The sequence below is a fragment of the Lytechinus variegatus genome, chromosome 1, assembly GCF_018143015.1.
Source record: "Lytechinus variegatus isolate NC3 chromosome 1, Lvar_3.0, whole genome shotgun sequence".
Taxonomy (NCBI): domain Eukaryota; kingdom Metazoa; phylum Echinodermata; class Echinoidea; order Temnopleuroida; family Toxopneustidae; genus Lytechinus; species Lytechinus variegatus.
In genome coordinates, this window is record NC_054740.1 from 48,714,828 (window position 1) to 48,859,006 (window position 144,179).

General features: G+C 36.3%; 2 protein-coding genes and 1 pseudogene across 2 annotated transcripts; 1 reads left to right on the forward strand and 2 right to left on the reverse strand.

The window, feature by feature from the left end:
* Window positions 1-27,147: 27,147 nt before the first annotated feature.
* On the reverse strand, window positions 27,148-32,611 carry LOC121430827 (annotated as a pseudogene).
* Window positions 32,612-38,688: 6,077 nt separating this feature from the next.
* Window positions 38,689-86,847, forward strand: LOC121430836 (elongator complex protein 6-like). Its single transcript, XM_041628258.1, has 8 exons — window positions 38,689-38,742; window positions 40,660-40,830; window positions 54,111-54,192; window positions 58,232-58,302; window positions 70,662-70,801; window positions 72,667-72,859; window positions 76,907-77,056; window positions 86,650-86,847. The coding sequence occupies exons 1-8, from the start codon at window positions 38,689-38,691 to the stop codon at window positions 86,773-86,775; spliced, it is 987 nt and encodes a 328-aa protein (XP_041484192.1). The 3' UTR covers window positions 86,776-86,847.
* A 27,366-nt stretch (window positions 86,848-114,213) lies between these two features.
* On the reverse strand, window positions 114,214-123,530 carry LOC121406461 (short transient receptor potential channel 7-like). Its single transcript, XM_041597471.1, has 6 exons — window positions 123,055-123,530; window positions 122,468-122,690; window positions 120,471-120,665; window positions 116,579-116,635; window positions 115,829-115,904; window positions 114,214-115,412 (listed from the first exon to the last, which is right to left on the reverse strand). The coding sequence occupies exons 1-6, from the start codon at window positions 123,165-123,167 to the stop codon at window positions 115,045-115,047; spliced, it is 1,032 nt and encodes a 343-aa protein (XP_041453405.1). The 5' UTR covers window positions 123,168-123,530; the 3' UTR covers window positions 114,214-115,044.
* Window positions 123,531-144,179: the final 20,649 nt, after the last annotated feature.

The window sequence follows — 144,179 nt, forward strand, 5'->3', positions numbered from 1 at the left end:
TCAGGTAAAAAGTTTCATGCAACGGGCCCCTGGTCAGTATATAAACAAATTACAACTCGCCCTCGCATTAATTCTTTAGAAAGATACACATCTTTCTCACGATTACAAAAAATGCTCCGAATGCTCACTTCACGTCTTGTTACATGAAATGTCTACTAGTTTCAGCTTGCGATTCGCGCTTTCAACATCTCACAAGGATCATTATTAGTATTATTTTTATTTTATTACCAGCAGAAGCTGTTATTAAAAATGACATCCCCTCCAATACAAATCCTATTATCTAGAGGTTGCTCGCACGCTTCCAACACACTTGATCCCCTGCATCTTTAATTAAACCATTTGCTAATAGGCAGCAATTGCTCAGATAAAATCGAAATTAGCCTATGCTTGATCAGGGCGCCATTCTTAATGAAATACATGCTTTGGCCCCAACACACATCATCGTTCGTTATTACTATCATTGCATAATATCGTGTAATCTTGTAATGACAACATCGTTTTTGTTACCAAAATGAATTATTTTCATTTTCGGAAATACGAACCTTATTTAATTTTCGGATTAACGAACCTTATTTCGTTTTCGGATTAACGAACCTTATTTCGTTTTCGGATTAACGAACCTTCGGAATTACGAACCTTATTTTGTTTTCGGATTAACGAACCTTCGGAATTACGAACCTTATTTCGTTTTCGGATTAACGAACCTTCGGAATTACGAACCTTATTTCGTTTTCGGATTGACGAACCTTCGGAATTACGAACCTTTGGAATTACGAACCTTCGGAAATACGAATCTTCGGAATAACGGAACCTTCGGAATTACGAAGCTTCGGAATTACGAATGTATGCGAAATTTACTGTTTCTGATAAAATATTCATTGCGAATTTTTATATAAACATTACGGATTTGATATTCAATAAAACAAATCAATATGTCATCAAATAAATCAGTATGTCATGCTCCTTCATCACATTGCATTTTCATGAAATATGAAACATATTTAGGTGCAATTTCCCCCCTAAAATCTTTATATTTTAGACAAATCAAAAATAAAAACTTGACAAAACATTTCATATTTGTGCTATTATAGTTACTTCTCAACACAGACATTTCAGATTATTTTAGTGTTCAGTGGTTATATATCATGATATGAAATGTAATAAAAAAATATACATTATATGTATTTCTATGAAGCGATGTTGGAAAATGTAGTAAAAAAACAATAGAATACATTTGGAATGAATAATACTTTTTTTCTTCAAAGAAGATTCCACCTGAAATATACTTTAATCCCAACAGCATATGTGAGAGAGCTTAATACGCTCTTTCGTTTGATACCAAATTCGTCATTGGACATTGGTAGTATTTAGATTTTTGTAGATATAGACGTTTGGCAAGCGAACTGAATTCAATTGGTGTATGCAAACTTTTGGCCTCAACTGTAGATTACAGATAGGTCTACAACCGTTTCGTCCAACAACCATTCCACATAAATAAACACGTCTTTTATACTCCATTTTTACATTTTTGTTTCCGCTTCCCCTCCAAGGATCTCGTATTTTCACAAAATTATGCCCCCTTTAATAATTTGCCCCATCCCACAACTAAAGAAAAATGAAATAAATGAATGATAGATAAATAAATAAGTGATAATAAATTATGAATAAACAAACAAATAAACAAATAAAGAGATAAATAAATAAATAAATGTTTTCCGGAGCGTGATTGGGAGAGCATTTAATAAAACTAAATTCATGGACTATTGGTATATGCTACTTACATTATGTACATCTCCCATCTCATTGGCTCTGAGCAAGTCTGTGGGTGAATTTAACATGCCCCTGGGAAGCGGGGGTGCTGAAGCACCCCCACTAGACCAATGGCGGCTTAACATTTTTTCGGCATCACCAATTTTTCCAAACGGTATAGCTCTGGGGAACCTTGATTTAAGCTATATACGCCCACCTTTGTTCTCTTCATCAATTTCTTTACTATATATATATATATATGTATATATATATATATATGTCCTGCAGTTCTGAAGTCTCCATTGAATTTGAAGAATTTTGAAGTCTCAAGATCATCAGTCCCTTGAATTATTCGGAACACTTGAGCTGCTCTGTGATGACGTCGGTAGGATACAATGAAGGTAACTTTAACTGAGCCAACCTTGACCTGTAGATGCCAAATCTGTGAACGATACTCCGTAGCAGGTCGAAATATGGACTTATTAAGTAGCGTGAAGCTCTTAAATACTTTCAAGAAATTAATGAGAAATATATTTGTTTTCCTTTTTTAATTTTTATCTCGAGCACACCCCTCTCTCGTTTCAGTTCCTCCATCTAACTGGGCGTTGTGGCGTGCGCCTGTAATCAAAGCTGTGGGGAAGTTACAAATTGATGCAGAGGTTCGAGGTTCGAGCCCTGGTCACGTCTTTCGGATGGTGACGTTAAAGGTCGGTCCCAGACGTAAATAATCATATCTGATTGATACACGTCTGACAAAACTCAAATACACACACATCTGGGCGCCTGTATAATCCAAGCCTTGTGGGGGAAGTTACAAATTGATGCAGATCGAGGTTCGAGCCCTGATCACGTCTTTCGGATGGTGACGTTAAAGGTCGGTCCCATGCAGACGTAAATAATATTCATACCTGATTGATACACGTCTGTCAAAAACTCAAAATACACACATATCTCCAGCCAGCTCCGGCCCCGCTCCGGCTAGCTCTAGTCTGCTGGGCAAACCATTCACTCAAAAAAGGGTCTGAATGTGCAGCCTACTCATGCCTTATGTACTGAAGCCTGAAGGCTCTCTCGCTCAAACAGCAAGTTTTGTGGCCAGTCTTTGCGTGGAGGCACACTTGTTGATCAAAGTTCCAATGAGGGTCTGTGCCTGCAGACTAGGCTAGTTGTTCGTTCGCGAGATCTCCGTGTTTATATAATTTGACCGACTTGACCAAGACCAAGTGAGTGCTCCTGATCCTTTTAGCAATGTCTAGTACTACTGGACAGGCAAACTTTGAATGCCAAGCTGTAAAGTTAGTCTAGCTCAAATTAACTTACTTTGGTTCGAGGGATCATCAAGAATGTTTACTGATTTAAATACCCATATCTTGAGCACCGAAGCAGACAACGGTGAGGTGAGTTCTGAATCATAACGCGTCATAACAAACGCCTCGCCGAAAATTTACGGTACCGGTACGGTACTCGCAGCAGTAGCAGCTGGCAGAGAGTGGGTTCTCCGCCGCCGTCAGCGCTCCAACTCTCGTCATGCTCGTCTCCGGCCCCGCCTGCGAAATTATTTTTCCCACCGCAGTTGTGGAAGCCAAAATGAATATTCATGACTTGTGAGTATGCATGCGCGTGGGCAAAAATAATTAAGTGAATGAAATTTAAGTTAATTTTTATTAAATTGATTGTCAGTGGTCATGGTTCCGGCACCGGCAGGCGGCGTCACGTGTAGACCAAAAGCTGCCTTCAGTCTCTGTATTTTGGTTGTTCCGCTGAACTGCGTTGGCTCCACTCACCATACATAGACTGAAGTGGTTGGGGGTCCGTAGCTACAGACAACGTATAGTGAACTAGCGTTTTATAGATCGCGATTTAAAACTGTTTTTTGAGAGAAATTTAATTATGAAATTCAGGGAAATACCAATAATTTAAGTAATTGCATACCTTGGACCGGATTTATTGATAAAAAAATCCACTGGATGATTGAGAAATCTGTCATCTAAGGCTAAGCCATTTTCTCCTGACCTGACGACGGTTTATCTTGCAAGTTGCCATCTCGAATGACGTCATTATCGTTAATGTCTCGATATATCGCGATTATAACTATTATCGTTTGTCTTCGTGAGTGTATCATATCGTATGCTGGTGGAATGCAATATCGATATCACATTCGTACATTGTTGACGCCCTCTCTGCGTTCGTTTTCATAGTTTGGCTGCCATTTCGACCTGTTTTCCTGTGTCGTACCCAACTTAACATCGGTAAAGTATAATTTTCATGCATTTTCATCTAGGCAGTGTATACAGCCACACGCGTGTGTCTTTACCATCCAGCCACACGCGTGTGGTTATATCCAGAACACCTATCTGTGGATACCGCCACACGCCGCCAGTAAAACACGTATGTAGGTCTGACCGTCTATATCACGATCAAAATAACCTCATTTCTTCATTAAATTCTTACATTCTAAACCCCTTTGATATCCTTAGATCGTTTCAATTTCATTCTCACCGTCTTCTCTCCTTGCTTTTCTTGTCTTGTTACAAACGGTCGTCTGTTTAACAGCAAATTTCTCTTTTTCTACTTGTGTCGATTCTGGCTTCCTTCGCGGTGGCAGACCCATACAGCGTTAGCGCAGCGCAGTAGTAGACATACACAGTTTGGGTAAACCCAAACTGTGTATGTCTAGCTACTACTGCGCTGCGCTAACGCTGTATGATCGACACAAGTAGAAAAAGAGAATTTGCTGTTAAACAGACAACTGTTTGTTACAAGACAAGAAAAGCAAGGAGAGAAGACGGTGAGAATGAAATTGAAACGATCTAAGGATATCAAAGGGGTTTAGAATGTAAGAATTTAATGAAGAAATGAGGTTATTTTGATCGTGATATAGACGGTCAGACCTACATACGGTACGTGTTTTACTGTTATTACTGGCGGCGTGTGGCGGTATCCACAGATAGGTGTTCTGGATATAACCACACGCGTGTGGCTGGATGGTAAAGACACATGCGTGTGGCTGTATACACTGCCTTTCATCTATATCGTTTAAATTTTTGTAAAATTGAATATTTAAATATTAAGAATGTTTAGTTTAAATATCCTTAGATTGTAACCTCGATGTGTAAAAGAACCTCAAACTTTGGACTCTGGTCGGACAAAGGTGCTGGGGTTATAACAAATGGGAGCCCACACGGACACTTTACCGTCGGTGAATGGGGATTACAGTAAAATGTCAGAAATTGTTGAATAAATCCCCAGAAACGACGGTTATTCCTGTCTACGTCACATGCTGCATGCTGTTAAGTTATTAACAATATTTATAAGATTAGGCAGGCCTATGTTGCAACAAAAATAAATCTCAGAAATAAGTAGACCAAAAGCTTCAGTCTCTGTGGTTGTTCCGCTGAACTACATTGGCTCCACTCACCGTACATAGACTGAAGAGTTAGGGGCCCGCACTCATCCTACGAACGAGGTTATCAGGGCGCGACAAACCTGCTTGCCCGGGGCAAGTGAAAATGACGTGCGGGCAAGCACTTCTCAAAGTCAATTGCCCGATCGGGCAAGTGGTTGTTGCGTCTTTTTTTCTGTACTGTACCTCGTTTTTCCATAAATCATCCAAAATCCACACTCAAAATCATGAATAAGCCTTAAAAAATAGCGAGTAGCGCAGTTTCAAATTCAGAAATTTCGTTATTTTTTCTGTACCACGTATTTCCATACACATGGTACCAGGTATGAAAAAAATCAACGCTATGACCGGGTAACAGTTGAATGTAGTATAGGGGTCCATTATGACTACCACCATGTGCAATTTCTAATGAACATTTTCCCCCTTCCGATATCACAATTCTGTGATAAAAGAATTAGAATTACACAGGAAATAAATCACAGAGTCGAGTAACCTCGCGATTGTGAGTTGTCATTCGGCTTTGCTTTTCAAAACGGCCTATTAACATCCAAAATAACTTGCCGTATTTGTTAATTATAACTTAAAATTCATTTGTTTCCCTTTTTGTGGGGATTAGGTAAATATCAGACAATAAATCATCAAACAAAGCTCCATCTATTTTACAAGGCCGTCGGGAGGCTCACGCACGTGCGCATACTAGCTAGCCAGTCTGAGTTCTGTCTCTCTGCCAGAGCTCTGGGGGACAATACGCTCAGTAAAGGCCTCAAATATGGTGATTTTCTGTTTCAGACAGAGTTTATATTTCGGGTATATTATTAAAAACTTCCAATAAAGTTTGATGATTTCTTCATTGTCATGTATATTTAAGTTATTAATGAATACATTCTCACCGAATTTAGACTCCCCCATAGAGAAATGCAATTTTCGTAGAAGTCTGCGTTTTCAAAGAACTTCAGGAAAAGTTAGGGTATGTGGGCCTTTATTACATGGCTAAGTACAGGTTATTGTACTGGAATAGGCGAAGTAGAAATTAGATATTGAATTCATTTATATCAAAGTTCAACTCACAGTCACACCTACACAAACACGCACACACACCCACGCACACACACACACACCCAAGATTCTAAGCACATAGTGAAAAAAAAATACTTAAAATCATACAATATTAAACAATGTTAGTAATAATTCATTAATAAGTGAACAGGTATTCCTCAAAATAGAAAAAAAAAGTAGCATGTGAAAACATGTAGATAAAAAGTATTGACCGAGTGCAACATCATAAAATGATGAAGTAAAGACTTGAGGGTTTCCAACTAATTAAGAGCTGAACAATAAAGAGCTGAACATTTTTCACTGGCTTTCTTTATAGTTTCCAACTACGGTAAATGAAAGCATTTCTAAGGAAATACGGTAAGCAGGTAGCCATTTCGTGGATTTAAAGATGCAAAATATGAAATATTAGCAACTTTTGTTGAAGGGTTTTTTAAAACCTTAAATGCCCATAAAATATCAATTTTTTTTCTCCAAAATAAACGTTAAGACTCAGGCCTACGTTGCTGAAAATATCCTTTTCATTGTGTGTTCTTTTATACTGGACATGATTCTCAATTGGTCATTTTCAAACAAAAGTGGACATGGGGGTGAAAATTAAAACTTGCTAGAAATCATTAGGCTTCAATGTTTTTTGAAACTAGACATCTTAAAGTATATTTTTCCATTTCATTTACATAAAATTATTAATTATGTCTTGAGATACAGTGAATTTTATGCAAGGGAAATTAAATGTTACAAAATGTTGATTTTTGCATTAAAATTCACATATTGCCTATCACAATATAAAATTTGTATTAGAAGCACATTTGTTGGCAAGATACAAGCTGTGTATTGTATCTAACTCCTAAAAAGCAAAAAAAAATTCTGTGAAGTGTTTTTCTGAAAAAAATTGGGTTTCAAAGTTTTCAAAACTGGTTGTCGTGTCACTCACGTTTTAAAAGCAAAAAGTTTTCTAGAGCTGTGTATTCTGAAAATTAATTTATCCCAGTACTGGAGCAAATACAGTTTATCTGTACCTTATTGTATATAAAGTAACTTGGTCCAATGTGTTAAGGTAAAGCTAAAATTAACTGTCAAAGTTGTGTCGTGTCACTCACAATGTCGTGTCACTCACGAAATGTCGTGTCACTCACGGTATTATATTGTGTATAAAAAAGGACATCCAGTAATTTTTGAAGCGTTTTACCAGGGATACAGTCAAAATGTTGTTCCTGACATCATTTAGGCCTATTTTAGGCTAATTATTTCCTCCACCTTCCTAATTTTACTCCTTTTTATGGAAATATTGAATTTGACATCAAGTTCATCTATTTTCTCTCCTCTCCGTGGTTGCCTTGGTTTAAAAAATCCTGACAATTTTCCATTGGAGTGAAGACTCGGATCCTAATTCATATTTTGGTGAATGTACTGTGATTAAGAATAACAACATAATCAATCAACACAAAATTATGAATGTATCAAGAGAAAAACCACTATACTTAGCAATGGACATATTTACAATGCATAAAGGGTTGGTGATGGTGATGGTTCAAGTCATACCTAGGTATTACTCGAACATTCTCTGTCTCCATTTACAGAAATAAGCAGAAAGTTCACCTTTCTTTCGGAGTAATGTTAATATACTCAGCTAGAAAAGTCAAGGATCCTTTTTTGAAATTTGCAGAAATTTTAGTGGTAAAGTAGAGTACATGAGATATAAGAGATCACCATGAACACCAAACATTTTTTCAAATTCGGAAAAGAAAATATTTTTCTTTTCCTTCTGATTGATTAAATCAACCTTTTCATTTGCCATAAAGCTTGTATTCCAGGACATGAAATAAACAAATTTGCAAGAAAACAAACATTTCAGGTGAGAATGTACTGAGATTTGATAGAACATTTTGGATATTGCTTGAAGCAGCTACATGCCAAGTTCAAAATCATAATTTGTTCGGCCACCATTCATACCGCTAGTGATTAACTACATGTAGGGTCTGAACAGCAAACTAATGTAAGTGGGCCGATGTGTGTTCAGAGCAGATTTGCATTTACACATATTCATTACAACAAAATGATGCATGTTCATGTAGGTCCCAAGTCCCAACAAGTCCCAACCGAGACCGCATTTTGATTTGAGCAACTTTGGATGGGTTGCCATGTACCAGTAGACCAATTTTTTTTTTTGGGGGGGTACCCTGATAAGAACAGAGCTGGACCTTGAGGGGAAAAAGCTATTGAGGTGTAAAGGGAGCCTGGTTGGGATGTTGAATTGGATTTTAGTGTGACATCCAAGGGCTTAGAAAAGGAAAGGCTATTGACTTGTAGTTTTTATTAATAGTAGCAGACTGCAAGAATCAGGTACTGACTGCGTTTTTCACCTTGTGGCTTTCCCTGGATTCCTGTGGTATGGTATATGATCAAATAATTAGCAATGAAAAGGTGCTTACAAATTCCAGCAAAAAGCATAGCTCTGAATTTTGGTACAGTGCCTACATGTACTGCCTTGGGAGGGTCCACATACAAGCAGTGTTCAGGAGAAAACCTATGCTTGTTGAGTTGAATCTCCAATTTTCTCAAGGCGATTTGCTGATAGTCCATCTGAAGTGTGCAGCAACGTGATTATGGTTTGGTACCAAAAAAAGACATTTAAACTGCCATGTCCTATTTGGACAATGCCTATAAAAATATTAAAGGAGGATGATATTGTAATCCAATATTTCAAGCAAAGGGAGTCATACATGACATCATTGGCTACCAGACTGCCAGATGATGTGAGTGACTATTGAGAATACCTTTCTCACAAGGAAAACTTATTCCATCCGTTGTGGATGCTGATTTGTATAAACCTGTAAACTTTCATATACAGATAGGGAGAAAGAGTTAAAGTTTTGAATGATATCAGGCCACAAAAAGAATGTTTGAGTTGATGTCAATGCCAAGACCTCATAACACCTCCTTCAAGTGCCCCCTCCTCCTCTAAAGAGGAGAGTGGTAGAAGCCCTAGTGTGACAATGTGGTATGGTATAGGGAATGTGAGTTGATGGGCAAATATGACCATAAACCAAGAATAAAACATCAGGATGACATATTTTGAACTTAAAAGAAAGCAGTTATTATGTAATTAAGCTTGTTTTTTGGTTAATGGTATTTTACTCTTCTACATCATGCAAAAAATACTTTCAATGTTGAGATAAATGTTGTATTTTTGCACTTGTCGTGTCACTCACGTTTTGGATGTCGTGTCACTCACGGTATATAGGAGGGTACCATTTTCCATAGAGAAGGTTTGATTGATTTTGACTATATGTGTTAGATTGGTACACTATTTATGTCCATTTACTGGTACTCACAGTACTCCATGACAACTACTTGGGCACGAATCCAACCATATGTGTTAGTGGTCAGAAACCCATGTCCAAAATTTGTCGTGTCACTCACGCACCGTTTTTTAATCATATCTACTAAAGGAATTGTTGAATTCAAATCAAACTCGTAGTGGCCCAAGCCAGTCCTATATTGTAGTAGTCATGATTGATTCATAACCTTTAAGTTTGAAGATATGAGCCCTTAAACCTCTCCGATTGTCGTGTCACTCACGTTTGAAAATGACCACTTGTTATTTTGTATACCTTAATAAAAATAAGAGTAGTGCCGTCATAATGAAAATATTATTTTAAAAATTGGGCAAGCAGTTTTTCTATCAGGCAAGCAAATTTTTGTAGAGGCCTGGGGCCTGTTGCATGACGAGATGAGCGATACGTAGGAACGTCCTAGGACCATTCTTCCGAGATAGAAAGATTGGCGACAAATCAGCGCTTTCCGTTTCACGAAGGCAATTTTGTCTTCCAAGTCCGCGACATCGTTTGATATCGATAGTATCGGAAAAATATTTAGTCTTTATCGTCACCTGAACCTTTTATTTCGGAATGATGACTTTTCATAAAATCATTTATTTCAATAAAAGGAGATAAAATGATGTTTTATTTATTACTGATTGTAGAATTGATGTATGGAGCTTACTTTATGAGGTAAAAAGAGAAAAAAACTTTAAAGATTTACAAACATAACTGAATAAAATCAAATTTTTCACTATTTCCCTTATTTAGAACACGGTGTCCTTTTAGAGACACCTTTCATTGATATTTCAACGAAAGAGACCCTTGTCCGATATCAAAATTGATTAAACTAAGCAATTTCGACATTATTCTGTATTTTAATAGAATACTTATATTTAATTATAATTTTGCAAATTATGTGTTAATATGTTATTTGTTGAGGTAAAATATGGTTTGAATGGAGTAAACAAAATCAATAGGTCTGATTGTATGAGACTAAAAGGGAAAATATGAGAGGCTGTGTGTGAAAAATCTAATTTATTTATTTTATTTGTCAGATATAAGGCAAGAAATACAATTTTAAGTGTTATAGAGTATAAACATACCTCAGTTGCATGATGAGTAACTGAAGACCGAAGGAAAATCTGAACATTACTGCAAACATGGCAAAGTGAATAAAGTAGTGCTTTGCAATAATAATTAAAACACAGAAAAGGTTGTGCAATCTGCAATGGAGAAAATACTATTAACAGAAATAATGCTAAAAATTACAGCGATCATAAACGTTGGTCATATTTAAAGTTGATCACTTAATTTATGGAAGTTTATAAGGTTTAAGAATATAAAAAATATATATGTTCAACATTTCAAAGTTAAGGAGTAGGGGAGGGGTAGAGACTACCGTGATTCTTTTAACATGACATAGGAACCGAAAGGGGCCTACCCTACGATTTAAAATGCGCCTTTTCATATGGATTTTCCATAATATGTTATTTGATGAACTTATCTTCATTTGTAACGATTGTGATGGATTCGTTAGCTATATAGGCCTAATCTGTATCTTAAATTTTATTAGCTTTTTTGATATTGCAGATTTTCTTTTGTTTCACTGTTTCACATCTCACATTATCCCAAATCCAAGAATTAATTTTCATTGATTAAAATTAATCTCATCAAAAAATAATAATCATGGTGAAAATTTAATAAAAATAAATGATTAAGCATGTTAAACATCTTAGTTTTGTATTTTTTTTCTTTGCTTTTTGCTCAACGTTATATAAACATGTTTTTTTCTGACATATTTCTTTTAAAGAAGTTTGTTTCATGTTGTTAAAGCCTGTGTATAGCTTTGGTAAAGGGTCAATAATGTGATTGATAATCGAATATCATCTAATATGACAGTCTTACTGAAGCGTAGAGACCGTTAGATATTTTTCCAACTGCACTTCTCGGAGAAAATTTCAAATATTCAAATCTTGGATATATAGCGCCCTCTCTCGGCGATGCTTGTTTTAAATTAAAAAAATGGGCATTCAAGTAGGAGTGGGCTATACATGGGTCAAAAATACTTTTTTTGTAATTTCAATATGGGAACAGTTTTTTTTTATTCCTTGTAATGTATCTCAACATGAAATGACAATATTTTTTGTCTTGGGTCCGAGAAAAAAGTGTGCCGGGCCAAAATCCAAAATGGCCGCCAAAACCACCCAAAATCACAGTTTTGGCCACAACTTCTTTATTTGGTGGTCTTTTTCTTTGGTTTTGGTGTCTATTCATATGTATTTGGGGGCAGGCAATTTGTTTTTCCTATTATTAATACTTTTAAACCATTATTTGTAGAGTTAAAAGGTAATTGTACCTAAACTTTACAATTTTTATAGCCTTTTTTCAGCCAAAAAGTAGATTTTATCGTCCTGGGGTTCTTCGATATTAGGTGGTACGAGGTCAACAATAGCAAGCAGCTTCATAGAGCTATATCGCTTTTATTCCTCTACTATGGGTTTTACGGATATTTGTGAAATATATCTTAAATAAAAAAAAATGTTAATTATCCATAGTGGCTATACAGTATACAATGTACTGTACATATACTGCACTGCATAAATGCATTGGCCACCATGACAAGGCATGTATAAACTATAGTGTTATACATGTAGAAATGAGCTCTTAGGTTTAGAATTAGATGCCTTAGAAACTGAGGACATGTTTTGTCAAATATGCTAATTCAGAGGGCCGAGAAAGGTAATTAACCCCACATCATGGCATTTACACTGTAGATATTCTGGGTCCCGTTGCATAAAAATTTACCATTATGTTAACTTAATGGTAACTTACATGGAATCCTTGGTTCTGATTGGCTGTTGATCAACATTACCATGATTATATAGTTACCTGACCCCATAAACATAGGCCAGTTAGACACCACAACCAGGTAAAAAAAGCCTCCAAATGAAGAAGATATGGCTACATGTAGATATGTGATGTACGGATATATTATATGTGATATTTTATGTGAAATTCACGTTGCTGGTTTCATCATGTACATCAGCTGACAAGCAATCAAATTCACAATTCACAATCTAATTTTAAACCTTAAGAGCTTATTTCTATGACACTATAGTTTATATACATGTACAGGCCTTGTCATATGTCATGGTGGTCAATGCATGGATATATGGAGTGTAGTATGTACAGTAACACTACATTGTATACTGTATTGCCCGTATGGATAATTAACATTTTTTTTATTTAATAAGATATATTTCACAAATATCCGCAAAACCCACAGTAGAGGAATAAAAGCAATATAGCTCTATGAAGCTGCTTGCTATTGTTGACCTCGTACCATCTAATATCCAAGAAATCCAGGACAATAAAACCTGCATTTGTCTGAAAAAAGGCTATAAAAATTGGAAAATTTAGGTATAATTACCTTTTAACTCTACAAATAATGGTTTAAAAGTGCTAATTATAGGAAAAACAAATTGCCTGCCCCCTAACACATATGAAAAGACACCAAAACCAGAGAAAAAGACCACCAAATAAAGAAGTTGTGGCAAAAACTGATTTTGGGTGGTTTGGGCGGCCATTTTGGATTTTGGCCCGGCACACTTTTTTCTCGGACCCGAGACAAAAAATATTGTCATTTCATGTTGAGATAAGGTAAAAGGAACACAAAAAACTGTTCCCACAGTAAAACCAAAAATCACCCATTTATAGCCCACTCCTAATTCAAGCACTTATTTTATAAATTTAGTGATTAGATATCCAAAAGTTACAGACAAAGAACATATGTTGAAAGTTTCAGCCCATTCCATGATTTGGAATAAGATTTAATTGAAAGACAAAAACACACAGATATTTTAATTTGATCGGGTGACGCGATCAAGTTAAATTTCCATGTAAAATCGCAAAATTTATCCTGTAAAACACATTTTCATTTCATATCCTCCACATCATAACTGTTATAGGGCATATCCATTCATATTAGCTAGCAATGAATTGGAATAGTGATAGGTGCATTTTGGTGGATTTACCAAAACTATGCACAAGCTTTAATTAACTGTAATGAGAAAGCATGAGGGGTCAGAGAGATAGTGCCACCCATTTCGATAGTTCAAGCTTATTCTTTTAATGGAAAAGGGGTGGGGATAGGACCGAAGGAGAATAAAAGAAAACATATTTAAAAAAAAATATTTGGGCCTACATAACCCGGAGAAGTTAAAGTAGAAATATATTGAAAATCGTAAAACTGGAGAATCATATATCACAATAAAGGAGAAAATAAGGAGAACACGATGGTGTACATCATTTATCATGGAGACGGATGAAACTCAGTTAATTGATAGTTTAAAGTTCTCTCTCTGAATGCTTCAAACACGCAGAATTACGTCCGCGAAATTGGGGATTTTTTTATGACGTCACTGTCTGTACGAGAGGCGTGATTGGCTCTCCCACGTGAAGCTCCACTTGCATGCAAAACCTGTTGCAAGGGTACATTTTCTCCACATTGTCACTGAATACTTCGATCCCGAAATGATCGAAAGAAAACCCAGAATTTTATCTAGATTTGGATTTTCAAATTGATGATTTTGAGATGAAGAGAATGATAAAGTGAAACAACACAGTGACGTAGTTGGAGGTAAATTGGGGGGAATTACGCCAATGATGATGATGATGAAAATTCAACTTGCAACACAATCACAAGTAAAGTCATGTACATACCGATTCGCTACCAATTCATGCTGCTGGAAGTGCTAGCTACACCGCGCGGGCCAAATTGAATTCATGCTGAACATGAATAACCACATCCAGACAGTCTATCATAAGAAGGAAAATGATATAACTGTACTTACAAACAAGTGAATAATCCGAACCTGAAGGCAAATCAACTCAACGAATAGTACCAGACGATATGGCATATGCACTGACGATAAACTTCATGTGGCTGGATAGATTGTCACTCGTTCTGTTAGATGTAACTTTTATCTCATTAATTTGACAAAATTATGAAACTCGGGGAATTATTATTCTATATAAAAATATAGTAACATCTCTTATCATTTTTTGAATTATGATAAAACCTGTTTTGAAGGAAAACGTTGAGGTAAATTAAAATTAGATGTAAAAGATCATCCCATCATGCGTAGCATTATGTGATCGTAAACAAACCATCACAACAACACATGCCGTATTGTTTGCTCGCCTTGGCTGAGACTGAGAGAATAGATCTATGCACGTGTTGCACAGCTCTCAGTCAGCAAGGAAGGAATACGTGCATGTTTGCGATGGTTTGTTTGCAATGACATACAAGCTACGCATGTTGGGGGGGGGATTTAAAAGTAATTTTAGTTTATCTCAACGTTTTCCTTCAAGAGAGGTTTTATCGTAATACAATTAAAAAATAATAAGAGATGTTACTATATTTTTATATATATAAATAATTCCCCGAGTTTCGTAATTTTGTCAAATTAATGAGTTACAAATTACATCTAACAGAACGAGTGACAATCTATCCCAGCCACATGAAGTTTATCGTCGGTGCATATCGTCTGCTGCTATTCGTTGAGTTGATTTGCTTTCAGGTTAATTCGGATTATTCACTTGTTTGTAAGTACAGTTATATCATTATTTTTCTTCTTATGATAGACTCTCTCTTGATGTGGTTATTCATTTTCATGGATTTAATTTGGCCCGCGCGGTGTACGTATAGCTACCACTTGTAGCAGCAGCTGCATGAGTTGGTAGCGAATCTACATGACTTATACTTGTGATCGTCAGGCAAGTTGAATTTTCATCATAATCATCGGCATTGTTCCCCCATTATTTACCTCCAACTACCTCACTGTGTTGTTCACTTCATCATCATTCTCTTCATCTTTAAAATCATCAATTTGAAAATCCAAATCTAGATAAAATTCTGGGTTTTCTTTCATTTCGTGATAGAAGTATTCAGTGACAGTGTGGAGAAAACGTACCCACGCAACAGGTTTTGCATGCAAGTGGAGCTTCACGTGGGAGAGCCAATCACGCCTCTCGTACAGACAGTGACGTCATCAAATTCCAGTCAATTCAGAGACCGCTGCGAGGCATATTTCGGAGGGGCATTTTAGCGTTTTTTAATCGGCGATTTTCACCTTTTTGTATTATTTTCGGTATTTTTGAATGACCCACTGATGATCCCCACATCATTACCTTTCCATTGATATATAATAAGACCACATTCATAATCAATATATTTCTCCTTTAAAATGACATCCGTTTTTGGTCGTCTTGTCGACGTGAAATTGATGACAACTAGCCTCCATATAAAAAATAACTTGGCGCCATCCCAGATAAAATGCGTCATCAACCCCCTAAAAATACGTTCAAAGGTGATATGTCAGTGTGGCTTGCCGTAAACGCATTTTCTCTCAATGCCAACGGTGGCGGGCGGTGTGCAAAGAAGATCATGCCTACGTAGGACATGTCTGGAGGTGTCTTTCCAAGGATTTTGTGAAACAATCGAGCGATATCTCGTTCTTACGTAGAATGGTTCTACGAAAGACCATTTCATGCAACAGGCCCCTGAATATAACCTCGTTCTCGGATGTATGCTTTCCAATTGTGCAAATATACATGTCTAATTTCCCTCCATCTGTCATTCAAAATATCACAAACTTGTGCAATTTTATAAATGTGATACTTAGCCCAACATGTTTACATAAGATGATAAATCTTAGTGACCTTACAATATTAAAAAAATGAATAAAAACTCACCGAAATTTATGCGTGATGGCGATTGATCCTCGCCATCATGCATAAACTGCCAGTTTCATGATTAAGAAGCTGCCAGTTTCATGCTTAAGAAGCAATCATCAGGCCAACGGCCTGATGATTGCTTCTTCAGCATGAAACTGGCAGTAGCCGTGTTGATTTAACCATCCTATACCTCGGATTAAATATATATATATATATATATATATATGTATATATATAAAAGCATCTTGGTTTTCCAATTGGCAATAAAAAGACACCAGAAATGCGAAAAAAATTCATGAGTAATGCAATTTTTGCGATGCCAACAATAAAAGAACTTAATTGTTGGCATTGCAAAAACTGCATTACTCACGTGAATTTGTTTCGCATTTCTGATATAATAGTCTTTTCACTAGTAACAGTACGCGTTACAGACAGGACAGGGGACAGCCCCCTCCCCCCTGTGACGGATTTGGCCAAGAAAAATGGAAAAGGGGAAAAGGAGAAAAGTAGATGAAGACAAAGCGGAAAGATTAAATTCGAGGAAAGGGTGAAAAGAAAGGAAAGGAGAACTTAATGTGAGAAACTCATCCCAAAATGCTAATAAATGAGTGAGAAAGGGGAAAGAATTAAGAGATAGCAAAATGGATTCTATGATAAAAAAAGAAACGAGAAATAATGTTAGAATGCATGGAAAGGCTATAGGATACAACCAAGAGGTAAAACAAAATTGTGAAAGAAAAGGAAAGGAAAAGTGTAATAAATTATAATATGTTCTATTACTATTTAAGATTCATATGACAAGCGAACAAAATTTTCTTGATGTTGAATTTTACTAAAAAATATTTGCCGCACTCGAAAGGCTGTGTCCCTTCTGGATTTTTTTCCCATTGCTTTCAAATTTCTCTGGAATAATTTGTTCTCAGTTTTAGTTTAAAAACCTTGGGGGGGGGGGGGCTTTGCATATTTAATTTACGGTGCCCCCATTCAAAAATTAGTTCCCAGGGTCCTGTCAATTATAGCCAAGATTTTTGTCTCACCTGCGAAGCAAAGTGAGACTATAGGCGCCGCTTTTCCGACGGCGGCGGCGGCGTCAACATCAAATCTTAACCTGAGGTTAAGTTTTTGAAATGACGTCATAACTTAGAAAGTATATGGACCTAGTTAATAAAACTTGGCCATATGGTTAATCAAGTATTACTGAACATCCTATTAGAGTTTCATGTCACATGACCAAGGTCAAAGGTCATTTAGGGTCAATGAACTTAGACCATGTTGGAGGAATCAACATCGAAATCTTAACCTGAGGTTAAGTTTTTGAAATGTCATCATAACTTAGAAAATATATGGACCTAGTTCATGAAACTTGGACATAAGGTTAATCAAGTATCACTGAACATCCTGCATGAGTTTCACGTCACATGACCAAGGTCAAAGGTCATTTAGGGTCAATGAACTTTGGCCGAATTGGGGATATCTGTTGAATTCCCATCATAACTTTGAAAGTTTATGGATCTGATTCATGAAACTTGGACATAATAGTAATCAAGCATCACTGAAAATTTTGTGCAAGTTTCAGGTCTCATGATTAAGGTCAAAGGTCATTTAGGGTCAATGAACTTTGGCCGAATCGGGGGTATCTGTTGAATTACCATCATAACTTTGAAAGTTTATTGGTCTAGTTCATTAAACTTGGACATTAGAGTAATCAAGTATCACTGAACATCCTTTGCGCGTTTCAGGTCACATGACCAAGGTCAAAGGTCAATGAACTTTGGCCGAATTGGGTGTATCTATTGAATTGCCATCATAACTTTGAAAGTTTATGGATCTGATTCATGAAACTTGTACATAAGAGTAATCAAGTATCACTGAACATCCTGTTCGAGTTTCAGGTCACATGATCAAGGTCAAAGGTCATGTAAGGTCAATGAACTTGACCATGGCCATGTTGGGGTTTTTGTTGAATAACCATCATATCTCTGTAAGTTTATTGGTCTAGTTCATTAAAAAGGGAAATAAGAGTAACCATGTATCACTGAACATCTTGTGCGAGTTAGAGTAGTATTCAAAGTGAGCACTGCTGCTATATTGAACCGCGTGATGCAGGTGAGACGGCCAGAGGCATTCCACTTGTTCTGGAAATACGGTTCAAATATTTGACTCAAATCCCCTCCATTTGGATGCGATATATATTTTTTTTTTGCTTGTATTTTTTTTTCTGACGAGAATCGCTCCTTTCTTCCTTCCTTTCCTTTATTCTTTTTTCTTTCTTCCTCAGTTTTTTTTTCCTTTTTAGGGGGAACTATTCACTATCCTAAAATTTAGGGGACTTGTCCCCTCTCGCCCCCCCCCCTGCGTCCTTGACCTGTGACAAAAATATAGTGCTGATGTAAAAAATTTAGTGTCAGGTGATAAAAAGACTACCTTCGCGAGAACAAGCTTCACCGGAAACGGGTATTGATCAGAAGCATGAATAATCCAGCTCTGTGGTCGCGCTCCCATAAGCTTTCTTTTATTTAGCACAAGAGGGCGTTACGACACTTTCCATGAAATTCTATGTACAGAGGGAAATAAAGAAGAATTTCCCGACAATTTTACACGAGTCCGAAAGCAGAATTGGAAGAAAGGATCATATTTCTTGGATGTGGTTTACAACAGACCTACAGTTACACCGAAAACTTTGTTTGGTTCCCGACAATCATTGGTAAGTCCAACTCTTTTACTCTTTTCTTCATAAGTTAAAAAATTGCCAGGAAGCAGGCCTGAACGCCGCACAGTCCCATCCCCTACCTTTTGCTGTATGGCGAATGGTCGGGTATGACGAGTGGGGGCCCGTGGGCTACAGACAATGTATAGTAATAGTGAACTAGCGTCATAGATCGCGATTTAAACTTTTTTGAGCGAAATTTCTAGTTTAATTATCATGGAAATATGAATAACTTAAGTAATTGCATACCTTGGACCGGAGTTATTGAAAAAAAATCCACTGGATGATTGATAAATCTGTCATCTAAGACATTTTCTCCTGACCTGATGGTTTTTCTTGCAAGTTGCCATCTTGAATGACGTCATTATCATTAATGTCTCGATATATCGCGATTATAACTATTATCGTTTGTCTTCGTGTAGTGTATCGTATCGTATTATTGCCTTGGAGGTCTGCTGGTGGAATGCAATATCGATATCACATTCGTAAATTGTTGACGCCCTCTCCGTTCGTTTGTAAATATTTCATAGTTTGGCTGCCTTAATTTGGATCGATTTAGCTGTGCTTTTCCCAACTAAACATCGGTAAAGTATAATTTTCATGCATTTTCATCTATATCGTTTAAAGTATTTTAAAATTGAATAATTGAATATTTTTAATTTGTGGTTTACATATCCTTAGATTGTAACCTCGATGTGTTATATAACCCCAAACTTTGGACTCTGGTCGGACAAAACTGCTGTTATAACAAATGGGAGCCCGCACGGACACTTTACCGTTGGTGAATGGGGATTACAGTAAAATGTCAGAAATTGTTGAATAAATCCCCAGAAACGACGGTTATTCCTGTCAAAGAAATAAGGTGTTTTCTTCGTGGCATCATTTAGAGCTCATCAAGACCTTTAATTTAACATGTCATTTGTCTCAATAGCCCCAGAAATTAGAAAGTTATTGCAGTTTTAAGGTCATATAAATCGCCTATTCAATTCTTATGTATTCCTTTGTTTTTTAAGCCAAAAGTTGTGATCTTAACGGGGACCAAGGTGCACTAACAGAAAACATCAATGCGCATGCATTTGCATATGGAATTGCCCCAAAACACTCCCCAAAATAACAGACGCCGCCGAAACAGGGACATAAAAAACATCTTTAGCGTCAGTAGATTTCATTCAAATTTCACCACAATATAGTTTAAATGTTGCTCTATCGGGATGAATACATTTTAGAGTGGGATGATACCTGTAAATGTGAATAGCAAGAGGTTGAAAGCAAGGCCAAAGTTCCAGTAGCACACAGAGTCGCAAGATCAACAAGTGAGAATTTTTTTCAAGTCTACACAGCTGCCATAAATATTCAACTATGTAAAAACAATGATGCCATAGGGAATAACCTTTCCTTGGACATGCAAAAACAATACAAAGCAATACCTCCACAGACACAGTCGCCCTGCAATACTAGCCAGCACACTCAATGCCTCATTCAGAATGCACCGAGAGGGCGCTCTTGCAACATACCTAGGTTTCACGGGCCTAATTCATTCCCCATAGACTCGTGTGTTTAATTGGCACTTTAAAAAATTCATAAAAAATAAGGATGAAATTCAGGGGTCGAATGTTTACTACCAGTGGATAGGATATATATCTGGCAATCCATATCTGACCAGAAAAGGGTCCCTCGACCGGCTCATTTGAAGAATAAATTGGCGTGTTTGAAGACACCTTTGGGGGGAGCAGACTCAAATAGCAAAATAGCACTAATCCTTCTGCCAGTCAAAATATAGTCCGAAATTGGTGATATTTCTTCCCACTTTGGGAAAAGGAAGTTCAGTAATTACCAAAAATTGAATCAGTGTTAGATGGACAATCATATGCATACACTTTGTCAATCAGCCATATCAAAATTTAAAAAATAGCAATGGGTTGGCTCGAATGAATATCTATGGCCTGCCACTAGTAATTAGGTAACTAGTAATGTAACCCCTAATAAAATAGCTCTGTATTTTTAAGCATCGTGATTGGCCAATACGCGTCACATGACATCCACCTTTTTTGGTGCACCGCACGGAAGTGCAAAAGGTGCGCAACGAAAATTGATATTGCATGCTCGAGCTAACCAGTGCGGTAGACGTCCAACAAAACTGTACTGTACAGTAAAGTGTAAGTTGTAACTTTTTAAATTTTTAAAGATTTCCGGTCTAAAAATAGCACCGCTACAGCAATTTTAGCAGAGACATGCACTGTGCACTCGAACAAGAGGCTGAGCGATAGCACGGTGCCAGGAAATAATTTTCGGAAGCGCGGATTGTCACATACCTAGTCAAGCCTCAAGGATGTAGCCAATGGCATAGAGATGTATATTATTGACACTAGAGTAATCGCTTGCATTGACGCGCGCGTAATGCGGCTGTGATTCCATGTATTGCGCAGCCGCCATCTTAAAGAGGGCAAGAGCGCAGATTTATAACACGGCTCTATGGGAGAATATCACATATTTCACTTTTTTACATTATATTTTCAATTTAATGCTGTATGCAACGTTAAAATCACAAGGCAAACCATTTTTATGTTAAAATATGATAACCATGCATATTTTATAAAGGAGATGGACTGAACATCCAGAAAAACGGGGGAAAAACGACGAGGTCGACTGAGTAGTAGTTATTCAATATATAAGCCATCATATAGCATATACCGTGACAAGGGTGTCAGATAAGGTCAACTTAACACTTTAGAGTGTTCATATGTTCTCATTATTTGGTGCTCATTTGACACCCAGTGTTCAAGCAATATACTGTGTTGAAACAACACTTAGAGTGTAAAATAAACACCAAATACTCAGAAGTGTTGAAACAACACCGTGACAGGTGTTGGATAGAAATATTTTAACAAAAATTATTGTTGAAGTTACACTTCACTGGAGTCACTCAACACTGTCTGTTATTGGGGTATATATTTAAAAAAAATACCCTAGTGTTAAGTTACACAGTCAGGCTGCAGGTGTTGAAGAACTTGAAATCGGACACCGAATGGTGTGAATCCGAACCGTGAAACAACACCAAAGCTGGTGTTGGTATTTTTTTTTTACACCAATGGGTGATTTAAACTTTTGTTTAAATTTTCGTTTCTGCAGGTGGTCGAGGGTGTCAAATGAACACCAAATGCTGTCAACTTCATAACATTCTCTGACTCGTGTTCAAATCGAACACCAAGACTGGTGTTGATATATTTTAACATCCTAAATGTTGGTAATCTTAACACCAGTGGCAGTGTAACTCCAACACCAGATGGTGTGGTCCTTTATTGATTGGGCTGATGTTAGATTTAACACCCGTGGTGTTAAATATAGCTAACGTCGCATAGTCTCCAATATTATATTTAATGGGATTATCAGTGATTCACTGTATACATGTATATACTTAATCTACTTAATATATGTGGAGCATTGTGGCCCAGTGGATTAGTCTTCGGACTTTGAAACAGAGGGTCGTGGGTTCAAATCCCAGCCATGGCGTAATTTCCTTCAACAAGAAACTGATCCACAATGTGCTGCACTCAACCCAGGTGAGGTAAATGGGTACCGGTAGGAAGTTATTCCTTCAGAAGCTGTGTGCGCTATGAATGCCTAGCTTAACCGGGTAATATAGGAGCGCCTTGAGCACCTAACAAGGTGGATATGTGCGCAATATAAATTTCTATATTATTATTATTATTAATACTCCCATTTTACTAGGAAAGCGATCGTGGCGACAATGGCGATCTGTGTAAATCCTGCAAATCGTAGCAGAATCTTCCTCGAATTATATTTTTAGCCTGCGAGACGATTGTACTGCAACTTCTATACGACCGACCTGCGCTGAAGGCGATGGTAATACGCTGAAAATACGACGATGCCACTTTCTTGCGACGATTCGAGGCAGATGTGATGCGCTGCTTCTGCGATCAAAGCGACCGTACAACGAGGCTCATACGCTAATTAGGACCTCGGGACGGTGGTGCTACGAATGGAGCGATTATGTTACGTTCATGACGGGCTCTTGAAACAATTTCAAGCAATCGGCATAATAATCGCGGCACATGACACATTTTTCAGTCGATTGCCAACCTCCGACCAACATGGATGTCCAGAAGCATTCTGCAAGAACATCGTTAAAAGTTGAATGCGAGGGCAGGAGGAGGAGGCCAAAAAGATACAGGGTCCGATCCTGGCTGTCACCTAAGTCATAATATACAATATTTATTAAAATTTCATTCAAAAGATGTCAATGAGCCTAATAGTTATAGGATGCATCCAGAATTTCATAAAAGATCATAAAAATCTTTGATATTCTGTTTATTTTTTCCACAAAAGTTTGTCACTCAAAAATATTTGGTAAATTCCTTTCAAATTTGCTGACAAGAAGTAGTCTACTGATGTGAGAGCACTCATAAAACAGGAGGGGGGAAGGGGGCACAATGCCAGAATCTCCCTAAAGATTGCCTTTTCCAATCAATACATTAGTGATCGAATCATTAACCAAATTTGATATTGTCTACTGTCACTGTGGCTGCAATTCAATCTATTTTTAAAACATAATTTATATATTTCTGCAGAGGTAACCCATTTCATCATCAACACATGTGAGCGTCTTTTTTCTCTTTCCAGCTGGCTCAGCAGTAAGATTTTCATCCTCCTCCTGTACCCCCTCCTCTTCCTCCTCTACTTCCTCTACCACCACCATAACCCCTTAATCTTCCTCTTCGACTGCCGGCCTAAGAGGGGCTTATATCGAAAGGGTGGGTGCTGTCGCGTTAGGGTGCATCAACGCGAACGCGCCCTTTCGTCCAAAGCCCCCCCCCCGCGGTTTGGACGAAAGGGTGTGTTTAATAATAATGAATAAATAAATAAAAATACAAATATTTATAAGAAAGTTGAATATAAGGTATTTTGTCAAACATTGCCAATTTGCACGTAAAATAGTGGATTTTCAATCATTTAAAGCATTGACAATTTGAGGAAAAGAAAGAAAAGTTCAATTAATAATAATGATGATAATAATAATGATAATAATGATAATAATAATGATAATAATAATAATGATAATGATAATAATGATAATAATAATGATAATAATAATAATTATGATAATAAAATCAGATACCCGCCCTTGCAATAAGCCACTTGGCGCCAATTTTTCACTCCAAATTCATTTCCATAAATTCACTCTTTGGGGTGAAAATTATTATTATCATTATTATAAGTATTATTATTATTATTGTTATTATTTTTATTATTATAAGTATTATTATTATTATTGTTATTATTATAAGCATTATTATTATTATACAAACAACACGCACATATTATTATTATTATCATACACACAACACGCACACATACACAACAGATACATCTCACAAAATATACTGAGGCAGGGTCTCAAGTGTAAAATATGGTAAGGTAGGGTCTGAAGAGTTAAACGTTGTGAATGCTGACCCGACATCAATTTTGGCCTTGCCCTTCCAGGACACATCTGCCGTAAGTTTTATAATTTGGGGGACACCAAATATCTCCAGGTATACGAATGTTTTCCTCTGTAATAAATACACACCTGCAAAGTATAAAATTGAAGGTAAGTTACTTTGTTTTATTTGAAAGAACCTTGAAATCAGTCATAATTTTTACATGTATCAATATTACACCATAAAACATTTCCACTGAAAAATCCTCATGCAGCATGCCGTCATTGTTTTTTTTTTTACCTTAAAAAGAATGTTTGTGCCATATGATGATTTATGTTCCTATGCAAATTTCACATATCACTCATCTATTTTGTTTGTTATTACAAATGATGAAAAAGCAAAAGTTTGAAATATGCATTACCAGAACTCCTTTCACACCCCCCCCCCATAAAAAAAATTAAAAAAAATTAAAAAGTGCCCGTCTATCATATCAGATCAGGGAGAATCAAAATACATCATTTTTCATTTATGAAATTAATAGTGCCGTAGTGCCCCCATGAATGTGACCAGAATAATGGCAAGTCTATTAAAAGTTACTATGGCACAGATTAGAATGGCAAAATTTGAAGCATGAATCAACAGAACTTCAGAAAAAAAAAAACATTTGAATACATGAGGTAAATAAAACAGGTCTGTTTTCCCATGGTTTTAAAGGACCTATTTAATGCAAATGCATGTTGACTTGTGTTGATTTGTAATACTTTTATCATCACTTATGTGGCCAAAAGAATATCTAAATTTGTATCGTATATTTTATAATTTTTATGTTTTTATTTAGCAGGCTTAGAAACGCCCACAAATAATCCTCCAAACCAAGATTCTGTCCATGACCTCATCTGTCAATCACTGCTTAATTAATAATGCAATTGACAAAAGATACTGGAATGCACCTTCCCCAAAGATGGGCATCTTCCTACAATAGAGTTGCATGTTTGTACATAATACCGACCAAAATATTTTCAATTTCAATGACATTTGCTATGCTAAGGACAACAAAGGCACAAATTGGCCATTGTATGGAAACATGCAAGTTATCCTCAGTCTAGGGGAGGTGCATTCCAGTGTCTTTTGTAAATTGCATTTCGTAAATAAGCAGTGATTGACAGATGAGGTCACGGACAGAATCTTGGTTTGGAGGATTTTTTGTTGGCGTTTCTAAGCCTGCTAAAGAAAAATAACAGAAAATTTATTATAAAATATACGATTCATATTTATATATGTTCTTTTGGCCACATAAGTGTTGATAAAATTATCACAAATTAACACAAGTCAACATGCATCTGCATTAGATAGGTCCTTTAATTCAAATACATCACTTGGCATGTATTGCAGCTAGCTTGTTACCCGTGACCATGACCAGAAAATGATGGATTTTTCTCACCCACTGATTCAGTGACATTTAAACGTATGACAATCCGATGGAACACAATTATGCACTCTTCAAAATGCATATTCGAATTCTGACTGCAATTAAACCATACAGTAACGCATAACCATCCAATGAATAAAACAAATCCAGTAAAATTTCTTGTTAAAGAACACCAATTCAACAAAAAACATTTAAAGAAACCAAACCACTCATCATTTTTAATTGCACATTTTAAATGATTTAAGTAACTGAGTGAAATTTTGAACAAAATCGATCAACCTGGAATAGTGTATTTACACATTGTGGATATGTTGTGATAAACATAGGGGCATGTCAGATTGACAAGATCTGGACAACTGTCTGTGTCTTTTTTTCTCTTTCTCTTTTCTTCTGATAAGATTATGAAGTTGGTCCAGGAATGCATCTTCACAAGTCAGATGAATATCTGGAAATATTAAAATTTTGTGAATAAAATAAATGTATCACTATCTAAAACTTGTCCCTAATCTGAATGTCACCCTCTATAGTTCATTGAACTGAAGAACAAGTTGCCATTTAATGATTCTTTCCTCAGTGTAATTCATGTCTAATATGACGTCTAATCATAATATGAGATTTTAATTAAAATATGTAGTTTCACATACTATGTATGAAGAGCATTTAACTGAGATTAGCCTTCACCGTGAGCAGATATTGATGGATCTATCTCACACACTGCTTACTAGTCTTATACCATCCCACTGGATCACAATCACATACTCTTCAAAATGCAGACAGATATGAACTTTAATTGAAATGAAAAATAAAAAGCAAAAAGAGCACCTATTCAATAAACATGTCAGCAGCTAAAATTTTCAAATAAAGGCAAACGTAATGGACATTTCAAACAATGCCTGTATCCTATCTAATTTTCTGATTTTAAACATTACATGGTATGATTATTAAACTTAATTAGCTGTCATTCCTGATGACTCTCTAAAAGAAAAGGTTTTTGAGACATTTAAAATGGAAAGATAAACTTTAAATCCAACACATTTAAACTTAAAATATGACATTCCAACGGGTATTAGTTATGTAGTTTTCAAAATATAGGGAAGAACACTAGCTGGTAGCAAGTAAACAAATACACAAACAGGGCAATGTCCATAAGGTGTGTCTCGCCCATAAGAGTACCTGTGACCTTTGACCTTGAGGTGACCTTGAACTCCTGAAGCCTGTTGCATAAAACTTTTTACCTGAGAAAACTCTGGTAAAAACTGAAAACTAAGGTTAGTCTGATTTCCGCCATTGACTTTAGCACAGGGCAAAAACTCCGGTAAAAACAACCTGAGTTTTCTCAGGTAAAAAGTTTTATGCAACGGGCCCCTGAAGGGACATCCATCATCCAAGTACAGTCACAAACGGCTATGTCAAACAGAAGTTATAAGCCATAATAGAGATGCCCTAAAAAGCTGATATTGACCCATGTTTGTGACATTTAACCTTGAGATGACCTTCATGTTTGGTAATATGTGAAAGTAGCATAATTACTCACTCCTCTAAGTGATAAAATCAAAGCTCTGAACACACAGTAATAAGTTTCTGCAAGTGTCATTGACCAATGGATGGATGGATGGAAGGATGGCGAGGTGCCACAACGATCCCTTATGGGCTTGACAGAAACAAATGTTCAATGAAAATGTATATATACATGTATATATAGCTTAATTGCAAAATGAACACCATTGCAAAAACAATGCAACAATAGCATTAAAAACCTAATGATGTTTTGCTCTGAAAACATCACTTAGCATGTACATGTAAATAGAGAACATACGTGTATAATTTGACAACCTGACATCCCACCCCATGCACCATGATCAAATACTACCATGAGTTTCATACACTGATTTTTTGAACCTGTGAGCAAAATTTCAAGTAACCATGTGCTCTCGATACATGCAAACTTTACTGTAACTTTGCTTGATTTCCATTGTCATAAACTCTAATTCTATCAATTTGTGAATATTTTTTCCAAAGATCATACACCCAGAGTCCCCATGAAGTACAAAAAGACACAGAACATGGACACAGCACTTGTGAAAGAGACAGACAAATTAAAATATGTGATCAAAGAATCAGTGACCCTTTTTGGCAGGCTCATTGCAATGATCTAAGTTACATAAAAGACAAAGTTGAAAGCCCCATTAATTTACTGGCAGTAAAGTCTTGGTACAATTGGAGTTTCTATCAATCGTTTGAACACAGCAGTATTTTCACTCCGGACACCAGGAAATAAAATCACACACACACCTAGAGTCAATGCGAATGAATAATTTTCAGCAATCCATGCATAACCCCTGGAGGTAGATTTCTGTACACAATCCTATGAGAAAAATCTTGGGGCATCCCCAGATTTTCTATTTATTGATAATTCATGTATTCTAAAAAAAATTGTGGGTGTGGAGGAAATAATTTACAGGGATGTTAGAGTTCAACAATTGAGGATTACAGTATTTCCAAGAGTTCACCAAAACTATACCCAGGCTTTAAAAACCATCACTGTGATGAAATTCACAGAACTAACAAATTGTAAAGGACGATTTATATAAACACATAACATTATCATCTTTATGGCATAAAAGTAAAAAGCTATCACCAGACAGAATGGTCAAAACAAAAGTGTTTTCTGTGCGCTGGGCCAATTATTAAACATGGTGATTCACACTGTAGTATCATTAACCTGCAATGTAATCTGCATAGTTTACCAAACAATCAGTACTGTAACATGCCAATTACTTTTTAGCTTGCATCACATGGGTTATATTCATGGCCACAGCATCTCTTTTAATCAAATGAAGAGTGGTAACTTAATAGGAATTATTAAAGAAAATAGTGTGTACCTGCACTATATTGTTGAAGTAAAGTTCTGGCTAATTTCTTATTTTCTTTATCACCAAACGTTAAACACGCAGATGAGAACTGTGCACACATTTACTTGTTTTGGACTTTGGAGCACAGAAAAATCAATATTCTACAATTGAAACTGTACACAAATATGAAGAAAAATACAGAGGTGTACAATAATTCCTGATTACACACAAGAGTATGATTTCAATAATATCAACTGCTTAATAATTTTTCCTGCATGCTGCAGTTATGCATTGTATATAATTGTCAATGGCTCTCTCACACATAATCAAATACTCATGGATGACCTCAGCAATTCTGCAAAGTAAACTGCATGATTCTACCAAAATGGTCAGTACTGTGAAGTGCCAATTACTCATGGTGAAAGTCACATGTGTAATATCCACAAGGTCTCTTTCAATAAAATGCAGACAGTAACTGATATTTAAAAATGTTGTGAACTAAAATATGTTGACCTAAAGTACCCTCTATGGTTATGATAAGTCCCAGAGGATTTTTCTATCGCTGAAATTTAGACACAATGGAAGCAAATTGAGTGCTTTCCTGGCGAGTAAAAACTAAACATGAGACAAATGAATAGTATACACCATATGCAGAATGATGACCATGAAGGTGCATAGTGCACCAGTTCTATCCATCGTGGAGACACGTAGATTCGGAATTAAATTGTCGAAATCAGGGATTCAGTTAGCTTTTTTCCCTTCGACCTCAATTTAAAACTTATTCACATTCTCAAAGATACAAGTTCAGTATTTGATCACTGAAGTGACATTTTCAATGAATACCAAAATTTGCATATTTTGCTTAATAGCTATATCAGTAGTAGTCGATATAGTAGTAGTAGTGGTAGTAGTAGTAGTAGTGGTAGTAGTAGTAGTAGTAGTAGAAGTAGTAGTAGTAGTAGTAGTTGTATTGATAATACTGTCTTCACAAGCTGTAGTCAATCATTTTGTTATAAGAATTAGCAGTCAAATGTATTTTTTTACAGATTGATACCAATTACACCAAATGTTTGCATGAAATAGCCATTCAAAAAAATTATGCTGGTAAAATAAACCATCCAATAATTTTGTCCAGTTTTGAGCATTCTCTGGCCAACAGTGCATAGGTTCTTAGTTTAAAATCTTGTTTTTGATAAGCAGTAGCATTATTCAACATTTGCATATTGACATTACCCTGCACAGCCTATTTACATTTATTTGTTTGACTTCGGACAATGTCTGAACAGAAAAGGCTCTCTCTTGTGATTTGTTGAAAGTCACATGTATGATGTTGGGTACTAATGAAATATCAGACCGAAGCTACGTAATTTGGTCAAGTGTTCTTTGGAGAGTTGGTCCCTCATTTCATCATGTAGTAAGATGTTTGAAAGTTCTGTGTTTGGATATTTCATTCGGACACAGTCTATTTTGAGGTGATAATATGTTGGTACCACATTCTTGCTCCTCCTCATTTCCCCACTGTCCTTATCAACCCACTCCCGAAAATCAAGTTTTCTCAGGATTAAGTCCTTTGGTGGCTCATTCATTTCTTCATTAAATCTTTGCCTACATCCATAGCAACGGCTGATAAGGCCTACTTTCCTAGCCACTGTGAAAGGATGCTGCGTTTAAGGCATTCTCACTACGTTTCTGACTTGGCATCCAACAGCATTATTCGCTCCCTTTCTCTTTGTAGCACATTGTTTCTTTCCACTTCCAGCACATTGCATTTGTAAGGCCTTGTTAACAAGACTTACGGTAGATGCACGTTTCCTGGCATTGATTGTGACAAGGAAATTGGCTAGTTCACCTCTGTGTTCTGCTACTGCCAATCAATGCTCACTAAAGAGCCTTTCATGAAAGGTGAATGACTTGCATCTGTCCTCACAGACAAATTTTGCCACGTCACCCTTTCGTGTCACAGTGAAGTTTGATGTTTCACTGAAACATACTGTCATTTTGGGATTGTTGGGAGCACTCACAATGTTTTCATGCGACTGAAGATTTTGTCCAGCTTTACACCACACATCTTGCAGCTGGTCTGAAGTGAAGCCACAAATTGAGCTTTATTCTGGTCCTATAGACAACTCTGTTCGCACTTCAGCCATCAAGTGAGCCTGTTGTAAGACTTCTTTGTGCTCTTCTTTTGACATGCTCCTCCATTGTACAGTTGTTTTCTGGAGATGTTTGTGCTGGTCATCTAGTTTCCGTTCACCAATACCGAGGACCCCCATTTCTAGTTCCCGATATTTTGAAAGGACAAAGTCCTGCAGACATCTTGCCAGTTCATCCCAGCCCTTTTTTCCAGTCATCCATTTGGATAGCATGGAATTTACGGCTTCTGCGTCATTGGTGGTAACTTGCCGAGGCGGGTTGCCCAAACCTGCCTGGCTGTGCAAGGGCTTCAACATAGATGTTTTCACATCTGCAGATTTGAAGCGGCGAAACTATGTAGAAAACTCTGCTTCCCTACCGGTTTCTTCCGTTTCGAGAGCATCCCACTGAGGAGCCCATGTTGCCAATTGCAGTTCATACTCTTCCTCTGAGTTTCTGTCTGCTAATCCATCGTACCTGGTAGTGCCCACCTGTTCACCATATATACACCGTTTGATCCTTCTAGCATTCCTTCTGACACCCAGTTTAGCTAATTTGGTTTCACAGTTTTGCTTATGATGGAGCATGCAATGAAGGTGACTCGAATCTTTGAAGCTTGGCGCTGCTGCTATGCCCTTCCGAAGTGCAGTTTCTCCATCCGTCCCATAAAATGGTACATTTGTGTGTCGAAGACCTTTTGACAACTCGTTCCCGAAATATCTGTATGATTCAAAATCTCTTCTTCCATGGAGCAAAATCGCCCCAGGCATCAAAACTGGCCTATTATTGCTCCTGTTCACAAAGCTGTCATGCCTATAAGATGCTACAGTCACAAACATGGGGCCACAGTCAAAAGTAGCATCGAACACAAGAACTTTTCCACTCTCACAAACGTTTCTTCGCATGTCCTCAGCCTGCTGATCTGTGTATAGTACACATCTCGGCATTGATCCTTCCCCTTTTCATGGCAAAATTCTACACTCTTGACAAAATCTCCTTTTAAGTTCATCCTGAGGAGCTCACTGAAATCAGAGCTCTTAGATGTCACAGAGCCATGGCGATGGACTTGTTTTCTATCTCTTGGTACAGATGCAAATGACTGAAGGTCACTTCCTCCTTCCTTCTCATAGTACTCATCAAGAACTTTCTGGGCTGAGGAGCAATGTGAAGTCTTCAAATTTTCAAGAATTTCCTTCTTAGATCTGATATGTGGTCGTTCACAGTGCTTCTGGTTACCATGAGGACTTAAGATGAGCTCAGTTCTTTCACCTTTCCATTCATATCGGATCATGCATATTGGGTGCAAAGTACCTTCATCATCGTATAGTTCATACAGTGTCCTTTGAAAGTTAGGGGTGTCTCTGTGTTTGTAGTACTTCCGAATAAATGTGTCTGTTCTTCTGTTGCCTTTATCCTCACATGATCCAACATTGTCATCCTTGTCTACAGTTATTTTACATTTGGCCCTACTGGCCTTATGATACTTCCCTGTCTCATCACATGTGATATCTTCTGCAAAACGAAGCTGAGAAGTATCTATCAAAAAGCATAATTCTTGGTCACAGGCAACCGGTACAGAGTTGTTAACAGGTGCTGATGGGAACAGGAGTGTCTTAGCTATGCGCTCATTGTCTTTGAAATAGGTGCTTTCTTCATTGAATGTATGCCACTTCTGCCTATACAATGCTGGTCTAACATTGCTTGTGACAGTTTTTGGCTGGAGTGGTATGTGATGAAATTCCTCATCCGATGAATCACTTGATATACCAACCTCCTCAATCTTTGGTCACTTAAGTGCATTGGGCCCTTCACAAGAAGTGGTAGATCCCTTTGCAATGAAGAATACATCTGGATTTCTGAAAAAAAAGAGTTTGAAATTAATAAGTTATAAGACAGACATACTTGTACACTCCCACGTGTTATTACATGTATTCATTGAACCCACATGTTGACTACAAAAATCATATGTGCTTATACACCAATGGCACACACTAACTACTTTTCAGGACAGTAACTACTATTCACACTTACTACTTTTCATTAATGTGTGGCATTATGATCTCTGATGTCAGTGAATGCAATTGGGTGGTCATTTGATGAGTGAGCTACACCATGAGAACATATATACCTTTATATACATAATTTTATCTGTTTTTTCTCCAACTGAATGTAACTTCCCCCCCCCCCCACCCTGTTTTCATTGATGATCTCGGCAGCAGTCCTATAGATTATCAAATACTCAGCTGTGTAAGGTATCTAAAAGCAGTGTGTAATCGTCAAATCATATCCACATATTTTGTTGGTTTTCTTTTTGTTTTTGGTTTAAGTTTTGCATTATGGTGGGGGAGGGAACTGCATAAGCTTGAAGTGCTCAATGCCTTGTTATATTAAAGTCAACCGGGCGTGATAGGAGACTACGTCTGCATGTAGCGGACTAACTAGGCTGGTTCGCGCGGGATTCTCCCGTTAATACACTGGAGCAAGTAGGGAACGTGCGCGAATCAAGCCGCATTCGCGAGATGGCAGCGTGCACCGCAGTCTAGTCTCCCGTCCAGCCGTTTTTACGCCGGCCAACTTTAAGGCATGCAAACCTACAAAAATTTGCATTTTATAATGGTAAATCTGAGTTTATATGCATGACATGGTGGTGTCCTACATAGCCCCCTGTACCCAGTTCTACCTTTCTGTGTCATCCGAAAAGCACATAACCCTAACTCTCCAAATACATGGCATTCCATTAGGTAGAAGTAGGGGATCTTCTGCTGAATTGTAGAACAATAGCAAGCAAGACTTGCTACTAAGAAGAGGTACTGCTCTTTGAAACATTTATCTCTAGGAGTCAACCCTGAGACCTTTAACCCTAATCCAACGGAGGAGGGGGGGGGGGTAATTTAATCCCCCCAACACATTTTGCAGGACGATACCGCAACACCCCAAGAATTTACTGCGCATTTCATGACTTCTTTTTTTAAGTCTCCAGCATATTTTGAGACCAAATTTGCGACATCTGGGTACAGAGTTCCAAAGTTATGTAATGTTTTGTACATGTACATGCACGTCAGCCTGCAAATGGCTAAAATTTGTGATTTTGTGGGCAAAACCAATGCAAATTGTGTCCTTTGTTACATTGATAAACATGTACATTGAATTATTTCAAGTTTTATTCATTGAAACTGCTTGATTCTAATGTAAATAGGCTTGAAAAGTGTCTGCAACAAATTTTGACGAGAAAAACCAAAAAAGTGAGAGAAAATAATAAAATACATAAGAAATTAGCAAAACAATGAAAAACATAAGACATTAATTTCCATTGTGCAATTTGTGGCCAAAATTTTGTTTAATGTGTCTTGAGGAATACCGACACAGCAAATTAGCAATCCTTCATCCTTTTTAATGGAGTAACAGTCGAAAATATGATTTCATGCATAAATTTGCATAATTAATACAAAAAAATATTTCTGTATTATACAACAATGTAATATTGTAGTTTACATCCTGCTCTATCAGCGACTGAGATCTGAAGGAGGGGGGGGGGGGGTAATTGACCCCCCCAGTTGGAATAGGGTTAAACTTCTAATTTGATATCAGCTCGCAATCATAAAAATGTTGGTGCCAATCCATCACATAGTTTTACAGATATAAAACTTCTAGATATGTCGCAAGATTTAGTAAACCGAAAAAGATGCAGGCAGCCAAGCAAACACATAGAAAGCAGTTTTTTTAGAAACTGAAAACATACCTGTATATATATATATATGCCTTCTGTACTCTCTAGGAGGATATATGATAAAGCCTAAGATGCATGTACATAACATTATCAAGTACAGAGTCTCACTTTCCCAACTTACCTCTCATGAACAGTGACCCCAGATGCTCCATCTTCATCGGAAGAGATAAGTATTATCCTAAAAGAAAAAAAAATCACAATTGGCTCATGACAGCAATATATGGTAAAAAAAACATGATTCCTGTACAAAATAAGAATGCAAATTTTCTGGCAAATATCCATAATTCTTTTTATGTTTCTGGCATACAGCAATATGCTTAACTCTAATTTGGTTCAGTGTTTTGGCAAATGTGGCATTATTTTAGTAACCTTTTACCTCCAACTTTGGTCTATCCCATGTCATTATAATATGCAAGTATTTGTGCATTCATACTGATCCTTCCCACCAAATTTCATACCCACTGAACATTCCTTGCCAAGGTTATGGCCAGAAAATATAATGCTTGCTGAAGTTCAGTGGTCTCTGACTCTAACTTTGACCTTTCTCCATTCTCATGTAATAGAAACATTTTGGTACTCATGACAGTCATTCTCATCAATTTTCATAAAGATCTGCAAAACATTCTTGGCTAGAATTATTACTTAAATTTACAGCCAAATATCACTGAGCTTTGACCTTGGGCATATTGGTCCAAAAACAATCAGGGCAGCTACACCTCATATAGTATCCTTATTCCTTGGACCAAGTTTTACCGATATCTCTTGAGTTGTTTTCCTTTAAACAAAAAACAGATCTAGGGCGAACAGACACACATAAACAAAATGCCTCCAGCACCCTTTGTGCAGAGGCGTAATTTGCCGATTTTTCTCTCTTGCTAGATAATTGGGTAACCCACAAAATTTTGCAACGAAAGTGTGATTGATAATTTACACTATTTTAAAATGATCATTAACACTCTATCTCAATGACAATGATAGTGTATGGAGCTGCACTGAAGGATAGTTATGCATTAGATGCATGTTCCATGTGAGGCAACTGGGAGAATATCATCAATTACAGCTACAGCAGAGTCTTATAAGGACTAAATTTAGATTGGCTCCACAGTGCCCAATATAAGATTCTCTGAAAAATGAACAAGTTTCACATTTCTCCTACAGCATTTTCTACATTACAAAATAAAGATTTTCTTAGAGCATTACAACTGTTTTACGTTCTCTGAAGAAGCGTTCAATTTAGAACTTTATGATCACCCCCCCCCCTTTCAGGACACAGGTACCACTGTTTCCCCTTTTAGAAAGATGATTCCTTTCAAAATCATGGATTGGGCAGAAAGTCGAACATTGGAGAGAAGGAAACTTTATTCAGTTTCTTCCCCCACAGCACTGTCAAAACTTACTCATCTGTTGCCATGATATCACTGCGGCAGTATGCTGTCATGAACTGAGGGCATCCGTTTGCTTGGGTACGTCCCCTGGCTCTTTTCACCACTTTCGTTGACTGCAGCTACTAAAATAGTACACTGTAGAATTACAAGACCAAGAGAATGCATATGATTAAGAATTTAATCAGCTTCCACTGGGAACAAGCGATATATATATGACAAAAATGTCCATCCCCCAGGGTGCCTATATTGTCAATCATACGTTACACAGATTTTGTCTTCTAGTATTACTTCTAACCTTGGTTAAGTGGGGGCTCCATTCCAATGAGGTTGAGTGGATCATTATATTTCTGAAAACAGCGCAAAATAAGACTTATTTGGTGATTTTAGCTTGCACTGGGAACAAGCAATGGGAATATGTCCACCCCCCCCTGCCTACTGTCAATCATAAGTAAGACAGATTTTGTAATCTAATATTATTCTTAGCTTTGGCTAAGGGAAGGCTCAATTTCTATGAGGTTGAGTGGGTAATTATATATTTGAAAACACTGCAAAAATAAGATTTAATTCAGCTTGCACTGGAAAAAAAGCTATAAGAATATGTCCACATACCGGCCCCTCCCCCCATGTTTGTTGTTAATCCTAAGTTAGACTGATTTGGTATAACTCTTAGCCTTGGCTAAGTGAAGGCCATTTTCAGGAGGGAGAGTGGGTTGTTATATTTGAAAATAATACAAAAATAAGACTTCTTTGGTAATTTCTGTATGTATACATGCATGTAAAGTATTATTTATGAATATTGAGTGATGTTACATCGGGTGTCTGTCGCAAATTGAAGTCCATACTTGTTAAACCTTTTTCTTACTCTAGCTTACATTGATGTCTTAACCCAACTTATAGGAACCGGGTGGTCTGTGTTAAACCTAAGGGATCTGAGAATCTGAGATGCACTGGGTTAAAAAGACTTTCATTTCTTGATGAATTAAACCTCATCAATAGAACCAACAAATTGAGAAAAACTGATCATGAATCGAGTCCCCCAGTTGTAATGATGGATTCGAGTCACTAATTCAACCGATTGAACCGATTGAGCCATATCCTGTGTGTAGGCTGTAGCGCTTGATTCTGCTTTCTCTTTCTTTCCCTCTTTCTTCTTGTTTAGAATCTCGATACATTACTTTAGGCAGATTTTTTTTTTCCAAAAGTAGGGACACATGATAAATTGCTCACTTTTCAACCTTTTCTCACACATGGGAGCATCAGCATCTCCTGTACAGTAAAATTATATATTGCGTCTTGACTTCCATATTTTCCCTCAAAATTTCACCTTTTCAGAATGCGATTATAATAAATCCAAGTGTTTCTGTATGATAACAACATTAATTTCACATTTGGTATTGAAATGAATAGGCCTATCATGTATAAAAATGCAAAAATTAAATTCTAAGAAAATAATTTCATCAAGTGATCCACTTAAGTTATGGGAAGCATATGTATGGGATCGAATCAGGCACAGATAAGGAGTCTTTGTGCTCCTTTCCAAAAGGGAATCACTTGATCAAATTATTTTCTTTAAATTATATTTTTGCATTTTGATTCATGATATTCCTTCCCAAATGTGAATTTAATGTTTTTATACAGAAAACACTTGCATTGATTATAATCACATTCTGAAAAGGTGAAATTTTGGCAATCCTGTATTTTAGGGGTCTAAATTATTTTAGGTTGCTAACTTCAGTTAGTGTAGAATAACGATATACCTAAAGCCGTCGGGGTGTCACGTGACCCAGGACTAGTCATGGCCAGGCCTGGGGAGCGTTTCATCAATATTTTCATCCGACAAGTTGTCAGATCTGACATCTTTCCTTGATTCTGATTGGCTGAGAGGCACTGTTCCTATGGTAACTGTCGGATAAACTGGTACTTGTCGGATAAAATGTCCGACAAGTCCTTTCATGAAACGCCCCCCAGGAGGGGGGGGGGGTATGCAATGAAGATATAATGCCATGCAGCACACCTTGGTTTTAGGGTGTTTTATTATTTGGGGCATAATAGGGGGTATATGTGAGCACTTATGGGTGAAGGATGAAGAGTATAATGGTATATCAAACCAACGGTAATCAGCGATACTTGTCATGGCGGGGGGGGGGGGGTTATAGAATGAAGGCCTGCCATACCCGGCACGTACGTACGCACTACTGAACTACCGTTAACAGCGGTTGTGGAGCTGTTGCCTGAACTGAAGTTAGCAACCTAAAATAATTTAGACCCCTAAAATACAGGATTGCCGAAATTGGAAAATTTCTCAGTCAAGAGGTAATTACATTTTGGCATTATCGTGATATAGGGAACCACCGTTCACTAATACAGCAGCGCTTTATTCAGTCACACGCACGGTTCCCTATTTCCACCTCCAATATTCACTTTGTACACAAGTGTGCGTACACAAATCTACGAGTGGTTCCCAAAACCACGATTTGGCCTACATTTTTAAAAAGGAGAAATTTTGTGCCAAATTTGATATACCATTAGACCAGTCAATGTCCATTACCACATATAGATCTAGAACTCCCTGTGTAGGAGTGTCATGGTGGATGTGGCTGTCATGGCTCTGTACATAACAATTAACCGACAGATCCACATGATAGAAATATACTTTCAAAAGTTTCAAAAGAGTTATTCCTGTCCGTGAATGAGGATTTTACTTACGGTAACCGATTGAGCACTAGCCTAGTACAGATGTCACAAACAACGATGAACCAGGCCAGAACGGGACATCGCATGGCTTGGGGAGAGCGCGGTAATCGGGTATGCGGTATTGCATATGCAGTGCAATGCGTGCAATTCGCAAATCAATGCCGCGCTGGCCTGGCGGCGCTGAGAGGTAAATGCTCTGCACGTACGTGTAAGTACGTGCACACATACGTGCGCCATTATCGATTCGATTGTGTGAACGCGAACTTTCGTCCAAAGCCCCCCCCCCCCCGGTTATGCCGTTTGGATGTGTTATCTTACTGACGCACCCTAACACTCCCAACGCACCCTTTCGGCCAAACCGGGGGGGCTTTGGACGAATCTTCGCGTTCGCATTGACGCACCCTAGCGCGACAGCACCCATCCTTTCGACATAAGCCCCTAATAGGGGTAGCTTGGGCAGCTTTCCTTTTTTTTGGGGGGGGTCCTTTTTCTGGGAGGTATGTTGGAAAACGTGGTATCGCCTCGTAATCTGTTGCAAATATGATAATCTGCCACCATCGGCACGGCGTTTTATAGCAGCGCAGACGGTCGTTGCGCAATCGCTGCCCAGTCATCAGCGGCGCAGCAAAATCGCAACGCAAATGCCTGTTGCAGGCTGAGAATGTGTGCCATGTGCCACCCAAAGAGGAAAGCATCGTTGTGGAAGCTGTGTGAAGCGCAAGGCAGTCACCTTGTAAACGGAAGCAGCGTAGCAGAATTGTCTTGGGAACGGGCCTGAAAACCACGGGCGATCGAAGCCGCTTTTAATGCGCTTATATACTACGCTTTATGCGTTGGGGCTCCGTTACAGCTACGAATATGTCGTTTGTAATACGCTCATGACTCGATTGTGATGCACTTTAGCACCTCCGCGATCTCGCTACGTAAGTTTTGAACATGTTCAAAATTTTGTGGCGACCAGGAAGATGGTGGCGATCCTTGCCGCTTCAGAAAAGATCAAGGTACGACGGAGAAGATTGAAAAGATCAAGCTACGTTACGGTTATACCACGCTTTGTCGATTTTTGACGATCGCAATGGAATCGCCATCTAGTGAGATGGGGGTATTATGGACAATGAATTCTAGTTTGTTATTCCTATTGAATAAACCGGCCGACATCCTCTCCCACTGTTTGTATTTAATCATTCACTCGCCCCGGGGCACTCGCCTCTTAACAATTAAAACTTCTTCGTTCAGTTATGCATTCTGGATGTACTGCCGAAAGCAGCACACGATCCCGGCATGATTTCCTCAAAATTAACTGAAAGGAGGGGAAACTTCAGACAAAGCCCTGATCTACATCATAGGTAATGCACGTACAGCAACCTATTTTTTGCCCTCTTTAAGATGGCGGCTGCCCCGAACATGGATTCACAGCAATTTGATGAAGTCCGCCCTCTAGTGTCAATAATATACATCTCTATGAGCCAATGGTGAGTGCGTATTCAGGTCACGTGTTTATGCTTTAATTACGAGCAACCTTTCATCCGTGCATTTTTTGTGTAGTATTTTACTTTTGTGTACAAACTGAATACAATTTTTTTTTATCATCTGCTCGTTTTATCCCCGAGAATGAAAAGCTTATATACGTTTTAGGGCCAAGTCAAAATTACCAATGCGAAGAGCATGGCGAGGGAGCGTACTGAAATACACCCAGCTGTGTGAGTAATAATGGCATACCATCATGCACAGACCTTAACTGAGCATAATAATACAATACACCCATAAATTCACCTACGGAGCCTAGCGCTAGCGTATTGTTTACATAAGACCTGGGAAAAGAAAAATGGCTGCCTCCATGGAAAGAGCTGACCCGCAATTCCAACTTCTTTCGGAGCAAGAAATTGAGGAACTGATCAATGGAAGGACTTCAGAAAGCGCCAAAAGAACAATTAAGTTCGGCGTCGTACGACTGAAGAACTTTGCTGACTACACTAACACAAACTTGGATGAAATTTCAGTGGAATGTTTGGACGGTTTCTTGTCTAGATTCTATCCTTCGATACGCAAAGTAGATGGCTCGCAATTTTCCAGAAGATCTATCCAAGCTATCCGATACACTGTGTAACGGCACTTTTTGATATTTGTGACAATGCCAAATTCCCAAGGAGCAACAAGGTCTTCAAAGCAGTACTGGTCAAGCTAAAGAAGGAGAGACAGGTAATGTACATGTAAAACAGAAGCCAATAATTTCTGCTACTGATATGGAGAGAATCCAAACATGGGATCAGTTGGATTGTTCTACTCCTATCATTCTGCAAAACAAGGTCTTTATCGACCTAATGACCTACTTTTGCAACAGAGGTCATTAGAACCTTCGGTCGATAAAGCCATCCGATTTCACCGTTGAATTTGATGGAAATGGACGACGATTTGTGTTAAAGCGTGATGACCTCCTTAAGAATAATAGGGAGGATGTAGAGGAGAGTTCGAATTCTGGTGTTATGTATGAGATTCCTGAATCGGAGAGCTGTCCAGTAAGATCCTTTGTGTTAGCATACTGAAGTATTTTCGGGATGATGTGTGTGGGTTACTGTGATGTGGGTGTTAATGATGGCACAATACACATACGATGGACGAGTGGTTGGTTAATTACAGGGACAACATTGGCAAGGATTAGGACTCACGAAACTCACGAATGGGTTACTATGACGGTATAAGACAGTGACAACAACTTACATGTATACTCACCTGACAAGTACAAACGATGCCACACGGTAGATATACAGGTGTACTAATTCTATGTTGCTTCTGTTCTAGTAGACCATGGCGCCTGGTGGGGATCACAGCTGGGTGGCGTGCGTCTAGGGTTGCAAAATTCCCGGGAATTTTCGTGGTGGAAACTTTCCATGGGAATAAACGGGAATTTATCGGGAATTTTGGGAATTTTCGGCAATTTTCGGGAATTTTCCAGAAATGTTGGGAATTTTCAAGAAAGGTTGGAAATTTTCAAAAAGTAGCAATTTTTTTATATTAATGTACAGGAATTGAACGGATTACCCTGGCAGATGATGCCTGATTATGCTTTGTAAGCAAGTTTCAAGCCAAATATTATGCTAAGACAGTCAGATAAGGCATAATTTCAATGAATTTCATGGAAAAGTTGAATTACTGTATTAGTGGCTGAATGGTACTTGCGATGGCAGGCATGTACACTGCGAATGCTTTACACAAGGGATATACATTGTTCATAGTGTTACATATATGAATAATTGTAAAAGAATTTTAAAAGCAATTACATTTATCTATTAGTTATTTCCCTTTAAGGATAGCCAAGAATTGTAAAGAACATTCCAGGATGTCTTTTTATTATGCAGGCCTTGCCTATTTAAAAGGCCAAGGAGTTGTATTGTTATTTCTGAATAGAGATTAGGAACAATAGGCTTAGCTATGCTATTAACACTCTTGATTTCAATGAGGTCATTCAAGAGTGTTCTGGATTTTGACTGCTCCTGAAAGGAAAGTTTTTTTAAAGAAAATGCTAGAACCTTCCTTAATAGTGAGTTCTAGAAGAATAGCTGCAAACTATATAAAGCTGGCGGATTCTTCAAGATTATCACCACATCATATTAGATCGCTTGATCATCACATCATATCATATGATCACACCATCACATCATATGAGAGCAGGAGATCACATCACATCATATGAGATCACTTCACCAGATCAGATCAGAGCAGTTTATGCATCAATGAACTGTTTGCAGTTATTTTGAGAGAGAAATTATCAGTTCTCATAAAGATCATCAACATCAACCTGTTCAATGAACACGCTTCAACCCATGGATTGCTGAAATTGACTGTTAATCATCATCAACATCGTCTTCACGGACATTTCAACTCGTTGCAGTGACTCTTATTATTCATCGGACTTCAACATCAGTTTCATCATCGCCATCATTGTGAATTTTCGCCAGTCAACTGGGATTTTTATCATTTGGATTAATACTTGGATATAGCATCATCACTTCGGGATTTTACATCGGACACTTCAAGAGATTTATGTAAGATCATTATTTGTTTTATTTATGTATAATTATTTCCTGTAATAAAAAAGAAGGAAATTTAAATCAAATTTACTTGTTATTTGTTGCAGTATCGTAACAATAGAACGATGTCTAAACTTTTTGCAGATGTTAAGATTCAATAACATTGTTGTTATAATTAGCATTATTATTATAATTTCATTATCATTACTTTATTTCTCATTTATTTCTGCATAACTGAAGTGAGAATTTGGTGCTGTTTGCAGCGTTAATTTGATGAGTATAATACAGATTTCTGGTTCAAATAGCCCTCTTTAGAAATAAACATTTTGTTCATTATTTTCAAAATACTAGATCAAATTTAAATGAAACTGATATGACAACCCCCCCCCCTTCATTTTTTTCAGGGGTGCACGGATTGGGGCATCTCAGAAATAAATTCTGGGTAATTTGAAATTTGTCGTTCCTGGACCTGATTTTTCCCATTTAAAGACTCAAGCCATTGCCATAGCTGCTGGTGGGATTAGTCTGCTGTGCAAACCTAGCCTGAATGCACAGACCCTGATTGAAACTTTGATCAACAAGTGGGTCTCTACCCAAAGACTAGCACATAAAATCTTGCTGTTTCCTGAGCGAGAGGGCCTTCAGTACACAAGGCATGAGTAGGCTGCACATTCAGACCCTTAACTAATGCGAAGGCTTTGCACAGCAGACGAGCAAACCCTGCACTTGAGGACAGTGGTCTGAATATGCAGCCTAAGGTTTCTGCCAATGACTTGTATACAGAAGGTCCTTTTGTTGAACAGAAAGTCGTATTCGTGCTAGTCTTGTGTGAAGACCCACTTGTGGATCAAAGTTTCAATAAGGGTCTGTGCGTGTAGACTACATGTAGGGGACAATGTTATTATATAATGGCAGGTTCTCACATAAAAATCCCCTTGACATTTAAAGAAAAATGAAAAATAGGTAATGCAAAGTTTTATTTTTTTTAATGTTGAATTGATAAGCTTCATTTTGTACATAATGCTCCATCATGTTACATAAATACATGTACATGTACTATATAAGGTATTGCATGTACAGTTTGATGAATACTTTAAACCTTGGGCAATTTAAAGAATGAAGAATAATTGACATACAAATGGAAAGTATAATATTTGAGGATATCAATTCATGATTTTGTATTTAAAACCAGAATTTATCACTTTTGGTGAAAAAATGAAAATTCCCGAAAATTCCCAAAATTCCCGGCAGCTGAAAATTCCCGAAACTTTCCATGGAAATTTTCCAAAATTTCCGGAAAGTTTCCATCCCTTTGCAACCCTACGTGCGTCCACACTCGTTGGCGTCTCAGGGTCTTCTCTCTCTGATGTCTGGATCCCGGTGGGGTCACTCACCCGCAGAGGGGGACGCGTATGACCGTTACCACAAATGCAAGTAACCCCCTATTGCAGTAAATTTCAAGGACATTTTGTGAAATTTACCCCCCCTATTTTCATGCAAAACAAGAACAAAATTGCGGTAAAATGGTACCTTAAAACACCCCTAATTATAAGATTGTAAGGACACTTTTGCCCAATTTGCAAACTTACCCCTATTAACCATATTTTAAGGACAGGGCATTTATACCCTGTCCATGTTAGAGGAAATTGCAACACAGGCGTCAGAGTGCTCAGTCCTTAAAGATGACCAAGAGCCATGTCATACTGATACAATAAAAGAAAAGAAGTTTCAAAAGAACTTTATTTTTCTTGAAATATAAGAAAAGTAGAATTCTTTGTAAAAATAAATCTAGAGTTGTCCACATAAAGATACAGAGCATGATGAGCGCGCCCTCTGGGCTGGTGACTCGGCGGCGGATTTTACTTCCCGTGATCATTCTCCCCCAGAGATGTATACCGTTATTAAGTATATATCTCTATGTTCTCCCCTTTTTCCTGACCCCAATTTCCATCGATCAGATATCGAGGACGACATTAGTTTAGTGTTCGACGGATTATCGCAGTTTACAAATTGCAGTTCTTCGTTGAGTTTTCCCCCAAAATCAATACATCCTGATCACAGCCAGGAGTTCATTGAAAAAGTAGAGGAGAAAATCAATAAAACCCTCACAAACAATACCATGGCCAGGTTTATTGTTAGGAGTCTGTGACTCATGGCACGAATGTGAATGAGACACTTTCAATGGAGCACAGTACCTTTTGACCAGGCAAAAATGTACTCTTTTATTTTCCACTACATGTATATATGGGCTATTTTTATCAGATTATCATGATTTTGGTATCAATACAAAGCTTATGTAATTAACACTCCCAGTTGAAAAATAAAAATCATGCCACTAACACAAGAACCAAAGTAAAAGGGGGGCCCAGGAGGGGGGCCCACTTACATTGACGAGTGGATACAATGCGCGAGCAAAAAAACACTTAAAAAGGATGTCTTTTTCACGATAGGGCACGTTACGTACGTAACGTGATAAGGGTGTCAAAAACACAAAAATAATGAAAAAAGGGTATCTATTTCGCTAGGAAAATTACGTGTTTAGGGTCGAATCTGCGGGGATGATAAAACAAAATTAAAATGTTTTATAAAGGATGTCCTTTTTGCCCCAACACTTCGTGTTTAGAGTCCGATTTGAGCGACGTGTAGAAGGTGGGGTCGTACTAAACCACTAAGGTAAAGCCGACTACCGAAGGACCCGTAACAATAATAATAATTATACTTACTTTTAATAATACTTTGTCAGAAGTCTCTAAGCGCTCTACAGTATATGCAGCATAATTACCCTGGCTTTAGCAGTGCAGCAATAAAACATTTGTGTACTTGTTTAGGGGTTCATTTCAGGGAATATTTGTCAAGAGTATCGTTTTGTTTCCAATACTTGTTAAGGGTAGGGTTTCACACGCCAATACTTGTTAAGGGGTGCTTTTTCAGAACATGGAAATTACGTGTTTAGGGTGCTTTTCGAAACCCCATGGTCGCGCATGGTATCCACTTGTGAATGGAAGTGGCCCCCCGGGAAGGGGGGCTAAATTTTGTTGGAAGCATTAGGAGAAAGCATTTAGAAAAGTAATTTACATGTACTATACATTTTTCCATAATTTATCCAATAAATTTATATACGACTAGCAGCAATTACCCGTGGCAGCACAGGGGGTAGGAGTCATTTTTCTTTATCAAAGTGTGTGTGGGGGAGGGGTGACAATGTTGTATGTACAGCTAGACTGCCTATTCACACTGAAAGCCAAGCAGTTTATTGATGAAATATATTTAGACAACTGATTCAGAGCAGACTTCTCTTTCAATATAGATAGGAGGTTCAATTAAGTTAGCATCTTGGGTTGAACTGGAGGAAGAACTTCAATAATCATTACAGAGTGAAATCCAAATCTGACTATAAAATGGAAAAATGTATTAGAACACGGTGTATTCAGTAAGCAGTCAAGAGGCAATTATTGTGATATAGAAATGTTATGATTACATGTATTGGGTCAGAAATAAATATGTAAGTACATTGCACATGTACCTTACAATGTACATTAGACTGCGGTTGTTTGTACTTTTTAAATTAAAGGTTGCTCAATCATATATAAGTATGGTAGGATGTCGAAAAGAAGTGAGAGTGAGAAAAGGGGGGGGGGGGGTGATAAAATGAGTGAGACAGTCTGTAAAATCATTTTACCAATGCTTGTTTATTACGATCACATTACATTAGTATTTTGTTAATCACACAGAAATAAAGTTTAACATATGAATTGGAGAACATAATACTAAATATAGTTCATTTACATTTGTAAATGAATTTTAGAGACATTAATTTTGTTGAATGTGTGTAGCAAAGAAAGAAAATGCCAGTGTTACCAATGTTCCGAAGAAAATCTGATCAAATTTGCCCTTAAATAAAAGGGTTAATAGCAAATCTATTAAGAAATTGTTAATTTCGGGTTTTGGAACTAAGCACTGACTGATTATCAGACTCAACCAAACAACTTCATCACATGTTGGAATTTAGATTTACTGCGGTATCAATCATTCAATATAAATATTATGTCTGATACGTCAAGATACTAACCATGCACTGAACTGTGTGCAACAGAGCACTGGCACCATAGGCGGCGGAAGCAGGGGGGACGGGGGGGGACATGTCCCCCCTAAATTTTAGTTGGGGGGGACGGTCCCCCCCTAAATTCATTTTTGATAACTTTTTTTTTTTTTGCTTGTCAATTTTTTTTCTGCGTCCCCCTAAATTCCCGTGGACCACCCCTCAAACGTGTGTTTCCCCCTAAAATTTAGGTTGATGACCTTTTTCTTTTCTTTTTTTTTTTGCTTGTCAAAAATTTTTGGTTAGCAACTCCTATAATTTAGGTGGTTGATAACCTTTTTCGGGTGTGCTTTTCCAATTTTTTATCTGTGTCCATCCCAAAATTTCAGGTGGACACCCCCTAAATTTTTTGGCTTCCGCCACCAATGACTGGCACTACTTGGCCTTGGAGCATTGAGTGGCAGGTAGCTGAATCTGTTAAAATACAGGATTAAATATAAAGGATGTTTTAATGAAACTGGGTAGGTAGGTCATTGGATTGACCTAATTATCAAGAAAAGGTAACCTTCTCAAAGATTCATCATGAAGGTTTTATCTCCCGATTTCACTGATGTTGACATAGATTCTAGGCCTACAAATAATATTCTCACTTCATAAACACACGCGTGTGGCCACATGTATGTGGCTGTATACACTGTCACTGCAGGCCTATAACATAAAAACTTTCTTACCACTTATGACCAGCATTTGATAGTAGCCTAGGCCTAGGCTATAGATTTCAGCCAAATCGTGTTTTTGGGAACCACTCGTAGATTTGTGTACGCGCACTTGTGTACGAAGTGAATGGAGGTGGAAATGGGGAACCGTGCGTGTGACTGAATAAAGCACTGCTGTATGAAGTGAACGGTGGTTCCCAATATCACGATAATGCCTAGATTTCTAGATCTTGAGACTTTTAAGTAACAAATTTATCATTAATAAAAGAAATAAATAGGTTTGTCAGAAAGTCGTACTCACCGGTACGTTAACCACTGAGGACGTCGGCCGATTACGGTATGTTGTTTACATTTCGCGCACACATGCATACAATGCAGCCAGCGCATGAGTAATACCGTACCATACCCGGTCGACTGTCGGCATGCTTTGTATTTTGCTGACCCGAGAGAGGTAAAAGGGAATGGGAACTTCCAAGCTATACTCAGGGCTGCGAAAAGGAATGCCAAAAAGTTACGAATTGTAAAAAAACTTTAAATAATGCGACCAAAATACCACAAACAACCCCCCTCATGACAATCTGTGAACAATTTAACCATGTTTAGAAAAAATTCCAGCTCTATTGAGTGGAAAACCACGGAGAAAAGCTGCTTCAAACAAACGGAAAGACACACAAGATTAGCCAAATTATAGTAAGGATAAGAAAGCCCAGGAAACACTCTACAAGTTTGCTACACAACATTTTCTTTCCAAATGATCAGATAAAAAAGTTATGGCACTTTAAATAACAGTGTATTATACTGCGTAGAGGGGACCACTGCTAAAATAATGCAACACACAGGGGGTTTTATACAGGTGAACGCATGAAGAGTTAATATACATGAACATAGATAAATACATACAATGTAGACTTATACATATAGGCTACTACAGGTACATGGCCCAATTACTACAATACTTTGCAAAATACCACTAAACACAGCCACAAACTCAATACGATACTTGCACCCTATGAATTCAAAAGCTCCCTATCACAACAAAATCTTTGTCCTAAAAAGCGAGAAATCTGGACTTTTCATTGTCTGTAACTTTTTTTGTTTTGTTTTGAATAAAGGTGATATTAAAAAAAAAAAAGACTGGCAAAATCTAGAACTAAAGTGAAATTTTCTTAAATGACTGCATCTCGAACTAAAAATGTTACAATCGCATTTCCTTAACATCATAATTAAGAAATACGGGGTCTAGCTTTCAAGTTGTCAAGAGCAACTTTGTTTATTGGGCAGGTCCAAGCTATTGTCCCCTCTGAAGCCAAAATTAAATCTTTGCCTAAATCTAGCATATTGTATGTCATTTTAAAGCTTATGCTCTGAAGTTTTTTGCCCTATATTTTTTTTCTTCTGGAAACGTAAAGTTAATGAATGCCAAGGTCACGATTCCAAGAAATCATTAATTAGCGTGACGTACGGGACATCACATTTTTTGATCTGCAGATAATGCAAATTATATATTTGAAAATATTTCTGTGGGGACATGTTGTGCTAAGTTCATGCAAACATTTGAAAAAAAATGATTTTGAAAACTAATTAATTAAGTTAATTATCTAGTGTCCAACAGGCAGTGTCCCGTACGTCACGATTTAGCATATGTTTTTTTAGATTCTAATTAAGAAAAAGTTGAACAGTTTTCTTCAAACTTTGGAGAGTTCTAATTTATATTACTATACATCCAACAATTAAAGTGAATTTACTGAATTAATTTCATGTTTAATTATATCAGCTAATTAAGTTCTGTGACGTACGGGACAAATGTGTGACGTACGGGACACACCATAGGATTTCTATGTAATTTTAATTAGGGTTATTTTTCAATAAGGAGCAAAGATAATGTAAATTGAGGTAAATAATATTATATCAGTGGTTAAATATTGGTAAAAGGCTGATAATAAAGTTACGATTTGTAATAAATAACATTAATTAGTATTTATTAGTTATGTTATTAATTAAATCTTTCATAATTATAAGGTAATAAAAGTTTTTTTATGTTTTGTTTAATCATATACTATAATAGAAATATATATAAATCATACTAATCCATGTAAAACTTACTTACTTTGGTTTACATCCAGTTAATTATAAATTTTTATGAAATTTCAATCTTCCCATTCGTTTAACACATGGAATTATTTGCAAGACATCTTTCATAATATTTATAAGGTCGTAAAGTGTTTACTATGTTTGTTTCAGTGTGTGCTATTAAAGAAATATATATCAATCATGATAATCCATGTAAAAATTAACTTACTTTGGTTTGCATCAAGTTACATGTAATTATAAATTTTGATGAAATTTCACTTTCCCCATTCGTTTTACACATGGACAAATGTCCCGTATGTCACAGCGGGGTTGTTTATATTTTGAGCTATTACATAATAACACCAATGAGTTCTATCATTTCTTTCATGGCTAATGAAACTTGATTAGATACAAGATGAAAACATGATAATGAGAGATTTCCAGCTTATTCCAATTCACAGAGTTTTAATGACAAACTTTAAAAAAAAAAAAAATTTCGTCTGGTCCCGTACGTCACAGTGCATATTAATCAAAATATTACATCGTTAATGGAATTGTAGATCACTAATTTTTTTCATGAATAAAGAGGGCATGACTGGTCTTCCAAAATCCATAAAAGATTCTCTGTTGTGCATATATTTCTTATGTTACACAACTTTAAAGTCTCTAAATGTCCCGTACGTCACAAGTCAAATAGCTTGGACCTGCCCTATTACAGGTATGCATTCATGATATTTGAATGTATATGGGTCCATTGTAACAAGGTTGTTGAGCTTAAGGCCACTGCAACCTTACGACTGTTCACGATCCGATTTTGGAACAAATCGCATTTTGCTCATTTTCTGAAAATGTGTATGGAACTGCCTGGGTGATTTTGGGTTTTACTGTGCCAACAGTTTTTTTTTATTCTTTTTACCTTATCTCAACATGAAATGATGATATTTTTGTCTCGGGTCCGAGAAAAAAGTGTGCCGGGCCAAAATGGCCGCCAAACCCCCCCCCCCCCCTCCCCAAATTATAGTTTTGGACACAAGTACTTATTTGGTGGTCTTTTTCTCTGGTTTTGGTGTCTATTCATATGTTTTGGGGGGCGGACAATTTGTCTTTCCTAAAATTACTACTTTTAAACCATTATTTGTATAGTTATAAGGTGATTTTACTTAAATTTTCTAATTTTTAGACCCTTTTTTTCAGCAAAAAATTAGGTTTCATTGTCTCATGGTTCGTGGATATTAGACGATACCAGTTGACCAGTAGTAAGCAGCTTCATATAGATAGAGCTTTCATATCTTTAAATTGGGGTTGACCGATATTTGCGAAATATGTCTTAACAAATAAAGGAAATCATTTGTCCATAGGGGCTGTATGGTATACAATGTACTGTACATACAAGTATATACTGCATATATCCATGCAATGACCACCATGACATATAACAAGTCCTGTATATAGTGTCATAGAAGTGAGCTTCTGAGGTTTAGAATTAGATTGTGACTTGTGAAATAGATTGCTACATGATGGAAATAGGTAACCTGATGATAAACATAAATTGCACATACAGTGTTAACATCATGGCGCACATAATAGCCATACATGTATCTTCTTTTAGTGGCTTGTTTTTACCTGGTTGTGTCTAAACCTATGTTTATGTTGTCAGTTAACCACCATAGTAATGCTGTTCAAAGATCAAGGATTCCATGCAAGTTACAATTGAATTGCAAAGTTACCATAAATAATGGTACCAGTATAGCCACAGTGTAAATGACATAATGTGGGGTTGACTATAGTCGATTGTTAATGATATTTTCCCTCTCCGTCCCCTGAATGAGCATTGACAAAAATGTCTTCATTTTCTGAGACAAAGCATGCAGTGTCTTTAATTTCTGAGGAATCTAATTCAAGAGGGCATTTCTATGACACTATAGTTTATACTTAAAGATCTACCTGAAGACCTTGCCATGGTGGTCAATGCATGGACATACATGGGCAAGTCCAAGAAAAGGTCACCCTAGAAGGTAAAATTTCATCTTTAATTTAAGAAGTTATCTTTGGTGGGGTAAGAAAGCCCAAATGTTGAATTCTAAAATTTCATTAAGAAAAATTTGATAATATGCATATTTATGCTAATTTGGGGCACCTAATTTGCATAATTGGTAAAATGGGCGTTACGTATGGACAAACTCATAGAAAATGAAAACAAAACTTTTGAGATTTAGTCATAGGTGGGACATGGACCCCTAACATCTTATTACTTTTTTTGGGAAAAAAGTGATATCATCTAATTAATTATGCAAATTAGGTCTTGTCCAAGGATGGAATGTCCCATACGTAACATTTTGAGGATGTTTTTTAAAGTTATTTCTCATCATACAATACTTGCATTGTTGCATCTCTGGGAAGTACTAATTTATTGAGTATAAAAATGTTATATATATAACAAAAAGTTTCAAAAATAGAGTTTACTTTTTAATTAAAAGTTAACTAAAAAATTGTTACGTATGGGACAACATGTTACGTGTGGGACATTTACACACAATGTCAATGGGGAGATTTGTGTACAAAGTGAATGGAGAAAAACAAATTTCAAGAGTGCTCTAAAAAGTGATTGTTTACCTTTTCTTTTTGTTTAAAGAATGATTTGTTATGAATACTCATGAATGAAAACAAAGCGAAAAAATTGTGAAAATTGAAAAATATGAAAAAAAACAATAGAAATACATTAGAAATTCATAAAACCATGAAAAACAAGAAAAAAAAATATTGAAATGGGTAATTTCCCTTTCAGTCATATTAAATTTGTCTCAATAGAACATTTTAAAAGAAAGAAACTTTTTTGTTATTTCCATATTTCAAATTATTTCAATTTTTTGAATTATAGGGAAATTTGTGTACGTTCTCTATGGGGACAAAATGTCCCATACGTAACATGTCATTAATTTGTTTAATTAGATTCTGTAATTAGAGGGATTTGGCTTATGGCATGAAACTTGCCTTAGATATACATGTACTAGAGTATTGTGACTTCTATCACACTAAGCTATAAGTTGTCAAATGAAATACTTTCAGAGAATTCTTAACTTGAAAAAAATGTTGTAAAAATTGTATTTTTTCTGCGTCCCATACGTAACGGCACATCTTTTCTCTCTAAAATGTCAAGGTCAAGGTCATACGTCACCATTTTTTGCATGATTATTCTTCTAGATGTCTACCATCATGAAGGAATTCAATCTAATCAAAGTCATTTAACACTATTTTTCAGGTCAATAAAGCCTCTGAAATGTCCCATACGTAACGTGCGCGAATTCTTAGACTTGCCCACATGTATGCAGTGTGCAGTACAGTGTATGTACAATACATTGTATACTGTATGGCCCCTATTGATAATTTTTTTTAAAATAAAACATTTCAAAAAAATATCCCTAGAACCCAAAGTAGAGGAATATGAGCTATATGAGCTTGCTATTGTGGAACTTGTATCGTCCAATATCCAAGAACCACAAGATGATGAAACATCATTTTTGGCTGAAAAATGGGTGTAAGAATGTGTAAATTTAGGTGAAAGAGTTGAAAAGCAAGCCTCTAAAAATAACAAAAGAAAAAGGTAGAGTCCTCGGAAAAGCCAAAGAGATCCTGACCAATGAGAACCATGCCCTTTATAGATATTATAATTTGATGAGGTCAGGCAAACGTCTGAGATCAATTTCCGGCAGAACCTCACGCTTTGTAAATTCTTTCGTTCCAGTTTCAATCCGTGCATTTAACAGCCATACTTGAAATTATGTTACCTTCCTGCATTTATCTTAATTTCTCTTATCTTTGCTTGTTGATTTGTGTAATGGTTAATATATGTATCGTGTAATCTTTTGTGTGTATCATGTCGTATTCTAAATTATTTTGTGCGAACAAATTGAATTTCCTTTTGTACAATAAAAATATCTGAATCTGAAATAACCATTTAACCCTACAAATAATGTTTTTGAAGTACTAATTTTCAGGTAAAACAGATTGCCTGTCCCCAAAACACATGAATAGACACCAAAACCAGATAAAAAAAAACAACCAAATAAAGAAGTTGTGGTCAAAACTGTGATTTTGGGGGTTTTGGGCGGCCATTTTTGATTTTGGCCTGGTACACTTTTTCCTCGGACCTATGACAAAAAATATTGGCATTTCATGTCGCTTTTCAACCAAACTTGGGGGACCTGCATGTTATGCTGCAGTCTGAGGTCACATGGTAAGGTCAAAGGTCATTTTCAGGTCAACGTTAAAGTTTACATGCAAGACTCTCTTATGACACCTAACTCCGCAACTGTAAGTTTCTTTTCAACAAAAATTGGATGGTAGATGAACTTAGGCGACCTGCATGTTATGCTGCAGTCGGAGGTCACATGGTAAGGTCAAAGGTCATTTTCAGGTCAACATTAAAGTTTACGTGCAAGGCTCTTATGACAAGTGTTATTCCATCCCAGTCATTTCACTATGAAGTTTTGATACAATCCTCTTGCGTGCCCTCGCAAATCATGATATTTCTGGTCATTTTCATAAGTAGGCGAGATGCAAAATTGCTTTTGCCTTGTATTTGGACGAGATATTTAAACAACATACTATTCATCTGGATTTTGACAGGGAGACTGCTACCTTGTGACAGAAGCAGGTGATTCTGATGGGAGTTTCATTGTGCAACATTTCTTGACAAAGTATCTGAAATGTAAGTATTTGTTATTTTTATAAATGCTAAAGATGCATTCTTAAAAAAAAATCAGTTAGCTGGAGGGGGGAAGGTAGGAAGAAAGAAAGAAGGAAAATAAGAGCAAAAGAAAGAAATTAGGAAAAAGGAAGAAATACAAGAAATAACTGAAAGAAAGGAAGGAAGGAATAGAGAGGGAGAAATAAAAGGGTTGAGGTTTTAAATGATAGATGAACAAACTAGGGTTAAAGTCTTTGTTTTTTTATAGCTTATTGTTCGTGGAATATATTTTTTACCTGTAAATTCCAGATAAAAAACAGGGAATGATCACTGATCCCAGTTAGGAGTGGGCTATACATGGGTCAAAAATACTTTTTTTTGGTCATCTTAATATGCTAACAGTTTTTTTTTTCAATTCATTTTAATGGTTCTCAACATGAAATGACAATATTTTTTGTCTCGGATCCAAGAAAAAATGTGTGCCGGGCCAAAATCCAAACTGGCCACCAAAACCCCTCAAATCACAGTTTTGGCCACAACTTTTCTATTTGGTGGCCTTTTTCTCTGGCTTTGGTGTCTATTAATATGTTTTGGGTGGCAGGCAATTTGTTTTTCCTAAAATAAGTACTTTTAAACCATTATTTTTAGAGTTAAAAGGTGATTTTTACCTAAATTTACAAATTTTTAGAACCTTTTTGCAGCTAAAAAGTGGGTTTCATCATCATGTGATTCTTGGATATTAGACGATACAAGTTCAATAGTAGCAAGCAGCTTCATAAAGCTAATTTGCTTTTATTCCTCTACTTTGGGTTTTACGGATATAAATTTGCGAAATACATCTTGTTAAAATAAAAAAAATACCATTTATCCATATGGGCTATACAGTATACAATGTACTGTATAATATGTACATATACTGCATAGTTACGTGTATGTCCATGCATTGACAACCGTGACATATATTAAGGTCTGTATAAACTATAGTGTCATAGAAACGAGCTCTTAAGTTTAGAATTAGATGCCTCTGACATTGAAAACCTGATTTGTCTCAGAAATTGAAGACATGTTTTATAAAAAATGCTAAATCAGGGGGGCGGAGAGAGGTAAATATCATTAAGAATGGATTCTAGTCAACCCTACATTATGGCATTTACACAAAGCTTTTCTGGGCCATGTTGCATAAAAGTTTTTATATGACATGACACCTACATGTAGATAGATCCTTGTGATATGATTGGTTGTTTGATATCGTTCATTCAGCCCATTTTGCAATGACGTCAACAACAGTGCATTTATGATTTTTTTTTATTCTGATTGGCTGTTGATCAGTGTTACCATGGTAGCAACCTGACCCCATAAACAAAGGGTTAGACACCACAACCAGGTAAAAAAACCCTCCAAATGAAGAAGATATGGCAACAAATGTTATGTACGTACCGGGGGGGGGGGGCACTTCCATTGACGACTGGATACCATGCGCGACCATGGGGTCTCGAAAAGCACCTTAAACAGATATTTTCCATATTCTGAAAATGCACCCCTTAACAAGTACATGTATTGGCGTGTGAAACCCTGCCCTTAACAAGTACTGGAAACAAAACGATACTCTTGGCAAAAATGAACCCCTAAACAAGTACCTGGTGGGCAATTCCACAGGTTGGTGGACATGAGCTTAAAAATTCAAATTCAATATTTTCTTGAATTTGTTAATGCTTTAAGTCCTTCATACATGATAGTTTCAGGAACAAGAAATAAAAAGTTTATTTTCATATGTACACTTTGGAAAAAAATGGTCAAAAGTTGTGTCTTCCATTGTGTACCAAAATACAAGAAAAATAGTGAAAAATGAAATATGCCTTATTACCATTTTGTTGTTGCAACAACATACCACTTTATATATTTCTGAAGTTTAGAAGAGTCAAATTACTTAAAATACACAACCGCTTTTCAAGTAAATTTGTAGTACTCATTCAAAAATAAATATTGCAACCTGCTCAGGTGATGTAACGTGAGTAACCGAAAAAACTGACTTTGTTTTCTGAGGGAAAAATTCTTCACGGTTAATTGGTGGGATTTTAAATTCTCTTCCTTCAAACAATCTTTGACACAGTGATGACTATCAAAATCATTAAAAAGTACAATTTTTTTATAAAATTGATGAAGAAAAACTGTAACGTGAGTAACTTTGTAACGTGAGTAACCATCATTTAATGTGAGTAACCAGTAAAAATTATTCAGTTCGGTAACATTTTCTGTGGGATGTCAAGTTTTAAGTCTCATGGTGAGTTGTGAAGTTATTTTTGATTAATTAAAAGCAAAATGAGGGTACATCTCTTTGATGCGACTCTTTGTTCATCAAAATATCAGTGGTCATACAATCACACAAAAAAATTGAATATTAGTAGAAGTATTCACAATGCGAGAGTGCATTAGTAAGACTTGGTTTTGATTAACCAAACTTTAAAGAGTGTTTGAACAACACATTGAATGCCCTTACCTGTAACCCAATCTAGGCCGGGGTATTTTTGGAGTTGATATGGCCCGGGGGTGGGGGGAGGGGGGGGCTCCCAGGCCCCCCTTGAGATCTCGGCCATTGGCCGCACGATCACGCAGAAAATTTGCGTGCAGATTGTCTTGGACATAATCTATAATACTATACAGTAATTTATTTCATGCAAATTGGTATTAAGCAATTATGCTAATTTATGCATAATTAGTAAGCGAAATCATACTTTTCCCTCCTACTCCCTAATAAAGCTCCAATTGTTCAAATTTTTGGTATAAAATCTCTTTTAGATGTTCCTAGCAATGAATTTTACACACATTATTGAATTTTTAATGACATGTGTGTTGTTAACCATACATGGACAAAATGTAACGTGAGTAACCGTAACGTGAGTAACCATATTATCTGCACCCCAAGTAAAAACCATGTGTTCTTTATTTTTTTAATTATATACAAAGTTTGTCTCCCTAATATACTTCTTTGAAATGGATATAATCAACTTTCATAAAAGCCTTGTATGAGGAGACTTTTCACTTATGTTGACTTTTCATTTTATGCATGTCCAAATCATGTAACGTGAGTAACCGACACATTCCAAAGATTTGCCAGGAGCATAATAGAATTTCCCAAGTTTTGTTTTTATATGAAGGATAGTCAGACTGTGTACTTTGTTGTGATAAGGAGATGTTTAGTTCCTATCAATAATAATGGAGTTACAGCTCCAAGTATGAGTCAAGGTGTCTCCAAATGTAACGTGAGTAACCGTGGAATAGCCCCTGGAATATTTAATTATGTCACAGGTCCTTCGGTCGTCGGTTTTACCTTTACACATCATTTGGTTTAGAACCTTCCACCTTCCACACCTTGCGCAAATTGGATGCTAAACATGTGTTGGGGGCAAACAAGGACATCCTTTATAAAACATTTAATTTTGTTTTATATCATCCCCGCAAATTTGACCCTAAACACATGTAACTTTCCTAGTGAAATAGATACCCTTTTTTCATTATTTTTGTGTTTTTGATACCCTTATCATGTTACATACGTAACATGCCCTATTTTGAAAAAGATGTCATTTTTATGTGTTTTTTGGTCGCGCATGGTATGTACTCATCAATGTAAGTGCCCCCCCCCACGGTACGTACATGTACACTATATGATATAGCCTACTTGTGATGTTTATACATCAGGTTACATCATGTACATCAGCTGACAAGCAATCAAATTCACAATCTAATTTTTGTCTCGCCCACCAGAGGTGAAGGCGAGACTTAGGGATCCAAATTTCTTTGCCATTGAGTCAATTGTTTCATGCTAAAGCTAAAACTTGTCTCATTTGAATTACAAAAATATCAATTTCGAAAAACTATCAAATTCTTTCTTTACATATTAAGAAAGTAAACGGGTCTTCTTGCAATCTGAAACAATGATTATTATTGAGATATTTCTGTTGCCAAGGGTACGATTATTGAAGATGTTCCCTCAGGAAAAAAAAACACAATAAGCTCTTATTTACATGTATTCCTATAAAACTTGACTGCTATCTTTTTTCAGCTGGTGGCAAAGTCATCTTTCTAGGCCTTTCACAATCATTCAGTCACTACAATGCAGTAGCGCAAAAATTGGTAAGAGAACTACCTGTACATGTTACAATTCAAATACCGGGTAATAATGTTTTCAGATAGTATATTGGAATAAAAAAAAATATGTGAAAAGCTTGGCCATAGTTATGCTGTCCAATTGTGTATGAAATATAGCCATTTGAAAAAATAATCACTTGAAGTAGAATAATTAGACAAGGACGTTTTGACATTATTAAGCGGTTTTGTTGAATATCTTAATATCAGTATAATGATAAGCAAACAAGGTGTTATTCAATTTGAGAAATCTGTATTAGGCCATGATTTATATTCATGAATAAATAATGTATAATATATAATGTAAAAAGTTTCTTTTTATATGAATGTTCAAGAAATTTGTTATAACCAATCCTCAACATTATTTGCAATAGCCTGGTTAACAGTATGGTGGAAAAGTGGAAATACCCATGTAGACAGGTCCAGATTCGAGAAAAGTAGACTGCCATGGGCAAATCGTGTAAATGCTGAATTAAGAAGTAGTATATGTAGACTTGTTAAGAGGTTGAACGCTGCATTTTTGTCTCACCTGCGAAGCAAAGTGAGACTATAGGCGCCGCTTTTCCGACGGCGGCGGCGTCAACATCAAATCTTAACCTGAGGTTAAGTTTGTTAACATGTTTATTTTGTTTTGACAATATATAATTAGAATATCGTCTAAATGAAGCCCTCATCTGGAAAAGGGCACTTATTAAAGGCAGCGTGTACATTATATAGAGGAGGCCCTGGTACTTGGAAGGGGGGGGGGGCTGAAGCTTCTAAATTTCTTGGGACCAAAATTTTACATTAAACCTTTTTTGCTTTTCAAATTTTACTTGGATTTACTTGGATGTTGAGACGTAAAGCAATATGCTTTGTGCCCACCAAGAATTTACATCAAGAAATAACAAGCAAATAAACAAAAAGGATTGCACTAACACACGCAGCACCCCCCCCCCTTCCGGAAAATCTTGCGGGGGCTTCAGGGCCTCTATATAATGTAGATGCTGCCTTTAATAAGTGCCCTTTTCCAGATGAGGGCTTCAATTAGACGATATTCTAAATATTTATTGTCAAAACAAAATAAAGGGTTGGGCAACTTCGACAGGCCTCCGTCATGTACACGAACTTATTTTATGCGATATAAAACAATGCCTTCTATGTTTTTTTTTCAAGAGGAGAAAGTAAAGAGGCTTTACTGTGTGTAGTAGAAATGTATCTTTCTTCCGAATGGGCTCTAAAAATATTTAGTTTTAACATATAGTGAAATCAATAAAGGGGTTTGAGTATTTTAGAGCTTACGTGTGGCTTTTCTTCAATATACCACAGCTCTTCTACATGTCAATTGTAGAGTATTTTCTCCTCAATCTATTCCAAGATATCAATAAAACAAAAGTAATCTATTAAGAGTTTTAAAGACAAACTATTTTTGAATACATTAAACCAAAAGGGGAAAGGGTATCCTAGGCATGCTCCTGTTGGGTTATAGCCTTTACTGTGCTAGAGCATTATTACAAACTGCAGAACAATAATAATGATAATAATAATAACAACAATAATAATAATAATAATGAAAATAATAATATTAACATACATGTAGATAAATATGAAATATATACAACAGTTGCTTTATTGTACCAATTTGCCTTGCCGGTGGCTTTAAAACACGATATTTTTTTTATTTAGTGTCGAAATACAGAGAGGGGACGGGGTAAATTAGGAGGGATCCCGTGGACGTAGGCTTAAATAATAAAAAAAAACTATCTTCAGGAAACATGTTAAGTGATGTCTCATACATCTCTCTTTTCCAAGTCGATAATACAAATCAAACAGGTTTTGTAAAGTAGCGGGAATGCCGCGGGGAATGCAGTTTTGCCACTTCGGGGTCTCCAAAAGATATATATTTTAACAAAGTTAAAATATGGATTGAGGTGGGGTACATTCGTCGTGATTCATGTGCCAGAGCTTCATTAAAGCAGTAATCTGCAAAGCAATGTCTGCTGTAAATTTTCCAAGAGAAACAAATTAGAAACAAATAAAACAAAATTAATAGTGTTTTACCGATACCGAAATGCATTTTGCTCGTATATCCCATAGATTACGGTGTGGCAGACACACCAACAAAAGCGATACGAGAAGCCGATGGAAGCTATTGTGTTGAGATTGCGTTATCTCGAATGACATACCATTGATCGCTTTATTGTCCGATTCGTGAGTGTGACTGTGACATAGAGGTTGTTTTGGTCTCGTTTTAGCACAATATCACGTCATACATTTTGACATATTTGCCCTCTTTCTAAGCAAATTAAGACACTAATACTGTCATGAAGCATATTGATGTTTTCGCTAATTTATTCTCTTTCATGTAGAATGTTGACATTGTGCATTAATTGCTGTTATTTATAAAACAGTTAAGGATTCATGAAAAAAATACTGTTTTAAATTATAATTTGCATTATTTATGTAAATTAGGTAATAATAAACAAGGATATCTCAATCATTTTGTGTCAATTTTCTTCCCTTTCTTACCCTAAGTCTTTATTTCCAATTTTAGGGCAGTTCTGGTTTAATATATATTCTGAAATACCTGTTTTTACTATATCGACCTAATATGCAAATTTATGCAAATTACTTGCTTATTTGCATAGATACAGCGTGTCTCTTTGGATGAATCCTTTTCTTTTGACTCAAGGAACATTTGTGCCAAGTGGGACATTTGTACTCAAAAATGCAGCGTTCACCCCTTTTTTTGCAGTTAACAAGTCTACTAAAGTGATTTAACATAATTTGAGGGTCCTGAGTCCAAATATGCTGTTTGCCAACCTTGAATTTTATGTTAAAATCCTCAAAATGGCAAAAACAATATGGCCGCCATTCTACAGCCTTTTTTGCTCTCTTTTGACCCACAAAAACCTGCAACAAAATGGTTGTCAACTTTTTCTTGTACTATTTGATGTGAGGCATAACATACTAAAATTCTACCAAATCCGCATCCCTAGACATCCCTTTTCGATGAATCTTTAATGGTATAAGGGATGAAAGGTCTACTGATAGAGGTATTCAGAGTGAACATAAGCAGTCCATTAAGTAAGTATTAAGAAATTAAAAATGGCATCCAAAATGGCTGCCATAGCCTAAATATTCACAATTCATCTATTACCTATTTTAGTGTCTTTAGTTTTATTCAATGGTTGTTTTAAAGGTCAAGGAGTAATTCGGTGCAGATTACAAAGACCATCAGCAGTCACTACATGTATGTCTAAAAATCCAAGATGGCTTTCAAAATTTGAGTCTAAAATGGCTAAAAAACTGACAGTTTGTTTACTGGTATATGGACCGCCTGGGAAATATGATTTTGGTGTCTAATCCATGGTTATTATATGGTCAAGTAATACGTCAGGACAAGTTACATGTACAAGAACAGTCAATAGTCCTGTACGTCCAAAAATCCAAGATGGTTGGCAAAAATGGAGTCTAAAATGTCTGTCGTCATTTACAAACCGACACAGTGGGTTTAATGACTGCCTGGAGAATATGATTATAGTGTATAACTATAACCCATAGTTCAAAGGGTCAAATATTACATTGGGACAATTTACAAGGACAGTCAGTGGTTCCACTATGTCCAAAAATAAAAAAATGACTTTCAAAATTGGAGTTTACAATAACTGTTGTAAAAAAAATGACATAGTTTGTTATTGTGCCTGGGATATATGATTTTGTGTTTAACCCATAGTTTAAAGGGTCAAGTAATGCATTAGGACAAGTTACAATGATAGTCAGTGTTTCACCATGTTAAAAAAATCCAAGATGGCTTCCAAAAATTTAGTCTAAACGTTTGTTTAAGATCTGCCTGGGTGTCACATGAAGTTACTGCTACTTGAGACACAAAATAAGGGATTAATAAACAAGCTGTGTAAAGTTAAAGAAGATTTAATGTTTAAATATCTTTTCAGTCTTTTTTCTGATTTAGTCATGAACATATGTGGATATTGAAATGATCACAAATAAATACATGTATAACTCAACTTTAATAGGCAAAATAAAGAAGAATCATTGTATGACATGCCCCACTAAGGCTCTGGTTGTCAGTCCATAGCCTCCAGTAGTCGGTCTCCTGGCCTCCGCAGATACATTGCTTCCTCCACTTGGCCCTTGGTAGATGGTCCTTTAGCCTCCACAGATGGCGATGCTCCTCAGATCGGAATTTGACGATTATGGACGAGATTGAGTCCCGAATATTGACATACACTACAGGGAAAAAGAAACTTGGCATTCGGGATCGTGAAACACGCTAGCAAATGTGCGGGATGGTCTAACGGGATTTGAACGGATTTGTAGCGGGAAACTCAAAAGTGAGACGCAAATTCTAGCGTGCTCGGTCGTGATTTTATCGTGCGCGGTCGTGATTTTCATCCCCGCTTCTAACGTGATTTCCATGCTTCCACCGAGATCCCGTTGGTTTGACGCGCGTTTTTGCGCGATAGATGTATGCGCAAGCTAGTTTCAGGACATGCGCGCGCACCTTTTAAAAGGCGAGACAACAACAGGAAATGATTTTAAAGGGAATGATCACCCTTGCGCGAAACTGAACAAAAAGGATTGAAGTGGAAATGTAACTGTACTCACGACTTTCATTGCTAATTCATTTTTACTCTGACATGAATATTGCATGCTTCGTTCACAGATCATTCATTGAATATCCGAATGTGTTTTTTTTTGTAAAGAGGAAACCCTTCTTATTCATGATTATAAGGCGGGACATGTTTTAAGATTGTCTTGAGGCTTTCACAATTTCAGATAATGTCCATTTACATTTTGAACAGAATTTATGTTCTCCGATAAGAAATATTAAAGACGCATTTTCGGAATAATAGAGACATCCCGGCGTGACACAAACGGGTATAAAATGATAATCTATAAAATGGTTGAAGTTCCTTAACATATTTGTAAAGAGTTATGAAATGGAAATCATCTGATTGAGATATTTCAAGTCCGGTGTCGGCCCTGATGGTGTTGAAATTTTGATTGCTTCCCCTAACTCTAAAACTTATTCAAGTTTGCATAACTGATTCAGATCACATTATTGTCATCTCAACAACTAGTGATTGACTTTTCGGGACCATCTTCATTTTATGTTTGGCGTCATAATCGTGTACAAATTGACCATACACCAACACCAAAAAGGTCAACACCGAACGTGAAATCACCAATTTACGACTTGAAATTAATGATGATCTAAAAGTAATAAATTGTAAGTTCTTAACAAATTCGTAAAGAGTTTTGAGGTTAAAATATAATCATATCGATATGATTCATGACGTAAAATCACTCAAATTTACTTCCGAAATATATGAGTTTCGCTTCGATCTTGGAGCACAGACCCTGATAAAAAGGTACAAAATATAATCTAGAAATTGTTGATGGTTCTTTATTCGTAAGAGTTATGACGTAATCATGTCAGCTATGATTTATGACATGAAATTATCATACTCAGCATTTGAAAGATACGAGTTGCGGTTGGATATTGGAACTCCTTGGTCTGATTAAAGCGTATGAAAATGATTGATAATCTATTAATTTTGTTGAAGGTTCTTGACATAATTATTCGTAAAGTTTTAAGGAAGAAAGTAATCATATCCATGTAATCTATGACGTAAAATAATTTTTCTTAGCTTTCGAAAGCTACGAGTTTCGCTTGGATATTGGAGCACCTTAGCCAGATCAAATTATATGAAAATGATAATGTAAAATTGTTGAAGGTTCTTAACATATTCGTAAAGAATTTCGAGTTAAAAAAATCATTATTAGCTTTTGAAAGATACGAGTTTCGCTTGGATATTGGAGCGCCCTGGCTTGATAAAAAGTATGAATAATCTAGAAATATTGTTGGTTTTCAACATATGGATTCGTAAAATGTATTGAAGTATAAATCATATCATATCGATATGATTTATAACGTAAAATCGGATACTTCACTTTCGAAATAATACGAGATTCGATTGGATCTTGGAGCACACGGCATGGTAAAGAGGTATAAGAAATAAAAATCTAAGAATTGTTGAAGGTTCGTATTCTTAATGAGTTGTGAGGTAAAAATATCACAAAAATATGTTATACGACGTGAAATCATCCCTAACATTTGAAAGATACGAGTTGTACTTGCCTTTTCTAAAATATTTTTTTTTTCAAATGAGTTTCGTTACGACTTGAGATCTTGAAGAAGGCACCAAAACAAAATTGTTCGGAAACAAACGCATTTACCATGTTTACGGCAATAAAAGAGACGTTCATTTTGATTGCACAGAGCGAAATATTTTCTTCCTCTTCTCTTCCTCCTCTTTTGTAGTTTATTCCTTTTTTTATTTTCCTTATAATTATTTTCTTCGACTTCTTAGCCATGTCCTGAACCTGGTCCTTTCTTATTTCCCTTCCTTTTGGACAATTCCAAAAAATTATCAACCTTTTTGTACGTCCGATTCCCTTTTTTCTCAAGTTTTACTTCATTTTCATAAACTGACCACACTGCAACAACTGTGGTGTTTATTGAACAACAGTCTGGAATATATGACCACACGAAAGAAGTGTTGAAACAACACCGGCTTTAATTTAAATCGATGATTTATTTATAATAATTGGTGTTGTATAAACGCATATTTGGAATTAGTCCAAAACCAAACCGATGTTTTTTTAACACCTCTCTAGTGTGGTCATACAGATTCCAGACTGGTGTTGAATTAACACCGCAGTTTTTGCAGTGCACAGACTGTCAAAAGTAAAAGAAATCAGGGACAGAAAATTTCATGAATGTCCCGGTCGGACGGATACGGAATATGGAGTTGTCCTTTTTGTCATCTTCTCCGTGTCCTGCACACGATTCTGCATTTTATTTCCCATTATCCCCAATATTCTTCTCTCTCAGCATTCGATCCGCAGTTGTTAGAAAAATATACAAAACTTTATAACAAGTTGTACACATTATATTCCACTCACTATACATTAGTTGGGTGGATGAAAGATTTATTCGCACAAAATATATGATAATGCTTTGAAGGGCGGTTGGGGTCTATGTCGCAATGCCAATGGATATGACTTAACACTCATCATAATTATCAAATACATAAATATTTTTAAAATCAATCAGACTTCCACCCCCGAAAAAATACACCAAAATACAGATAGGCCTATTACAATTTTTTTACGATATGACAGGGGATATATGACACCAGCTTTGGAATATCGCACCCTCTTTCCATAAAAATGTTTGGTCTCTTGAAAATAAAATCTACTGATAGTGTGCTTCATAATGTTGTGAAAATTTGGAAATATAGGAAAATTACTTATCACGTTATTTTAAACAATTTACTATTTTCAGAAAATGAAGGCTTTGACAATTTGTTTTGAACATTTCCATTTACTATTCAAATCCTCTTAAGAATTAAGGTACAATGTCTGTCTTGATGAATAGAAAAATGATGGAAAATAAAACTACTCGTTCTTTGAATGAACCATGGATACAAGTGATTAAAAAAACAGAATTGATGAACAGAAATGATGTCAGGCAAATCTACGTGTTCTTTGAATGAAAGGCGTAGCTGAAAAAAAATAAACATAGAATTGATGAACAGAAAATGCGAATCCATCCCTCCTTCGGATAAACAAAGTAACTGATTAAATATAAAAAAAAGAGTTGCTGATGAACAGAAAAATGATGGAAAGCGAATCTATTCGTTCTTTGACGTAACTGATGAAAAAACAATTGATGAAGAGAAAAATGATGGAAAGGGGATCTATTGGTTCTTGGAATGAACGATGTAACTGATAAAATAAAAATACAGAATTGTTGAACAGAAAAATGATGGAAAGCGTTTCTATGAATAAAAGACGTAATTGATGAAACAATTAAAAAACATAATTTTGGGGACTAAAAAAATGATGGAAAGGGAGTAAATTTGTTCTTGCAATGAACGATGTAACTGATAAAATAAAAATACAGAATTGAACAGAAAAATGATTGAGAGTGAATCTTCTTTGATTAAAAGTCGTTAGTGATGAAAATAAACACATGCAGAATTCATAAACAAAAAATGATGGTTAGCCAATATAGTCATCTCTGTTCAATTCTTAATAGATTTCGTATCTCAAAGGTTGTGTTTTTTATTTAAGTTATTCTATAACTATATGATTAATTCCGTTACAATAACTTGATTCTAAATCTCTAATTCATAACTCCATAGATAAAAACTCAAAACTGAATAATACTCGTCCTTTGAATGAACGTCGTAACCGATTAAAGGGGAAGTTCACCCTGAAGAAAACTTTGTTGTAAAAATAGCAGAAAAAATAGTAAAAAATATTGGTGAAGATTTGAGGAAAATCCGTTAAAGAGTAAGAAAGTTATTAGAGTTCAAAGTTTTGGATTTGTGACGTCATAAACGAGCAGCTGCCCCATGTGTTATGTAATATAAAATGCAAGAATTTCCAATTTTGTATGGTTCCTGATGACTTAATTTTTTTTTCCATTCATGATCGGGTGTGAAATGATTGGTCTATTGATATAAAAAAGGAACAGTGAAAACAATTTTCAATTTTTTGAGAAAATGACATTTCATTGATTTTTTACCATTCGCTATGTAGTAATGCTGCTCGCATATGACGTCACAAATCAAATAATTGAAATTCTAATAACTTTTTAATTATTTGATGAATTTATCTCAAACCTTCGGCAATATCTTTATTATTTTTTCTGCTATTTTTACAATAAACTTTTTGTCAGGGTGAACTTCCCCTTTAAATGAAAAAAAAAGCATGAACAGAAAAATGATGGCAAGCAAATCTACTCGCTCTTTAAATGAACGACGTAACTGATAAAATAAGAAATACAGAATTTATGAAGAGAAAATGGCGGAAAGCGGATCTTTTAACAAAAGACGTAAGTGATGAAATAAAAAAAAAAACAGAATTGATGAACAGAAAATGATTGTGAGCAAATCTTCTCGTCCTGTAAATGAACGACGTATTACGGATTAAAAAACAACGAACAATGATGGAAAGCAAATCTTCCTCGAATAAAAGACGTAAAAGTGATGAAATAAAAAAAAACACATAATTGACGAACAGAAAATTATGGGAGACGAATCTCACTTGTCCTTTAGATGAACGACGTATTACAGACGTAACTGATAAAATAAAAAATACAGAATTAATGAACAGAAAATAATGGAATTATGGAAAGTGAATCTTCTTTGATTAAAAGTCGTAAGTGATGAAAATAACACAGAATTGATTAACAAAAACATGATGGTTAGCAAAGATAGTCATCTCTGTTCCATTCTTAATATGGATTTCGTATCTCAAAGGTTGTTTTTTATTTAAGTATAACTATATGTTTAATTCCGTTACAATAACTTGATTCTAAATCTCTTTTTCATAACTCCATAAATAAAACTCAAAACTGAATAATACTCGTCCTTTAAATGAACGTTGTAACCGATTAAATGAAAAAAAAAGAGAATGAACAGAAAAATGACGGCAAGCAAATCTACTCGCTCTTTAAATGAACGACGTAACTGATAAAATAAGAAATACAGAATTTATGAACAGAAAATGGCGGAAAGCGAATCTTTTAACAAAAGACGTAAGTGATGAAATAAAAAAAAACAGAATTGATGAACAGAAAATGATGGTTAGCAAATCTTCTCGTCCTTTAAATGAACGACGTATTACGGATTAAAAAAACATTGAACAGAAAATGATGGAAAGCAAATCTTCCTCGAATAAAAGACGTAAGTGATGAAATTAAAAAAAATACACATAACTGACGAACAGAAAATTATGGGAGACGAATCTCACTTGTCCTTTAGATGAACGACGTATGCAGACGTAACTGATAAAATAATAAAAACAAATTAATGAACAGAAAATAATGGAATTATGGAAAGTAAATCTTCTTTGATTAAAAGTCATAAGTGATGAAAATAACAACAAAGAATTGATGAACAAAAAAATGATGGTTAGCAAATATAGTCATCTCCGTTCCATTCTTAATATGGATTTCGTATCTCAAGGTTGTGTTTTTATTCAAATTTCTATAACTACGATTAATTCTGTTACAATCTCTATTTCATAACTCCATAATAAAACTCAAAACTGAATTATACTCGTCCTTGAATGAAAGTCGTGACCGATTAAATGGGAAAAAAAGAATGAACAGAAAAACGATGGTAAGCAAATCTACTCGTTCTTTAAATGAACGACTAACTGATAAAATAAGAAATACAGAATTTATGAACAGGAAATGGCGGAAAGCGTGATGATGAAATAAAAAAAAAACAGAATTGATGAACACAAAATGATGGTTAGCAAATCTACTCGTCCTTTAAATGAACGAATTATTACTGATTAAAAACAACAACAATGAACAGTAAATGATGGAAAGCGAATCTTTTATAAAAGACATGATGAAATTTAAAAAAAACACGTAATGAACAGAAAATGATGAAAATACTCGTTGTTTGAATGAAATACGTACCTGATTAAAGTTTTATAAAATTACAGAAAAGATAAAAATGAAAGATAAAAAAGGATTATCTAATCGTCCTTTAAACGGAAGAAGTCATTGGTAACAAAAACTGGAAAATAAATCATGGAGCTAGCACCGTAAATAAACATTGGAAAGAGAATCTACTCGTCCTTTAAGCCAAAGACGTAACTATAACTATAACTGGGTCACTCGGTCAAGAGCTGCGCACATGGATTTCTATCGGGGGCCGCGTTTGATGCGCGCGCTAGCAGTGGCCCGCTGTCTATCGGGAATTAAGGATTTTCTATCGGTTTGATAGCGTGTTGAAATATCGATCTTGCGGGTTGAAAATCCCGTTATCCATTTTGAAGTGGCCTAAAAATAACGGGATTGCATCGTGATTGCTTCGAGATTCCATCGTGTTTTGATCAAAAAGTGCCTAACGGGAAAATGCGCATCCCGCAAAATCATGCCAAGTTTCTTTTTCCCTGTAGTGTAATAGCGTATCATGTCGATGGAGAACCGGGCAGCAGCTGGGCTCGTAGTCTCATCTCCGACATGGCCTCCCTCTGATAACTTTTTCTGCCTAAACGGAGATCTATGATCTATGTTTAATAGCTGCTGGTGGTTTTTCATTGACATGATAAGAGTCTTTGTGAAGTGACTTTTTTATATTTCTTTATTTGGTGTCTCAAATAGTAGTAAATAAATGATTAAAAAAAGTCACTTCACGTGACACTAGGGTGTATGATTTTGCAGTCAAACCTTTTGTTTATCATGTTTTAGGGCCAAGCAATACATGAGGATAAATTGCAAGCTCTCACCACGCTCCTAAAAAAAATAAGGAGAACAAAATGTTGCGCTCCTTAAAAAAAAAACCTTTTAACCAAAAGTTGCTGAAATTGCACATTTGCATATTCATATTCCAGAAATAGACTTCTATTTTCCATATTTCCTTGCAATTATTTCTATTTATTTTGAAACTACCGAAAAGATGAAGAATATTCACCCTTCCCTGACTCTGATTTATGATGTTAAACTTTTCCTGATACTTTTCAACTAAATCAAAATGATTTAAGGAATTATGGAAAATATATGGCCATGTCATGGATTTAAATATGTATAGCTATATCCTGTCTCAATAGACTTTTTTTAACCCTTAGTTTCTCAAAATAGATACTTATACCCTAAGAGTTTTGACATTTCAAAAGCTTAACATCTGTTAAGATTTGATGTTGACTTCGCCGCCGCCAAAGTAATTGCTGCCGTTGGAAGAGCGTCATCCATGTCTTGCATCTGCTATGCTGTCAATGAGAAAGCTGCGAACATGCTGAAGTTATCACAATGTTATTTTGCCAGCATGGCCCAAATATTATCAAACATTTGATCCTTTTTACAAATCAACAGCTGTGAATCATGGCAGCCATCTTGGAAATAAAGATGGCTGACAAATCAATTAGAAGAATTATGTTTTATGGGTATCAAAAAATATAGCAATAACCATAATTTCTGAAACATAATCCCCCATAAAATCGTTTGATTGGAAACCGCATTCAAAATACCGCTATTTTGTTTTTTGCCGATTTGAGGATGAAAACGTCAGAATCAAGTTTGGCAAACAGCATTTTTGGATTCAGCACCCCTGAATTACCTTAAACGATTGATAAATCAGCATTAACACAAAATGCCTAAAGGGTTTTTAAAAATCTGGACCTGACTAATGTGTCATATATGCCTATGACTACCCATATTGTGATATCAACAATGGATTGATATGATAATTCTTCATGTAGAATACATGAAACTAGGTCACTGATTACATCTTGCAAATGATTTTACTCTCCAGGGTGTCAATTTGATGGCAGCCAGGACTTCAGGGCATCTGGACTTCATCAGTGGCTTGCTATACTCGCTCCCATTAATGAGAGAAGATGGGTCATCACATAAAACCAGCAGTGAGGACAGCATCCTACAAAACTGCTCGATGTAAAGAAGTCTTAAAGAATCTATTTACTCCTGAAATATACTTTTAGAACAATGTATAGAAACAGAAAAATCAAAGATGAGATCAATGAAAGTTATTAGACAAATAAGAATGATACATACTTTTTAATGTCGAGACCAGTAATGCTATTGCGATGCTTCTATTTGTGATATCACTTACGAACAACTCTTGCCTTTGACACTAAAATATAGCCTCGAACATAGTAGGGGAAGGCGGGGTAAGTTGAGCATAGGGGCAAGTTGAGCCACCAGCCCCAGGCCAATAATAAATGAGTCAGACATTGTGGTGGTGTCATGTATTGATGACCCATAGCATAACCCCTAACCCCACCACATTGTTTTCCACTTTGAAACAAAAAGTAGTTTTTTAGAGGGAAAGTGTGAATTTCAGCCAAAAAAGTAAAAAAAGAGTGTGAAATAGATAAGTACTTTATTCACACACACGTCTTTAAATATAGTAAAAACATGATAACAACATTGTTAGTCCAGGTATGGATCTTCATTCTTGTCATAGTCCTTTATATGATAGATGCATAAAAATGTGTGGATACAAAATTATCGCACTAAGTTCGGAGTGGGGTAAGTTGAGCCAAACAGCATGGGGCAAGTTGAGCCATGGTAATTCTTATGGTAATGTATCTTGAAAAAACAAACAAACAATAAAAATTGATTGAAATGCAGGCTGAAAGGAGCAAATTTACAGTACTGCTCTTTTCCTTTTAAAGGATGTTAGTATTTATAGATAATTAGCAAGTGAAAAGACTTTAAACAAAAGATTGACATGCTGGTTCTCCCCCATACATTTTGTGGCTCAACTTACCCCAGACGGTGGCACAACTTACCCCATATATGGGGCAAGTTGAGCCATTTGACATCGGTTTTTTCAAAGGTCACAATGACTTTCAGTGTGGGGGTAGAAAGTTCTCTGTAGGTAAAAAACATTTCCCAAGAATCAAATTTAAAGGCAAGATACTTATTTCTACAATAGTACTAGTCATATCAATTCTAACATGCAAAATGCAAAAGTGTCACAACTTACCCCACCTTCCCCTACAGGTAACTCTGCCTTAGCCTCTTGGGACCAAAAAAAATCTGTTCAACTTTGTGGGGGTAGAAAGTAAAAAAAAAAAAATCCAATCATTTGAACAAAATTCTATAATGATATATTTTAGAAATTTTAAAAAACAAATGTTTTAGAAATGAATAAATTTCAAAATAAAACATTGTCAAACTTCTCAGCATCACACACAGGCATCTCTCATCCCACAGGTTCGCACCTATCAAAACGAAAACTGAAAAAGTAATGAAAACTCAATATTTTTCTCCTCCGATTACATCACCAAATCGGTAATCTGAGAATCCATGATATAATTATACAAATTTCCTGCCGATTTTGTGATTTTTTTGGTGGAAAAACTGTTTATCATGTGAGATTTTTTGCACCATTGATAATCTGCTCCGACCCAACATGCCTAGCTTTCATAGCCTGCCACACACCGGCAGGAGGCCAGTTCGTTTGCAATGTATTGGGTAGCAAGAAAATCACCGTAGAATTTGCAAAAGTTAACAGTAAGCGATTTTATTGTTATCTCTGCTTCGTCATTGGTTGAAATACGGGACAAATAGGCGTCCCGGGAAGGGTTTGTTGGGACGCCGGGAAAAAAGAGGAAAATATATGACGATCCAAGGAAATACGGGACGTCTGGTCACCCTGCATACCATATCACAAACTTCATCAATATTTTTTATCAGATAAATAAATACTGGTGTTTCTTTCTATGGGATTTTATAAAGTGTTATGATAGCAAACATCATGATCAAACCTGTTCTATCTTTTCCTTCTGTAGTGCTAAGTCCTTACAACCGCTTTACAATCAAGTACAAAAACATCTGTGGATAGAGACTGGTGAACAAGCCTATAGTGGGACACATCTAATAATTGATGACCTTAGCATTCTACATAGTCTAGGAGTTGATACAGGTCAAATAGCAGACTTTATGCAGTACTGTCAGGCAAGCATCCTTGGACATGATAAAGAGGTATTGTTATTGGTAGTAGTAGTAGCAGCAGTGGTAGCAGTAGTAGTAGTAGTAGTAGTAGTAGTAGTAGTAGTAGTAGTAGTAGTAGTAGTAGTAGTAGTAGTAGTAATAGTAGTAATAATAGTAATATTAGTAGAAGCAGCAACAGCAGTAGTAGTAGTACTTAGTAGTGGGACCATGAGGAGTATTTAGTATAAAGAATTTTTTTTTACAAGAGATGTCAGTTGTGATGATATCATAGTGGTCAAATAATTTTCCATAATTGAGAAGAAGTTATTTCAATGATTCAGATTTCATATGAAGTACTAAAAAGAAAGACACACAGCAAATTATTTCAAAAGAAATTGAATTTAATGAATGAATTGGCAAATAGACCAAAACATATTATATCCGGATATAATTAGCCAATTTCATATCCATTTGATAATGTTTATTTATACCATACAACAATGAACACCTCATGAGAAAACACTGTGCCTGTTACTCCTCATTTCCTCTTACTCTCTTCTCTTTCTCTCTGTCACACAATTATAAAAACAATAAGACAAATGTCACACATAGTAATACAGTATTACTATAAATACTTTAATTACAAATAAATAAACAGTTTCATTTAATTAAGTAATTTAATTATAAGATTACATAATCAAACGTACACATATATTAATTACATTCCCAACTGGACAAAGCAGGAAGAAATTTACCGGATTGTGATCACTGATCAAAGCGGAAAAAAAATTACCAGATTTTGATCATTGCTTGAAGCGGAAAGAAATTTACCGAATTTGACCACTGGTCAAAGTAGAAAGAAATTTACTAGAATTTGACCACTGGTCAAAGCAGAAACAAATTTATCGGATTGTGACCACTGGTCAAAGTGGAAAGAAATTTACCAGATTTTGATCACTGGTCAAAGCAGAAAGAAATTTACCGGATTTTGATCACTGGTCAAAGCACAAATAAATATACCGGTTTGTGATCACTGCTCAAAATCTGCAAATTTCTTTCCGCTTTGACCAGTGGTCCCAATCCGGTAATTTTTTTTCCGCTTTGACCAGTGGTCAAAATCCGTTAAATTTCTTTCCACTTTGACCAGTGATCAAAATCCGGTAATTTCTTACCACTTTGATCAGTGATCACAATCCGGTAAATTTCTTTCCGCTTCAAATGACCGGTGATCAAATCCGGTAGATTTCTTTCCGCTTTGACCAGTGATCAAATCCGGTAAATTTTTTTCCACTTTGACCAGTGGTCACAATCCGGTAAATTTTTTCGGCTTTGACCAGCGGTCAAAATCCGGTAAATTTCTTTCCACTTTCATTAGTGATCACAATCTGGTAAATTTCTCTCCGCTTTTACCAGTTGGGAAGGGGATTAATATGTACCTATGATTATGTAACCTATTATACTTGTATATATCTGTATAAATTAATTAAATGAAATTGTTTATTTATTTATTTATTTCTGATATTTTGACAGGGTACCCCATTCACCAATAACTAGTGGTCTTCCATGGGGCCCTGAATAACAATAAACATACCGGTATTTACGAAATGCATTTAACGTATGTACAGAATGTTACAGCATTAAGATTCACATAAGGGTTTGAATGTAAAACGAAACATTAACAAACTTAGAAGCAAACTGAATCTCAAAACATAAATTCCCTGCTTAAAATTTTCCCTGTTTTTTTAGTATTAATAAATGATTACATTCGATAGATTCTAACTTAGCTAGATCTAGTTCTAATCAAATCCATTCTTAACAAAATGAGATCAGAGGATCAGATACTAGTAGCTAATTTTGAACGATTTCATATTGGATGATCATTGGCTTGATCGCTATATATGCACTTGCAAAGATACATTACATAATAAAAGCTAAAAGTTGATTGGCCGGTGTTTGAGTGCATGTGATCCTGGCGTGATGATGTGAACGTGAATGTATGGTATACGTGTGTGTAAGAGGTTTGGGTGGGGGATAGGGGGAGGGGTGATTGGAGGTTCGATCAACAAGGTACGTACGCCTATCGTCCTCCGGCCCTATAGCCGCGTCGAAGTACGATATATAGCAGGCATCGCACCACACTGAGCCCACTGCACCATGCACACACAAACACACCACATAGATCGATGTACACCCCTTGCAAAAGATACATTACGTAATAAAAATGATGATTAGCTGGTGGTTGAGTGGACTCGGAAGTGCACGTGATCCAGAAGGGATGATGTGAGCGTGTGTGTATACATGTATGTGTGTGTAGGGTATTGGGCGGGGGGCACCCTGGAACTACCGCCCCTCGGCCCGGTACATGTGCGATATAGCGTGCACCGCACGCTATGCCCACTGGCCACCCACACACACACATAGGCAGCGCCCAGTGCCAAAACTCGCTTTATCAGAATCATCACAGCTTTTTATTGATCGAATCAACATTAATTCAGGATCCATCCAGTCTTATTTTTTGTTTTTCTGCAGAATTTGAATTTAACTTTAAGTGTTTATCATCTGACATCCGACTGCCTTTTGCAAATATCTACAACAACCGGTATATATACTGTAAACCTTTGACTCTTTGAAAAGTGATCACAAACTGGTAAATTTCTTTCCGCTTTAACCAATGATCACAATTTGGCAAATTTCTTTCCACTTTGACAAGCGATCAAAATCTGGTAAATTTCTTTCCGCTTTGACCAGTGATCACAATCTGGTAAATTTTTTTACTCTTTGACCAGTGGTCAAAATCCGGTTGATTTCTTTCCGCTTTGACCGGTGATCAAAATCCGGTAATTTTTTTTTCTGCTTTGACCAGTGATTACAATCCGGTAAATTTCTATCCGCTTTGAACAGTGATCACAAACTGGTAAATTTCTTTCCACTTTGACTAGTGATCACAATCCGGTACATTTCTTTCCATTTGACCAGCGATCAAAACCCGGTAAATTTCTTTCCGCTTTGACTAGTGGTCATCAAAATCTGCGGATTTCTTTCCGTTTTGACCAGTGATCACAATCCGGTAAATTTTTTTCCGCTTTGACCAGTGGTCAAAATCCGGTTAATTTCTTTCCGCTTTGATCAGCGATAAAAATCCGGTAAATTTCTTTCCGCTTTGACCAGTGGTCTAAATCCGGTAAATTTCTTTGCGCTTCAAGCAGTGATCAAAGCCGGTAAATTTCTTTCTACTTTGATCAGTGGTCACAATCCGATAAATTTGTTTCTGCTTTGACAATTGGTCAAATTCTAGTAAATTTCTTTCAACCTTGACCAGTGGTCAAATTCGGTAAATTTCTTTCTGCTTCAAGCAGTGATCAAAATCTGGTAAATTTGTTTGTGCTGTGATCAGTGATTACAATCCGGTAAATTTCTTTCTGCTTTGACCAGTTGGGAATGGAATAAATACCCTTGTACGTTTGATTACCGGTATGTAATCTTATACATGTATATATCTGTAAAAATTAAATAAATGTAACTGTTAAATATTTATTTGTAATTAAAGTATTTATAGTAATACTGTATTACTATGTGTGACATTTGTCTTCTTGTTTTTATAATTGTGTGACAGAGGGAAAGAGAAGAAGAGAGTAAGAGGAAATGAGGAGTAACAGGCACAGTGTTTTCTCATATGAGGTGTTCATTGTTGTATGGTATAAATAAACATTTACCATCAAATGGACATGAAATTGGCTAATTATATCCGGATATAATAATATGTTTGGGTCTATTTTCCAATTTATTCATAAATGTCAATTTCTTTTGAAATGATTTGCTGATTATCTTTGTAAGCTCCCATAATGTAAATGTACATGTTATTATGTCTCTATGCGCTTCAGAATATAGAGAGAAGCAAATGACTTGTTACTAGCAGTCAGAAGTATCCCACTTGTCACAATTGCCCCTTACCCCTCCTTCCACAATGCATGGTTCAGTGCATACTCCATACTCGCCTACCCTATTTCTCTCCTTTCACAAAGTTAAAATAGACCATGTCAGTCTATTAAAAAACTTGCACTGTGATTAATCTTTCTATTAATACTTTTTTCACTTTAGCATCCTGGTAGCATAGTGAGCTTACTTCATTGTGATGGAGACGATGACGACGATGTGATATCCTTGAATACTCAACTCCAACATACATGTACCTGTCATCTCTTGGTAGAGAGTTTACCAACAGGCTTCTCCAAAGATGTTCATGGTCAGGTATGTATACATTAGGTGATGTTGGTGTTGGTGTTTAGAGTGTGAAATGAATTATGTTGTGACCTTGTTACCATTTGTGTAGATTTGACATGTATTAATGATAATAATAGGCATTTGTATTTCGTTATCTGTCTAGAAATAATCTATTCCAATGCGCAGTGTCCATCATTATCATTTCCCCGGCTTTAGTTTGAGCTGCCTTTCAGCACTCAGTGCATTCAAGGAATTAATCCTTCCGGGTACCCTTTCAACTCACCTGGTTGAGTGCAGCACAATGTGGATAAATTTCTTGCTGAAGATTTGAACCCACGACCCTCTGTTTCAAAGTCAGAAGACTGATCCATTGATTACATATTATTGGGTCAATTTTTGTCTCACCTGCATAGCAGAGTGAGACTATAGGCGCCGCTTTTCCGATGGCGGCGGCGACAGCGGAGGCATCAACATCAAATCTTAATCTAAGGTTAAGTTTTTGAAATGACATAACTTAGAAATCTTGTATGTGGACCTAGTTAGTGAAACCTAGCCATAAGGTTAATGAAGTATTACTGAACATCCTATTAGAGTTTCATGTCATATGACCAAGGTCAAAGGTCATTTAGGGTCAATGAACTTAGACCATGTTGGAGGAATCAACATCCAAATCTTAACCTGAGGTTAAGTTTTTGTCTCACCTGCATAGCAGAGTGAGACTATAGGCGCCGCTTTTCCGACGACGGCGGCGGCGGCGTCAACATCAAATCTTAACCTGAGGTTAAGTTTTTGAAATGACATCATAACTTAGAAAGTATATGGACCTATTTCATGAAACTTGGCCATAAGGTTAATCAAGTATTACTGAATATCCTATTAGAGTTTCATGTCACATGACCAAGGTCAAAGGTCATTTAGGGTCAATGAACTTAGACCATGTTGGAGGAATCAACATCAAAATCTTAACCTGAGGTTAAGTTTTTGAAATGACGTCATAACTTAGAAAGTATGTGGACCTAGTTCATGAAACTTGGACATTAGGTTAATCAAGTATCACTGACCATCTTGCATGAGTTTAATGTCACATGACCAAGGTCAAAGGTCATTTAGGGTCAATGAACTTTGGCCGAATTGGAGGTATCTGTTGAATTCCCATCATAACTTTGAAAGTTTATGGATCTGATTCATGAAACTTGGACATAATAGTAATCAAGCATCACTGAACATTTTGTGCAAGTTTCAGGTCTCATGATTAAGGTCAAAGGTCATTTAGTGTCAATGAACTTTGGCCGAATTGGGGGTATCTGTTGAATTCCCATCATAACTTTGAAAGTTTATGGATCTGATTCATGAAACTTGGATATAATAGTAATCAAGCATCACTGAACATTTTGTGCAAGTTTCAGGTCTCATGATTAAGGTCAAAGGTCATTTAGGGTCAATGAACTTTGGCCGAATTGGGGGTATCTGTTGAATTTCCATTATAACTTTGACAGTTTATGGATCTGATTCATGAAACTTGGACATTAGAGTAATCAAGTATCACTGAACATCCTGTGCACATTTCAGGTCACATGACCAAGGTCAAAGGTCAATGAATTATGGCCGAATTGGATGTATCTGTTGAATTACCATCATAACTTTGAAAGTTTATGGATTTGATTCATGAAACTTGGACATAAGAGTAATCAAGTATCACTGAACATCCTGTGTGAGTTTCAGGTCACATGATCAAGGCCAAAGGTCATATAAGGTCAATGAACTTTGCCCATATTGGTTTTTTTTGTTGAATAACCATCATATCTCTAAGTTTATTGGTCTAGTTCATAAAAAGTGGACATACAAATAGTAACCATGTATCACTGAACATCTTGTGCGAGTTAGAGTAGTTTTCAAAGTCAGCACTGCTGCTATATTGAACTGCGTGATGCAGGTGAGACGGCCAGAGGCATTCCACTTGTTGAAATGTCATCATAACTAAGAAAATATATGGACCTAGTTCATGAAACTGGGACATAAGGTTAATCAAGTATCACTGAACATCCTGCATGAGTTTTATTTCACATGACCTCGGTCAAAGGTCATTTAGGGTCAATGAACTTTGGCCAAATTAGGGGTATCTGTTGAATTCCCATCATAACTTTGAAAGTTTATGGGTCTGGTTCGTGAAACTTGGACATAATAGTAATCAAGCATCACTGAAATTTTTTGCAAGTTTCAGGTCCCATGATTAAGGTCAAAGGTCATTTAGGGTCAATGAACTTTGGCCGAATGAGGGTATCTGTTGAAATACCATCATAACTTTGAAAGTTTATTGGTCTAGTTCGTTAAACTTGGACATTAGAGTAATCAAGTATCACTGAACATCCTGTGCGCATTTCAGGTCACATGACCAAGGTCAAAGGTCAATGAACTTTGGCCGAACTGGGTGTATCTGTTGAATTACCATCATAACTTTGAAAGTTTATGGATCTGATTCATGAAACTTGGACATGAGAGTAATCAAGTATCACTGAACATCCTGTTCGAGTTTCAGGTCACATGATCAAGGTCAAAGGTCATGTAAGGTCAATGAACTTAGGCCATGTTGGGGTTTTTCGTTGAATAACCATCATATTTCTGTAAGTTTATTGGTCTAGTTCATAAAAATTGGACATAAGAGTAACCATGTATCACTGAACATCATGTGCGAGTTAGAGTAGTTTTCAAGTCTGCACTGCTGCAATATTGAACCGCGTGATGCAGGTGAGATGGCCAGAGGCATTCCACTTGTTAGCTTATCCGGCCCGAAGGGCAAGATGAGCTTATGCCGTGGCGTTGCGTCCGTCTTCTTTCGTCCGTCCACAATTTATAATTTCTACTACTTCGCCATTTTAAGTCCGATTTTAATTCTGTTTGCTTTATACAATTGTACTAGGTGGGGGATTCAAAACTTCTACACAGAATTTTGAAATTCATTAAATATGCTAATTATGCAAATTTTTATAAATTCACATAAAATGCTTCTTTATTTGTTGACCGAATCTGATTTTTTTTTCTTCCATCTGGTAGAGTTTCATGAGGTTCACCAATATTCTACACAGAATTTTGATGAGAACAATTTTTATGCTAATTTATGCGAATTTGATTTATGCATATTTTTAAAAATTCACATAAAATGCTTCTTCTTCATATGTTGACTGAGTTTGATTTTTTTTCTTCCATCTGGTAGAGCTTCATGAGGTTCACCAATCTTCGCAGAATTTTGAAATTTTTACTAGAACAAGTTTTATGCTAATTTATGGGAAATTAATTTATTCATATTTTTAAGAATTCACATAAAATGCTTTTTCTTCTTTAATTGTTGACCGGTTTTTACTTTTTTTCTTCAATTTTGTAGAACTTTATGAGGTTCACCAAACTTCTACACAGAATTACAAAGAAATGTTTTTTCTTCTTCATTTGTTGATCAATTTCAATTTTGTTTGCTTTATATAATAGCTCAAGGTGGTGATACAAAATTTCAACATAGAATTTTGAAACTCATTAAATATGCTAATTTATTCATATATTTTCAAAACTCACAAAAATTACTTATTTATTTGTTGATTGACTTTGGTTATTTTTGTTCCATCTGAGAGCTACATTAGGTTCACTAAGGTTCTACACAGAATTAAGAAACTTTGACTAGATAATTGTTAATGCTTAATTCATATGAAATTTATTCATAGATCACAAAAAAATGCTTTATGTCATTTCTTCATCAAGTACAATTCTACATCCTCAACTTATGTCACCAATATAATTCACTACAGTGTCAACTGGGCTGAAATTACAATTGTGTTAAATTTTGTTGTGGGATGCCGGATGAGCTCCACATCATTGATGTGCTAGTTAAAAGCGTTTGTGCTTCATTTGGTCTTTCCAGATGTATAATACCTTTTGTGTATTTAAATATTTTGTGGAAAATTAATTTAAAAAAAGCTAGTTCCAGATTATTATCCTAATACTATGTCTCATAATGTCATGCCTCTGGGCTGCACTACCAATCATCTCAACAAAGAAAGAGAAATTGCAGTTAATCTTATTTTATTAATTAGAGCAAACTTATGATTTTACGCATAAATTAGCATTATTAATGAGACATGAGATTTTTTGCCGAATTTGATGTTATAGTTTTGTAGATAATGCCATGGGTAACGCGTGTGCCAATTTTTGTCGCGTTCGCGCGATCAACAGCCGAGATCATAAGGGGGGGGGCTGATTCAGCCCCCCCCCAGTCTTTTTAGGCGTCGAAATAGCCCAGTCTATTTAGGGTTAACTCTATCTAGGCCAATGGGGGGGGGCTCCAAGTCCCTCCCTGAACAATTTGCGCAATGCTTTCACGTCTTGCGCAACTTTTGAGACCAATTTTGCGTCACCGGGGTATGTGGTTACAAAACTATGCAACATTATGTAAGTGCATGTCAGACCAAAAATTGCTCAAAAAATGTGAATTCATGTACAAAGTCAATGCAAATTGTGCCTTCTACCACAAATCCTAAATTAATGATTATTTTTTTGATTAGTTTTCCTGGTCTAAATATTTATTTTATGCTTCCTATGATCTCAGAAGAGTCCCCTACAAATTTCATTGAAGAAACTATGAAAAACAAAAGGGGAAAAAACAAAGAAATAAATGATAAATTGCAAAAGACAATATAATACATAAGAAAATGATTTGATATTGCAATTTTGTTCATGTACACTTGCTAAGAACACCACAAAGGGTTTCTATACGAAAAATTGGAACAATTAGAGCTTTATTAGGGAGTTGGGGGAAAAAGTATGATTTCACTTACTAATTCCGCATAAATTAGTGTAATCACTTAATAGCAATTCGGATGAAAATTTATTACTGTGCAATTTCGTAGATTATGTCCCAGACAACCCGTGTGCCAATTTTTGGTGTGATTGCATGGTTGACGGTCAAGATCTCAGGGGAAAATACAAAAAAATATATAAGAATTAAAAACAATAAGATACATAGGAAATTGATTATTTTTTGGCAATTCTTTTGTAGGTTTTTGTTAGAAATGAAAAATCTATTTGTTCACCAAGAATTAGCATTTTACTAGCAATATAGATTGAGTTAAAGGCAAAAACATACACAAATTAAAGCAAATTTCATATGCTTATTTGCATAATTGATACAAAATATAAGCAATTAATTTTTTGAAAATTTTACAACACAGTCTGTAGTTTACATCTGGTTCTAGGCACGTGCAAATTCTTGCGGCGATCGCACAATCAATGGCCGAGATCTGAGGAGGAGGGTTCAAATTGACCCGCTTCCCAGGTATATGTTGGTCTGAAATAGCCGCGAAATATTTCCGAAATACAAAAAGAAAAGCGCCACAAAATCTTATTACTTTTTTCTTAGAAGTCTCGCGCAACTTTTGAGACCTTTTAGGGTTAAAGGCTAGAATTACTTCAAATATCTGAGAGGAAATGTTATTGCTCTTTTAGATAAGTGGTCAATTCCAGCCAAATGTTGCATTTTTCCATTTTCAAAAATTTCTTTTCGGAGCAATTTTGTTTATACTGTTTATAAGTATACAGTTTAAGGTTTACAAAAACACACTTATATTTACTATACCCTCATTCATTCATAAAATACGCAATGTACATTCTGTTGCATTGTGGTACTAAGATTTCATAGAAAATGTACAACTTTCACCCATCCTTGGCTCCTGGCAAGCAAAGGGTGCTGATGAAAAATCCCACTGTCCATGTGACCTCCAAGCAATAATTTACCATTAGCTGTATTGTTTTACACGCTGCAGTGAAACTATGAGGCACAAAATACATTTCAAGGTGTGTATGTTTGATGTCCCATAAGTCACAGTTTTGAGCATTAAGTTTCCCTCATATGCTGCCATAGACTCCTGGAGACAAGTATTGGACTTTTTTATCTACCATAGTACATGCTTGCTTCAACAAATCAAGCTGCATCTGTATTGGACTTGAAATAGCTATACTGGGGGGACATACATTTCAGTCCCATAAGTCACATGTCCCATAAGTCACATATACAGTTCGTAAACCATGCCACCTTAAAGCTGTCCATGACAGCAAAGAGAGAGACAAGAATGCTTAAAAGCTGGAGAACAGTATGCTGACTGTCAGAAAAAACAGTCTGAATATCAAAGGCAGTGCATTGAACAACAAAAAATAAGTTTGCATTGTGTGCCCAGTCCAGAAAGAAGGAGAAAACTGAATATGATCGCTAAAATGCAAAGCTGAGTGCAGGTGAATTGGGTTTGTTTCACCCTAGCTTTTAGTCATTTTTTAGGTCCAGATCATTCTCTTGGTTTTCTTGTCCCCTTAGAGTGTGCATCAACTGTTTTACATATGATGTGAACTTGGTATATACACGTAGTTCCATGGAAACTATTAAAACCTATGTCAATGTCCCATCAGTCACGAATTTTGTAGTTGAGCGACCCTCTGGATCCTGTCAAAATAAGAGCACCAGTCCTCAGATGCATTTAAGGCTACCATGAGCAGAGCTATTAAAGCCCCTGTAAATGCCAAAAAATTGTTCAGAAGCTTGCAATCAAGTTTTCTCAGAATCATTCCTGCCGCCTGCCAATAGAAAGGAACATGCGCATTTAAAGAGGACCAAAGGGTGGTGTCATAATGTCATGAACATCGAATCGCCGGTTCTAAACCTAGTCGCAACTGCATGATCGTCTTACACATTTGTATTTGCAAAAATAAATGATTTGTGTTGTCCTTGGTTGTTACCATCATTCTGATAGTCGTAAAAGGGCACTGGTTCATAAAGCTTTTCGTAACTTAAGAGCGACTTTAAGAACGACCGATGATCCTTGTGGTAAATGTCATCATAAATTGGCAATGTTTTAGCATATAAGAAAGGATCACTAGTCATTCTGAAAAGTTGCTCCTAACTTACAACAGCTTTATGAAATGGCCCCAGGTTATTTTGTTTAGAACCAGGCCGCCATTACACCATGACAACTAACATCACTTTGGTACTCTACAAATGATGATGTCCTTACAGGCATTCAGAATTTCTATGAAAGAGATGACATATCAACCCAAGCAGCTGGCAAAAAAGAAGTTGTGATAGGGTGCATCCCCATGGTATATTTTTTAACCAACATTTTTTGTATTGCCTGAAGTGTATAGTTAATGAATCTTGATGTTCCCTTTGTCAAATCGTGTCCCATGGGGTTCCAAATTGGCAATTTTGGCAGCCATCTTGGATTTTTCATGAAAATCAATTATTTTCATATTTTTTGCACAGACAATGGTAAATCTTCCATGTAAATGAATACACTTTTTACTATACAAGTATACATGTACATGCAGTTTAGATAGTAGAAAGCGATTGCAACTGTTTTCTAGACAGTCCAGTTAATGAATTTTTTAAAAAGAATTTATGCCAAAATTTTAATATTTTTTGTCAAAAATTTGCCTGTGCACTGATATCCATCTGTTTTATCATAAACACCAACAGCTAATGAAAAATATGAGCATTTGACACAAAAGAGAGTATATTAACAAGAATATTGATTTACTTCATGGCAGCATTAATGTCTTAATTTCTCACATGTAATACACTGTAGTGTAAAGGTCATTTTCTTACCATACTGTATGAGACAGATAGAGAAAAGCAACATTTATATGTCCTATCCGTAACAAATATGTCATATCATTATGTCCCATCAGTCACAATTGAAAGTGTGTACATTCTTTCTAATTGTTCATTTTTCATCTGTTTGCTAAATATTTATGATTGTAATTGTTTATTGATTATTTTCTACTTATTTGATTACAGTTCTTAAAACTTGATGACAAGTTAGGAAGCTTTTTTTTGGTTAATGTTCCCTTTATATAAATGAACTGCGTGAAAAGATGTTTCTGCCCTTTGTTGAATTTATTTCTGACACAAAGGCATGAATTATTAAGGGTGTCATCTTATTAGGAAATATTTATTCATGCTGAAATTAAGTTTGACTTAAAAAGTCATTGCGAGGAAATGTTAATTCCATGAAATGAGATAGGGTCCCATCAGTCACATTCACTTGTCCCATAAGTCACACACGATTGCACACAACTACTGAAACAAATGAAATGAATCAAGTCCAATTCAAGTACTGTTAGTGAGCCCTATCACTAGTTAATCTCCAAGCCCAAATCTAAAAACATTGTCATAAAACTGAGATAGATATGGCACTTTGAACAAAAGAGCCCAATTTGTGTGGTCCATCAATGTCCCATAAGTCACAATGACATTTCTGAATATCTAGCACCCTATGCAACCAAGCTGAAAGCATACATTTTTGTATATAGTAAGTTTAAGTATTCTTCTTTCAGTTTAATAAAGTAAATCCATGTTTGTGCAGCTACTATTTCAGATATGCACCTCAGTTATGTGGAAAAAAGTATCAAATGTCCCATAAGTCACAATGGAATTGACCAAGTATAAAACTCCGCAGTACGTATAAATAAAAATGGGAATTTTTGAGAAGTGTATAAAAATATTTGTTTCAAATTATGATTTCTGTATTTTGATGTTAGTAGATGCTCTAAAATCTTATCTTTGAAATGCCATTTAACAAAATGAATTATGTTCAAGCTTTAGTGAACACGGAATGTTTTTGTCAGGGGTTCACAAAGAGGCTTGCGCCAAAACAGCAGAAATGATCAATTTGATGATCAGACTTCTTGCTAATCAGCAGACTTCCTTTAAACCTTTTCATTATCATTGCCATGATTTTCAAATTATGCTGTCAAATATCATTTACAAACTCTTGTAAATTTACTTGAATTATTTTGTTTGTTTTTTTTTTAAACTTCCTTTACCTTCTAATTTTTTTTCATAAGTAGGAAAAGAAGACTTTTTGGGTTAACCCAAGCAAAAAGATCTGCACTATTAATCGGGAGAACTTGTAATTATTCAAATCCTTTTATTATGTGAAACAAATCATGGTACCGATACCTTTAAAAAACATGAATATAATTTTCAAGGGGTTATTGATTCCTTGACCAAGTTTAATGTGCTTGACAGGACAAACAAGAAAGGATCGTAACATTCATAATCTTATGCTATTTTAGCGCAAGCCTCCATGTAAACCTCGGACAAAGACATTCCGTTTTGCTTAAGTGTGAACAAAACTGAATATTTTTAATGGCATTTAAAAGACTTCAGAGGACCTATGTATTAACCCCAAAATATGGACATCATAATTTGAAGCAAAATATTTGATAAACTTTACAAGTCTGTCCCATTATTTTGATACACACTATAATGATTTGCACTTATTTCAAACGTAAAAGCTCATTTTATTATGATGTATCATCCTTTTAATCAGCTTGAGATTAATTACCAAATCCCTGGAGATTCAGTTGTTGGTGAAGAAGGAAAGTTACCAGGTTGTCCTGAAGGTACTGCTTGATTCAGCAGACGATATTCATACCATTGTTAAACACTGGTTAAAATTATGAAAAATTTGTTAGTTTAATCATAAAGTACGTGTATGTGACACCAATCCTGACTTCTCTGACAAGATGTAGATTTTGAAAGTAGTTCATTACAATGTATTGTATTACGTGATTATTGTTTGATACAGTTGACAATCAGACGGAACTCATCAAGTCTGGAGAATGGAAGGAGATCCAAGAAGACGCTGCAGTTCAAGATCACAGACAAGAACGTGTCCTTCTTTGCTGCTGGTACATCATCAGCCGTCCTATGAGCATTGGCAGCTAATCTTAATCGAACCAAACCCGTGGACAGTACAGAAGCAGTAAGATGCACCGAGCTTGTGTTGGTGATGTAAAAAAAGTCAGCATCACTTACTGTCAGAAGAAATCAACATGTTGGGGAGCATCTTGTGAAGAGACATGTTGGACATTTTATCTTGACTATTCCTATTTTTTTATCTGACTGTTGTTATATATAAAAGAATTGTGAGAGCAATTACATTGATTAATTTAGTTATTTCTTCTTTAAGGATATTCATAGCATATAATGATTATGAATATTCCAGATGTCTCAGTAATGCTTTGTTAGGCATGCCTACTTGATGAGATGGAGTAATCTTTGTTATTTCTGGAATGTACAAACAATAGAGATTGCTACACAATTGACTCCTAGTAGTAGTGGAAAATGACAATAGGATTAGCTATGTTGTTTACATTGTAAATTTCACTGAGGTCATTCAAGAATCTTCTAAAATTAGACTGCTCTAGAAATTAGCAGAATGTTAGTTTTGTAGACAATACTAGAAGCTTCCAGAATAGGAGAAAATTATATATATATACACATATATACAGTGCGTATCATCAAAGTTTACTCTTTGAAAAAGCCCTGTGAATTAAAAAATATACAACATGTGGGTATTTTTTTCTCATATAATCTTGGGTTTGGGTCTCATCTATCCAACGAAAGTAAAAGTTTTGACAGAATATTACACTTGAGTGAGCACTGTCCATTTTTGTAAAGTTCGCAGCAACCTGTTTGCGCAGAAATGCTCATTTTCACGCTGTGTCAAAGGAAAGGGTGAAATCAAACTTACCCTGCGAAACGTTTCTCATATATTTCCATTGCACTTAGTCAATTGAATAAAAACGGATACATTCAAACACTTTGTAACAATTATTCCACCCAAATTGAAATGTAAGCACAACCTTTACCATTTTTATGCCAGCTGGATCTGAGGACAGTGAATCTGAACAAAAGTTTATATCAGACACCTCCAGCATTTTTTACTATAAGGTTTTATCTTTTAAAGTGGGTTTACATTTCATTTTTCATTCAATACTTGTTTCTCCACACTTTTCCCAAGCTTGACAATGATTAACAAAATGAAAATCAAGCCTAAGCCATTCCATGTAAATCACAGCTCAGTGTAAAGCAAATATCGTCACAATGGCCTTGATGTGTGGGGGAGTGGGGTGGGGCGCAATGCACTCTTCGACTTGTTATGGGCAAGGAAACAAGTTAAAAAGGTAAAAGATATCTTCTAATCAAATTTACTAGCTAAATTCCATGTGTTCTTCATGATTAAAGTCTACTTTCATTCGCATAACTATTTCAAAGATCTGCGCAAATCATTTTTCACTAACTTTTCAAAAGTAAGTGGTGCCCACTCAAGCGGAAATATTTTCGACAGTTATATCGTCATTTGCTTAAATGGATCTGTGCCAATGTTAAAATGTGGAAAAGTCTTCAGGATATTACAAATGTATAATTTTACAGGACTTTTTCTAAGTGTAAACTTTTTTTTGATATGCACTTTATATCTATATATATTCAAGGGCATCACATCAGATCAGAACTCAGAGTTTCACACCAGACTTTATGTCAGAGCATAGTTTATTTCCAACTGGAATGCAACATTTATCTTCTGTAGAAATATTTGCACAAATGAACTGTTTGCAGTTGAAATCATCAGCCTGTTTTAATTAACACTTTTCAATCCATGGATTGCTGATATTGACTGTTAATCATCATCAACAACGTCTTCACAGACATTTCAACTTGTTACAGTTACTCTTGTTATTCATCGTGCTTCAACATCATCGCAATCATTGTGAACTTTCAAAAGGAATCTTCCCAGACAACTTGGTTTTATCTGGATCTAATACAGGACCGTCATAACTTTGGATTGCACATCTACCACTTCAAGAGGTGAAGGTCATTATTTTTTGGGTTCTGCTTGGTGTTTGATCTATTTCCTGTAATAAAGAAAAAGAAGTCAAAATTAAAACTATTTCAATTGATTTCCATTTTGATATGTTGCAGTATCATAACACTTTTACCCCAGTCAAGTGCTTGGTAAATTGAAATGAGGGAAATTTTTATCAGATCTGACAACTTGTCAGACAAGTGTTGATGAAACATGCCTTGAAATGTGGGGCTAGGTCAAAATTCAAAAGTGGCAAAATGACACAATATTGAAAGTCACTGTTCTTTTTACAGTGGTGATGAGTGAGTTTCTCAGTGGTTACTTTTAATTGTTTTCATGCATCTTAACATCAACATTAACGTTGAATCAAACACACTTCTGCACAAGCAAACACACAACAAACAAACTTGCATGGGTATTTCAAACCACAATTCAAACCATGTTATCTCACAGAACCATCACTACAGACTATTTCTGCTCGTTTTGCAGCTTTTCAATTCAGCCCTCATCCAACACCCTTGAATCCTGCCCTTTCCATGATGGCATGATCATAACAAACATGGTATCATTACAAGCATGGTATCATTTTAAATGATCTTTAGAATGATATCAAATATGTATTGTGTAAGATCAAGGAGATATCATCTCCTTGGTAAGATTGGGAGTTGGGAGAAATTAATGGTCAAATTCAGATTTCCAGACCTTTTTTGTTTTGCAGCTTTTCAATTCAGACCTCATCTAACGCTTTCGAATCTTGCTCTTTTCGTTATGGCATGATCATAACAAGCATGGTATCATTTTAAAGAGAATGAAATGATCTTTTAAATGATGTAAAATATGCATTGTGTAAAATTGTGAGTTGGGAGAAATTAATGGCCAAACACAGATTTCCAAACTTTTTTGAGGGTTTTATAATATAACACTCATACAAGACAATGGTGAGAGAAAGTTAGAGAGAAGGAGAGGAAAGCACACGAAGAGAAGTAAGGAAAAGGTGAAGAAGAAGGGGAAGAAGATAAAGAAGATTAGCCCTATCTAGGCCGGGGTATTTTGGGAGTTCATATGGCTCGGCCGTCGACTGCGCGATCTCGCCTAAAATTGGCATGCAGGTTGTCTGGGATATAATCTACAAAATATGATAGTAATTTATTTCATGCGAATCGTTGTTGAGTAATTATGCTAATTTATGCGTAATTAGTATGAGAAATAATACTTTTTCTCCTAACTCCATAAATAAAGCTCCAAGTGTTCTAATTTTTGGCATAGAAACTCTTTGTGATGTTCTTAGCAAGTTTACATGAAAAAAAATATGGTATCAGATCAATTTCTTATGTATATATATAAATCATCTTTATTTCATAGTCAAATAGAGAAGTTACAATAAACCCAGGTCCTCTGCCAGTGATTATGGGACAAATTCCCCTTCACTGGCAATAGGCAGGGTGATAATACATAATATTAATTGAACAATTAATAAGGTACAATACATATAGTAAGATTTAACACATAATTTACATTGCATAAGAAAGATGAAAGTTACAAGCATGTTAAATGAAAAAGAAAGGTGACTGTCTCAATGAAATGAAAGAGAGATGAAGAGAGGGACCAGACAGTAATAAGAAAATACAAAATTGGAACCATCACTTTGTGATAAAGATATATATACATATAGATACGCATCGCCACAACGAAAACAGTGTTACGTACTTATTGAAGTTCATAGAATCTTGTTATGATAAATATTTCCATTATTTGAACTATTGTAATTATGATGTTTTAAAATAGATAGACTAATGAATGTAAAAAAAAAGTTCAAATTGTTTATTCTGATTGACATTTGGAAGTTATAGATATTACTAATAATCCATTGATTTAATGAAATATATTCTTTGAATGATTCACATTCTATGTATGTTATTATTAGACAGTAAGTATACATGTAATTGTTTCATAAACGTCACTGAATATAAATTATTATTTAGAGATCACAATACCTATATCTTGAGAGAAAAAAAAGTGGGGTTACTCATCTTTATAATGGTCAAAATTATCAAGCAGATAAAGAAGGCTAGCTTTGGTTGTTTTCCGGGACACTGAGCAATGGGGGCTCGGTCCAAGTTGGTTGGTCTTTTGCAAGGAACAAAGAATAGCTAGTCATGATGCTCATCTTGCTTATTCTATTCAACATCGTTTTGTTTTTCTTCCCTAGTTTCATCGTTTTGAGTAATGATTTGATTCTAACTTTATTTTGCTTAGACACATAACCTCTTGAACCTACTTCTATACAGAAAAGTTTGCATGAATATCCCTGGTCAATAATGTCATTAGTTAGAGGTGCATACTTATTGCATTTGCTCACATGACGTGAATCAATGTTCTGTTCGAAGGGAACTGTGAGCTCAACAACAATGACTTCTTTATTTTGGACAGATGAAAGAACAAGATCGGGTCTTAGTGGAGTCGGTAGAATATTCATAGGAATTGTGGGATGATTGGCTTTGTCAGGAAGATCTACTCGGAGAGTGTAATCTCCAGATAATGATGACTGAAGACACTCGTATATCGCATTCAAAATGTTGCTCTGTCTCCATGTGTATCGACCTTGTTCTAACATGATTTTGCATCCATTTAGAACATGCAGGAGGGTCTGTTTATTTCCACACAGTTTACAATTTGCCGAGAGTTTTTTACCCCATCTCTGAAGGTTCCTGAAAGTAGGGAGACAGTCAATAGATGACCTGACTGCAAAACTAAACTTTGGATGGTAGGTCGTATATAATACTTTTCCAGGTGAGATCTTCCTGCTCAAGCCTCATGAGCTCCAAGAATTTACCTTGGAGCAGCAATCCCTCAACCTTATCGGTCCATATATCATGATATTTGTTTTTAACAGCACATGTGATATTTGATTTCACTTTCGACCATTTTCTATCAGGCGTGGTGTTCATTGCAATGTTTACCATATCTCTAGCATCAGTATTACCATACGACTTCCTAGAGTAAGATTCTTCTCTTACTATACATGCCGTCATAGCGGCATTGACTCTTTCATCAGCACGAATAAGGCAATGTGCTACTGTCTGTGCATGACATTCGCTATAGACTTGGGAGATGGTAGGAATATCCATACATTGTTGGCAGTGAACAATTGCAAGTGTTGCCCCTTGTGGCATATTCAGCCACTTCTTTAAGAACCTTGAGCTGCACTTGTCAAGACTAGATCTTTGCGTCTTAGTGAGGTCATGCACAGAAAGCAGGAATTTAATTGCATAAAGAAAATATTTCGTGTATATTTTCAGTTTATACTCTGGACGGATACATACAGAATCTATGTTGTTTAAGGTTTCTATTTTATCTCTTATCATATTCATGCAACCATGAGACGAACCTGTGACCCATGTACCAAGAAATTTCTCAGGAGAATCTTTAACCTTAGTAAGGGGGGTGCCATCAATTCGAAAGATTACTTCTTTCATTGAACCACTACTTATTGACAACGATTTACATTTAGGTAGTTTTAGAGAGAAATTCATTGATCAAGCAATTCTTGAGATTTCGTTCATTAGCTTCTGATGTTTTGTGATTTGTAACAAGAATAAAATCGTCAGCATATGGTAGTGTTATAATCTTATACCCGTTCAATTCATATCCATGAGAATCTTCAAACGTTTTAAGGAAACTTATTATAGGGTCAAACGCCATGATAAATAGTACTGGAGAAAATGGGTCTCCCTGAAAGGTTCCCTTTTTGAAAGGAAACCTAGATGATTTCCATCCCGGTCCTTGAACATAACCATTAAGTCCATTATACAGAGTTTTAACATATCTAATAATCGAAGGTGGGATCCCATTTCGTTCAAGGGTATGAGCTATCAAATCGTGATTCACAGATCCAAACGCATCCGCGAGATCGAAAAATGTTACATGAACTGTTCTCTTCCTATGACGGGCATCAGCGATGATCTCCGTAAGGCATCTCGAGTGTTCTATACATCCACTAACGTCAGGAAGAAATGCCTTTTGGGTTGTGGTATCGATTAGGTTATTAGCTTGGAGGTAACTTATCGTTCTGCTGGCTAGGATCTGGTGATTCTGCAATTTCCTATGTATTTCTTTTTGGACCCTTTTTTAATTTCTTTTCAATTAAATTTTTGGGCACTCTTCCAGGATCATAAACAGCATAAAAACGTACATTTAGACTAGCAAAACTAAAAATAATCATGCATTTATGATTTTTGGTTGAAAACGGAATTTACATTGACTTTGTACACGAAATCACGTTTTTTCTAGCAATTTTTGGTCTGACGTGAACTTACATAACGTTACTTAATTTCGGAACCTCGTACCTCGTGTTACATTTGAGTAAGTACATATATATAAAATTCAGAATAATGGAACTTTGGAACTTCCCCCAGTTGCAATTGGTCTTTGATGCATCATTACCAACCCTCAAGAAATTTACGATCCTCATCTAATCTCTTACAAATTCCAGTTGCTAAGAAATCATGCGGGGAGCGGGCCTTTGCTCATGCAGTACCTAGCCTGTGGAATTCTCTCCCACACAGTTTGAAAACCGAGACTTCAGTGACCACCTCAAGGGCAACCTGAGAACATACTGTATAAAAGTGTTTTTTATAGACATTAACTTATTGTTCAGACATGTATTGTGTGTAAATAGTTTTTGTTGTTCTGCTCTGAAGCGCCTTGAGCATCTAATCAAGATGGAAAGTGCGCTATATAAATCTTATGTATTATCATGTATTAATAAAGGAGTCCCGATAACTGGAAAGACGAGTGTAGGGTGGAGACAGCCGTATTCTAGAACAGTTAAGCCTGTAACACCCACCTGTAACCTGTAATCATCTGCCCTTATGGTCCGGACTTAGGTAAGTAGGCGTTCTTTATAAAGTGCCTGAACTGGGGGCCGTTCTATTCCTATCGCCCTTTGTGCAACTCGACGAGTGCAATTCTGCGTTTTTCTCATTTGACAAATTGCCCAAAGTACATATCGAGTTGCATATTGCTACACTTTTGATGATCGAATATCAATACTCTGTATGCAGACCTGATTGCAAATCAAATCAGTTCTGGACTTGACACTATATTCTCAAACTATAGCTATATTATAAATATCAGTAATCAATGATTTATACTGCAAGAACATTGTTCCTGTTGACATTAAATGCATGAATTTCATTCTGTTTGGACTGTATATAAAATGAAAGGGTCTAGGCACGTAAATTATCAAGTGCTAGTCACATGATGTCGCACACCAAAAACATGTGTTTATGCCTGTTCGATCTCAGAGTTCAAGAGAAAAATGAAATTTAGCCACTGGTCTTGTCACATACTATACTATTAGTATGCTACTTCACCAAAGTCGTATCCACCCCTTTTCCGTATTTTTTTTTTCAATTTATGAAAAAATATGTCAATTTGGAACCCCTTAAAGGACAAGTCCACTCCAACAAAAACTTGATTTGAATAAAAAGAGAAAAATCTAGTAACAAGCATAAAACTGAAAATTTCATCAAAATCGGATGTGAAATATGAAAGTTAAGACATTTCAAATTTTCGCTTATTTTTATCAAAATAGTTATATGAACGAGTCAGTTACATCCAAATGAGAGAGTCGATGACATCACTCACTATTTCTTTTGTATTATATGAAATATGAAATATTTGTATTTTCTTGTCATTGTCATGAATGTGAAATGAAGTTTCATTCCTCCCTGAACACGTGGAATTCCATTATTTTAACATTTTGTACTTCAGGCAAGGAGGTCATAATCATCAAATTCGTAAAAATTGAAATATTGTATAATTGAAACAATAATAAACAAAAGAAATAGTGAGTGAGTGACGTCATCGACTCTCTCATTTGGATGTAACTGGCTCGTTCATATAACTATTTTGTTAAAAATAAGCCATGACGAAAAACTTCCATTTGAGAACACTATACCCCAGTTCCCCTTCTCATCAATTCTCTTCTCCAGCCGTAACTGCCTCAAAAAAGCAATTTAAGTATCAAAACACCCGTTTCTTGACGTTGGTCCGAAGATAAAACAACAGCCCGGCATATACAGTCACAGCAGGGGGCTACACACGATGGGATGCATGCGCAGCGCTGAGTGCGGTCCCTGTAAGCATGCCGTCATTTTTATTCGCTTACTTTTCTTATTCCGAGGTCGATTTTCTTCGTTCGAAATTGAAAATGGACTAACATTGGGTTACTGAATACGCCTTTGAAAACGTGATTAAATATGAAATACAATAATTTCATTCTGAAGGTCGTACTACAGGCAGAGAAGTCTTACGTAATAGCGCAGCTGTTGTTTATCTTTTCGTCCTTTCCTCAACGCTCATATACTGGCCTGTGGGGTTGAAATTGAGACAGCGGGGATTACCCCTGGATTACTTGGCCAAGCGCGGTTGATAAGAGCTTGGAAATGATTTTTAGGAGATCCAAATGGAAAATGGGGTACAACACCGCAGTTTGCAATCCGAACTGCAGTATTGTTTCAAAGGGAAGTTTGACATAATGCGAAACTTTGAAATGTCATAACTTTCTTATTTTACATCCGATTTTGATGAAATTTTCAGCATTGTGCTTGTCTGATTTTTCTCTATTGATTCAAATCAACATTTTTCTGGGGTGGACTTAACCTTTAAGAGGGAAGGCACTGATGTGCTGACAATCTTTTATATGTAGCTGATAGATAAAAAACCCTTCTCTTTCATCTCCAAGTGATTTAAACAAAAAACAAAAGTGACTTTACTCTATAGTAGAAACACCTTTTGCCTCAATAGTGGCTCAAAATTGACTAATATTTTTCAGGATTAGCAAAAATCTGCAAAAATATAGGGTGGCTACACAGCAGCCCCTGAGTTAGTAGCCTTGGTGTGCCAGCAGCTTTTTACATGTAGCTGATAGACGACACCTACTATTTAATCTTTAAGTGGTTTTCAGAAATAAGTGTCTTTACCTTATAGCAGAAATACCTTTTTGCCTGAATGGGGGGTTAAAAACTGATTTTCTTTGAGAGGGAGAATAGGCAAAAGGGTGGGGAGACTTCGGTAACCCCTGAGGGGGAATTCTTTGCTGTGCCAGCACTTCTTTATAATAGTGATAGAGGAAAATCTACTTTTTTATCGCCATGTGGTTACAAAACAAAATGGTTTGCTATAAAGCAGAAACATCGTTTTGCCTCAATATGGGCTCCAAATTGGCAAATTTCCCTATAACTTGGCAAAATACGGAAAAGGGGTGGGTAAATTCAGCAGCCCCCTGAAGGGGTAGGATTCAATTTGCCAGCACTCCTTTATATCAAGCTGTTAAAGGAAAGGCTATAATTTTGTCTCAAAGTGGTTTTAACCCCAAAAGGCTTGGTGGCAGATTTCGCCCCGCCCCCCTCCCCCCTACATTTTTTCACGATAAATCGCACCGCTCGCTGACTTTTGACTTTCAAATCTCGTTCAACTTTTGAGACCGACTTTGCGATGCCCGGGTACGGGATTACAAAATTACGCTATATTATGTAAGTGCATGTCAGACCCAAAACTGCTCAAAAACGTGAATTGATGTACAAATCCAATGCAAATTATTATTATTATCCAATGCAAATGTATTTAGCCAAATAAATCAATCTACTTTTAGTGACTAGATTTAGTTATATTTATGATCAAAATTAAGTCTGCAACAATTTCCATCGAAAAAACAACAAAAAACAAGCCCGAAAAACAAGGAAATACATAAGAAAAAATTGCGCTATCAATTTTTTTGAATTACATTTGTTCAGGATTGTACAAAGAGTCTGTGAATAAAAAATAATTTATAGGCAGTATAATAATTGATTAGAGCATTTTTTTCATGAATACATTAGTATAATTAATTCATTAAAGGACAAGTACACCCCTACAAAAAGTTAATTTGAATAAAAATAAAAAAAATCAACAAGCATAACACTGAAAACTTCATCAAAGTCGGATGTAAAATGAGAAAGTTATTACATTTCAAAGTTTTGCTTTATTTCACAAAAAGGTTATAATTTATGCACATCCTGGCTGGTATGCAAATAAGGAGACTATGACGTCATCCACTCGCTGTTTCTTTTGTATTTTATAATATGAAATAGGAAATATTCTAATTTTCTCCTCATTGTCAAGTGATACAACGATTAATTCTTCCCTGAACATGTGGAATTAGCATTGGTTAATACTATATGGTTCAGTCAAGTTGATACCTATTGTCAAATCTTTAAAAAATGAAATATTGTATGATTCGAACAATAAAAACAAAAGAATTATTGAGTGATGGACATCATCGACTGACTCTCCCGACTGACTTGTGCGTATCACTGTTTTGTGCAAAATAAGCGAAAGTTAAAAGTGTCATAATTTTATTATTTTACATCCGATTTTGTTAAAATTTCAGTGTTATGCTATGTTTATTTTTTTCTTTTTATTCAAATCAGCATTTTCCTGGGGTGGACTTGACCTTTAAATGAAAAATCATATTAATTTACAAAAAATGAGTCATAGAACCTTGTAGATTATAACACACACTACCACTGTGCAAATTTTTGCGGCGCTCGCGTGTTCGAAGGCCGAGATCTCTGGGGGGGGATCTGTACCTCCTTGACTGTGAGATGGGTCCAAATAACCCGGTTCTCTTAGGGTTAAGACGTTGAAAGTGGCTAGCTATACATCAGAAACACATTTTTACATCAATGAGGGCTGCGAATTGGTAGATTTTCCCATAAATCATGTAAATTTGCAAAATATGGAAAAGGGATGGGTGACTTCGGCAGAGGGGTAGCTAGCTTTGCTGTGCCAGCATTTCTTTATATGTAGCTGATAGAGGAAAATCTAATATTTTATCTACAAGTGGTTACCAAGGAATAAAATGGTCTGCTGCAAAGGGAAATGCCTTTTGCTTCAATGCGTCTCCCAAAATGGCGAATTTTCCAAGAAATTGGCAAAATGCGCAAAGGGGTGGGGATGACTTCGGCAGCCTCCTTGCTGGGTAGTCCGGCAGCCCGGGATATTTATTCGACAAGCATATGACCTCATATCTGGATAGCACGGACCCTGAAGTTTATAAAAATGCATTGCTGCCGGGTTTTATCGGTGGTCTTCCCGCCGAAATGACGTAATATATGAGGTCACTACAAAATGGCCCTATTTCAGCCCTATTTTTTTTTTTAGACATTCTACACATAGCATGAAGTGAAGGGAGAATAATTTATCTCCGCCAAACCATGATTGTTTTGTGTGAAACTTTCTAACTATATTGTTCAAGTAGTGCAAAAGAGACATGCGAAATTTCACGAACAGAAATTATTGTTTACATATGCAAATTACACCATGAAATTTACACCATGTCATTAGTTTGGGAGATTTCTTGCTTCAAAAGTTTTCGAAAATCGATTCAGAAATTTGTTTTTTTATAGTGTACTTTCTTTGATATATTTCCTGTCAAGCATAATATCGTTCACTTCATCTTTATCTCTACTTTTAGAAAATATATGTCAGTAATTGGAAATGACATTGATTTCAGCCCCCTTTTCAATATGCGTACATGGAAATCGTGCGGATATATATGCCTACTTTATTGATGTTTCCTGCATTTTGCATGATATTAAGTATTCCAAACCGCATATTTTCATCTTTATTATGTCTCTGCTGATAAATAAATGATTTCAGCAAAGATTGACTGCCCACTGGGCAGTCTATAGTCTACGTTTCCCGCCTAGTTTTCAACAACGAACCTATATCATGAATGACTGCATTATTGTTGTCGAGTCGAGTCGGGGGTTCCTGTGCACCATAAAAAATATATTTTTGATCACGGTTTTAGTATTGCCTCAAGTGTTCAAGTGAATCTTGATGTTCCCTTTGCTAAATCGTGCCCCACGGGGTTCAAAATTAATATCTTTGGCGGCCCTCTTGGATTTTTTTTAATGAAAATCATTTTTTTTCATATTATTTGCACAAAGTCTGACAATGGGACAATCAATGGCAAACCTAGGATTTTCCAAAAGGGGGGCGAATTTTGTGGAGGATATTTCGTCCGCGAAAATATTTGACAAGCAAAAAAAAGGGAAAAAATGGAGGGTCTTCAACTAATAATCAAGGGTTTCTTACCAGAAAAAAAATTGACAAGCGAAAAAAAGAATAAAAAGCTCTTCAACCCAAAATTAAGCATTTCTTACCAGAAAAAAAAATTGACAAGCCAAAACGAAAAAAAAACCGGGTCTTTAACCAAAAATCAAGGATTTCTTACCAGAAAAAAATTGACAAGCAAAAAAAGGTCTTCAACCAAAAATCAAGCATTTCTTACCGGAAAAAAAAATTGACAAGTAAAAAAGTCTTCAACCGAAAATGAAGGTCTACTGGTTTGAAAGAGGGGGGGGGCACGTTCCCTGGGTCAGTTGTGACTCGTCAGGGGGGAGGGGCAGTCTCCCCCCGTTAGGTACGCTAGTGGGGATAATCTTAAATGAATAAGCATTTCACTATGATTTCGATAGTAGAAATCGGTTGAAATCGTTTTCTGAATAGTCCGATTATTTTTTTTTGAAAAAAATAAGAATTCATCCACAAATTTTGGTCTGCAATGTTCATGGGCATTGACATCTATCTGTTTTATCTTGCATCGCCTTTGTTGATGTGCCAAACACGCAGAAATGCATGTAACGTACGTAGCAAAAGAAAGGTATATATTACTTGTATGAGGGTAAAAGGCGTTTTGTACACAAAGCAACTTTTATATTAATGAAACCTCTTTAAAAATAGAGGATCGAGGCATTGCTCTGCATTTTCATTTTGCGTGCAATTACTTTCGTCCCACAAGAGCCTGTAGAACAGGGGTTCTCAAACTTGTTTTTTGAAGGGCCAGATGAGACTCCAAGTAAACCTGAAAGGGCCAGGATGAAGTGGATATATTAATAAGAAAAAAAAATGTGCGCGAAGCGCAAAGACCCATGCGGTCAAGGTCCTAGATGCTCTATTGTGCAATCTTGCCCTTATTTTGGGAGCAATTAATCCAACAAATGTATAACAATTTCGTATGGAACGCAGGCAAAATTAAAAATGATTTCAAAATACAGCGAGAGTCGATATTAATGATAACGAAATTGTAGTACTTTTTAAAAGGATATAGATTGTACCTGTACATATCTGGTACTTTTTTGTAGTCGAAGTAGATTTGATAATAGAGCATGTCTGTTATAGACTCTAATAAGGTTGTCAGTCTCCCAGTCACTTTCATTATGGGAAAAGTGACACTGTCAGCAACAAGTTGTTTAGTGAGCCTTGGCACAAAAGGTGTAATTGCATGCCAGACGAAGGGACTGGTGCAAATGTTCACTGGTCAAGGTGCTTTGGTATGAGTCAGTTCTTTAAAATGTTCATTGTGAAAAATGCACTTTCGCACCTGTTTATCCAAACATGGTGAGAACAGCGCTGGTAATCTAATAAGAAATTAGATCGAACAGACAGAAGAGACTCCACTAAACTTTGTTTATGAGTCAAATTTATTTGACTGTTATTACTGTTATGACGGTTAGGTCCACATGGATACACATAATAATCATATTGAGCTATGTTTCATTTTGTGATCTAAAAGTGATTAAAAAAAACCCAGCAGAGTCTCGCGGGTCGGATTGAGAAGCTCCGCGGGCCGTAGTTTGAGAACCCCTGCTGTAGAGTGTACCCCCACTATTATCGGTAGCTTGACTATTAAGATAACAATATATTATATTTCTTAATTGTCATTTATGTCCTCAAATATAAGCCGGGATGTTTTTTTCAGAGGTCCTGGCTCATCCATGTGTAATTGTTTACTTTGTAAATTCTTGATTGTCTTATTTTGCCAAATAAGTTTAATTGAATTGAATTGATTATCGTGCTTTTCGGAGCCCCCAATGTGGCAAAATGTTGTTTTAGGTATGCATTTTCCCCCTTTAAATCACTTAGAGACAAAAGAGTAGGCTTTTCTCTATCAGCTACATGAGATATATGATACATGATATATATATATATATATATATATATATATATATGTATATAAAAAAAGAGTTGCCAAAGCTGTTGTACATGTATAGCTTCACACACATTTGTATACTTTCTCCCATACGTGTACTGTATCAAAGCGATAAGCTTTGATCCAGCTGAGGCATGGCGGCTTGTCATTGTTAAAAACCCAACTTCACCGATAAAGGAAATTATAATTGGTATGGTGCCGAAAATGTGTCTATCTGACGGTCAATTGGATCAGGGTCGCCCTAGCCACTAACCCGTCTCTGTGGTCTAGTGGTTAAGGCACCGGCGTTCAGAGCTGGGGGCCCGGGTTCGATTCCCGGCAGAGACATTTTTTCGGCATCACGAATTTTTCCAAAGAGTAGATAGCTCTGGGGAACCTTGATTTAAGCTACGCCTACCATTGTTCTCTTCATCCATTTCTTTACACAATATAAATACATATATGTATGTATATATATTATGAAGAAGTTAGTGTATAGCAAGGTCTACGCCCTCATGGGGCTGCCAAAGACTCGTACAAATCCCTTTTTCGTATTTTGCCCTTTTCCTAGGAAAATTCGCCATTTTGGAGAACCATTGGGGCAAAAGGTGTTTCTGCTTTACACTAAAGTCACTTTTATTGTTATGTATCCACATGCAGATGACAAAGTAGGATTTTCTTTATCAGCTACATATGCTGGTACACCTAAGCCTTCCCCCTTCAGGGGCTGCCAAACTCTCTCCACCTTTTCGGCCTATATTCCCTTTTTATTGAAAAAAATTGCAGTGTTTGAGCAAAAGGCAAAAGGGTATAATATAGTAAAGCTAGTTTCGATTTTGGAAACCACTTGGAAATGAAAGATTAGGCTCTTTTATCAGCTACATGTAAAAAAAGTGCTGGCACATTGGCTTCTACCCTCTTCAGATGCTCCAAAATTGACATACTTTCCCCTGAGGGGGTTAGGCTTTGCTGCGCAAGCACTTATTAGCAGCAGATCTAAAAATCTACTCCTTTGTCTCCACGTAGTTTCAAAACAATACAAGTGGAATGCCTCTGGCCGTCTCACCTGCATCACGAGGTTCAATATAGCAGCAGTGCTGACTTTGAAAACTACTCTAACTCGCACAAGATGTTCAGTGATACATGGTTACTCTTATGTCCACTTTTTATGAACTAGACCAATAAAATTACAGAGATATGATGGTTATTCAACAAAAAAAAACCAATATGGCCAAAGTTCATTGACCTTACATGACCTTTGACCTTGATCATGTGACTTGAAACTCGCACAGGATGTTCAGTGATACTTGATTACTCTTATGTCCAAGATTCATGAATCAGATCCATAAACTTTCAAAGTTATGATGGTAATTCAAGAGATACACCCAATTCGGCCAAGGTTCATTGACCTTTGACCTTGGTCATGTGACCTGAAATGCGCACAGGATGTTCAGTGATACTTGATTACTCTAATATCCAAGTTTAACGAACTAGACCAATAAACTTTCAAAGTTAAGATGGTAATTCAACAGATACCCCCAATTCGGCCAAAGTTCATTGACCCTAAATGACCTTTGACCTTAATCATGAGACCTGAAACTTGCACAAAACATTCAGTGATGCTTGATTACTATTATGTCCATGTTTCATGAATCAGATCCATAAACTGTCAAAGTTATGATGGGAATTCAACTCCCAATTCGGCCAAAGTTCATTGACCCTAAATGACCTTTGACCTTGGTTCAGTGATGATTGATTACCGTAACCTTATGTCCATGTTTCATGAACTAGGTCCATATATTTTCTAAGTTATGATGACATTTCAAAAACTTAACCTCAGGTTAAGATTTCAAAGTTGATTACTCCAACATGGTCTAAGTTCATTGACCCTAAATGACCTTTGACCTTGGTCATGTGACATGAAACTCTGAGAGGATGTTTAGTAATACTTGATTAACCTTATGGCCAAGTTTCATGAACTAGGTCCATATACTTTCTAAGTTATGATGTCATTTCAAAAACTTAACCTCAGGATAAGATTTGATGTTCACGCCGCCGTCGGAAAAGCGGCGCCTATAGTCTCACTCTGCTTGCAGGTGAGACAAAAACGGGTTTACTACATAGCAGAAACACTTTTTGCCTCAACGAGTGCTCAAAAATTGCAAATTTTCCCATAAATAGGTAAAATATGGAAAAGATGTGGTTGATTTCCGCGACACCCTAAGGGAATATGCTTCAATATGTCAGCACTTCTTTATTTGTAGCAGATAGAGAAAACTCTACTCTTTCGTCTCCATATCGTTTAAAAACAATAAAATTGTCCTTACTACATAGCAGAAACACTTGTTGCCTCAATAGGGGCTACAAAACTTGGCATATTTTCCCACAAAAAAGGTAAAATACGTAAAAGGGGTAGGTAGCTTCGGCAGTACCAAGAAGGGGGGGGGGGTAGTCTTCGATGTACCATCACTATGTATCTGATAGAGAAAACTCCACTCTATTGTCTCCATATAGTTTTAAAACATTAAAAGTGGCTTTACTACATAGCAGAAACACTTGCCTCAATAGGGGCTCGAAAATGGCATATTTTCCAATAAGTAGGTATAAAATTGACGCTCCTTTACCACACCTCATGGCAACAAATATGCAATGCAATTCCATTGTGACGTAACAATTGCTTCATGAGATCAATCATTTGTTAACCAATGATGAGCTTGCGGGAGGGGCAAAATATTCATTTCATCCAATATTTTCAATATTAGATGGTTTTCATAGGCATGCACGTTAAAAATCAGTTTTTAGAATTTGTATCTTCGAAACAACGTCACAAGACGTCAAAAATGTCTGCGCCTCTAAAACCCTACATCTAAATAATAATAGACAATATTGGTATCACTGAACTGAAAAAAAAATGGACCGTGGGTTAAGTGACACTAACTGGTTGTAGACAAACTAGTATTAGATCGTGTGAGATGAGAAGAAACAGCAAGAAGACCAAATGATAACTAACCGGTTCATGAACCGTACTAGAGAATTTAGCAGTTCATAATTGTATTTCATTAGTCAGTTCACAATGAGATTGAAATCACATTGTTGATAGGGAAATAGATCATATATATTATATTTAGCACAATAGAGCTGTTACTAATATTACAATCTATGCACTTTTTTGGCAACGTTACCAAACAGTAACTCAACTCCGCTGAATACTAGCTTTGCAGGTTTGGTTTAATAAAGAGTAAGATAAGTAACTATTCTAATTATTTTTTGATAATCATGTTTGATAAATGTGAATTTGATTTCCACCCTTTTCTCCCTGCCAATGAAAGATAATAGCTACTAGCAGATAACTATTATAATATGAGACGTGATGAAAATTATTTTTGTTAAAGTAGAAAATATAGCATGACAATAATTGTGGGATGTAGTTTGATACATAATTTATTTTCCTATGTTATCATTATTTTGTAAGCTAAAATTGGTAGACATGTGCAAGTCAGTCAATGGCATTCCTGTTTTCTGTTGCCCTAGAAAAAAAATGAAAGATCCTCAAGTAATATCTATCGAATATTATAATATATGATCTAAGTCGACATACAGTAAATTTTCTTTAGAAGTAACAATCAGTGATTTTATAGTAAAAAAAATATCGGCTATTTTGATAGAACATGCATTATTTTTGTCTTTGAATATAATGAATGTGAAACTGCAAAAAAATACAAATTGTTTTTATTGTATCGAGTAACTGGTTTATACAGTAAGTTCCATCAAAGCTCATTTCTGTAAATTCTAAATATTTTACATAACACCATGTCTTCTTCAGGGATAGGAATGTTTTAAGGCTTTATCTGTTTCTCATGTATGTAAAAGTATGGAAGTGGGGTGGTAGCCTGTAATGGTGTATATTTGACTGATAAATAAAATTTACATTGGATGTGTTAAAACAATAGTCGTCCAGTGTTGAAAACATTATTTTTGAGCGAACCATTCTCTCTATCACATATGATCATTTAATAAACAACAAAAAGATTAATACAAGACACATACTATATACACAAGACACACATTTATTGCTTTAACCCTGGAATGATATTATTGCACATACATGGAGTCAGTAATTAATCCCAAAACATTTGTCATGTATTACTTAATAAATGAGTCACTTAAAATTTCATTTATCTTATCAATCATTCATTCATTAGCCCATCAAGTCGTTTATACCTTCCTTGTTTTACTGACCACAATATGTTGCTCTCAATTGCCACTGTACTCCTACATTTGACATTCGGTAAATAAATGTCCATAAGCTTAACCTATTATAGAATTAACTCTTTAATTCAATGACAAAAAAATATTATAGGAGGGCAATCGGTCCCTGCACCCCCCCCCCCACCATGGAAAAAATAACATGGGGGCTCGGGGCAATTTCAACCCCCAAAATGCTCAAAGAGACTTGGAAATTCCCATTCACTGCTGTGTTGAAGATTATCCAATGTTGCAGATTTATGCAGTAAATTGTAAAAAGGAGACCCCCCCCCAAAAAAAAATAATAATAATAATGATAAAAATAAATAAATAAAATAAATAAATGAAAATAATGATTATGATAATTCTAACATAGCATTTGCCTGCCCCACACCCATCTCACTGTGATGCTACCTTTACTTGGTCCTTTGGAAGAAACATCCTGTGTACAATCATGGACCTAGTAGGTCCATGGTACAATCAAACACTACAGGGTCAACAAACTTACAGGGGGATCCTGTGGCTTGTGATATCAGGGAGGGGTGTTTGTTAAAGCTGTTTGTTAGTTTAAAAAAAGTTACAAGTAAGAGTGACTTTAAGACTGGTGAACCTTTCTTACGCGTTAAACCATCGCCAATGAAAATGTTGGTGTACACCATTTACCACAAGAAAGGATCACCAGTCATTCTTAAAGTCGCTCTTAACCATAGATATGTATATTGCAAATTTCATCAAAATCGGATGTAAAAATAGTAATGACACTTCAGATTTTTGCTTTTTTTCACAGAACAATTATATGCAGAACCCAGTGATATGCAAATAAGGGCGTTGATGTCCATCATTCACTATTTTTTCCAACAATATTTTCATTTCTTACAGATTTGGCAGTCAGGACCAACTTGACTGACACACATGATGTTAAAATAATGGTAATTCCCCAAATTAGGGGAAAATAAAAATTTGTTTCATGTGAAAATGAGGAGAAAATTTGAAAATTTAATATAATAAAACATAAAAGAAATTGTGAGTGGATGATGGCATCAGTCCTCTCATTTGCATACTAACCAGGATGTGCATATACATTATATGCCTTATACCTTATTCTGAACTCTGGGCTCCATAACACAAAGATTTGCGATGAACTCCGAATATGACAGAGCCGCACTGATTGACTCCAGTCAGTATTTTAAACGGCTTGTTACGATCGTCCGCGGAGCGGGGGTGGCCGCACCCTTCCGAGAAAACCAGGGGAGCTTTTCTCGAAAGGGTGGGTTAATTGGGGTCCGACCACTTGACCGAAGGTCCGAGGGTCCGCGAGACCAAGGGTCCGCTAGACCGAGGGTCCGCGAGACCGACTTTTTTCCTTCATCAGGGGAGCGTTTCATCAATATTTCCATCCGACAAGATGTCAGATCTGACATCCTATGGTAACTGTCGGATAAACTGTTACGGGGGGGGGGGGGGGTAGAGCCAAAACATTTCCCGGTAGTGGGCTGTAGTGAGCACGCGAATCGTGCGAAACACTTACTGCTCGCATGAAAGGGCTCTAGGGGGGGAGGGGTTCCGATACTTACAGTAGAAACTTACGTTGCCTAATTTCACTGACACTACTCAATCATTACCTCTACTCATTTAACGTTTATTTTTTTATGGTAATTCTGCTACATGATCTTGTGCATTTAATGTTTAACAAGAAAACTGGAAATGTTATAGAAATACATAGGCCTACACCTGGAACATTGAACCTTCATTATGGGCAATCCTATCTTACATGTCCTAGATTTTTTTTTATTTAAACAACCAAAATATAAGAAGACCAAGAAGGTGAAAGTTTTAAAGAAAAGAACGTACATTAATTTGTCACTCAATTAAGAGTGCCGGTTGAAATCAGTATTCCTCCGGGAAGCCTTTCCTCGAGAAATGGTCCTCCGGGGGAGTTTTCATGGTGGAGTCGCCCTCCGGAGGAGCAATCCTCTCGGGGAGTTGTCCTAAAACCCAATTTTTTTTATCATTGCCGTTACTATTTTTGTTATCATGATAGCAGCAGCAGAAGTAGTAGAATAAAAAGTCGTAGTAGTAGTAATCGTAGTAGTTGTTGTTGTAGCAGTTACATTATTATTGTTGTTTTTATCATCATTATTACTATCATTATCATAATCATTATTATTACTATCATTTAAGTCGTTATTATTCGGCAGTTTTGTTTTGCTTTGTTTATTTTTGTCTCTTGTTTTATTCATCGCTTTAGTTTATTCAATCATTTTTTAAAAGACAAGTCCATCCCAACAAAAACTTGATTTGAATAAAAAGAGAAAAATCCAACAAGCATAACACTGAAAATTTCATCAAAATCGGATGTAATATAAGAGTTATGCGTTATAAAGTTTCGCTTCATTTTACAAAACAGTATGCACATCTCGGTCGGTATGCAAATGAGGGAACTGATGACAACATTCACTCACTATTTCTTTTGTGTTTATTATATGAAATATGAAATATTTTTATTTTCTCATCATTGTCATGTGATTTTTTTTTCATTCCTCCCTAAACACGTGGAATTCCATTATTTTGACATTTTGTTTTTCAGGCAAAGAGGTCCTAGTCGTCAAATTCGTAAAAATTGAAATATTGTATAATTCAAACAATAAAAAAAACTCTCTCATTTGGATGTAACTGGCTCGTTCATATAATTATTTTGTTAAAAATAAGCGAAACTTCGAAATGTCATAACTTTCTTATTTTACATCCGATTTTGATGAAATTTTCAGCATTGTGCTTGTCTGATTTTTCTCTATTGATTCAAATCAACATTTTTCTGAAGTGGACTTGACCTTTAAAATCGACGCTCTAAAGAAATGGATGAATACTTTTTGAAAACCAGACAACTTTTATAAGCAGTCCTGTAAGTTATTTCTCTGAATTTTGCACTGCATTTATTCAAAATCAACTCATCTCACATGTCTACTCGACTAGGAGATTGTCCACTTAGACTCTTCGTCTCTTCCCAGCAGTTTAATTCTTTGTTTTGTTTTTGTGTTTCTGTTTTTTTTTTTTGGGGGGGGGTCCATTCTAACCTTCCAACGAGTCAGTTTTTCAGTCACTCTGAATGCAACCTCATGAATATTTATGAATCACTTTAGCGTGAACTTGTGACCGTTGTCGCAATGCTCAGGCCAACAAATTATCAACTTCATGCGTATTTTCCTAGAATACGGTGAATACATAATGAGAAAAGTTCGTCATGCAGCTGGCAGAAAAGGGGGCAGAAAGCGAAGGGTAGCATGCGCGAGCTCCAATTTCAATTTTTCTGTCTGGCAGAAGGGCGTTAGCTTTAGCGCTCTCTATGTGAATTTTAGTGTGAGCGGGAGTTAACGCCCTTCTGGCAGACTAACGACGAAATTAACATTCACGATATGTACAATCCATCTTTACCAATGGCATGCACCTGAGAACGAGCACATCTTTCATTTTATCTTCTGTCAAAATGGCTCAAGAATTAGACGCATGTGTCAAAGCCGGGATTGGGAGGGGGCTCGTTCTAGTTGCTCATGGCCACATATATCACAAAAACAAAGTAAATGTGGCATCTATATCTTGGCGTTGTTGGAGGAAGCAATGTCAGGGACGAGCAACAACAAAATGTTCTCCAAGTTGATGATGGGGGTCGTCCAAATATTCTGTATAAAGTTCCATTAAAAGATAACATGCCGCATGGCCTCAGTCCCCCACCTTACTGGGTTATCCCACAGATGATGACAGATCGACGAGATTTCGAGACTTATACAAGAACTGAAAGATGTGGATCGATTGCGTCATTACATAGCCAGAGGGGGCTGGGTATCCCCCCCCCCAGAAAAAAACACACATTAATTCTTCAACCGGGCTGGAGAAAAAAAACAAATACAACACAAAACAAAAGCAAACAAAGTGAGAGGGCAAGCGGGGAAGGGATTGTCGATGTGTCGAAAGGGTGGGTGAGCAGAGCGGGGATGGCCGCACCCTATCGAGAGAAGCCCCCCCCCCCCAACCCTTCTCCAGTTATCGCGTTAGGATGGCTTGAGAGCGGGGAGAATATTCCATGCTAAGACTCCCCAAAAGTAACACTACACATTGCACTTTTTCTATATATTTTATTGGAGTTTTTAAATAGTTTGCCCCAGAGTATTCGAGAACACGGTTTTCATTTCGTAAAAGATATGAAAACTCACTTGATTAATGAATTTTGATGATTGACATGAGTTTGGGGGAAAAAATAAAAGAAAGTTTTTGTACAGTAGATACATTGCACTTTGATCCTTTTGGGGAAACCAATCTCGACTAGCACTTGTGCTTACTTTTGGTTCTCCCTTTAACAGATTTCTTTTGGTACAAAATCACCCAAACCATTTATAACTTATGTTCATGCATACGATCAATTTTTAGGGTGATTTGCTTCTTGTCAGATGAAACTGCATCAAGACTCTTTTGTATTATATGCTGATATCACATGGGGTATCACATTGTGTTCTTATATGCTCATATTATGAATTGCATTTATATGATTCATGTTATACAAACATGTTTTTGTAAACATGTATTATACATATATTCATTCATGTAAATATGTTTATGTTGTTAATAAACTCAATTCAAGATAAATTAATAAACACCTATTCATGGGAACTGGGGAGGGGGCTTGTCTCGAAAGGGTGTGTTGAGTACACTGGCGTAAATCCACTTTGAGGAGTGGGGGGATGATCGAGTTTTTATCCCCCAGAGGCGGATCCAGGGGGGGGCGAGGGACCCAGCCCCCCCCCCCCCTACTGGCGGATCAAAAAGGAAAAAAAAGGAAAGAGTATGAAGACGAGTGAATATAATAAGAGAGGAAGACTTGAAGAAAAAAAAAGAATCTTTCATGTCACTGTATAAAATTTTCGCCCGCGCTTCGCGCTCGCATTGCCTGTCAGGCGATTCACATATCTTGTTCAACATGGAGGCTTAAATATCAAGTTTGGAATTCAATAAACAAAACATATTTCTCCTTGAAAATCGAAGTTTCATTAATTTGTGTGATTTACAAATTGATGGTTAAAAAAGTGCTCTGCTGTAAAAAAAATGTCTGAATATTAACATTTTCTGCTCGCGCTGCGCGCTCGCGAAATTGATTTATCAGGTACCTATTATTCTCATGCATTCCCTAAAGTTTTCAAAATATCCCTTTTAACGTCTAATTGTCAAAATGTATCAGCTAGCGCTGCCATGCTTGCATTTTGATCTGCGAGGTATTTATGTCTCAACAAACTACTTAAAATCCCCTTTTCATGGCAGTTTATAAGAAAATTTCGGCTCCCGATTTGCGCTCGTATTAATGGTTAAAAATATGTCAACTGATTACTGAAGCATCCTATTCATGATTATAAAAGTGCTTGAAATGTACATTGTTCAGGCCATAATATCATCAGATTCCTTGCCCTCATTATGCTTTAATAAATAAGGTATCAATTTAATAATTAAATTGTCCCTTTTGTTTAATCTCGCGCTTAGCAAGATGAATAAGATATATATAGTCATCATATTCATATGATAACATGTCCTAAGAATGTCAAGGTCCTTTGTCACAAACTCTAAGTAATAATAAAAAAATATCAGCTCTCTATCAAGTGCGATTTTATATCCACCTTACAATTTTCCTACAAGTGTTTGAAATATAAAGCTGAAATTGACCCCCTTTTTCAAATCGGAATATCAAATATTTTAAGCTCGCGCTTCGCCCTCACCTTTATTTTCATGCTAAAATATGTATTTAGAATGCCTAGATTCTGTGTCTAAATCTGAAACACGCGCGCGCATGTTCATTCAGTTATCAAGTTTTTTATTTTTTAACAATTCAAAGAAACGTCTGACCTTCCTCGTTTCTCGCGGGGGGGGGGAGGGGGTGGTACACTCCCCTCTCCCCTCCATGCACCCCCCCCCCGGAACGCGCTTCCCGTGCTCACTACTGGCACCTAAACTGAAATCCTAGTTACATGTATGCAATCATTTCTAGACGGAATTACTCGGAAATATTTGGCTCTTCCCCCCCCCCCCTCCTCTGATAACAGACACCTGTTACGCCGCTGCAACGAGTCGCCTTAAACCACTCGACCGCGTCAACCAATGAAGGGAAAAAGTCGGTCTCGCGGACCTTCGGCCTTGCGGACCTTCGGTCTCGCGGACCCTCGTTCTCGCGGACCCTCGGTCTAGCGGACCCTCGGTCTCGCGGACCCTCCGTCTCGCGGACCTTCGGTCTAGCGGGCTGTCACCCAGACGAGGGGGGGGGGGGGCGCTTGAAAAAAGAAAGGGAGAGAGAGATCTGTGAAATACATTTTTTCTGAATATAATGCCAATTGGATTTTTTAAAGAAAATGTCTAAACTTTTGCTCGCTTACAATTTTTTTATTTTGCCCGATACGCCATATCTAGCCCCTTCAAAATCTTTGGCTCATTACGCCACTGATATGTTTCATTACAATTTATTCTATGCAAATGCTAATGTATAAGTTCAGAATAGAATACACTATTTATCCTGATAATTCCAAAATTGTTTTATATTGCTTTGTGAAATTGTTGAGGGTCTAGAATTACTGCATTGATATGCAATTTTATTCAAAATTACATACGTCAAACTATCTTCTTTTTCTTCTAATTATCAGTAGGGTAAAAATGAGCCCAAAATTTTTAGGAGCTAGATATGTCATATCGGCCAAAATGTATTGTGAGCGAGCAAGAAAGAATTTAGACATTTCATTTAAAAAGTGTATCAAATTACGATAGAAAAAATAAATCTATTCATCTGGACTTACTTTGATTGAAACAGAGGACAGTTTCACGTCCGATCCGGGACGCTTCTTCAGCTCTTCGGCGCCAATCGGCAACGACGATTTTCTGCCAATTCAGAAGAGCTGAAGAAGTGTCCCGGATCGGAAGTGAAACTGTCCTCTGTTTCAATGAAAGTAAGTCCAGATGAATAGATTTATTTTTCTATTGTAAATTGACTTTTCATGGATGGATGAAAACATACATCAGTTTGAATTTTGTATCAGATTTTGACTTAAAAATATTCAGAAAATGATGCATATTTTACATTTTTTTTTCTTTTCTTTCTTTCATCTTTTTTTTCTGGGGAGGGGGGGGGGGCCCCGAGCACCCCTCCCAATCTGTGCACCTCTATATTAATATTACATAGTTGTTATTATTTGATGAACAATATTCATAGAAACGACTGGTTCAGAAAACTATTAAACAAAGCCTTTAGTGAAAAGCTCCACCGGCTGTGCCGCCGAAACCGCGTCGAAAAGGTCGTTTAGTTGACTCCACTCACTACTAGCTTTTTAACCAGAATGCGCACGCAACGTGAACGATCATCTTGATTGGTCATTGGTATTTAGCGATTTATTACAAACCTTTGTTACGGAGCCCTGGTCGTAAGTTGTGGTTAAATTGTTTCAAGCCAGATGTAGCACAAATCTTTAACATTAGACTCAAATTCATCAATACATTTTTACACTAAAATCATTAATAACTGTCTTGGAATAAAAGCTTGAATAGAGTGAAATTCATTTTTCACTCATTTACACGTTATGATTTAAATATAAGGTATCAAAGAATGAAAAAAAATTATATTCATTGATTTAATCGAAATTTCATAATTTATTATTTTATTAATGATGACTAAGAATTCATTTTTTTCCTGGAACACACTACAACTCGAACCTAGTACTCGTAAAAATAATCTAGCCATTTGGTTATCAGTAATACTTGCTACAAATATGGGAAGATTTGATGACTAAAGAAGATGATATATATTTACATGAAAATAATTGTGTCATAATTATGACTCCAATAGACCACCAGTACGTAGCTCCTTTCTGATCATGATCAGAAGATAATTTGAATTCAAACATTCTTCCAAATTGTGCTTTTCATTGGATTTTCAGGGTGTAAAGAAAAAGAATACGGCCATTAGTGACTAGTATTATAACAGTAGGCAAAGTACATAGCAACAAACTAACACATCCAAAGTATAAATGCAACTACCTCTGGAAGTTTATTGCAATATATGCAACCTGCTAGGTCAAGCATGTATCTTACATTTATCTTGCATTTACATAGGAGTTATGCCGAAAATTTGTTCACAAATTATAATTTCCTCCTATCAAAGCCTCGTCATTTACTATCTATTGTCCACGGCAGACTGCATTTGCATATTAATGAGTCAGAAAGAAGAGGACCGAGAGTGTTTGAATTCCAGTTCATCGTGATTTAGCCGTGAACCAGAATAACCTGGTGGTTAAGTCGCTGCCCGGAAAGCAGTAGATGGCAGGTTCGAATCCCACTGGTTCAATTTTTTTCTGACTTATGATTTTCATTGAAGATCGACCATGCGATTTTAAACACATAGGAGTAATGCCGAAAATTTGTTTACAAATTATATTTTCCTCCTATTAAAGCCTCGTCATTTACTAATTTGCGTCTTGCTTCGAAATCAGATAATAGAGAAAAGATAAGGTCATTTGAAAAAAAAAACCACTTGCCTATGAGGTTACTCCGAACTATAATCTATTGAATATGGAATCTAAGGTGATATGGCAAACATTATATTCGACATGTTCGATCAAAAAACAATTATAATATACATGTACATATACACTACACAGCAGCATTCAATAGTACTAGTTTTGGTCATTTACTCAACCAGAAAGAAAGAATGTTATACCTGTAACATATTCTGACCAAAGGGAAAATGCTCATTTATTACACTATACATTGGATATATACAAAGATATGTATGATAATAATAAATAAAGTTGAAGCTACCCGCAAGATTTTTCATAATTTGTGCATGTAAGTCAATGAAGATTTTGTATACTGTATACAAGCCATAATTCTACAAGTCATTTCTCCTAAGAGCAAAACAACTAGAACAAAAAAGGTAAATATTACATTAATTGAAACAAGAATGTGAATTTCTAAAAGAATGACAGGGGAAAAGAAAATGATGATGTGATTGACTATGGGGAAGAAGGGAGAAAAAGAGTGAGGAAAAAACACGAAGGAGAGGAAAAGAAAAATAAGAAGAAAAGGAGAAGGAGGAAGAGGAAGAGTAAATGTGAAAAAGATATAGATACAAAAGAGCCAAATAAGTAGAGGAGGGAGAGAAAAGGGAGAAGAAAAAGGAAGGAAATGAAGAGGGAGAAGACAACAATGAAGGAGAGAAAGAAGAGCAAGATGGATAGGAAAATAGAGGAGAATAAGAATATGAAGAAAAGGAACAATAAGGAGGAGGAGGATGAATAGGTTCAAGAAGGGAAATAAAAGAGGTCGTCTCGGCAGGCGCAGTTATATATGTTATAATGAAATACTGCAGAAGATTGTGAAGAAAGAAAAATAACAACTTTCATGAGATAGAAAATCTACCAATGAATCACCCATTCAAGGGAAAAAACATAGGCCTAATTTACTCTATAAACAGGGAGGTATCCATAAGAAGTTATTGAAAAATCAGATACTGTACACATTCCATGATATACAAATTAAGTGCAGGTTCCATGAGCCTAATTTCAACAGGAAGGCTAAAATATTCTTTCAATCCAACCCATTCGATTTTTTTTCAATCTGATATTGCTGATTGACCGAAGTGTATGAATATAATTGAAAATCTAACACTGATTCTAGAAATGGTAACTACTGAAGTTCCTTTGCCCAAATTAGGAAGATATTTTTTGACTGGCGGAAGAATTAGGGCGATTTTACTGTTTCAGTTGATTACTTTGATCCCATCATAGTTATCTTCATAAATGGCGATTTATTTTTAAAATAAGCTGGCTGCGATACCCTTCTCTGGTCAGTTATGGAATGTCAGAAATATATCCTATCCAATGGTAGTAAACATTCGACCCTCTAATTTCACGTTTATTTTTTAATGAATTTTTCAAAAGAGCCATTTTAACACACAAGTCTATGGGGAATGTTTTACGCGCGTGACGTCTGCAGTCTTATGCCCACCATCTTAAAAAAAAATGTTTTATTTACTGTGCCTTTGCCGTCGATCATTGTGTCTTACAAATATCACCATTCACTTTCTCTTCTGATTCTTTAACAAGTGACTGGTGAATTATCTCATTTCCCATTGTGCTCGACCTCAGAGCCTCATTGGTTTGCAAAAAGATTCTCTCCAAGCTCTCCATCATTGCCTCCACACGGCTTTCGAGCACGTACATTTTCCGAAGCAGGACTTCTTGCTTGTTGCTCACCACTGGTTCTGGTCGGTTAGTTCCCTGGAAGACTAGGCCTGAACTTGCCGAGACAGGACTCTCTCCACCTCCACCACTACTAGCAGTCGGATCCAGGTATTTTAGCTTCTCCATCACCTCGAAGCGAAAGCTGGAAATGTCGTTCTTGATCTCTTCAAGCTCACCTGTAGAAAACAAAAATGTAAGAATGCATGGATTTGAGGGGTTACGTAGGCCCCAAAATGTCCAAGATGACCCACATGATCTTTCAAAAAGCCCCGTACTCAAATAATTTCTCTTCAATTAAATGTAATTCGTTGACATTCTTTCTTGATACACAAAAATCTAAGCATATGAAGAATAATGATTCAAAATATAAATCAGAACGAAAGAGGTATAGAATCTCCCCTTCTTCCCCCTTCTACACAAAATGTTATCCCCCCCCCCCCTGATTCTTGATGAAGAATCAGAAAGTACAGTAACACTTTCAAATCAATCTAGTAATATAAACAAGCATCATAGCGTTTTTCAATATTGACACAAATCTGTATATGACAATGTACTTCTGAAATTACAACAGAATGTATGAAAAGAATCTTACCTTCTGCTCCTTCTTCTCCTTCTTTATCATTCTGGAGTTTGAAGAGGTATCTCTTGATAACTGTCTTCATCAAGCACTTATTAAAGAAAAAAAAATATGTGGTATATCTATATACTCTGCAAAAATCCTGGTCCACTTTGTGATGTCTGTCTAAGAATTCATTTGGATCTTAAATGATTGTGACTGACAACCCCTGCTATTCCATTTCCATACGGTATTGATCTTCTTGAATATGAATTCATGAATTAAAAGGTCTGAATTTATATTTTACACCATATTTTCATATTCCAAAATAACTTTTTATTCAACCCCTGATTTTAGAAGAGGAAAACAGCCAAACATGTTGCTATATAAGTCATGAATATAGACGTTAACCAAGCTGCTTATATTTCTTATTTACAATTATTCATGATCAATTTCAAAACCCAATTGAAACAAAATGAAACACACTCATCATCACAAAACTCCCTGGTGTATTGAAAATTGCTAATGATTATTCAAACTCCTGACTATACCCCTAATTAAAAAAAAGATGTTATTGATCAACTTTTTCATCCTCCATGTCCTCATTAACATATGTTGTGATTTCATATATTTCAACAAAAAAATCATAACAATGAAATTAACGAGCAATGCACATTATCAATCACTTATGGGTGTACGTATTCAAATTCAAATTGTTGACATGGTTGAGTAGTCATGAAATCAATTAAACTTTAAGAGAAATGATTGGATTGAAAGTATACTTACTTCATGAGTGCTAACTTGTTTGCGAACTCCAGGTCGCCTTGCTAAATTCTGTAAACCCTAAACACGAGAGGAGAAATCAAGTTAAATTCAAATTAGATCAACGAGCATTAAGAAAAGATATACTGAATATTCAAATGTTTGTTTCTCTATATTGGTTCTATTTTCTGTGCTTATGAATAGTTGATTCAGAATTGCAATCTGACTGATGGAAGCAACTTAAGTTTGTAGTAATTTGTGTTAATACTAAACTATTACTCATGAATTCATTTTCTTTGCAATTTAGTAAATTTGAATATACATATCCAATTTGCAAGAAAAGTGAAATATACTGTGTATCTGAATAAGTGACTTTGACCCCCTATATTATATAGAAGAATAGTATTTAATTTATGTATAAAAACAACAACTGAAAAAATACAAAATGGATGGATAGTCCATTTCTTACAAAGAGTTACGATTGGTCCAATCTATCTCAACTGTATTGAAATCCATTAATACAATTTTTCTACAGGAACTTTGTACCATCTCCTTAGACTTAGTAAACAATAAGATTCACACTGAATTTTCGAGAGAATGATGAATGTCTGCATATACATCATATCTATTAAATATTTTGAACAAACATACATTTTAGATTTCTATGTTGCTGGCCGTCCCTAGTTGTGGTTGATCGAATCAATCCCAACTCTTGTAAGAAGTAGCCCTTTTGTTCCACGGGGTCCCCTTACCTTTATCATAAACCAAGAGATGGATAACATATAGGAGTACAGTCCGGGTTGGTGTTTAATAAAGCCGTTCGTAAACAACTCAAAGAACGACTGGTGATACTTTCTTACGCGCTAGATAATCACCAATGAACATTTAATGGTGAATATCGTTTACTGCAAGAAAGGATTACCAGAACTTACAAACAGCTTTATGAAACCGCCCCCAGAATAGCTACTTTTTCACATCCTGGGAAGCAACCCTATTCTGGAATCGTGACTATAGTGACCCCTTTTTCTCTTATTATGAATAGAGATCCTCATTCTTTATTATGAAAAGTGGTCCCAACTGACCATCAAAATATTTTATGACCAGTGAACTTTATCGGGTGTTACAAATTGTTCTGATCGTAGATCATGAATAATAGTAGCAACATCCTTATACAGTGCGTATCAAAAAAGTTTACACTTAGAAAAAATCCTGTAGAATTATATATGTAATATCCTGAAGATTTTTCCACATTTTAACATTGGTACAGCTCCCGGGGGGGCCACTTCCATTCACGAGTGGATACCATGCGCGACCATGGGGTCTCGAAAAGCACCCTAAACACGTAATTTCCATATTCTGAAAATGCACCCCTTAACAAGTATTGGCGTGTGAAACCCTACCCTTAACAAGTATTGGAAACAAAACGATACTCTTGGCAAATATTCCCTGAAATGAACCCCTAAACAAGTACAGGATTTTTATTGTTACGGGTCCTTCGGTCGTCGGCTTTACCTTTTTGGTTTACCCCACCTTCTACACCTCGCGCAAAGCGGACTCTAAACACGAAGTGTTGGGGCAAAAAGGACATCCTATATAAAACATTTTAATTTTGTTTTATCATCCCCGCAAATTAGACCCTAAACACGTAATTTTCCTAGCGAAATAGATACCCTTTTTTCATTATTTTTGTGTTTTTAACACCCTTATCACGTTACGTACGTAACGTGCCCTATCGTGAAAAAGACATCCTTTTTACGTGTTTTTTTTTGGTCGCGCATGGTATCCACTCGTCAATGTAAGTGGCCCCCCCCCCACCGGGGTACAGCTCCATTTCAGCAAATGACGATATAACTGTCGAAAAATATTTCCGCTTGAGTGAGCACCACTTCCTTAAAAAAAGTTAGTGAAAAATGATTAGCGCAGAACTTTGAAATAGTTATGCGAATAAAAGTAGACCTTAATAATGAAGAACACGTGGAAGATATCTTTTACCTTTTTAATCTTCTTTCCTTGCCCAAAACACTTTGAAGAGTGCATTGCGCCCCACCCTACTCCACCACACACCGAGGCCATCGTGACGATATTTGCTTTACACTGAGCTGTGATTTACATGAAAGGGCTTGGGCTTGATTTTAATTTTGTTAATCATTGTCATGTTAGGGAAAAGTGTGGAGATACAAGTATAAAATGAAAAATGAAATGTAAACCTACTTTAAATGATAAAAACTTAGTGAAAAATTGCTGGAGATGTCTGATATAAACTTTTGTTCAGACTCAGTTATGTCCTCAGATCCAGCTGGCACAAAAAGGGTAAAGGATGTGTTTACTAAATGTTGAAATTTCAATTTGGGTGGCAAACATGTTACAGAATGCTTGAATGTATCCGTTTTATTTTAACTGACTAGAAGTGCAAGGGAAATGTATGAGAAATGTTTCGAAGGGTAAGTTTGATTTCGCCCTTTCCCCTTGACACAGTGTGAATACGAGCATTTCTGCGCAAACAGATTTTTGCGAGCTTTACAAAAATGGACAGTACTCACTCAAGTGTAACATTCTGTCAAAACTTTTACTTCCATTGGATAGATGAGACCCAAACCCAATATTATATGTGAAAAAAATACCCACATGTTGTATATATTTTTTATTCCCAGGGCTTTTTCAAAGTGTAAACTTTTTTTTGATACGCACTGTATAGCGCATATCACGGCCAAATGCGTCCCTATGCGCTTATAATTGGATATTATTACCCTGGTTTTAGCTCCGCAGCCTTTTACAGCACGGTGGCATGTGAAGGAATAAATTCCTGCCTGGTACCCATTTACCTCACCTCAGGGGCGGAAATCTCTCCCAAAAGGTAGGAGGGACAAGGGGCTGGGAAATTTGTCAAGCAAAAAAAAAAAAAAAAACATCAACTAAAACTAAAGGTCATTTCGATGAAATTAAATTTGACTAGCAAAACAAAGGTTATCATCCCATGTTTTATTTCGATTTTGAATGATGTATTTCTTACCATCATAAAATACCACAATTAGTAGGGGGACATTTGATATTGTGTCCCCCTACAATTTTTGAGTAGGGGGATACGTCCCCCTTGTCCCCCCTGGGACTTCCGCCCATGCCTCACCTGGGTCGAGTGCAGCACAGTGCGGATAGATATCTTGCCGAAGGAAATTGCGCCATGGCTAGGATTCGAATCCACAACCCTCTGCTTCAAATTCCGGAGACTATACTAATCCACTGGGCCGCAACGCTCCACAAATGAATAGCAGTTATGCATTATGCCACCCAAGAATAGCGTTGCCCTCATGGTTTGGGGGCATCGCTCCGTCGCTGCTCAAGATTTAGCGCGAAGTTATTCTGACGGCGCCTAGCTGCTCACTTTTCACTCACCGTCTGAAATACGCTCAGCGCCCCGGCGCCGACGTAATCGAATGGTTGCCGTTGAACGATTTAGGTCAAAAATTCGACTCGTTAGATCAACAGCTGTCGATCGAGCGCCTGTCATCGGCCGGCCGCTGGTCGGTCAAAGATCGGTCGATAATCTCGCGGCGAATTCAAGATCGGACGGTGATTACCTTAAAATAGGCCGGTGGCCGGTGGGGGACTGCCCGGGATTCGGTGGGTCGTCAGCCGATCAAAGCTCAGACGCCGATTTGACACAGATTTGGCCTTGAGTAATGGGTAATCGATCGGCCACTGCTCGGCCATCGCTAAGTATTTTTACAACCCGCTCAACTTCTATACGAACCGTTCAGCGATGCATAAATTCCAGCAGAACCCGAGCAGGCTCCTAATCGGTCGGTCGCCGCTCTGAGTTGTGACTGAAGCCTTAAACTTAAACTTAAGCCTGATATAATAATTGTAATAAGTTCTATCTTATTCATAATTTGCTATTGTGAAAAGTATACACACTTACAACAGGTAGTTGTTGTAACGTGATGGCATTCTTCCTGCAATTTGGACAGAGGGTTTTCTTAAGCCATTTGAAGAAGTTGTAGACAGACTTTGGGCTGGGGATGATATTCATGGGAAGCGGGAGGGTGGCGCCACGTTCAAAATACGTCATCCAGAGCTGTGAGCGGGCGAATTTCCATTCAACGTCTTCATCATCCTACAATAAAAAAAAACAGAGAAGGCTCAAAGTGCAGTGAGTATCATTTCTTCTTCAGAATGGACATTTTTTAACTTTAACCTGTATTCTTTCGCTGTTTTCTCCCCGGCCATCTCTTCTCCGTTTTTCTTCTTTTTCTTGTACTTCCTCTTCTTTTTTCTTCTTTGTCTTCTTTATTCTTCTTTTTTTTCTTCTTGTTCCTTTTGTTCCTCTCATTCTGTGGCTGTAGTGAGGTCGACAAACAAAAGACAAGTGTAACAATGCCTCTACTGGATTTCGTTGTTTAATCTATCAATCCGTTATCAATTCCGTAAATCATCATATCGAATTAACCAATCTCATTATGAATCTAATCCATAGTCCTTTTAATCCATTAATCCAACTATTTCTATTAATCCGTGAAAACTGTGGAGTCAATGATAAAGAAAAAGAATCATAGATACCAGTAAAATGAAACATCACAATAAAGCAACATCAATTGGAAAACCTGAATAGCCTTGTCTCAACTTATTTCCAAATTCTATCCACTATACATATATGTTTACTCATAGGTTTTCTTGTTTCAAACTACAAACAGAATTCAGTTTTGTTCTCATTACAATGATAAGAATACAATATATAACCAATCATTTTTAATATATCATATAATAAATGTAGGAATAAATGTAGTTTCATGTAATAACTAATCAGTCTTATTTGAATTTTTTTTACTCTCTCTTCATATTACGATAAAAGTTGATTTAGATAGAAGTATTGTAATTACATGTTTAAATTTATTGCTATTTTGTGTTATTCCATGTAGGCACCAGCCAATGGGGAGAACTTCTCGACAAGATTTTCAATTCTTTTAGGTGATCCCCAGGCATTGGCTAGTTCTCAACTTTACATTTCTTTTGTAATGTTTCTATTGCTGTCATGTTTTCTTGCCTGGAAATGAAATGAATAAATAGATTACAAAGGGGTGCAATGAGCCTGCTATAGCTTGTACATATACAAACACATACATTATACATACTACATACACAATATCCTTTGTCATTTTGAACCAAGAAAAATATTTCTAAAATGTCACTTTATGCTTAGACCATAACTAAAAATACATAAAATAAAACGCCAACTAACGTCTTTGCTTGCTTTCTTTTATAGAAAAATGTATTCTGAGCTAGGATGTTTCTGATTTTGAAGGACAAAATCCTAGTCCCTCACACACAACCCAATGTCTAAAATCAAGCAAATGCACTGTCATGGTGCTGTGTAGGTGTACTAATTGACTAAGGGAGTGCTATAAACAAATGTGATAATCAGGAAGTATAATCGTGAAAGTATCTATAAAAGTGCTAAATCACTTCTGCGCTAATTTTGGTGTGCTAATTCATAAATTTAGATGTACTTTCATCACACATTCTTCTTCGTCGTCTTCTTTGTCTTCTCCATTTTTCTTTCTCCTTTTTCTTATTCTTTTTTCTTCTTTTTTCTACTTCTTCATTTTTCTTCTTCATCATCTTTGTCATTTTATTCAGATTCTTTTCCCTCTTTTCTCCTTTTTCTTTATATATTCCTTCTTTCTACTCTTCTGCACTTTCTTTTCCTTTCCCCCTTCTTCTTCTTTCCTCCTACCTCTCCTTCTTTTACTTTCTGATCCTATACCTCTCCCTCTTTTTTTCAGCATTTTTTTTCACGTTTCCTCCTCTTTCCATTTCCCTTCTCCTCTTTTCCCTCTTCTTCTCTTACTAGTACTTTTTCTTTTTTCCCCTTTCACAACAACATGACAGTAATGATTTTGTATGCGTTGGTTTTCTTACGTGAATCTCTTGGAAGGATGTTGTCATCATTGCGATCAGCATATTGAGCATGACCAAAGCCATGACTAGGTGGTAGGCCATGTATAGACAGACACCTACAAACTCTGTCGTCTTTTGACCACATGTTTCTGTATCGCACGTTGCATCATTGGGATAGGAGACGTCACCAGAATCCCCGAGACCGAAGAGTGCCCAGATCAAGGTTTGGATGGCGTTAACGTACCTGATACCGGAAATAAAAAGTCGATTCTGATTATCTCGATCATTCTGAATTGGGGAACTGCTACTGATATTCTCTTGAACTATTTAATAACATGATGATTGCTTAGGTCTTGACCTGGGGAGCGTTTCTTGAAATAAATTGTTTAATCCTGTATACAAGCCCTATTTTATCTGACAATTGATGTGGTAAAATTGCTTTTAAGCCAATCAACAATTCCGTTTTAGTAACAAACTCAAAATACGTTGTCCGATCCGCTGTCAGCTTTTCAGACGATGAATGTTGATGAAATTCTTTCCAGACTCTACATTTTAATCTTTTTTAATATTATAGAAAAACGTCATCCAGTGTCTCATTTAAAGCTTACCCTTTAAACTTAGATTGATCTGGGTAGTTTCGGTAGAGGTTGGTGAGAGCGCAGAAGAAAGCCAAGAAGACCACGATAAAGACGGAGAAGAAACGCAGTATCTGACCCACCATTTTCTGAAGGGAGATATTGAGGGGTCCCAGGAATTCATTCACTGGGAGAATATAGAGGAGACGTGAGAAACTCAACACGTTTGCTACTGCGTATAAGGCTTCCGCAACCAGAGTCGGATCGTACTGGCTCCAGTCGTTACGGTCTACAGAAAAATAGAACAACAGACAGACGTTTGTGATGGATTCAATGCACCCTTTCGATAAAAGGGATTTATTAGGATTTATTTGTTTTTCAAAAACAGAGATTCCTTAAAGATTCAAGATGATTTATTGTCATGCATAAAATTACACAAAATTTGTTTTCGGGCATAAAGTTACAAACATGAATACAATAAACAATGGCATAAATAATACATTTGACAACAATCATAACTGTTAAAAATACGTATTGCACAACTGTAAGAGAAGAAAAGAGAGAAGGAAAGGGGGAGAATGAGATCATAGGGGATAGAAGAGAAAAAGTGGAAGATAAGCAAAGAAGAGAAGTCAGAGAGAAATAAGACAATGCAAATGTGCAACCTACTTGCACATTTCCAGTCACACCTCTCTAACACCCGTAATCATCCATTGTTTAGCAATAAAAACACCTTTAGTAATTTTTTTTAAACTGCGCGGCTGAGGTGGGAGAGTAAGGAAGTGAGAGAGAGAGAGACCGGGTATTTATGGCACTGTAATTTCCTATATACTTTATAATAATAAATAACATATATAAATTAGTAAATCATAAGCAGTGTGCATGCATACAAATAAATCTCCATCAAATTATATATAGAAAGTGGTAATGATTAAGTATGGTGGACTGAGCCATACGTACAGTGTACTGTGCAATAATTTAGACCAGGGGCAGTACATTTCTTCGCGGTTCACGCCCCGATGTACCGCGGGACGCGCGTTTCCGTTTTACACCCTGGCGAAGGCAATCTCCGTAAAAATAGCTACAAAGCGACTAGTGAAGAGTCTACATATAGGCGAGCGGCGAGAGGCCAAAATTTGGGACTTTAATCCCCCGACTGGATCAAAACAAAAACATGCATCATTTTGAAGGAAAATTTTTCAGACTTTGTCAGAACTGAGAGTTAAAAGTGCCGCAGAGTGTAGATTCACCATGGAAACCAGCCTTGAATAGACCACGCGTATTTTTGTGATAAATGCAAAGCAGCAACTTATTATTTAGATTTGTAAATTAATTATACTAATTTATATATAAATATAGAATTTTCAAGGATAAAATCACTACAGATTTAATGATATGATAATGACTAGGAACCAAATATATATTTCACACATATTTGATTTCAAAATCGTTGCCTAGCAACATTATTTTCCCTAGCAACCATATTCACTTTTCAATATCCTTTAATTTTTTTACCAGATTAATTCATTTTATAATTTTTAAAAGTTATTAATTTGTAAAAACTAATGAAAAAGGAAAATTTTGATGAGAAGTGATAAAACAGGAAGACTAGGATGTATAATGCATATATGATCATGAAAAGTTACATTATTGCCGTGTTTGATTAACCCCTGCAAGTGACGGATATCACTAAATATATATGTTTGTGTGTATTTACGACTATATGCATCATTTAATGGATATTGTAATATTGTTATAAATCAAATAGATACCCTACTGTGTCAACTTATCTGTTTTAATCTAAATATTTGAGTATTCACAGATTTTTCTGTTACCTATGGAAACCATTTTATGTTGCCTAGCAACATTATTTTCCCTAGCAACCATCACTTTTTGGCGATATTTCAAGCCTGTAACCTCCCCAAAATTCCTGTTTTTGGTCCTCAAAATGCATCTTATACTATTCTAAGCATTTATTGTGGTGATGACAATTAACTTCAGCCATCTGGCCAGGAAGTCAGCATATTGAGAGAGGGCATGGCTGTATACAGAAAACTTTTCCTTGGGGATGGCAAGAAATTCTCCAAGAAACAAAGTGACTGAGTTTGGCAAGGGATGCTTTTTCATAGTAAATGGAAGGATATCATGCACACTTATGGTGAATCTTGTGAAAATGTTAAGTTAGATACCCTGTGTCAAGTTATCTGTTCTAATGTAAATAATTCAGTGTTCATAGAATTTTCTGTTACCTATGGAAACCATTACGTTGCCTAGCAACAGCATTTTACCTAGCAACCATCACTTTTTGGCGACATTTCAAGCCTGCAACCTCCCCAAATTCCCTTTTTTGGTCTTCAAAATGCATCTTATACTATTCTAATAATTTATTGTGGTGATGACAATTAATTTCAGCCATCTGACCAGGCAGTCGACATATTGAGAGAGGGCATGGGGGTATACAGAAAACTTTTCTTTGGAATGGCAAGCCGACTAAAAGTCTCTGATATACAAAGCGAGGAAGCAAAGCGACTGAGTTTGGCAATGAACGCTTATTCATATATAGTAAATGGAAGGATATAATGCACAATTTTGGTGAATTTTGTTAAAATTTTCAGTTTAAAAATGTATTTTTTTCGCTGCGTACGGCCATGGTAGAGGAAGTGGGTATTATTAACAATATCATTTAGTTTGTTATTTGGAACATTTTATTATACATTTTAAGAAAAGTAATATATATCTAAGACCAACCAATGAGTCTTAAAGTGTATCCAAGACCAGCCAATAAGTCTTAGAGTGCCTGCCATGGGAAAACGGAATTATTTATCTTATGGAAAATATAATTCCTATACTGTAGTGATTGTGAACTCTAAAGCTAAAGTACTTTATCATTGTTTATGAGGTTCATACTAAAATATGTAAATCACAATGAACTATCAAAGTTTCTATCTGCAATTCTGACAATTTTCCTGAGATGTTGGAAGAGTTTTTTGTTGTTGTTATTATACCAATGGATGGGCAATAGGGCAGTTAACACAGTAGTATACTTGCAGACCATGCCGTAATTTCCTTCAGCAAGGAATGCATCCACAGTGTGCTGCACTCGACCCAGGTGAGGTAAATGGGTACCGGCAGGAAGTTATTCCTCAAAAAGCTGTGTGCACCTGAATAGGTAGCCTAGCTTAGCCGGGTAATAATAACAGCAGGGCCCGCTGGGAGAACAGTTTTCGGAACTGAAGTGGCTACCCTGGGTAAATATACCTCTATTATTATTATTATTATTATTAGACCTTCAAACAGGATTGCTGGTTTATCTGCACAACTTGATGAAAAAAACCTTTTGAATGATCACCTGCCATGATTTAAACACAGATCAAGAGATCCTCAGTATGTCGTATATACCAACTAGACGACAAAAATTACTCTAATCTGTGCCCATTGCTCACTAGAACCGATTAGTCTCTGTACATTAGTGGGCATTACATTACTGATTCCAGCACTTTATAGCAGGTCAAATATCTGTTTAAGTAGAATTAATTAGGAGTAGGCCCTGTTATTGTCTCAAGATAAATGGCAAAGTCCTAACCATTGAACTTATGAGTATTCCCATTTAGGTTCTGCACAACTTGATGAAAAAAAAACTTTCAATGATCACCTGCCATGATTTAAACACAGATCAAGAGATCCTCAGTATGTCGTATATACCAACTAGACGACAAAAATTACTCTAATCTGTGCCCATTGCTCACTAGAACCGATTAGTCTCTGTACATTAGTGGGCATTACATTACTGATTCCAGCACTTAATTAGCAGGTCAAATATCTGTTTAAGTAGAATTAATTAGGAGTAGGCCCTGTTATTGTCTCATCAAGATAAATGGCAAAGTCCTAACCATTGAACTTATGAGTATTCCAATTTCAGTTCTTTCTATAAACCTCCTAACCAATCTCTCTCCCTTCCTCGAGAAGCCACCTCCGATCGAGAAAATGTAATTATTGAGGATTTCAATAGTCACAGCATTATCTGGGGGTATGGAGAAACCAACGAGATGGAGAACTTGTGGAGAACTGGTCAGATGCAAATCAGATTGCATCACCCAACAAAATGTGACAAGGTTGTGCTTAACCCTCTCCCGCACACTCAACATCAACCTACTGGGCTGAAGGTGAATGAAGCCATCACTTCACGCACAGTTCCCTTTCACAGATGTTTCAGCCTGAAGAAAGAAATCTGAGAGGAGTTTGTCATAGATCCGGATAACTATCCACAGGATCTTCCAGTACTCCCTACTCATTACGACACATTTGGTAAGCTGTTGAAGAAATCATCACAGAAGAATGTTCCACGAGGATGCTTTACAAACTATTCTCCGGGCTTGCAGAATGATGAAGCTGCTGTACAGTAAATATTTCAGGAGCTTTGAGAATGACCCCTGTGGTGCCGATACACTTGAATGTGGGGGTAATTAACAACTGCCATTATGGATAATAAAAAAGAAAGTGATAGTGATTTAATAAATTAATGGACATGACTCACAACAGCAGAAAAGCCGGGGGAAACGATTCTGATCCTTGAAACACGATTCAAACTATACCCCTAGTGACCACCGACCAAGTGGCCCACTCTCTTCTAGTGTACCGTCAAGGTAACCCTATTTATTGCCCACGAAGGGCCAACCTCCCTAAATAAAAGTGCAGTGACAGTCTAAGAGTCATTTAAATACACAAGACAATTCAGCCTGAACGTCTTGTCTCCTTGTGGTAGGCTATCAAAGGGAATAATTAAGAGCAACAAGGCACCTGGATTAGATGATGTCCTCTGTGAGCAGATCACCCTTCTTGGACCAATGGCTGCTGACATGTTAAACCACTGTTTGCATGAAGAAAAAAAAAGTGGCAAGAGGAAATTTAGGGTAGTTGCCAAAGTCGAGCCAGGCAAAGACCCAATCAGAGTTACCGAAAAATCTCTCTACTCTGTCACACATACAGGCCCTTTGAAAAGCTCCTGCTTTACCGCATTGTTCCCTTTGTGACTGAGTTCTTCATTCCAGTAGGCAGGATTCAGGCCAGGAAAGTCCTTTACTTAACAAGTACTAAATCTGACTCGGTACATCAGATGGTTTGAGGAAAGTCTGAAAACTAGAGCAGCCTTTGTTAACTTAACTGCAGTTAATCATGGGGTAGGCCTACTTACGAGGAAAGTCATTGGGATGACAAAGGAAGTCAAGTTGACAAGGCTAATTAAAAAAATGCTGAAACCGGTTGTGAATCTCAGTGGTTCCAGCAGCAAATGGTGGAGGCAGAAAAATGGTCTCCCACAAAGAAGTGTCCTTGCCCAACTCCTCTTTAACATCTACACAGACGACCAAGTAATCCGTCTGTCTGCTACCCTAAAGAGTAGATGATCTTTACCTATTTTGTGGCACAGTCCCCCAGATAAAGAGGTATCAGCACGGGTGGAAAAAAGAGCAAAAAATATGTCCTTCTTCTTCCACTCTTTAACTATGAACCTGACACAAAGAGACTGGAATCAAGACAATTTCCTTCACTTGACTGAATACCTTGATAGCTATGCACATAGCTATCGCCCTATGGACAACCACCTCCAGTCTGTGACGCAAAAGCTTCCCATGTGACCTAGCGAATCACGCCCCAGGTTCAAATGACGATTGGCCATCCTGGCTATGTCTAACATGTAATCAACGATGGTCTGAAACAAAAAAGTGAAAAGTCCTTAATATGCAGTTCGGGGCTACAGCAGGGATGCAGACATTATCTATGACTGAGGAGAGGATCAGACATTGCATCACCTTTTGGTCTACCCCCCCCCCCCCTCCTACCAGAGCCGTGCGCTGCCAAAGATCTGGAGTCACTCAACCCAAAAGCCAGATCTTGCTTAAACCCTCTACTACAAATGACTTGTGTAGTTACCCGAGAAGACGGACACAGAGCAAATATTGCCCCTTAAAATCATTCAGTATACTATGACCAAATGGGAGCTTAGGTGTGCAGGAGTTTGTCTCTCCAAAACGTGGCTTTTTAAGGGGTGTTTGTAGATATTGGGTAAGATTGTTAGCATCGAGAATCTTTGCTCATTCACTGACAAATTGTAAATTTCACCTTAAGACACTAACAATCAGAATAAAGGCACCGTTTTCAGCAAAGTTTTAGCCTCACCATGGACCTAGGTCCATAGCCTAACCGAAAACCCCATGCCATCAGGAACCACTTAAGTCCCTGTCCTCTCCCCATCCAACAACCCATGACCAAATAATTATTTTCTTCCCCAAACGTCAGATTACCATAAATACCAGTCAGATAATTAATGACACACTTCTTCTTAGGTCATTAATGTCAGATGTCATGTCCTCATAATGGTACAAGATCTATATGTAGCTTTCCTGTGAAAAGAATCGAGTGCAGTGGCAAAGGCAGCGGCAGTTCAAAGCTCTGGTAGGAGGGGTATGCCAAAAAGTTTTGTATCCTATGATCATCCTTACAGTTGCAGGAAGTTTCTTCATTCCTATTGTAGCCCCATAGGCGGTTCAAACAAGATCAGGTAGGCCATTCTTCACTTGGACCTGGAGAGTAATGTACTAAGTCCATAGGTGAGATTGTGCATCACAGACTGGAGATTGTTAGACCAGTGGGTGACGCTTTTATGCGAGCAGAGTCATCAAGGGATTCTATTGAGCAGAGAAAACTGTGTCTAGATTTGAGTCTCGTTGCAGGCTCATGATTGACGAGTGGAATACTATGTTCTTGATTGTTTTTTTCCGTTCATCTGTGCTGATGACTTCTCTTCTGACGTACGGTGGGGAATAATACATAGTAGGTAAAGATTACTCACTTCTTTTAGTCACAGGCAGTCAGTGATGGCTCTTCAAGCTCCATTCAAGATTTGGGGTCAATATTTAGCACCAAGGGCTGCGTACTCAGCAGTGCAGAAGCATAAAGTCATAGCTGTGGTACAGAGAGATTTGGCATCTATCAATTCTCCACATGTTTCCCAGCTTCTTCAGAATGAAATTCTTTAGCTCAAAATTTTGCATTTGTTTTTGCAGCATGTTCTTTGTGTGAAAAAAAACGGTCTACAATGACGCCAAGGTAGGTTGGCTGGTTACCACCTGACCCTCAGTTTTTGATCTCTCTCTGTTCTTAAGATGAAAAACACTAAGTTTGAGTCTTTCTGGATCGGAACAGAAATGATTTATAGCACAGTAAGGAGCTAAACCTGCCAGATTATCACTGAGTCCGTTTTGGCACACTGAGGAGTGATTATTACTTTAGAGATTATTGTTCAATTCAATGTTTTTCTACTCCATTCAAGTAGTGATACAAAATTATGGCTGTAATTGAAATGTCACAGCCTTATTATTTGAACAAATCATCATTACAAATGCATTTGTATTTGTATCATTAGTATCAGCATGTTTTACCAATACTGTAGGGGTATCATCCATATTACATCAGTTTCAGATATTTTCTCAGAAATATTTCTTAACCCTATCTAGGCCGGGAGGGGGGGGGGGCCTCGGAGGCCCCCCTCAACGAATCGCGCGATATTTTCGCTGTGCGAAATTTTTTGACCACGCCGCTCGCTGAGTTTTTACTTTCAAGTCATGCGCAACTTTTGAAACCAATTTTACGTCACCCGGGTATGTGGTTCCGAAATTACGCAACATTATGTAAGTGCATGTAAGACCGAAAATTGCTCAAAAACGTGATTTCGTGTACAAAGTCAATGCAAATTGGGTTTTCAACCAAAATTCATAAATGTATGATTATTTTTAGTTTTGCCAGTCTAAATGTATTCATTTTATGATTTTTATGATCACAGAAGAGTCCCCAACAAATTTCATTGAAAAAACAATGAAAAACAAAACGTCAAAAAAACATAGAAATACATAAGAAATTGCAAAAAAACAATACAATACATAAGAAAATGACTTGAGATCACAATTTTTTTCATGTACCCTTGCTAAGGACACCACAAAGAGTTTCTATACCAAAAATGAGTACATTTGGAGCTTTATTTAGGGAGTTAGAGGAAAAAGTATGATTTCGCATACTAATTACGCATAAATTAGCATAATCACTTAATAGCGATTCGCATGAAATAAATTACTATACAATCTTGTAGATTATGTCCCAGACAACCCGCGTGCCAATTTTCGGCGCGGTCGACGGCCGAGATCTTAGGGGGGGCCTGGGAGCCCCCCCCCCCCCCCGGCCATAGGAACTCCAAAAATACCCCGGCCTAGATAGGGTTAAACCATGGATGTGTTTGAAGATTTACGTTGATCTAAATGTTCATGGAACGAACAGTAGCGTTAGTTGTATGTTAGTTGTACATGTATGCATGTTGAGAGGAATCCTTGTCTTTTCTTTCAGACATCTTTTTTTAAACTGAGTATTTAAGGCATCAGTTTTTAACCATCGGAGTCACTGACACTATCGCTGAAGCAGAAAATACCCGAAGGACAACATCAAAGACTACATAAGCTGATATGCCTCCTCTCTATATTCTGGGACTTTTGTTGTATGCCCCACCGTGGTTGTCTCTCCTCATGACATATTACATAATGACACTTAGACATAGAAAACATCTCCCACTTTGGTAAGCCTTTCTATCCTTACTGATTTTCTTGTCCTTTTCTTGGCCTGATCAGGAATGATAGCTCATACCCTTTTCATAAACCCATCCTCCAATTAGCCGCCTAAGAGTAATGCGGATAATTCAATAAAAATTGCGTTCACAAACTCCAAAAATAAGCCGCATTATTTTTACGATCGCCCGTCCTGAAAAAGGCGGATAATCGTCATGACAACTGGACACGCCCCCTCCGATGCAGTTGTGTTGGAAAAGGGTGACATTGTGACCGCACCATGGCAATTATCCGCATTATTTGGAAATGCGTTCATAAACTCAAAATCTTGTCCCGATGGTGCTATTATGCGAATAATAGCAGCATCAAATAATGCGGATAACTCTGGTCCTCCTCCAATATTTTACGACCAAATTATGCTGCTATTAGCCGCATAATTGGGTTTATGAAAGGGGTATCAGTCAATAAAGCGGGGGTTTCGGATTCTGGTGACCTGGATTTGATTCCCACTTGGTGCATTAGTGCTCTTTTTTAAGGCGCATCCTCATCCTCATTACCAGGTCTTGGAGAGGACATTAAGCCGTCGGTCCTCTGGTTGTTTGCTTACAAGCATTCATGCTTTCTTAGCAATCAAGTAAAAAAAACACCATATTAAGGCTTAAGATCACAAGTTTTCATACTTTCATCCTTCTGATTTCTTGACAGTTATCAGATTGAAAGTGACATAATAAATTCCCTGTGATTAAACTTCTGACACCTATTAATAGTATTAAAGTTTCAACAGAAACTTGTCGAACTCACAGCTTTGGCATCTTTGGGCATGGGTGCATGGGTGATTAGGTATTATTTGAAAAGAGAAAAATCATTTGTTAACCATTCCATATTCACTCGAAGAAAGAGATCTACATGTAAATATGCAGCAAAAAGCCTTTACCAATGACCTAATCGAGTACTAGTATAGGAGGGCCCTGAAATTGAAAAAAAATATCTGTACAAGCTTTAGGTGAAGGCCCACTTTATGATCGAAGTTTTAATCAGGGACTGTGCCTAAATAATAGTGCTGTCCATTTTATCATATCATCAATGCTATACCTACTGTAGCAAACTAAAAAAAAAAGAAAAAAAATGCTATGTACCCAGCAGCTATTTCAGTTTCAGTTACAGTTTCAGGTTATGTATCATCCGAACCATATTATTCTATTTTTATCTACAAAAACATTTAAATTTCTCTTTGAAGCTGCTCTTTTCAAATGATAAAGTTTAAATATCATGCTCATGTTTAGAATAGGTAGACAAGCAAATACATACAAGGATAGATCATTCTTTTTTTTTTTTTGAAATAAGAGAAATGAAGCGGTGTCCTTCAATTTACCATTGCCAGTATGCATGTAGGCATATTATTGTGCAAATGGTACTGCACACTTAAAAGTGGATAATTTTCCCCCAAATTGATTAGGGGGAAAACATATCGTTGCTAAGGTAAATAGTGTTGCTAGGCAATGAAATTGTGTCAGTACATAATGGTAAACTCCGGAATATTGTTTGCCTATCGATAACAAACTATGATATGTTAATTCTCTCAATATTTTTACTAAAAGGCACAACTTCGTCAACACATTTAGCCGAGATGAAGAGTGGTAACATAGCCGTTGCTATGGAATATTGTTTCTGTGCAACACATTTGACTCCATGGAAGCTATAAAATAGTCAGTTTGTTGAATGATTACTGAAAACGAGTTTGTAGACATATTGTGTCTGTATTATTGCTCATAATGGACTATTTTCCACAGATTTGTCCAGGGAAAAGAGTGTTAATATAGTCGTTGCTATGGAAAATAGTCGTTGCTAGGCAACAAATTGGTATCCATGGATAATGTGAAATGGTCATTTTGTTGTTGTTCTATTGAGGACAAGATAATTGATCAGGAATTATTCAATCAATCAACTTTTTCACCACAAAATAGTATAAAGTATGTGACTTGTATGTACATGTATGTATATATCAATGTAGTCAAAATGAACAATAAAATGGCGATTTGTACGATGTGAAGGGGTGTGTCCGGTAGAGCATAGCAAATTAATTTGAGGTTCTCAATAGCTTAAATGGGGGTTTTCATTTCTTTTTATTATTGTTAAATAATAATTTATATAATTTCATTGGTGTAACTTATTTGGTTTAATTCAATCTAGTTAAAAAGTTAAAAGTTAGGTTTGAAATGGAAAAAAAAGTGGTCAACTTAAGGAGCTAAATGGTTGCTAAGGAAAGTTTTGTTGCTCGGCAACAATTTCTGAGAAAATGTTCATAAAATTCATGCTAAGTTGTTTTTCAGTAATTCTTCTTACAATATATAGTAGATCTATCCTTTGAAAATAAGAAAAAATATCTGATAATCTAAATTAATAAGTAAAAAATCAATATTCGTGATAAATATTCAATAAGTATCAAAAATGGGCGTGGCTTGTTCAAGGCTGGTTTCCATAGTGATGCTACACATTACGGCATTTTTAATGCCCAATTCCGAAAAATTCAGGAAATTTCCTTTAATTTGATGTATGATTGTGCTTTGATCCAGCGGGGGGGGGGGGATTAAAGTCAAGAAATAAGGCTCTTTTTGGCTTCTGGCCGCTCACCTAATACCGGTATGCCACAACTTGGCGTTGTGGCGTGCGCCTGTAATCCAAGCTGTGGGGAAGTTACGGGGAAGTTACAAATTGATGCAGAGGAGAGGTTCGAGCCCTGCTCACGTCTTTCGGATGGTGACGTTAAAGGTCGGTCCCAGACGTAAATCATATCTGATTGATGCACGTCTGACAAAACTCAAATACACACACACACGTTCGTGAGAACACACCAGTACCACTGCACTGCAGCATGCAATCTACACAGCCACTGACCATGCTGACATGTCCACGAGCAGTATTTGCAGTGGCGTTTGTAGGCCTATACGAGGAGGTGAAAAACCTAGAATTTGGGCAATAGCCAAAATTAATTTAGTAAGCAGTAATAATAATGATACGACAAGAATAATAACAATAGTACAAAACGAAGGAAAATCTACAGCATGTAGAAGTCCAGTTCTAAATTGTTTCAAAATGATTCTAATAAACGATGATGATTGAAATATACTACTATACTGCTACTACTTCTGCTACTACTACTACGAATAATAATGATAATAATATAATCAAACATGCAATAATAATAATAATAGTGGTGATGATAACAAGAAGAAGAGAAAAAAAAATTGGAAGAAGAAGATGGTCGGAGAAGAAGAACAAGAACAAAAAAATGTACAACTTAAATAATTTACAATATTATAACTACTACAGCAAACTACCACTATTACTATATAATATTTCTACTACTTATACTGAACATAACAATGACGCTAACAATGACAATGATATAATGATAATAATCAGGGGGGCGAATTATTTCACCCAAAATATTCCCCAATTAGCTGCTCATATTGATTTTTGTTTGTTTCAATGACGGGGATGTGCCAGTGGCTTAATGAGCCCAATATTTTGCAGAGGCTTGATACGGCATATCGTGTAAAATGAATAAGAAGTTGCGAGTAAGCGAAGCGAGCAAGCAAAATTTTTGACATTTCACTACAAAAATCAAAGTTTGTGATAGATATTAACATAACATTTAAAAAAATATAGGCCTATTTTTCACACTTATATCTTTCCCTGGCCCTTCATTTTCTTGGTCGTAAAAAATGGTGGGTGGGGCAAAACGCCGATGTCCTAACCGTCATATTTCTTAGTCTTTTCTTATAAAACATATAGCTGATATTTTTTATTATTATTTGACATAGGACCTGGACATTCTCGGCCTAAGGACATTTGTCATCATACGAAAATGATGACTATCTTCCTATTCCTCTTCCTAAGCGCGATATGAAACTTGTCGATATTCCTTTCTGAAAGAGAAAAAAAATAAAAATTTTATCATCATATTTAATTATGTAATAAGACTAATGAGTGAGTAAAATTTGTTGACATTTGGGGCCTAAAAACTGGATATTTTAAGCACTTTTGTAATCATGAATGGGATTTAGGCCTATGTGTTGATATATTTTTTATGATCAATGCGAGAGCAAATCGCGAAACGAATTTTTTGATAAACCGTCATAAAAGGGGGGAATTTTAAGAAGTTTGTTACAGAATTAATATATAAAGAATCGTATGGAATAAGCAAAGACAATATAGGCCTACAGATAATGCGAGCGCAAAGCGAAAAAAAAATACTTGCAAGATTTTCTACAAAATACGTATTTTTTCATAATAAAGATTGTAATGTGGTAGGTGACTTTAATATAGACATCTCTAAATCTAATCACAATAGATCACATGAATTTTTTGGATATCATGCTTACATCATCCTTTTTACCATTGATAACAAAACCCACTCGGGTAACTAACCAATCTGCAACCCTTACTGATACTATTTTTAGTAATGTCTCTCCTTTACCCGAGTCTGGAATAATTTTATCCGATATCTCTGACCATTTCCCGATATTTTCAAGAGCTCCCTTTAGGTTAGCAAAAAAAAGATACCAAGCAACATAATTCCGACGACTAACACCAAATAATTTACAGAGCTTGAAAGATGGTCTTGAAGACGCGGATTGGTCTGAGGTGTTCAGTTCTCAAGATACAAATGCAGCATATAATATATTTCTGAAATTTTTTACTTCACATTTAGATAGACATGTACCATATTGGTCAGTAAATGTAATAATTATAAAAAGAATCCAAGACTTCCTTGGATATCGAAATCAATTCTACGATCAATAAATCGCAAAAATAACTTGTACTATGCTGATAAAATCTATCGCTCAGAAAAGTCACATCGTAAATATACTACATATAAAAATACCCTCACTAAACTATGCGGAGTGAAAAACGAAAATATTTCACAAATCAATTAATTCATTTCAAACACAACATCAATAAAACATGGAAAACAATAAACACTGCCATAAATAAACAAAGCACAAAAGAACGCATAAAACAATAAAGCACAATAATGTTGAAATACACGATTCTTTTTGTATAGCTGATATATTCAATCAATACTTCACACAAATTGGAAAAAGTCTTGCAGATAATATACCTTTAACACAAAAGAAATATACGGATTAAATTCACCAACCAAATCCAAATTCTTTATTTTTAGTACCTGTACATAGAAATGAAATAATAGATATAGTGAACAACTTAAAAAACCAAAAAAAGCTGTGGTCACGATGGCTTATGCCGAAAGGGTGGGTGATGTCGCGTTAGGGTGTGTTGACATTAACGCGAAGATTCGTCCAAAGTCCCCCCCCCCCGGCTTGGCCGAAAGGGTGCGCTTGGAGCGTTACGTCACGTCGCGTTCACTGGAACGCATCCATTCGTCCAAAGCCCCCCGGAAGTGCCGAAAGGGTGCGTTTTATTTTGTTTTTAATTATAATAATAATAATAATAATGATACTAACAATAATAATAATAATAATTACAATAATAATGGTAATAATAATAATAATAATAATAATGGTAATATTAATAATAATTATAATAATAATTACAATAACAATAAGAAGAAAAAGAAGCAGAAGAAGAAGGAGGAGGAGGAGAAGGAGGATAAAATAATGATGATGAAGAACAACAACAATAACAAGAAAAATAATATCACAAAAAAATGATTAATAATGATAGTAAAAAAATAATTGTAATATGAAGGAGACGAAGAGGGAAGAAGGAGAAGAAAAAGAAGAAGTAGAAGTAGTAGTAGTAGAAGAAAATGATATAGAAGAAAAAGAAGGAGTATGCGATAATGATGAAGAACAACAATAACAAAAAAAAATATCACAGACAACGATAATTATAAAAATACAAATTTAGTAATAATTATAATGATAGTAATTATAATAATATGAAGGAGAGGAAGAGGGATGCAGAGGAAGAAGAAGAAGAAGAAAAACCGAAGGAATTAATTTAATTACGATAATAATAATAATTAATCCAAATAATGGCATGCTACTACTCCTATGGATCATAATTACAATGATAAAAATAATGATAATGATAATTATAATAAAAATGATGAAAATAATACTTAATGATAATAATAATGATAATAATCATAATAATGATAATAATGATAATGATAATAACAATAATAATAATAATAATAATAATAATAATAATAATGATACTAATAATAATAATAATATGAAGGAGAGGAAGAGGGATGCAGAGGAAGAAGAGGAGGAGGAGGAAAAAGTAGAAGCGGAAGAATAAGAATAATAATAAGAGGAAGAAGAAGAGGAGAAGAAGAAGAAGAAAAAGATGAAGTTCGAGGACGAAGAAGAGGAGGAGGAAGAAGAAAATAAAAAACGAAGGAATTATTCTAATTACAATAATAATAATAATAATCTAAATAATAGCATGCTCCTTCTCCTATGGATCATAATAATAAAAATAAAAATAATAATAATTATAATGATAATTATAATAACAAAAATAATAATAATAATGATGAAAATAATAATGATAATAAGAAGAGTAGGAATAAGAAGAGGAAGAAGAAGAAGAAAAGAAAAAACGAAGGAATTATTTTAATTACAATAATTATAATAATTAATCCAAATACTAACATGTTACTAGTCCAATGGATCATAATGATAATAAAAAATAATGATAATTATAATTATAATGATAAAAATAATACTTAATGATGATAATAATAATATTAATAATAATAATAATAGTAATAATAATGATAGTGATAATAACAATAATAATAATAATAATAAAGATAAGAACGATGATAATAATGATCATTATAATCATAAAATATCACAGATGATTATCATCATCATAATCTTCATCATCAACATAATATAAAATAATGACAATAAAAATAATAATGAATTATAATAATAAATAAAAATAAAAAACAAAATCATCGATCGAAGTGAGAGGGTTCGAACCTGCAACCACAGGTTTTGAGGCTCCGCTCTCAACCAATTGAGCTATTCGTGCGTTGCAGCCATGTCGTGGTCTTTTTTCTCTGAGTATATATCCCCTGGTATTGCGCAATGCCCGAACGCCCGCCGCGCTACATTGTCTCTGGTGACGATAATGTCGAAACGGTGATACGACGAAATTGAGTTCCTTTTCCGCAGAATCATGCATTTTTCAAGAAAGAGTGATCCAAGTACTTGCTTGAAAATATTCTTAAGACATTTCAACGATTCATTTTGATTCTAGGTAAGTTAAGCTTCTTTAAACTCGATCGGATCATTTCTGTCGCCACTGTTCAGATATGCTTCTGCAGCGATGAGCGGATCGTGCCATCGCCCTGCCGCCCTGGCTAGCCGTCCGGCCGTACTGTACTAGGCCGTACGCCTTCACAATTAGCCGCTGAGTGTACTGAACGCAAAGGTTCGGGAAAAGCCCCCCCCCCGGTTGTGCCATTTGGGGGCGTTGTCGACACTGACGCGCCCTAACGCTCCCAACATACCCTTTCGGCCAAACCGGGGGGGGGGAGGGCTTTGGACGAATCTTCGCGTTAGTGTAAACACCCCCTAACGCGACAGCACCCACCCACAAGTAATGGCGTAGTGCCTGACAGTATGAAAATATCAAAGATAATACCAGTGCACTAAAAAGGAGAAAAGATTAATGTATGTAACTAAAGACCAATAGCATTACTACCTATTTTGTCTAAAGTTATGGAAAGGGTTATCTACACAAGATTATTACATTTTTTTAATAAATATAATATAATTTCCGATTTTTAATTTGGATTTCGCCAAAAACATAGTACATCTCATGCCATTCTCTCATTCATTGACAAAATCACAAAAGCTATTGACGACTTTGAACATACAATAGGTGTTTTTCTGGACCTCTCCAAGGCCTTTGACACTATAAATCATGAGGGACTGCTCTACAAACTTGAAAATTATGGAGTTCGAGGGAAGGCCTTGGAGTGGTTCAGAAACTACCTCGTAAATCGCAAACAATTCGTAAGCATAAATGAACAAAATTCTTCTCTACAAAATGTTAACTGGGGTGTTCCCCAAGGCAGCCTCCTAGGCCCTTTTTTATTTATAATCTATATAAATGACATCCAGAACTCCTCTGAAATATTATCTTGTGTCCTTTTTGCAGATGACTCAAATGTACTCTACTCTCATCCTAACCCCAATATTTTAATTAATGTACTGAACACGGAACTGGATAAATTGGTACAATGGATTAGGGGTATCAAATTGTCAATTAATGTTCAAAAAACGAAATGCATGCTTTTAGCAATTCTTTAGAACAATTGCCATTTAATATCAGATTAGACAATGTAGACATTGAAGTTGCTATTACAACAAAATTTTTAGGCCTCATAATAAACAACAAATTATCTTGGAAATCGCATATTGACTCTCTATGTCGTACAATTTCACGCAATATTGATGTTATCAACAAAGTTAAGTTTTTTTCTTCCAACTTCCTCCCTAAAAATGCTTTATTCAACATTAATTTTACCATATCTAAATTATGGAGCAATTGTTTGGGGAAACACACACTCAACCTACCTAGATTGAATATTGCTTTTTCAAAAGAAGGCATTGCGTGTTATTTTCAACTTGTCCTGGAGATCTCACACAGATGAGTTGTTTTTGAACAATAATATTCTAAAATAAAAACACTGTACCAATATAATTTAGGTCAATTCATGTATCAGTTAAACAATAATATGTTACCACCCATACTTAATTCTTCATTTAACAAAAACAAAACCCTTCACAAATATCCCACACGTCATTCCGATGAATTTCATCTACCACTACCCCGGACCATCCTTGCAAAATCAATGTTTACTTTTGAAGGCCCTAGACTCTGGGGAACTATTAATAGTAACACCAAAGAATCTCCAAGCCTTAATTCTTTCAAATATAAGTTCAAAAAATTTCTTCAAGATAACCATTGAATTTAACTCTTCATCACTCAAACTCTTGTATTTTTTTAATCAAACATGTTTATCATGTCACCTACACTTTTACATTTTTACATCTCTTTCGTTTCCCTGTTGATCGGCGAGGTCCGTCTGTGAGTGATGGGGCTGGATTCTGGAGACCTTTAATCTCTCTTTTTCTTATTTCCTTTTCTATTTTTATTTTCCCATTTTTCCTTTTAATTCAACTGGTCATGCTCAAGTTGTTATTTTATTCTTTTATATGCTAAACAACTGCAAGAATATTTATTAGGAGGCTGCACTCTACAAGCTCCGCTTTTTAGCAGCCTCCTTCACTTCCAACCTGATTTCTAATAATCTTGAATATAATTTTCTGTACAGGAATATTTGAAATATGTTTTGTTACTTATATATGTCAACATGTACAGAAGAAACTGTAATTGTTGAAAATGGAAATAAACGAATGAAATGAAATGAAATAGCTGGAAATGATGTAAACACGTACCATAAATAACGGCACATTTTACAGAGCACTTAAGAAAATCAATTTGTAAATCAAACAAAATAACAAAAGCTCGATGTCTGAGCTGAAATATGTTTTAATTGACTTCAAAACTTGATATTTAAAAAATTTCATTTAGCCTATTGAGCAAGATATGTATCTCATCCAACAGGCTATACGAGCGCTAAGCGCGAGCTAAAATTTAATAGAGTGCCATGAAATATATATTTTAAAATCATTTTCCAAGTCTTCCCCTGACCTTTTTTTATTCAATCGTCTCCCTCCTCTTATTTTGGTCTTCTTTTCCTCCTTTTTCCCCCTTCTTTTTTCTTTCTCTCCCCCCCCCCACGTTTTTCGTTTTTTTTTGCTCCGCCAATGGGGGAGGGGGACCTGGGCCTCGGGCCCCCTGGATCTGCCTATGAATAACAATAACAATTGACAACAAACTATATGCAATTAATAATCATATAACAGTTTCAAAATGATGCTAATGATAATAAAGTATTACTTCTTTGACTATTTCTAATCATGATCAAAATATGATAATGTAACCATGGTATAACTACATTTTTACATGTACTACTACTACTACGACGACGACGACTACTGATAATGCTAATTGAATACTACTAGTAAAGTAAAACTCTCATCACTACAACTAATTATAATAATATGAAAATAAAGTAAAAAGTAAACTATTAAGCAATTTATAATCAACAAAATCATCAAAAGTGTTGTTCAGTTAGTTTTCCCTTAAAGGGATCACCCAGGCTGAAAATATATCTATTTTAATAAATAAAGTAACAATCACAGAGTAAAATGCTGACAATCTTATCAAAATCGGATATCAAATAACGAAATGCCTAGTTTCATCAATATCTGATATGGGATCTGATAGCTGTTCTAAGGTATCGCGATGATGAGAACTAGTAGTAACAAATGGACAGACAAACGGTGCACAAACTGATGGAAAACATGATGCTTCCAGCAACTTCACTGGGGTAAAAATGCAATCCCGTATTATTTGCGGTAAGACAGACAGACATATGGAACACCTGATAACATGGTGGAGGCTGGAGGCATGTTGAAAGAAAAAAGATTCTTGAATTTATATATTTTTTATATTCACCGAGTTTGATAAGTTTTTATGTCATTTTCTAGGCCTATCACTATACCTGGTCCCGAATGCCACCGTCAAATTAAGGTACAAACTTCAGTACTTTACATCAAACAAAGTTAAAAAAAAAAAAACAAATGGATACTAAGAATTTCTTGCCAACAAGTGAATGAATACATGCATTTTGTTTGAACACATATTCATCAAGCTTGTTAGAATCTTAATCTTTAATGCAGTGATCAACAAACATTGTCTTACTTAGTATACCCTATAATGATTGCTTTTCTTTCATCTAACAATAAACAAAGGTCTATTTAGGGGGTCTATTTTACATCGTACCCCGGGGGAGGGGGGGGGGCAGTCAGTACATAATGCATAGTGGGTATGTGCCGCGGAGGGGACCCTTATGGAACAAACACAGTGTTACCACAGTGTGTTCACATAGTTGACTATGTGTAAACTATGTGTTAACTATGTGGTCACAGTGTTGTCACAGTGTGAGACTTCAGATCACATAGTTAATCACATAATGGCCCACATAGTTGGGTAAGAAACACAGTGTTACCACAGTGTGTTCACATAGTTGACTATGTGTAAACTATGTGTTAACTATGTGGTCACAGTGTGAGACTTCAGATCACATAGTTAATCACATAATTGCCCACATAGTTGGGTAACAAACACAGTGTTACCACAGTGTGTTCACATAGTTGACTATGTGTAAACTATGTGGTCACAGTGTGAGACTGCAGATCACATAGTTAATCACACAATTGCCCACATAGTTGGGTAACAAACACAGTGTTACCACAGTGTGTTCACATAGTTGACTATGTGTAAACTATGTGGTCACAGTGTTAGACTGCAGATCACATAGTTAATCACACAATTGCCCACATAGTTGGGTAACAAACACAGTGTTACCACAGTGTGTTCACATAGTTGACTATGTGTAAACTATGTGGTCACAGTGTGAGACTTCAGATCACATAGTTAATCATAATTGCCCACATAGTTTGGCAACAAACACAGTGTTGCCACAGTGTGTTCACATAGTTGACTATGTGTAAACTATGTGGTCACAGTGTGAGACTCAGATGACATAGTTAATCACATAATTGCCCACATATAGTTGGGTAACAAACACAGTGTTACCACAGTGTGTTCACATAGTTGACTATGTGTAAACTATGTGGACACAGTGTTAGACTTCAGATCACATAGTTAATCACATAATTGCTCACATAGTTGGGTAACAAACACAGTGTTACCACAGTGTGTTCACATAGTTGACTAACTATGTATTCACAGTGTTAGACTTCAGATCACATTGTTAATCACATAATTGCCCACATAGTTGGGTAACAAACACAGTGTTACCACAATGAGTTCTTCAATCGTACCCGAAAAAAAAATTAACAAGCAAAAAAGGGTCTTCAAGCTCGTCAGGGGGGGGGGGGGCGGGGAGCAGGGAGGAGTACTAAACTTGAAAAATTGTTTGATGCACTATTCCCAATACAATCTCCATTTAGTTTATAATTTACACTGAAATTTTGCCGGTAATTTGATATTTGATGATTTTTTTATTTTCTTTTAAGATCATCATCGCAATGGATAAACTATCAGTAAAGGCTATAACGTTCAATAGAGTTATAGATCTATACTAGATATCCGGAACTCTTCGGTAAATCTCGGCCTCGGAAATCTATTTTCGGCGAGGCATGCTACATACCGCTAGCGCGCTCGTGTGCATGTGCGTTTCAAATTCAAAGCTCACCGACGCCCGTTACAGTTTATATCACTTCATCCAATATTTACGCCCGTTAGAATCTGATCTTACTGCACTTTGTCTTAATCTTCTTGAATTGATAAGGATATCAACCATGTGGGTTTTAGAACAACACTGGGTGGAAACAAGGAACGGTTACTTCTAGCGATTTTGTAACAAAAAGATGTTGGTCA

Coding starts and splice junctions, on each gene's coding strand:
- LOC121406461 (XM_041597471.1), bottom strand. CDS start 123,167: ATGGTGGGTCAGATACTGCGTTTCTTCTCCGTCTTTATCGTGGTCTTC. Junction 120,666..122,467: donor CATCCTTCCAAGAGATTCAC/GTAAGAAAACCA, acceptor TTTTTATTGTAG/GATGATGAAGACGTTGAATG. Junction 115,905..116,578: donor AACAAGTTAGCACTCATGAA/GTAAGTATACTT, acceptor TTCTTTAATAAG/TGCTTGATGAAGACAGTTAT.
- LOC121430836 (XM_041628258.1), top strand. CDS start 38,689: ATGAACCAGGCCAGAACGGGACATCGCATGGCTTGGGGAGAGCGCGGT. Junction 38,743..40,659: donor GGGGAGAGCGCGGTAATCGG/GTATGCGGTATT, acceptor TTTCTTGTCTAG/ATTCTATCCTTCGATACGCA. Junction 72,860..76,906: donor TCCTTGGACATGATAAAGAG/GTATTGTTATTG, acceptor TTTTCACTTTAG/CATCCTGGTAGCATAGTGAG.